This window comes from Hibiscus syriacus, unplaced genomic scaffold (assembly GCF_006381635.1).
Source record: "Hibiscus syriacus cultivar Baekdansim isolate YM2019G1 unplaced genomic scaffold, ASM638163v2 tig00113719_pilon, whole genome shotgun sequence".
NCBI classification, from domain to species: Eukaryota; Viridiplantae; Streptophyta; class Magnoliopsida; order Malvales; family Malvaceae; genus Hibiscus; species Hibiscus syriacus.
This window is the reverse complement of record NW_024063467.1, coordinates 765-144,943: the sequence shown is the minus strand read 5'-3', so window position 1 is coordinate 144,943 and position 144,179 is coordinate 765. Positions and strand designations below refer to the sequence as shown.

The 144,179-nt window shown below is 35.3% G+C and overlaps 13 protein-coding genes and 7 pseudogenes across 14 annotated transcripts; 8 read left to right on the top strand and 12 right to left on the bottom strand.

The window, feature by feature from the left end:
- Nucleotides 1–2,901: 2,901 nt before the first annotated feature.
- On the bottom strand, nt 2,902–17,818 carry LOC120186782 (CRM-domain containing factor CFM3, chloroplastic/mitochondrial-like). Of its 2 annotated transcripts, none has more exons than XM_039190633.1 (10): nt 17,809–17,818; nt 7,095–8,000; nt 6,081–6,537; nt 5,867–5,997; nt 4,920–5,264; nt 4,474–4,630; nt 4,102–4,394; nt 3,954–4,013; nt 3,450–3,533; nt 2,902–3,352 (listed from the first exon to the last, which is right to left on the bottom strand). In XM_039190633.1, exons 2-10 carry the CDS (start codon nt 7,941–7,943, stop codon nt 3,134–3,136), a joined length of 2,595 nt encoding a protein of 864 aa, XP_039046564.1. In that variant the 5' UTR covers nt 7,944–8,000; nt 17,809–17,818; the 3' UTR covers nt 2,902–3,133. The 2 variants fall into 2 exon arrangements, with proteins under 2 accessions (XP_039046564.1, XP_039046565.1); XM_039190634.1 differs by lacking the exon at nt 17,809–17,818 and adding an exon at nt 8,050–8,091 and having other exon boundaries at nt 7,095–8,017.
- On the bottom strand, nt 8,794–37,975 carry LOC120186785 (synaptotagmin-5-like). The gene is made up of 17 exons (XM_039190635.1): nt 37,964–37,975; nt 37,796–37,803; nt 35,590–35,596; nt 14,443–14,691; nt 13,517–13,591; nt 13,330–13,437; nt 12,983–13,015; nt 12,775–12,864; nt 12,077–12,202; nt 11,697–11,840; nt 11,123–11,539; nt 10,849–10,983; nt 10,477–10,695; nt 10,110–10,382; nt 9,819–9,953; nt 9,403–9,705; nt 8,794–9,306 (listed from the first exon to the last, which is right to left on the bottom strand). Exons 4-17 carry the CDS (start codon nt 14,635–14,637, stop codon nt 9,091–9,093), a joined length of 2,469 nt encoding a protein of 822 aa, XP_039046566.1. The 5' UTR covers nt 14,638–14,691; nt 35,590–35,596; nt 37,796–37,803; nt 37,964–37,975; the 3' UTR covers nt 8,794–9,090.
- LOC120186727 (40S ribosomal protein S7-1-like) lies at nt 16,991–17,978 on the top strand. The gene is made up of 3 exons (XM_039190603.1): nt 16,991–17,167; nt 17,406–17,588; nt 17,777–17,978. The coding sequence occupies exons 1-3, from the start codon at nt 16,991–16,993 to the stop codon at nt 17,891–17,893; spliced, it is 477 nt and encodes a 158-aa protein (XP_039046534.1). The 3' UTR covers nt 17,894–17,978.
- Nucleotides 30,658–33,785, top strand: LOC120186781 (annotated as a pseudogene).
- Nucleotides 36,508–41,570, top strand: LOC120186783 (annotated as a pseudogene).
- A 481-nt stretch (nt 41,571–42,051) lies between these two features.
- LOC120186798 (non-specific lipid-transfer protein 2-like) lies at nt 42,052–42,524 on the bottom strand. Its single transcript, XM_039190648.1, has one exon. The coding sequence runs from the start codon at nt 42,452–42,454 to the stop codon at nt 42,164–42,166; it is 291 nt and encodes a 96-aa protein (XP_039046579.1). The 5' UTR covers nt 42,455–42,524; the 3' UTR covers nt 42,052–42,163.
- Nucleotides 42,525–58,050: 15,526 nt separating this feature from the next.
- LOC120186726 lies at nt 58,051–60,384 on the top strand (annotated as a pseudogene).
- A 214-nt stretch (nt 60,385–60,598) lies between these two features.
- Nucleotides 60,599–70,082, bottom strand: LOC120186725 (annotated as a pseudogene).
- An 8,099-nt stretch (nt 70,083–78,181) lies between these two features.
- Nucleotides 78,182–102,016, top strand: LOC120186707 (annotated as a pseudogene).
- LOC120186702 lies at nt 80,284–82,071 on the bottom strand. The gene is made up of 4 exons (XM_039190578.1): nt 81,812–82,071; nt 81,517–81,699; nt 81,380–81,439; nt 80,284–80,665 (listed from the first exon to the last, which is right to left on the bottom strand). The coding sequence occupies exons 1-4, from the start codon at nt 82,025–82,027 to the stop codon at nt 80,378–80,380; spliced, it is 747 nt and encodes a 248-aa protein (XP_039046509.1). The 5' UTR covers nt 82,028–82,071; the 3' UTR covers nt 80,284–80,377.
- LOC120186724 lies at nt 88,251–92,581 on the bottom strand (annotated as a pseudogene).
- On the top strand, nt 92,585–94,668 carry LOC120186701 (guanine nucleotide-binding protein subunit beta-like protein). Its single transcript, XM_039190577.1, has 2 exons — nt 92,585–93,536; nt 94,430–94,668. Exons 1-2 carry the CDS (start codon nt 92,658–92,660, stop codon nt 94,529–94,531), a joined length of 981 nt encoding a protein of 326 aa, XP_039046508.1. The 5' UTR covers nt 92,585–92,657; the 3' UTR covers nt 94,532–94,668.
- On the bottom strand, nt 95,417–95,989 carry LOC120186706 (receptor kinase-like protein Xa21). Its single transcript, XM_039190581.1, has 2 exons — nt 95,941–95,989; nt 95,417–95,865 (listed from the first exon to the last, which is right to left on the bottom strand). Exons 1-2 carry the CDS (start codon nt 95,957–95,959, stop codon nt 95,594–95,596), a joined length of 291 nt encoding a protein of 96 aa, XP_039046512.1. The 5' UTR covers nt 95,960–95,989; the 3' UTR covers nt 95,417–95,593.
- Nucleotides 96,399–98,319, bottom strand: LOC120186723 (putative receptor-like protein kinase At3g47110). Its single transcript, XM_039190602.1, has 4 exons — nt 98,263–98,319; nt 97,613–97,838; nt 96,992–97,528; nt 96,399–96,874 (listed from the first exon to the last, which is right to left on the bottom strand). The coding sequence occupies exons 1-4, from the start codon at nt 98,317–98,319 to the stop codon at nt 96,399–96,401; spliced, it is 1,296 nt and encodes a 431-aa protein (XP_039046533.1).
- A 4,272-nt stretch (nt 102,017–106,288) lies between the features above and the next one.
- Nucleotides 106,289–106,948, bottom strand: LOC120186722 (21 kDa seed protein-like). Its single transcript, XM_039190601.1, has one exon. The coding sequence runs from the start codon at nt 106,946–106,948 to the stop codon at nt 106,289–106,291; it is 660 nt and encodes a 219-aa protein (XP_039046532.1).
- Nucleotides 106,949–111,685: 4,737 nt separating this feature from the next.
- Nucleotides 111,686–112,526, bottom strand: LOC120186705 (21 kDa seed protein-like). Its single transcript, XM_039190580.1, has one exon. The coding sequence runs from the start codon at nt 112,501–112,503 to the stop codon at nt 111,856–111,858; it is 648 nt and encodes a 215-aa protein (XP_039046511.1). The 5' UTR covers nt 112,504–112,526; the 3' UTR covers nt 111,686–111,855.
- A 2,819-nt stretch (nt 112,527–115,345) lies between these two features.
- On the top strand, nt 115,346–117,787 carry LOC120186700 (pentatricopeptide repeat-containing protein At4g02750). Its single transcript, XM_039190576.1, has 2 exons — nt 115,346–116,896; nt 116,980–117,787. The coding sequence occupies exons 1-2, from the start codon at nt 115,391–115,393 to the stop codon at nt 117,784–117,786; spliced, it is 2,313 nt and encodes a 770-aa protein (XP_039046507.1). The 5' UTR covers nt 115,346–115,390; the 3' UTR covers nt 117,787.
- Nucleotides 117,788–119,472: 1,685 nt separating this feature from the next.
- LOC120186663 (mitogen-activated protein kinase 9-like) lies at nt 119,473–122,085 on the bottom strand. The gene is made up of 7 exons (XM_039190538.1): nt 122,043–122,085; nt 121,834–121,943; nt 120,966–121,115; nt 120,676–120,831; nt 120,210–120,347; nt 120,054–120,127; nt 119,473–119,602 (listed from the first exon to the last, which is right to left on the bottom strand). The coding sequence occupies exons 1-7, from the start codon at nt 122,083–122,085 to the stop codon at nt 119,488–119,490; spliced, it is 786 nt and encodes a 261-aa protein (XP_039046469.1). The 3' UTR covers nt 119,473–119,487.
- A 2,449-nt stretch (nt 122,086–124,534) lies between these two features.
- LOC120186699 lies at nt 124,535–132,296 on the top strand (annotated as a pseudogene).
- On the bottom strand, nt 127,625–134,305 carry LOC120186703 (ras-related protein RABA6a-like). Its single transcript, XM_039190579.1, has 3 exons — nt 133,976–134,305; nt 132,364–132,805; nt 127,625–127,663 (listed from the first exon to the last, which is right to left on the bottom strand). Exons 1-2 carry the CDS (start codon nt 134,191–134,193, stop codon nt 132,373–132,375), a joined length of 651 nt encoding a protein of 216 aa, XP_039046510.1. The 5' UTR covers nt 134,194–134,305; the 3' UTR covers nt 127,625–127,663; nt 132,364–132,372.
- Nucleotides 134,306–144,179: the final 9,874 nt, after the last annotated feature.

The following is a 144,179-nucleotide window of genomic DNA, read 5'->3' as shown; positions in this document are numbered from 1 at the left end:
GTCAATTGTGGCTACATCCACAACAGAAGCATAATATGTAGCAGCTACACAAGCCAGTAAAGAAGCAATTTGGTTGAAGATGCTATTGGAGGAGCTTGGGCACAATCAAAAGTATGTCTCTCTGTTTTGTGACAGTCAAAGCGCCTTGCATCTAGCAAGGAATCCGACATTTCATTCAATAACAAAGCACATACGAGTTCAGTACCATTTCATTCGTGAAAAGGTGGAAGAAGAAACGATAGATATGCAGAAGATCCATACCAAAGACAACATAGCAGATTTCATGAAGAAGACAATCAACACTGATAAATTTACCTGGTGTCGATCCTCTTGTGGCCTGTCAGAGACGTAAGCAACATGATGGTACAAGGTAGAAAGAATGGTGTGAAGATATGATTGTTCAATCAAATCTTCAAGTGGGAGATTGCTGAAAGTCATAGCAGCCCAAGTGGGGCGGCTAAATGGTCAAAAAAATGGCTTAAATTTTATTATTTTTGTATGGTAAAATTACTAAAATTTAGTCACTAAACTTTAGGATATTTACAAATTAATCCTTATGCTTCAACTATAAATACCCTAGCTCATTTAGCTTCAAAACCATCCCAAAGCATTCTAGCTTTCTTCCAATACTAGAGAGAATTTAGAGAGTTTCTTGAGAGTTGTTTTCTCCTTTTTATCAAGAGAGAATTATCATTGTTTTCTCCTTGGTCGATCAAGAGAAGTTGTAATTACTATTTTATCATAGTGAAATTCTTCTACCGTTGCCCGTGGTTTTTACCCTAATTTATTTAGGGGTTTTTCACGTAAATTTTGTGTCTCTTTTATCTTCATTTTTATTTTCTCAAATTATCAGTTGCGATTTTGCTCTATCCGATAGTCGTCTTCCGCAACAACAGTTCAGATGATCATAATCAGCCTGAGGTGCTCTCCCTTGTGGTTGCGATTTCTTGATCGCAGTGGTGCTTGCACCGGAGGCGAACTAGCAACGTTCTCCCGTCTTATCATATTTGGAATCCCGAGTCTTAAGGTGTCTTCCTAAATTGCCTACAAAACCATCAAATGGATGAGAGAATAATTATATTGAGTGATTATATTATCATAGCCAAAAGTTCCACAGGACTTACCAGTTGCAGTTGCTATAGAATAGCTCTGCCCGCAAAACTTGCAAGCTCGAATTATACCGTCGGTAGCCGTCTCAAAATACTTGAGGTAAACCGATGCCATCGACTTCTTTCTTCCTCGATTTAGACGTATGATGAAGCTGGGTCGATGAATTGGTTGGTTTTGTCTACAGTATCATGCGTGTAATCGTTTTGGCTAGTGATGCAGTTCAAAAAACTTCGAAAATTGATTGAACTAAATCGATCTTACTCGTACAAAATTTAATTAAAAATAGTTTTTATATAATAGATTTATTAGAAGTTGTCTCCCAAAGACATTATATTTGAAATAAAATATCATTTATTAAGAAAAAGTTTTGACAATGACGATGCTTTAGGTTTACTAAAGGACCCAACAAAATATTTCCTACTTGAAGTGAAGTATGGAATTAATTTCCTACTTAAATTCGAGATTGTCTCTATATAAACCCTAACATCGTACAATGTTATAACGTTGAGAGCTTACGTAGTTTGTATATTTTCTTTTTCACTAAAGAAAGGGTTTTAAGAGTTCTTGTTTCGGTGCTTTTGCTTCGACAATGGAAGACAAACCATTCATTCCTTGGAGTTTCATCCATGGCGGTGGAACAGAAGAGGAGAACCCTGATTTTGAAGAGGCCAATGTTCCATTGGGTTCGTCTCTTTCGCTTGGTAAACCATCGTCAACGTCAACTGATAAGTCGGTGACACCATCATGGCAGAAGAAAGTAGAACTTAGTACGGTGGACTTTTTGGAGAAGATCGGCAATGGAGCTTTTATGTCGGGACACCAAGATATTGAAGAGACGGGTGTTTCTTCGAATTTATCTATTTCACTTGGTAATACATCGTCGTCTTCCTCAACACCAATTGAAACGGTGAACTTTTTGGAGAAGATCGAAGTACGTGATCTAATGTGCATGGAGAAGAGCGGCGATGGTTTGCAATCAGACCGAACCGAAACCGATGATGTTTCGTTTGACTTATCTCATTCGCTGAATAGGAATTGGAAGTTTGAAGTCGTTGAAAGCAGCAATCATCATAATCTGAAGAATAAAAGAAGCTTGGAGAAGGGAAAAACAATGTTAAACCCTACGCCTCCTACTTACAAGAGGAGGAAAGTGGAGATGGATGATGAACTGAGGATGACTGAGCTGAGACTGGGCCGCGATCCGTGGTGCATAAAGAAGAAGCTCTGCAGTAGCGATCTTGGGAACATGGCGAGGCTGATGTTGGGATTGGAGTTGGTGGAATACCATATTCTGCCGCACTGGAACGCCGATCAGGTGTCAAGCATTGAACGAGGGTTGCCGGTTTCAGTTTGGGATTGTGACACCAACACCCTACATGGGATGGTTTTCAAGCGTTGGAGCCGTAAGGCCAATGTGTTCATCGGTAGCTGGACTAAAGACTTTGTGAAGAGAAGGGAACTCAAACAGGACGATGAGATCGGCCTCTATTGGGACGTTGATAGCTCGAGGTTCAATTTTTCTGTTCTTAACCGAGCTCCATTGCAGTAACTTGTTTACCAAGATATATTTCCTTTTCCATTGCAGTATCTTGTTCATCAAGATTTCTTCTTTTTCTTTTCGATCGTAAAGAAATATACATACTGGTTTTTATATGTATATTAAAAGAATTCAGACTACAAAACATTAATTAGTAGTAACAAACTTTGAAAATTCCAATACATGTAATTTTTTTTATTACACAACTTACATCAATTTTGAATTAACCCCAACCCTAAATGAGGAATGGTATACAATACCAAACCTTGATGGTGTTAAAATTGAACAAATCGCTACAGATCGTACAAGCCAGTTCAATGGCAGCTGATGCATGTAAGCGATTCCGCCTCAATTTTATCAATTCAATGCAAAATAGGAAGAGACATCAGCCATCATGTATGGTTACTCATTCCAGCCCGACATTATCTGGAAAATCCGAATGACTGATCGATGGACTCTACTCTGTTCAAATTTTCAGAAACTTGATCAACGATGTCTGTGTGAATCGGTTTCTTTAATGTTCGATTCTAAAGATTCATCATCTTCCCAGTCGTTGTCGGCTTCACCTTCGCCATCTTCATCTTCCCAGTCATCATCGGCGTCATCTTCGTCATCAACAAACTCGCTATCGTCTTCATAGTCATCAAGCTCATTCTTGTATTCGTCATCATCGTCAGATGCTATATCTGAAGCTTCATCCTCACTCTGCAAACAAGTATTTTGACAAATTATTCCCTTACAAAGAAACATTGTCCCCTAACAGTAACAAAATAATTTAAAGTAGCAACATATAGAAACTCACTTGGTAGAGTTCTGAGACAGGATCAAACTGGCCGTGTTCGTCAGCACCCCTGTTGTTATCGTCCTCAACATCTTCAGAAGCACCCTACAGAACCAACAATATTTCTCCAGTTTAAGCATATTGTGACAAGAAATACGGACAACAATGAATTCACAAGTATAAAAACACATAAAGAATCAAAGTTGCCTGAAAGGACCAAAAATGACTTTACAGGAAAAACGGCATTACTGAAGGGAATGTACACGAATCTCTAGAGCATGACAGTAACCATAAATAATACCAGCATTGAGCAGATCAGATTATCAACCAAATTATCGCTTCTAAAGTCCTACCTAGTGTTGGTTCAATTACGTAATCCACCTAACAACATTTCTTAAGGATTGCTTAAATATTTGGGCAGATTATCCATGCCACTTGCTAAGGATCTGTGTTAAGAATGCATACATATCTAGAACAGAAGTTAAGAGTTTGAAAATTGTACATAGGAGAAGGAGGAGCACTTACAATTTCCTTTTTCATTCGCTCTATGGTTTTCTCCAGTTCAGAGATATGCTGACTCAGAGCCTACAAATAGTATGATGTAAGACATAAAAGTAATATGGAGGAATTGTTATCAAGTATAACAATAAAATCAGAATGTAAGATATCAAACCTCATGGCGTTGCATTGCAACTGAGCGCTTCAATGCCTTTGCCTTTGTTAGAAGGTTTCTTGGCCTTATGCTAATGGGCCTGCGGTAATTTTTTCCACGATAGTAGATGAGAGAATATCCTTTGGGGACCCTTTCTATTGCCACCAGTATCCCACCGCTTTCATACTCCAATAACCTTGCTGTATCTTCGACAAATGCAAGGTTCTTTTGTTTGGATATTAGCTTTACAAGTTCTCGGTGCTTCCAATGCAGATGCATATTTTCAATTACACCATCAAAAACACCCCGGATACCTAGTATATAGTTGTACAAACCATCAAGCATTTTAACTCTAAATTCAAATTTCAATCACCAAACGAAAAGATCACATACCAAGAGGCAAGTATGGTTTCATTCTTAAACCAACTCTGCGAAACATAACCCTTTCCTCATCGGTGATTGTTTCTTGGTCATAATCAGGAGCAGCAGGGATCATCGAGGCTTCTATTTTAGATAGTAGTCTCTCTGCTCTAAGCTTTTTGACTTGGGCCTGTTTGCATGTTCAAGCATTCAATAAATATCAGTAAACAAATAAATATAATAACCCAAACATATTGTTTACCCAGAGCAGATACAAACATGGAAAAAATTACAGCAGACGGCAGCTATCTAGAAGCACTAAACAAGAAAATGAAAACTTTCAAAGATAAATAGAAAATACAGACATGCTTATACATCAAAAGAAGCTTCTATGGTTAATTTTTGAATGGTTTAAAATGACAACAAAACTACTGAATAGTCAAAAGTAGACATTCTTTCTGGCATAAATTTATACTTACAACAGCCAATTTATGTTCGACGCGTTTTACAAGTCTAGCATGCTTAGCTTTCGAAGCTTCTTCAATCATCTTTTCACGTTCTTCGGCAGATATATCTCTTCCCCAGCGAGCTTGAGCTTCATAAAACTCAGCCAAAGTACCTGCAGGTGCCTGTCCTTTATCTTCACCTGATTGAGATGGCTCAACTGCTCTGACCCGGAGTTTCTCCTCAGCATCTTGAATCTGTTTTGTCAAATGTTGTCTTTCTGCCAGAGCAGAAGCAACACTAGGTGGAAGGAAATCTTTTCCGCGGTATATGACAATAAAATACTTGTTTCTAAGCAGCAAGACACCTCCGGTTAAGTTCTGCAAAATTGTTAGCATGAATGAGCAGTATACTCTCGTCTCTTTAGGAAGTGCAGCATATATATTAAATGATGAAGAATCCAAATAAACACATGAAAACTTTCATACAGGGGGCAAACAGATGATCATGAGATAATTGTGGTGGTAAATGCTACTAATATTATAACTCGGATAAAAGTTACAATGCTCCTTTAAGCTGCACATGTCTTCCATGTTCATAAATTAATATACTTCTAAATTAGATTTCATCGACTTAACTAATAACTGCCTCTGCTACCTTGCATGCATGCTCATAAATTAATATAAGTTTGGGGTTTAATCTTAATTGAATTGGATTGGGCATGGAAGGAACCAGTCAAAGAGTGTTCGCCTCAGCACCAATCAGGTAAAACAGTTTGGTAGCCAAAAGATTGCCAACAATTGGTAAAACAGTAAACAAATAAAAAGCTAATAAATCATGCTGAAAACGAGTTTATGATCATTCATGAGTAAGAAGTTCAGCTTGGGCAATGATTCGTAGCTTTCCAACCTACTAGTGTACTTAGTACAAGAACATGCTAAATACTAAATTCCTGGAGCCTTTAAGTAGTAAAAGAATATACCTTTAGCTCCTCTGCCATAAGCTTGTTATTTGTATTCTGAATACCTCGTTTTACAGCAATCTTTGCAACAAGGCTTTTCTCCCAAAGCTTAATTATTGCAGCTGCCAATCCCTGGTGGTTTCTATTCTTCCCTAGCAGAATATTTACATAGAAAAACTCTTTAAAGTCACAAACAGACGATCAAAAGAGAAAACATGAAGAAAATTGAACATACCCAGGGCAAAGTGACAAGGAAGTGATTTAGCAATTTTCCGTAAATTTGTCATCTCTGCATTCGTAAGCCGTGGTCTCATTCCAGCAGGAAGAAGCCTGAAAGGTGTTTTATAACCAGGTATCTTTTGAGGAAGTAAATCAGCATCAACCGGAAGAACCCCAGTACCCCACCACTCGATAAACCGAGGACCAAGACCATCTAGTAAGCTGCTATACTCAGTTTCCTCTTCAGTCATGCTTTCACTACGTTCTGCCTTCAACACAACTTTATCAGACACTTCTGGGGTTGAAGTTGATCCCGTCTCACTTTCCTTTTCACCGGAGGAAGAAACCTCTGGAATAAAAAGGGCTTCTCCTTGATTATTTGATTGGGATTTAGAAGGACCTTCGTAGTTACTCCCACGATAGACCACCATAACACTTCCAGATCTCCATATAACTAATCCTCCTGTACGGCGCTGACCATCAATACAAGATGTGAATATTATGTTGTAACAATACAAGCATTCGGAAGTCAGAAACATGATATCAGATTAAATCACAGAAGCAAGGAATTATTGACTTTGGGTACAGATAATCCTAATTATTCCAAATCTACCAAACAAGAACAATTTGATTTCCCACCCAGCATCAAATAGCATGCTACTTTAGTGAAAAGCTCCTTACTTATGTCCAATTATCCACTTCAAAATTAATTTAACTCATTAGAATTTTAGATTTCTTTCATAAGATCTCAATTCTCAGCCCTTATCACCGTTCACCATGTAAAACTAGAAACCAAAAGGCTTATGTATCAACCACTCTACCCCATAAGAATCAAAACATTAGCATAAGTTTATCACTTCCATGATAACATCATTCAATTTTCTTTTAGAAAACAAAAAAATGTTACAGACAAGCTTAATCCCTAGGTTTAAAATGATCCTTAAGCCATAGAAATGCATGCATGAATAACAAAACCAATAAAATGATTCCAAAGCCTAAGATTTCCAGTGACTAAAAGCAACAAACCAACCTCAACAATCTCATGAGCAGTCTTCATATCGACGGCGAGAAACTCATGAAACTTAAGCCTAACTAACTCATCCTTCCTCCATTTATCATGAATTTTGTCCAAAACCGCCTTCGTAATCCCCGCCTTCGGCGCATTGATCCTTTCCCTTAAATGCATCCCCATCCTCCTCAACCTCCTAAGCTCCTCATCCTCAATTGTCAGCTCAACCAATGTCGGCGCCCTGAGTCTCCCCTTTTTCAAACCTCCCTCCTTCACCACCTCCGCCGCCGCCGCCGCCGACTTCGCCTCCTCCCGCTCCCACGGCAGCAAATCTTCCTCCTTTTCTCTCTCTATCAGCCTCGTGTCTGGTCGAACCCACTCTCTCTTCAATAAATCATCTAATCTCTCTTCTCCGGTCACCGGCGTCGAATCGTAATCGTCGGTCTCATCATCCTCGTCTTCATCTTCGTCATCTGATCCTAACCCAAGGTTTCGCAGCCTGAGAACAATCCTGTCAATAGCGCTTTGACCTCTATCTTTATCGAAATACCGAGTTTCCACACCCGCTTCACCGTTACCGTCCGATTGGATGACTTTTTCAGAATGGGAAGGCAAGGCCTGAAGGGAAAAATTGGCGCCACTGGTGTTGAGAGGTACGGAGGATAGGTGGTGGTACCACGGGTAAGAATAGCGGTTCGAAATGGAGCTCAGGTTGATTCCGGACCGGAGAGAGGGTAAAGAGCCGAAGAAGTGAAATGACGGTTTTGGGAGTGAGAAGAGAATGTTGAGAGAAGAAGGGTAGGAATAGGAGGAGAAAGGGAGTGGGGTTCTGAGGGGCATTTCCGCCAATCTTGTGGTATTAAAGGCCATTGCTTTGCCTTTTGTTACTGAGGAGTAGCAGCCATTGCTTTAGCTTTGGTTGTAGCACTGGAAAACTCGGAAGAAAGCGGGGTTTTTTCTTAGTTGTGGGGGAAGAGATAAGATTTCATTTTCCCTCTAAAAGAAAATAGACATTTTCGTAATCGATATGGCTCTTTTTTGGCATTGGGCTTGATTATATTAGGGTAAACTATATAAATGGTCTCTGACTATAGGACATTATTCTATTAAGTTCTTCGACTATTAAAATTTATAAAACGGTCTTTCGACTATAGAATGTTGCTTTGTTGAGTCCCTCGACTATTAAAAATTACAAAATGATCACCTTACTATTTATTATGTTCCAAAATCATCATTTTTCATTAAAAAAAATAGACGATATTCTGATCTAAACGTTTTGACTGTGATATGATAAAATTTGATCATAAAATCTCATACGACTATCATATCCCAATCATTATGTTAACATTCAACTTAAACAACTGCCAATTTTTAAAAATAAAAATGTGTTTAGAATATAATGAATAGTCAAGTGACAATTTTATAACTTTTAATAGTCGAAGGACTTAACACAATAACATTCTATAGTCGTTCAATAGTCGAGGGATTTAATATAACAATATCCTATAGTCAAGGGAACATTCATGTACTTTAGCTTATATTTATTGGGTCAATATTAAAATATAATATATATACAATTTAGATTTAAATTTTATGTAATCAGGTTCGAAAAAATTATAATACAATCAGTTTAATAAAAAATAAAATTAAAAGAAATAAGATTCAGCGTTTATACCCATCAAAACCATGTAACTACATTAAAATATTTTAATTTTCAATAATTTATTAACAATTATTTCATTATTCAAATTCAGTACTCATAAATTTAAGCAATACAACTCGGTACATGATCTTAGCTACCATTTGTATTTGAACAACTTGAACAAGCAGAGCAGCCATTATGCAATCCTAACACAATCAGCCAAATCTATGAAGCAGGGATGCCTATTCTGTCGAGGATTATTATGTCGTGTGTGATGAACGTGATCGTTCGTCGGTACGCATTTCCGGGGTAAGAAAAACTGTCTCGGTAGAACATGTTACGTGTAATATCGGAAGGTAGAGAATCGATTCAACTTCAAGAAGATCTTCTGCTTAGAGGAGGCGATGAGTTCAGAATCTCCTGACCAAGCTCCTTTATCTTGTTCAGTAGAAGCATCTGCTCGGTTTCGAGCTGTACCATGTATTCTTCTTGCATATCTTGGAGACTTTCGAGTTCGCTCAACGGAGCTGACATTCCGTCGGGGTTGCTATCTTCAATTAAAGATTGAATCTTGGTCATCATTTGTTTCATCTGTACACAAACTCGCATTGAATAAAATATGTTAAGAGTTCGACATTGTTTGATCATATAGGGCCGTGGAAATCAACCTAACCAACATGTTTTCACCTGGATTGATATTTGATGAGCTTTTGTTAAAGATGGTTCAGGGTCCAGACTCGGTCTTTTCTCTAGTTCCGGAACTTTTCTCGTAACCTGAACGTGAATCTCCCCCCTTTTGACTCCTTGTAGCGGTATCCACTTATCGGCCATCTCGTTTGGAGGCAGTCTCTGGTATTCCACAACACAATCACCTATGCTCGATGTTGGTAGCAACGCGTTGTGGTCTTTGACATGCAACTCTAAAGGACTGCCGTTGTTAGGGAATTCCAACGTTTGATGCCACTTAGGGTTCAACGTTTTGTACATAACCTGAAGGGCATTCCATGAATAGGATAAGCTATATATAAATATACAGCACTGCACATAGCAATATAAATTTGCATCATTAATTAAACTATTTCGAAATCAGGTTGTCTCGATACCTTTGTTCGTCTCTTCAAGTTCCCATATTGCACCCTCACATACGGATCACTTGTCCCTCTTAGATCAGCAGCTACTAGGTCTCTTGCTTCAATAAGCACAAGTTCAATCAAACCATTGCCGTGATATGCAGAACCCTTGAGGAAAAATGAAAAGCGTATTAGCATAGATGCACTCGAGATAGAAGATCATCAACAAGTATGCATATATGATGCAGTCTTTGAATTTTTCAAGCAAAGTATGCTATATAACACAGGCCTTGTAGGTCGAAAAGTGCACATATAAAAAGTTACCCTCGACCCTTCATTGTCATCGATCCTAACCGCTTCTATCTGGAGCCTTAATTCTCCTGAATTCACATTCTCAAGAGGGATCCATACATCCCTCGGTGACCCTTCCGCCAATCCCTCAAGATTTATACGAGCACTGCCATTGCTGTCATCTCCAAAGACCTCTTCTGTGTAGCATTTTATCTTCAGATATTCACCATCTCCGGTTTCGTCAAACTCAAACTTCTGATTCCAAGCCGGATTAAAAGAGTGTGCTGTCTTCGTTTTCTGAAGAACCTGAAAAGAATTCATAGCAAAAATCAATGGTAAGCATAATTAATTCTAGTACGACGATTTTAATATCACACTTGCAACCTCAAATCCGCCGTACCTTTCCGTATTGCAGTTTAACATACGAATTACACTTTCCACTTTTGTCTTTTGTAATAAGATCCTTCCCTTCCACGATGGTAACACTAATTCTCCTTCCAGTTCTCAAAAGAAAATTTGAGGAACCACTCAGTGATGGTTGTGAGCTAACGCGTAAGTTGTTGAAGCTAAGAGAACCATCGGAAAATTGCCATTCTTTAACCACAAGCTTCACTGCTAACTTTTAAATGTATATATATATATATATATAAGAGAACAATTTTAGCCCGACGCATACGTCACAAATGAATGAAAAATAATATTTGTTCTCCGTTTAATCCAAAAACAAACTGATAGTTGGCAGTATGAAACCGAAAAGCACATCACATCGTACCTCCCCTGCATTGACCCCTTCAAATGGAAGAACCATTTCGACGTCTTTGCCGCAAAATTCGGAATGCCTGGCTATCACACTCGAGTCTGGCCCTATTGCCCAAAACATTGTTGAATCATCTGTAACGTATCTCATCTGCTCAACGGACATGAAAATGGGAAATCAACTAACGGTGCCACTAAAGATGATGATAATAAAGAACATCTTGAAAAAGAGAAGGTCGTCCGATGAGTATATGTTTGGTCAATACTCAATAGGATCAACTTTACTCTACCTTAATCTCACAACTTGCAAGATAGTTACACGTCACACTGCCCGGAGTATGCTCATAGAGATGGAATCGAACAATTCCTGTGTTATCATGTAAAACCATGTTAAACGTTGAATTCCATTGGGGACCAGAGCCCGGCCTCACATTCGTTCTTCTGGTCAGCTCTCCTAACTCAACTTCGACAAATGTCTGTAGATCTTTATCATTAATGTGCTCTTGTAAACCATCTACACCGGAACTCGTTTGCTTCCTTGATGGGCTTCCTCTCAAGCTACTCCTATAAAGTTTAGTTGCAGAAAGAACTGTGACATAAACAATACCACCAACAGCCTGCTTCCTTAAATCTACGGTCGGTAAAGATAAACATTGACGGCATGGTTCGACCATTGTCCTAGCTAATGTATCAGTCAAAAGTTTAACCTGCATTACGAAGAAAATAAACATAAAAAAATTATCCCACTGCTGGAAAGTAAGAGCTAAAATTATTGAGATGACCTAGCATCTTTCTAAGTTACTTGTCGCCTGCAAAAAAAATTTAAAAACTGAAAGCAAAGAGAAAAGTAAGAAAGAAACATACCAACCAAGAAGAAACACCAGGCAGCTCCGTTGCAGGTAGTGATTGGCTTCCTCCACTTCCAAAGGCAACTGTTATCCTAACTTCAGGAGTGGATATAAACGAGTACAAAACCGCTTTCCCACCCAGAATCGGCATCAACAGAAGCTGCAGAATGTAAAAAAGGTATAATATCATATCATAATTAACAAACTTGACCGAGGAAAATCAGTCAAAAATGGTCTTAGAGAATTAAATAAGCAAAAATATTCTCCACATTCAAAGACTTCTAACAGTAAATTTACGAACGAACCCATCAGATAGATCAAATTTCTAGATAGGACTTCATTGTCCGATATAAAGAAAAGAAAGAAGGGATTCAAGGCAGAGGCTTTTCAACGTACATCTCCCTTGATGTGAAGGCTATTTATAACAATCTTTGCAGTTCCGAAGAACGGCTTGGCCACCTTGGCAAGCAACATGATGCTGAGGTCACTCGTGTCCCAATCAAAACCCAAGTGCATAACTCGCTGTTGAAATGAATAGATGCTTTGTGAGGATCTTAAGTATATTTCACTGATTAGACAACAGAAAATAAACCATTAGACAAAGGCCATACTATTACAAGAAAGAAATAAAAAATTAAGAAATGCCAAGCCGAAATATTTCCTTGTCCTTCTGTACAAGCTTGGATAAACAGAGTGCAAACCTTTTACTTTTATCAAAAGACAATAGTCACCCTTTAAAATTTTCTTTTAGTCATGAACCATGGTTGAATTAGCAATCTTCACTACCTCATTGGAGTAACTCGTATCCGTTATCAATGCAGAACTGATGTGTGGTCCAAGCAAACAAAAGGAAAGGACTCATGACCTCCTTCCAATGATGAACAATTATAGGTAACCTAGGTTACAAGAAAACAGATAACTATTTGGCCCTCTATACTGTCATGGAACTATTTGGCCCTCCTTATAGTTTTACCGGCGATTGACATAAAAGAAAAAATAAACGCTGATTGTCATAATCTTAGCCTCGAGAAACTAAGGAAAATGAACTTTGATTATAAGTTGTCATGAAAGACCCAGAAGGCCAGAATCCAAACCTGATCACCAAAAGTTGACCAGCGAGTCCCGTGAAGACCCAACCCGGGGGGAGATGAACCTAGTGAAAACTCCAGCAATTCTACTCTTTCCTACATGAATAATAGTCTCATCAGTGAACATGTTTCTAAAGATTAACATCAATCAAAAGTCTCCAACTGTAAATTTGAACTTTTTTCTTGAGAACTAAATGTAAATCATATCACTTACAATAAGTCTTGATTTGTGATGTTTCAAACGTTTCTGCATGCAAGAAGATTCACTTAGTCAGATAATTAATAAATAAGAAACATCAATAGACGAACATTCAATTTGTCTATCGATAGGGCCATTGACAGCTAAGGTTTGAATGCAAACTTAAGATTTTCCCTAAGTTCTTATAAGCAAACATATATTTACATAGTCCTTGGTGTGTCTTCAGAGCATGCAATGCACGGTCTAGAAGAAATTGTCCTTCAAAGCTTCCACAAGTTTTCAACTAGATATAAATGATTAAAACTGGAACTTGTAATAAGACTAAATAAATGAAGTTTTCACTAAGAACCCACACTTCTCACCTCAACAATGGATTGAAACCTAAATGAAAGCTTTGGGTTCATGTAGTCGGACCAAATCTCCATTAAAAGCTTGTTCAGCCACTCACAGTGCTCCAATGGTGTTATTTTCTGTTTAAAAGTGCCAAATGATTGATCATGATAAAACTCACATATCTTAGAAATAGAAAATCAAAGAAAGTGTAACTACCGAGTTAATTAGTGTAACTTGCTTCCACTTCTTATTCAAGTCTTCAATAGCTATTCGATGTTGATAATTACCATACTGCAATGGAAGAGAAATACCTTAATGTCATCGTAATAAAATTTTAAATATTAATGGCCACAAAACCCTCAGCCGATAGACAAGGGGTAAAATTATTTTCTTTCAAGCATTTTGATATTACAAAATAGTTTTGTAATAGAAAATCAAGTTATTCTTATCAAATCAAGTCCAAACTCCAAAGTGAAGAAAAGAACAGAAAAACATGACAAGAATGAACCTCGACAACATCACCTACGAATCCAATTCCCGACACGAGGTCTACACCTTGGATAGAAAAATACTAATGAAAAGAGAATGGTTAAACAGCTATCCTGATGAAGAGGGAAAACATCAATTGGAACTACATAGTCATCCTAAATCTTTTAATGCAAGCTAGCTGAATCTCCAAGACCCTATTAGCTACAAGGGTTATGCCTTGCTAGCTCAAAAATCGAGCCAAACCAGTTTCCCTTTCAACAATAAGCTTCATCTGTACTCTTGTCTCAAAGTAACAAATGAAGCAATAGCAATTGTGGAGTATCAAGAATCATATGTTACTTAAAACAAGACGCCGATATTGAGCCAAATCGAAAGTGATTATCTGAACACGGAAAGCAAAAATGCCAGCAGGTCATATGAACAGAAGCAAGTCACAGGGGGGAACTTACAATCCAACAGAATCACCTGATCAACTGAATCTGTACATGTTTTATCAAAAAAACGAATTCTAATAACATAAAACTATCCTCTCACTGCATTAGAGTGGCAGATAGAAAATCTATAATGAGAAAGAAAATCCATTTGTGTACATTAAAGCTGTTCCATATCCAATATCCATTAGCATAAAACACATCGAAAAGAAAGGAACTTGCCTGGATGGTTGCCCAGACAGCAAGAAGAAGAGGCACCCAATTGGACAAGGAGAAAATCCATCTCTCCAAAGCCCAGAATATCAAAATCAAAGGGATCAAAAAGAGGAGATAAGGCTTCTTCTCCAACATGACATTGTTGAAAAAGTCCACAACTCCATCAACATTCAAAAAGCTTCTTTTTCCTCTTCCACCCATTTCAGCTAACACCAACAAGATCAAATCTTTTCTCACAACAACAACAACAACAAACTGTAATTTCTCTTAGAGTCTCGACTCAAGCTCACAAATATGAAATATCCATACTTTTTCAACATTTCACCGCCATAGAAAAGGAGCCAAAAGGACAAAGAAAGGGTTATAAGAATAATAATATTCAGATGTCTAGAATCATACTGGAAAAATCATAAACTAAAGCCAAAGAATTAAGGGCTAGAGAGGGAGAGAAAAAGTCAAAGTCGGTCTAAATGCTAAGAGAACTGTAGTGACTAAACTATGAATAATATTGTTGTCTTTCTTTGTTGGGTTATTAATAATAAGGTAAATTATACGGATGGTATCTATGTTTAAGGTTCAAAGTGTTACCCATTTTGATCATTAATTTAAAATTTAAGAGGAAATGATCGTTATAAAAATATAAAGTACGCCCTTTCATCACTTAACTTTGATTGTGTTCTTACTTTAGTTAATAAACTTTTTAAAATTTTCAATGTAATCATTTAATTTTGACATTATTATATTTTGTCATTCGAGCATTAAATCATAAATAAGAGAATAATGTAGCTTGTTTTTTACTGGCATGAAAACCACTTGTTATCCACCTCATTTTTTATTTCATCATCTTTTTACCAATTTTAAATCTTTAGGTTTTATTCCTATGTCATACTATTTCCAAAATTATCATTACTTGACGTATTCTTCGATTATTTTTAAAATCTTAAAATTTTTATAAAAAAATAAAAAAATTAATTTTCAAAATATCAGTTAAAATTTAAACATTTTTTATCTAATCAAATGATAGTTTTTACTTAAAAACATTTTCAAAAAGTTAACCTTTGTTTAAACACCATATCCCAGTTTGCTTCCTCTTTATTTTTAAGATTAATTTGAGTGTTAATTTTACATTTTTGAGATCCACATTTCTTGAGTTATGTGAAATCAATCACCACTTTTACGTAAAACAACTAATTATGTGCATTAAAAGAAGAAAAGCACAAGGACAACCATGTACTTACATTGTAAATGTCACCGGACATGAATAGACTTGGGTTGACTAGGGTTGGATTGATCCGATTTGAAAAAAATACATTTTTCGTTCGAAATATATAAGATATAATTATTCTATTTTTCGGATCGAGTTCGGTATTTTTAACATAAACTTAAACTCGACCCGATCCGAACATATATTATAAAAAACCTAAATCTACCCGAATTTTTTATACCCGAATTTTTTATACTCGATCTAATAATATTGGATTGAGTCAAAGCCGGTCAAGTTTGGGTTCGTGTCCATCCCTCTATACAGATCAGAATATCCAAAACCCGGCCCAATAAGGTCCAAACTGAATCATAACCGTCGCGTGTATTTGGAAATCATTGTCAACACTATAAAGCTCAAATCGGAGGAAACACTAGCTCCTCACTAATCTGCTGAAAGGAGGAGCTTGCAACCTTTCACAGTCCGTCGTCACTTCCATCTGCTGCACTTTCTCAGGTGAAACTTCTGGTTTTCTTATCACTTGTTTGGTTGCCTAGAAAATGAATGGAAAACAAAGAGAATGCAGACGTTTCGCTTGCTCCGTTTTTTTTTTACTTCTAGTTTTTGTTTATATTCAGTTTTCTCTGATATGCTAATTTCTGTAGTCTGTTTTGGTGAATGTACTTGAGAGGTGGCTGTTGGCTTAAAACTGATATATACATGTGTGTGTGTGTTTACTACCTTTTTTTTCTTGTTTATTCAAGAATTGTTGCCAAATGAGTGTAAAAACATTTCTAGTTGAAGCATATACATATATTATTTGCTTTCGTTTGACACAGCATGAAATTCTAATCTTACCGTAAAACTTGTAAATTGTTCGCTTGTTATTGAATCTTGAAATTGTATAATTGTTCTACACATCTTAAATTGAACCTTTAAAATTTGTTCATGGATAGTTGAATACTTGATCCTATTTCTAATTCGTCTGATTTTTTTTTACTTTTCCCTTTTCTTTCAAAATTCTTTTTCAACTTTTTTTATTTTCTTCTCACAATGCAGGTATTAAAGATGTATACTTCGAGGAAGAAGATCCACAAAGATAAAGATGTCGAGCCAACGGAGTTTAAGGAGTCAGTTGCCCAGGTTCTAAACTGCTCTTATGTTTGCTGCACTTGAAATGTTCCTGAAAATGTGTTGTTCTGTGAATGATTTAAGAAGGTGTGTTGGATTGTTTGTTATAGGCTTTCTTTGATTTGGAGAATACCAACAACGATCTAAAAAGCGACCTCAAAGATCTCTACATTAATTTGGCAGTGTAAGAATGATCAATTATGGTCCATTAAATGTGAAGTTATGTTTGTAAATTGCCCATCGTATGATAGCTGTAACATTTTTTCCACTTGCAGTCAGATTGATGTATCTGGTAGCCGGAAATCTGTTGTTATCCATGTTCCTTACATATTGAGGAAAGCTTTTCGTAAGGTTCATGTTAAGCTTGTGAGGGAGCTTGAAAAGAAGTTCAGTGGTAAGGTGAGGAAAGCACTAAACTATTTATTGCATTTCTGCAAAAAGAAAAAAAAATGAGAATAAAACCTGTTTTATTGTATTGATCATGAATTGGTATTTCTGCGTGAATTCTTTTTGCTTGATTTGGGTTTATCGTTTTGCATAAATTTCTATTTTGTATTAATAATGATTGTTACTTATTGGTTTGATTGGTCGTATTCTCATGTTCTTGGTTTTAACTTGGTTTATGTTTACATGACATGATGTGATTCTTATTGCTACCCGGAGGATATTAAGGCCTCCAAAAAAATGCTCTGCTGTTCAGAGGCCACGCAGCCGCACATTAACTGCTGTACATGAAGCTATGCTAGAAGATATCGTCTTATCTGCTGAGATTGTCGGGAAGCGTATTAGATATAGAATTGATGGAACCAAGATAATGAAGGTACTGCTCATATAACAATTAATACTAATTCTACAATCAGGATGCTAAATGTCAAGAAAAATGTCCAAGTGAAGGGTGAAAGAATTGTATTTAGTCCTTCAAAATTATGATTGTTGTCACCGTTCATAGATATGATTGATTTTATGATGGCTGATGCTCATTCATTTTTTGCTACCTGTTTGGTGCAGGTCTATTTGGACCTAAAGGAACGGAACAACACAGAGTATAAGCTTGAGACCTTTTTGGCAGTTTACCGGAAGCTTGCTGGAAAAGATGTGTTTGAGTTCCCAGTCACCGAGGCATAGATAGATCCTCTTTGAAGTTTTCAATGCCTTTTCCTTGTCTGTTTTGCCCCCGAAAACTGATTTTTGTAGTGGAGCACCTTAAAATTTGAGATTTATGAGTATCTGTGTGTGTAACTTATTCAGTGTTCACGCATCTTTGGTGTGGAATACAATATTGCTTGTTATTACCGTGCCAGGCTTTTTACGACTAATATTGGTGTGCACTTGTGTGCTTTCACACAGCATTTTCTTATTTGCAACATCACTTTTATGGAATCCTTTTCTCTTAGCTATGTTGATGTTCAACTGGCTGCTTAAGGTGGATATGTGGGTTGAAGATTGTTTGGCAGGTTGGGCCGTTGCGGTAGAGTCGTGTTTTGAGACAAAGATTTCTGAACGAGTTTCCATGAGAGATTCTTTAGGGGAGAAGAAGAAAAAAGACCCCCCCCCCCTTTAGGTGAGTTCAAGTTTGGTTATTTACCGTCTTTTGGGTGTCGTGTGACGGAATGCGAAAACAGGGGATCGGTATGGGATTGGTACCTTCTGATTGACTTTGTTAGGGTCGTAATAGATCTATCTAATCAGTCTATTAGTTGGAGGTGTATTTAAGCTTTGCTTGTTGATTTCAGAGGTATGTTGTATCGGAACGGAAAGTATAATAATTGCATGGGAAGTGACACACTTCATCATAAAAGAGGTCAAATTAAGCTCTTGGATGCCGATGTGACATAAGTTCTTTCACTTTGCTGTTCCTGGTTCTCGGTGTTTGGTCCGTTAAAGACGGCACCAAATGGGGTCCTCTAGAGATGTGTAAGCAAGTATGAATCGATCACCCGTGGGGAAGGAATTTCTTGTCTTGTTATCGGCTTCCATATTGCTCACATGGCCAACTTCATAAACATTAGGTAACTTGTCGGGCAAATAAATACAATAACCTAAGGTCCTGCTCTATTGGGGTCCCATTTTTAGTTTGAAGATCTTCATTGACCCTTTGAACATATGGATTGAAAAAGAGATGAATCTCCCCATCTTCCATCTGCCCTGGTAAAGTAGGGTCAAGAGTATATTGGACCTCATATCCGGGAGGACCACTTCGGCTAGGTTTTGCTCCGTGGTTGGTATCTGGCTCGGTCTTGTTTCGTTTGCAGTTAGGATTATGATACATGACACGACACTGCCCAAATGAAAGCAACTTACTAGAGGAAAACTATTCCCTTATGTTTCTCTTCATTTGAAAAATTAAATGTGTTAGAAGTTTTTATTTCGAATTTCAGTTTGATTCGATCTTAAAAGTTTATGGTGTGATCCGTTTGATGAAGAAATAAATTAATTTGGTTTGGTTTGGCACAACTATACTTGTATAAATTTTTGGGTAAATTTCGCGTTTAGTATCTAAACAAAAAAACAAACGTTTAGTGTTTTGTTTCATTTTTGTATCCCGCCATTAAAAAAACTTAACGAACGAGCTTGCTAGTCGTCGCGTCTACAGTTGTCGGTCGTCGCATCTGTCGACCGATGAAGCTCAAACTTTCTAGTCTACACCCTTTCGACCCCCTGAATATTATTTCGGACTCTGTTTCACCAAAAATACCTCAATCTTCTCAAATTGAGAATGGACTCTTCAACTTCTTCATCCTTTGATCTTTGTCGTCAACCGTATAATGGGTCTGAAACATGACTATGCTGGTTGAGTTGTCATTCTCTCATGGTCCTTGTTTGGATTGGTCTTCCATCCACCGAAACTATGCCCCGTTAGCCCGCCTATTAAGTTTTTAACGACGAGATACTAAAATGAAACAAAAATCTAAACATTAGGTATGATTTTGAAGAAAAAAACTGAAATTTAGGTACTAAACAGACTAAAACTGATAATTTATGTACTAAACACATAGTTTACCCTTTTTTTAATTAAAAGTGGAAATCCCTATCGAATAACTCTTTGTAATTCAATAATCTTATAAATGGATACTATAAATTAGGGTTATCGATTTGAGTTTTAGAAGCTGAAAAAAACCTTGTAGCGATAAACCTGTTTTAATTTCTACATTACAGTAAGTTTCTCTCTTCTAAAAGATTACTTAAATCTATATGTGTTCTTGTCTTTAGTATCATACTATTGTAAGTTATACATGTTAAGGATCAAGTAGAAAATTATTTGACCATTTCTTACGACTTCAATGGAGTCAATGTGTATTATATATATCATAACATCATTTTCTAGAGCACAAAGCATGCTTGATAACCTCAAACACTGTATATTTTATTTTGGGATTTAGGGAGGAGGAAGTGTTCAAAATAGAGTATGCCATGAAAAATAATCCAACTTCAATGATTTGCGGCAAATAGCATCTGATGTCACTGTAATTTTTTAAAAAAATCATTGTGACTCTCGTATTATTTTTTCTCTCGATGTGACTCTCATACTCAGAAAATAAATTCAATATAGTCATTTGAGAACTGCTAACGTGTCAATTCACAATTGTTGATTACGTGGCTGATAACATGACAGATGAGTTAAATTGATAACTCAAATATGACATATGAACTACCATGTCAATACCATGGACCACCACTTCAGTACCGTAAACTGCCACCTTAACATCGTAAAAGTCAACAATAAAAAAATGATAGTAAAAGAATTACATTGATTTGTTTTCTGAGTTAAAATGACACATTGAGAGAAAAATAATACTTGACTAGCGTTGATTTTTCTTCTCTTTTTACCATGATTTATTTAATCCAACAATGGTGTAGGATAGAAGGTGGATAGCATGTCCTAAAAAACATAGTTCGAAACCAAGCATCTCATCAATTTTTTTTTCTTCTAACAAATGCCCAAATATACCCTACATTAATTATTGCAACGAAGAGGGACGCTTTTAAATACTTTAGTACAAGTTTGGTTGTATTCGGACAATCTAGTTATTGCACAAGCTTTATTCAAATCAGCAGTGTTCCTTAACCACAAGTGAGTTGAAATTTTATTGATTCAGTCCTTAAAGTTGTATCCCCTAGACCCCGGCTTAGACGTCACGATCGAATCTCAGAGATCACGACATCGTTAGATTAAACATAAATCAAGAAGAACTCATATATTGCCATCCATCGTTGTTAAATCGTCAAAAGAATTCAAGGGTTCTTAGTACTTAAAAACATACCACGAGTTCTAAATTTGAAAACAATAAGAAAATCCTTATCCCAAGTTCCATAAAAAGGAAATACACAATACATATAATCGACAAAAAAAATTAATAAAAATCTCGAAAAAGAAAATATTCATACGATGTCTATAAGAGAATAACAATAAACAATCCTCCAAGTACTGATCGTAAATCCTAAAAGTCTGAGTAATCTGAAAAGACAAAAACTAGAAAATGAGCTACGAAGCTCAATGTGCCCTCTAAAGTAAAGTAGATATCCAAGCATATGCAAAACAATGCAATTAAAGTATAACATTAAATACGAATTTAATGAACAAAAAGCAACACCAATGGCACCCTACTTTACCTTTTTCTACAAATAAACAAAACGGGGATATAATCCCATGAAAATGTTAGAAAGGGAAACTAATCTCATGCAGATGTCAGAACGGAGAATTAATCCAATTCAGATCATAAATATATCAATAAGCAGATAAAAAGTGATGCAACATAATTCATAAATATTAATGATACAGGGAAGTGCAACTAAATTACAAACATACTTTAAGCATAAGTATTAACATAGCAGTCTAACATATACGAGTATCAATTAGTTAAAGAAGACACACTTAAAGAAAATAACCGATGTCAACTAAGCCTTACACTTCCCACGATCAGTAGTATTAGTTCCTGCTGATCAAGAACCTAAAACATTACTCTACCATAAATACGGATGCCAACCACTAAATAGAATATGCCATAAAATAACAATTGAATACTTACACATATCTCGAGACGAGTGACTAGAAACAAACTGAGGACGGTAGGACTGATCATGATCAACTGGAGAGCGCTCCGGAGATGCGAGGGTACCTTTAGAAAATTAAACCCAAAAGTGAATTCAAAACCCCACACTTTACTTAAAGATAAGTAAAACATGGATTTTGGGTCAGAATTTGGCCAAACGGACTCATGACGTTAAAAAAAACATAAAGATAGCGGTTTTCATAAAATTTAATGGGTCAAAGTCAACGGTCGAGTCAACGGTCGAGTCAACGGGTTGACCGGTTCAACCGATTCAATCCAATAGCAATCCGGTTTAGTTGGTTTTGAATTTAAAACCGTCTGAACAGTCCCACACGCACACAGCGGCGCATGATGGTACGTGTGACGCCGTCCAACAATGGTCACCAAAATTTCCAGAACATTAATTCAAAGCATGGGGAACAACTTACAGAGTTCGGCTTGCATCGGGGAGCGACGAGATTGAATTTCTTTGAAAACCCGAAACAAAGTCCCTCACCTGACGCTAACAATAACGGAAAATGACGAAAAAGGATACCGAGCGAACAACGATGACGAGACGGATACAAAGACACCGACAGTGAGAGTCACAACGATCAAAACGGATACCAAACGGAGGGAAACATAATAACATTAAGAGTGCGTTTGGTTCACGGAATGTAAGATTACCGGTGGGAATAAAAGATTACCAGGGAATAGGATTACTGGGAATGTTGTATTTTGTGTTTGGTTGGTTTAGCAGGAATGTAAGATTACCGTGTTTGGTTAAAGGAATAAAAGATTATTGTAATGTATATTTGACCAAATTGTCCTTATTATATATTTATTTTTTAACAAGTTTGAAAATATTTATATATTTTCTTTAAAAAATTTAAATTCATAAAAATTATATAATTTTTTTTACAAAATTGAAAATATAAAAAGGTGTAATGAAAGGGTAAAATTTTATTTTAACCCCTGAACTTAATATAAAATTTTAATTATAGACTTTTTTTTGTAAATCTAAAATAGTTTAAGAATAAATTTATAATTTAACCTTCGTAGAATTTTTATTATTCAATGACAGAATAAGGATATTTTTGAAAGAAAAAAAATTAAGGGTATTTTAGTCCAAAACGTTGGTAATCCAATAATACCTAAGGAAAGGGAGGTAATGACATTCCCAGTAATATACCCCAAAAAATCCACTATTGGTGATTTAAGATTACCGAGAATGACATTTCCGACCAACCAAATGGGGGAATGTGGATTCTATTCCCATAGAAATCTCACATTCCCCCAACCAAACACACCCTAAATAGATAATAAATTGTTTGGGGAAAGTGATTTCGCGTAACACGAGGAAAAGAGGGGGAAAGGGAGGGATTTTATGTTTTAAACCCAACCATGGGCAACTTATGTACTAAGCCCCTAAACTTCCAAAACTTAATACTTAAGCATTATTATTTTTAAACCTTTCAATTTAGCCCATAACAACTAGGGTGTGACAAAAGTTAATTTTCTCATTTATCATAATCATTGAGCGATTAATTTGAATTGGATATTACTAAGATCTATTATAGAAGATTTTCCCAAATTTATGAAATGATAGGTAGTTGATATTTTTTTTATCGATCTGGGTAAGTACAATACAATATGTGTTCAAAGATAATTCTCAACAATTTGACATTGAACGCTCACACTCCTAATATTCTTGGTGCTCGAATCCATGATCTCAAAAAATAACAATAATTCTTTTACCACCGCGGTCGTTTGGTTCATGCAATAGTTGATATTTTAAGGCTTTAACACTAAAATAAGTGCCCAAACTATATCGCTTTTCCCAAATATGTGCCTAAAATATTTTTTGACTCATCCAAGTGCCTAATGTAACAAATGTTATCTACTTAGGTGCTCGACCCCTTAACGGTGATAATTTCCCGTTAAGTGGGATGTGTCATATATATATATATTAAAAAAAGAAAAGCACAAATTTTGAAATAAAACCAAAACTTTGAAAACCTTCATTTCAATTCATACACCTACGTCGCCCGCCGCCCTTTGCCGTTGACGAAGCTCCATCTAACCTTCCTCCTCCCGATTACCAATACCCCTATGAAATCATGATCAATTGACAATGAATTGGCATTTTATACCCCGCGAACCTAGGTTGAAAATCGTGATCCCACATGATTTCGACAGTCAATTGGTGGTGACTACGACAGCGTGTGACTAAGAGTATGGCAGAGACTATGTCTTTTGCTTCAGGTTAATGTTAGGATTTTAAGAGTTTAGAGATTTTTTGGCTATTTTATAATTTAAGAGAAATTATGATTTTTTAATAAATATAATAATATTTTTAATATTTAAAAAAGTTAAAATCATGAGATTGTGACATGTGTCACTTAACGGGAGAAATTAACGTCATTGATTACTCTAACACCTAAATGGATAACGCTTGTAACGTTAAACACCTGAAAAAGTTAAAAAAAAATTAAAACACCTATTTAAGAAAATGATATAATTTAGACACTTATTTTGCTATTAAGTCATATTTTAATTATAGATATTGAACTGTTTTGAATTAATAGTCCCAATCAATGTATTGAATTTGACATGACTTGTGACAAAATTCAACCAATATTGTTTAATAATAATATTAATTAAGTATTAATTTGAGGTCCATTTCAACTTATAGACCAATTTGAAAAAAAGAGAGTTTTTCAAACACACTTTGAAAAAAGGGTAAAGTATAGTAATGGTCAATGTACTATTTTAAAGCTTTCATTTAGATCCTTTAACTTTTAAAACTTACAATACAGTCCTTTAATATTTAGTCTGTTTGCAATATAGTCCCCCAATATTAATCTGTTTGTAATATGGTCCCCAACGTAACTATTGGGGGACTATATTACAAGTTTTAAAATTTAGAGACCTAACTAAAAGTTTTAGAAAATTTCAGTGACCATTACTATAATTTACCCTAAAAAATGTGTGTTGAAAAACTCTGCGCATTCAAATTGTAGATCGAGTCAGTAGGTGGCTGGTTTATTTCAACTGTTGCAATGATTGATTGATTTAAATTGTAAAAAAAGGTATTTTAGTCACCAAAAATAAAAAAATTACAAACAAGTCATTAAACTAATGTGTCATTTTCATTTTTAATCACTTTTAATTAATTTTTATTAGTTACACATGTCATCATATAATTATAATAGGTTCCATCCTATAATTATTATCAATGGAGTTAATTCAAATAGTAAACAACTTGATATTTCTTAGACAAGGTATTGGATTCGAGTCATTGTGAATGTATAAAATTCTCGCTGGAATACTCATATACTAAAACTAGGTGTTCGACGCAAATAAGTCCGAACTAGTAAGGACGAAGCCTGAAATCTAGGGGGGAATTAAGGGTAAGGTCTAAAATTTTGAACCTGAATCCTCCAAAATACATCTAACATGTTTAACCACTATTCCTAATTCTTGTACTTATTAAACTTATGGTAATTTAATTTGTTAGGCAAAACCATAACTTGGATTTAAATTAATTACATTAACTGTACACAAAACTTTAGGTTAAGCATTACTAAATCATGACGTGAGAAAATAGAAAGCAAAAAGATAACTAAATAAAAGAGTCAAATTCATATGATTTCTTTCAATTATAATCTTCGTTCTAAATTAGTATCTAAATTTTAAAATATTATATATCAGTCTTCAAATGATGACCTCATTTTAAATCTAATACTTTTTGTGTAAAGTCCCACATTCAAAATTTATACATGAAAAAGTAAAAAGGCATTGGAGGTCCCTGTACTTTAAAAAAATTAATGGGATCCTCGTATTATTTTTTTCTTTCAATGTGACCCTTTAACCACTATTTTTCATTGTTGACCATTACTTTGCTATCATGGTAGTCCACAGTAGTTGATAACGTGAGGGATAACATGACAGATGAGCTAAATTGGTAACTCAAACATGGCACCGTGAACTGCCACGTCAGTACCGTAACAGTCAACCAACGAAAAACGTTGGTCAAAGTGTCACATTAGGTTTGTTTTCTGAGTTAGAGGGTCACACTAAGAAAATAAAAATAATACGAGGATCACATTGATTTTTTTTCAAAAGTACAGGGACCTCTGATGATTTTTGCCAAAAATGATACAAGAGTTCATCTTGTAAAACATGATTTCATTCGGTTCTACTTTAAACTTGATAAAACTCTTAAACACCAAGAGATGGGGTGACAGGCAAAACATAAATTTTGAAAATGTGGTTCCTCCTTTAGCTTAGCTTCAAATTTATCCAATCAATATCAAAAAGCTTTTCAAATTCATCACCAAAAGGTTGGGGGGGGAAGTCGATTAAAGCTTTAAATTCAACACCCTAAAAAGAAAAAAATTACATATATGGGGTTTCAAAAAGGATTAATTATCAAATAAGTCGAATTTTATCATTAATATTTATGCATGATATAAGGATTAATAATAGAACTTTTTAACAGACTTCTCATGGTTTAAGATAAGAATTTAAAAAATCAACTAAATTTATAACTAGGGATGATAATTTAACCCGCATCCAACGGGTTCCGACTCGATCCGATCCGATCGGGTTGGATTTTTTTTTTAAAAAATTCAGATTCAGGTTGGTACGGGTGGAGGGTGAAAAAAATTTGATCTAACCCGACTTGAGGATAATAATGTAACTTCCTTAAAAAAATTATTATTTTAATTATATCCTTAATTTATGCCGGGTCGGGTTGAGTTAAATTTATACTCTAAAAAATTGGGTCGGGTCGGAATCGGGTGGATGATATATATTTTTTAGATCGGATCGGGTCAAATGTAGGATATATATTTTTTGGGTCGGGTCGAGGGTACATATTTTTGGTCGGGTCAGGTTGACAAAAAACCTGACCTAACTTGACCTGTTGTCATCCCTATTTATAACTTTCACATAAAATAAAAGCTAAATCTATTGTCCTCGATTGCTCACTTTTAAAATTGACCGGGATTAAATTGTTATGTTTATTTTGATAGAGTTTAATGTATTCATTATTAAATTTGAAAGGGACCTCATAGGCCTTTTTACCTATTAAATCCGTTGACCATTTTATGTCATATTATGGAAAATCTGTAAATTACTATTACTTATTAAATTAAGTGATGAGAAATTTGACTAATCTTAAATATAATTTAAAATTTTACCGAATATGAAAAATCTCGAAGAAAAAAAAAAATTTAAAATAAACGGGTAAAGTACGAAAATGGTCCCTTGACTATAGGGTACTATTTTATTAAGTCCCTCGACTGTTAAAAGTTATAAAATGATCATCTAACTATAGAATATTGCTTTGTTAAGTCCTCGGCTATTAAAAGTTACAAAATAGTCATCCGACTGTCCATTTTGTTATAAACTCATCATTTTTCATTAAAAAAGCGGTTATTTAAGCTGGACGTTAACATGATAACTGTGATAGATAGTTGTTAGATAGTTGTTTGATATTTATTTTTAGCGTAAAGTAGACAAATGATCTCCTGATTATAGGGTAGTACTTTATTAAGTTATTATAATGTTGAAAGTTATAAAATGATCATTCGACTATAGAGTATTGCTTTGTTAAGTCCTTTGGCTATTAAAGTTACAAAATAGTCACTCGACTATTTATCATGTTCTAAACTTACCATTTTTTCATTAAAAAATTAGCGATTGTCTAAGCTGGACGTTAATATGATGACCCAAATAGTTGTTTGAGATTCTATAATCATATTTTATCATCTCACATTCAACAAGTTAACGTTCAGTTCATAATACCGTCAATTTTTAACGAAAAATGATGAGTTTGGAACATAATGAATAGTTAGGTGGCAATTTTGTAACTTTTAATAGTCGAGGGACTCAACAAAGCAACACTCTATAGTCGGAGGTGCATTTTGCAACTTTTAATAGTTGAGGGACTTTATAAAATAGTACCCTATAGTCGGGGGGTCATTTATGTACTTTACCCAAAATAAATTAATTTTACAATAATACAAGTTAATTTATAATATATAGAAGAAATGGTCATCATAAGAGTGGTTGAGACGGCAATTCCAATTGCAAATGCTCAATTTTACGTTGAGAAAGGTTTTAACTTTTGTTTTTCCTTGCAAAAGTGAGAAAATTTCTTCTTGCATTAAGCTCTCAAGAACTTCACGCTGCCCTTAAATTCTCAACTATTCCCTTCATTTGCGCCGTGTCTTTGATTCTCTTTCAAAGCTTAAATTTTCCTTTTTGTTAAACAAATCTTGCTTGGATTTTCACACCCTGTTTCCTTTCTCTCTCTATATATATATTTTCTAGGAAAATTTTGCCTTCGTTTCCCGTTTTTTTTTGCAGTCTTCACCTCTGTTTCATGTGCAGGAAAATATGAAAGATTTAGATACCTCTGTCTGATCCATTAACTCTCCCAGGCAAAACTCCTGGTCTTTTGTCCTTTATCTTCCTCGAAATCCACAAAAAATAGTCATTTCCCTTTTCTTTGACTTTTTTTTTTTCAGTTCAATGAATCTTTGTCAATAACTTTAAATTTCTCCCCCCGCCTACCGCAGTTGAATTCCTTCTCCCACCCTGTTTACATTGTTGGATTATTCTAAATCTTCAAAACCCTGTTTTTTTGAAGTGAAGAACACAACAATATGTGTTCGGAAACAAGTCCTCGGGTGTCGTTTTCGCATGATCTAATCCAACCAACGACAGAACCGAGTGAATCTCGAAGGGACACAATGCTGTTGGGCGCTGTCCGGATTTCGAGTTCATTTGCAGCAGCAGCAGCTTCGAGCAGCAATATTCTTCGGCGGATGAGAAAAGACGCAGTCCAAGTCGTTTTGGGTTTCAAGAGAAGTAGCAGCTCAACTGTGACAAAAAGAAGAGCTTGATTTGCACTATACCGCTTCTTTCGCGAAGCAATTCGACCGGCTCCGTCGCCAATCCGAAACGATCGTCGTCGATGAAAGACGGTAACAAGCATGGGAATTCAATGGCTTACCAGTTCCCTCGAAGCCCCCTTTGAAGAAAAACAATGGGAATTATGCATACGACAACGGTGTTCGAATCAGTCCGGTCTTGAACGTGCCGCGCCTTACATCTCGATAGGGACGGCAAATCTCTTCTGTTTAGGTTCTTTGTTACGTAATGGGAAAGTTAAGAAGAGCAGGAAATGAAATCTCACCCCATTTTCTATTATGATATTCATTATGTACATGTTGATGCATAATCTTTGAGTGTGTGACAAAGCTTAGGAGACAAAAGGAAAACAGGTACCCCTTTGATCTCATGGCTTGTGGGACTCGATCAATATTGTGTAGACATGTTCTTTCGGACTCGAATTCATTTTTTAAAGTACTCATGTCCGACATATGGAAGAACTTAGGAAAATCTAAACATACTCGTGTCGGATGCACACCCGAGTTCGAGTAACACAATGTAGAATTGTAGATGAAGAGGATTTGGGTTTGTTTATCTTTCCATTGAAGGAATTTTCTTCATTTTGTGGTGTCTCCATTTGTTTTATATAAATTTGTTGTATTGTAGCTTCTGGTATAACTTGTAATCTAATTATGGATCATTGGTTTTGATGCCCTTGCAGGCCCTTTCTTTTTTGTGCTTTTGTTTGTGAAATTGTTTCTTGCAAGTTAAGGCCTTCCCTTGTCATTCCATCATTTTCCCTTTAACATCAAGCATTGCTTGCATTCGTCTTTAATAATCTACATCATTAGTGAACCAATGGTGGAATTTATTATGTAAAGCGAAGACTTTCACGTCCAAAAATTACAAAAGAATTCTTCGTCTTCGTCGTCATCGAGTGTACAGTGACTGAAAATCGTGTATGGTTTTCATTCTTGTTGTTGGAGTTATTGGTGCATGAACTCATTGCATACAACTGAACAAGCTGACCTCTTAAACTGCATTCTTCAACCTAAAACAATGTAACAATCCTTGTAAGTATACACAAACATAAAAAATGTCATAAAAATAATAATGAAAATTTGAAGACTATATAAAAAAAATTGCTTAAATTATACCCTTTTTTAAATATGTGCCTAAAATTTTTCGGTCAATCTAAGTGTTTAACGTTACAAATATTATCACTTTAAGTATTCGGGTTATAACCGCCACTGAAAAAATTCCGTCAAGTGACACATGTCATATTTTTTATAATTTTAAAATTTTATTTAAAAAAGTTAAAAATATTACTATATTTTAAAAAACCTTAAATCCCTAATTTCAACTCTAATTTCTCAATTTCCGATCACACCATCTATGTCGTCGCTATCCTTGCCATCTCCATTGTCATTCCTTGCCCTTATTGTCGAAGTCTTCGGGTAGCTTCAGTTTTATGATTTCGGGATAATTTCATTGGATTTAATAGTCGATTAGGGGTTTTTTTGGGACTCTATCGTCGGATAGTGATAGGTCGTCACGATAATGATGACGAATGGGGGTCTTGTGTGAATATAGAGATTGGATTAAAGATTTTCAAAGTTTTATGGTTTTTAAAATAAAATTATATTTTTAAGTTTTTTATTTTAAATTTTTTAAGGGTGTTATGGTTCGGACACCCAAATAATAACACTTAAACACCTGATTGATCGGAAAAAAAAAAAAACACCTAAATAAAATAAATATAATTTCAACCCTTATTTTTTATGTTAAGTAAAATAAAAAATCCATAATATTAAATTGAAAAGAGATTCATTTTTGTTTAATGACGCAATCGGACCAATCCGATTCGACTCTCGCAAGAGCATTGGAGTTCGGACAATTCGATAAACTCAATTCACGATGAATGCCATAATCATCTGTCGTTTCTCCCATTAAAGTAGTAAAAAAAGAAAAAGAGAAGGGCATTTCCTTTCGTTCTCCGACCCAAAAATGGCAGAGAATTCCACTTCCAAATACCTCCCAAATTCCATGCAATAATCCATCAAACACCCAAATCCCCTCACATTGGCAATGGCAGGTCCATCACTCATGGATTCCCTGTTCCAACGCAGTTTAGAGGACCTAATCAAAGGCCTAAGGCAGCAGCTGATCGGCGAGCAAGCTTTCATCTCCAATTCCCTCGAGGAAATCCGCAAGGAGATCAAATCAACTGACCTCTCTACCAAATCCACAGCTCTCCTCAAGCTCTCATACCTCTCCAATCTCCACTTCCACGACATGTCCTTGCCGCTTTCCCCCCTTGGAAGTCCTCTTTCCCTCGTTTTCTTCCACAAGAAGATTGCTCACCACGCCATCTCCTTTTCCTTCCACGATTCCACTCCCGTTCTCCTCCTCATAACCAATCATCTGCGTAAGGATCTTAACAGTACCAATGAGTTCGAAGTAAGCCTTTCTCTTCAATGCTTGTCTAGGATCGCTAATGTTGATCTCGCAAGAGATTTGACCCCGGAAGTTTTCACTTTACTGCTACTAATAAGCTTTATGTTCGGAAAAGGGCCGTGGCTGTAGTTTAAGGGTTTTGAGAAATACCATTCCGTTAGGTGTGTTTCAAGCGTTTAGTTGAGAATTTGGAGAATTCTGATCCTCAGATTTTGTCAGCGGTTGTTGGAGTGTTTTCTGAACTTGTTTGTAAAAGATCCCAGATCATATCTTCCTTTGGCACCCGAGTTTTATAAGATTCTGGTTGATTCAAAATCAATTGGGTTTCGATTAAGGTATGAAGATTTTTTCTAAGTTGGCTCCTCTCGAACCGAGGTTAGCAAAACGGGTTGTTGAGCCGATTTGTGATCTTATGAGGAAGACTGGGGCGAAGTCATTATTGTTTGAGTGTATTAGGACTGTGGTTACTAGTTTAGGTGAGTATGAATCTGCTGTGAGGCTTGCGGTTGGAAAGGTTCGTGAGTTTTTGGTGGACGAGGATCCAAATCTTAAGTACCTCGGATTGCAGGCTCTTAGGATTGTAGCTGAAAAGCACTTGTGGGCTGTGCGGAAAATAAGGAAGTTGTAATTAAGTCATTGAGTGATGCAGATCCTAATATAAAGATTGAATCGTTGCGGCTTGTGATGGCAATGGTATCTGAACATAATGTGTCTGAAATGTCCAGGGTTTTGGTCAATTATGCACTTAAATCTGATCCTGTGTTTTGTAATGAGATTCTTGGTTCTATTCTGTCAACTTGTTCGAGGAATCTTTATGAGATTATTGTGACTTCGATTGGTATGTATCACTTCTTGGTGAGATGTCTAGAATCCCACATTGCCAAATGGGAAATGAAATTGAAACCAGCTATTGATATTGGTCTGAGGGTCAAGGATGTTAGGCCAGAACTTGTTCGTATTGCTCTTGATTTGCTGATTGATCCCGCCTTACTTGGAAATTCATTCTTGCATGGTGTATTATCTGCTGCCGCTTGGGCATCTGGAGAATATGTTGAGTTTTCCAGGAACCCATTAGAACTTATGGAAGCACTATTACAGCCTCGCACTAGTTGTTGCCACCATCTATAAGGGCAATTTACATTCAGTCTGCCTTTAAAGTGTTAGTTTTTGCCTGCATACTTGTTTTGCAAGGGGAAAGTATGCTCCCTCTGCATCTCTGGATAATTTGCCTGCTGGAGTTTCAGCATCTGCGTCCTACGAATCATTTGACGATTTTTCTGTTGAAAATGTGCAGATGCGACTGTTGAACATGGCCAGACACGTGCTTCTCCTATCACCAAGGAGTCCATTGTAAACCTATTGAATCTGGTTGAGTTAGCTTTGGGCCCTCTATTAGGAAGCCATGACGTGGAAGTACAGGAGAGGGCACGAAATTTTCTTGGTTTTGTTGATTTGACAAAACCAGAAATTCTGAATTCTTCGATTCAAGAGAAAAAGGATTCAGAGGTAAAGGAGTGGAACTTCCAAAATCATCAAACTGATGCATGATGCCTTTTCCAAGGAGCTTGGACCTGTTTCTTTAAGTGCACAGGGAAAAGTTTCTCTACCAAACGGGCTAGTGCTTAAGGAGAACCTCAGTGACTTGGAAATGATATGTGGTGATATTGAACCATCTTCATCAAACTCATTTTCTTTTGGAAATCCTAACGAGGGGAAGGATGGGTTGTCTTTCTCTAGCCTTCAGATTAAAGAAGACTCTGAACAACCACATGAGTCCACTTCGCTGTTAGCTGAGCATCGTAAGCGCCATGGGTTGTATTATCTTCCTTCAGGAAAGAGTGAAACAATTTCAAATGATTATCCTCCTGCAAAATGACCCCACATTACAGGGTGATATCAATGATAATGCTGATGATCTTATTAAACTCACAGCGGAATCACTGTTCCCAAGAGAAAACCGAACCACAGCAAGCCTAGGCCTGTGGTGGTGAAATTGGATGGAGTGAATGAGAAACCTGTTGCAATGAAGCAGCCTGAGTCTAGAGATAATTCACTCTCGGGTGCTGTTCGTGAAGTTCTTTTTGGTAGTGAAGATATTCCACCTACTTCATCTCAAAGCAACCTTTCTAATTCTAGCAAGAGAAAAGGAAAGGAAAAACAACATACAGATCCTCATGTAGAATCAAAAGAAAGCACAGTTGGAGATGGAAATTCTAGTTCAAGAAGGAGAAAAGACCATAGTCAAGGTAAAGAGAGAAGACATAGAAGTCCAAGGGAGAAAAATGATGAGGAAAGAAAGACAATGTTCAGAAAGAAAAAAGAACCGTAGTGGTAGGCATAAATCCGACAAAAAGCCGAGGAGCCTTTGAATGTTCCTGCACAAACGTCAGTGATTCCGGATTTCCTTTTATAGCATTAAATTTTTTTATCCTTCAGTCAGAAACTGCGCTTAAGTGAAATTGGCTGATAAATCATCCCTTGTATTCTGCCTTCTCGTGTGCTCAAGGTTAGCTCGGCTGTAAATCTATACTTTCTGTTTCTATCTGGGGTTTGTGGTTTATTGGAATTTGAAAACTGTATTTGGATGTTACACATTTCGAATTCAATTTTGAAACATTCTGGCCCTCGAGTCTCGGTTTGAAAAGCTTTATGTGTTTCAAGTGTAGGTATGGTTTTGCTTTGAGCTTTGCTTTTCATTCAGTTTTACTACTACTAGGTCCGATGATATGCCATCCGATATCTTTGTGCATACTTATGTTTGATTGATATATGTGTCTTTGTAATGTCATCTTCATGCTATGCATATTCTTGTCTTAGATGTGGAAATCATAGCATCATTGTTTCATTGTTCATTCGAAAATCCGGGCTTTACTGACTCGGTGCAACGAATAGAGTTCATGTTACACTGTGGTTGATCTAATGCTAACAATCTATATTTTACAGTCTCGGCACCTATGCAGACTCTTGAATACATGCATATGATTACATGACATGTATATACGGGCTTTCCTAACGTCTAGTTTTTAATTTGAGTTTTAACATCGAAATCTTTAAAGGAGTTCAATAGTTATTGATTCAAAGTACAGACCTTATTCTCTCTAGTGGGTATGCCTTACAGTAGGAACCTTGTCATATGATTCAAGGCTGTACACTCTTGCTTTGTACTTATTTTCTTACCCTTCAATTTTGGAGTTCTAATTTTCTATAAATTTTTACGTTCGTATTTATATTTTTAATTTTATTCATCTTATGATATTTCTTCGGTCTAAATGAATTAATTTGAAGTTTCAATTCATGGGTTGTTCCGTTGGTCCGAATGTGACATTCGTTTGCCCATCGGATTATTGGCCTATCGGATAAATCGGATTTAGGGTATTACAATTCATATGTATTTAATTACTAAGATGGCATTGCCATGTCAGTTAATTTATTACAAATTAGTGTTAGATGACATAAGTTGTCTAGACTATCAAGTCTCACGTGAATTGTCATGTTCGTGTTGTAAAAGTTTAACGATTTAATCATCATTTTTATTAAAATCATATTAATTTGACCAACCAAAGAAAGATCGATGATTAGATTTAACTCGTAAATAATAAAGATTACAAAAAATATTAACATTAAAATCATATCAATTTGGGGTTATCATGACTCAGGTATTTATTCCGTTGTTTGGAATATTGGTGGCTTCAACGACCATCTCATTTTATGACGGCCACATTCATAGTTTGAAAAATAGCTGTTAAACTGTAGGTTTTATCAAAGATAAAGATTTTGCTTGGCGAGTGGCTCATGGTGATTTACGGTTGGTAAGCGTTTGCGAGAGGCCAAAATAAATGGATGTCCCTTTTTTCCCATATGTATGGGGTAAGGGGAGGTAAGATAGTAGGCTGCCCCCAACACCAGGTTGAGAGCAGCTTCCGTAGGAGACCTCCAAATTATGAAATGCCCTCCGTGGGACTTGATCCCACGACCTCAAGGTTTAGAACCTTGTGCTCTACCAACTGAGCTGGATGGTCATGTCCAATGTATATGTCCAATGTATGGAATAGGAGAAGAGACTGCGCATATGCGAGTTCAAGGTGCATTTTTGTCTGATTAACTTGTATCTCCATTGATTGGCTCGATTTGGTAATCTTTGGCATGAAGATTGATGACCTTAGCTTGCTTTTTTTGTTCTCCTTTGGAATGAAAGAAATTTCAAAGTGCATGAAAGCAAATGGCAACCCCTGTGGATATTGGCTATCAATGTCATGTCCTTGCAACAATAATTTTTATTGGCCAGGAACTAAGAGCTAGGGAGAGTGAGGACTACGCATATTTCTCCCGAAATGTCATCGTTGTAGGCCAGATGAAATGGCAAGCTCACCCTCTCAGTTATGTTAAAGTTAACCTGGCTGGTGCTTTTGAACTCATTTGGAGGATGACAACTGTTGGTGTTATTGCTCGTGACTCTCTCAGCTAGGTACTTGGAGGAATGGTTGCGGCATCGCCAAGTTGTGTTGAAGTTGGCCTATTGGAGATTGACGCTTTCATTGTTGCTCTTTCGTTGACTAGCGAGTCTAGTTGGACCCATATCAGATTCGACGCTCATTGTTAACAAGTTGTATAGACAAGAGGAAGATCTATCCAAGTTTAGTTATCACCTTTGGAAGCTCGTAAGACACTAGAGGCTAGGATCCACTTCAAGATTTGCTACGCTCCTAGATCTTGTAATTCTGTGACTCATACTCTAGCTACGTTGGCTCTTAGGCCTGGTAATGCTTTGTATTTTGACTCAGTTTGTCCTGAGCTTATATCGTTTGCTATATCCAATGATTATGTGTATGGTAATTTAAGTTCCTATGACACTCTTTTCCCTTTATAAGTTTAGAAGGAGTTTTTAATGAGATATTTAAAAAAAAAAAATCAAAAAGGTTTACCACCGATCTTGTCCAATTTATAAGAGTTTATGAAGTTGGATCTAAATCTATTTCTTCATAATTATAGGGATTATTTTCATAAATAAGAAAAAGTACCGATTCATTAACCATATAATTTTGAAATCTTAGAGGGTCCGTTTAGCAAAATTAGTTTAATCATTAAATTGATCACAATTATTAATCAAAAAGCCGTTATTAAAACTTGAAACCCGGTCCCGCTTTCATGAACCAATCATATCACGGTATAATCAATAAAAATCGACAAGTTCGCGAGAAATAAAGAGAAAATCGTAAAAAAATGACGAGAAAACGAATATAACCGTTGGAGACCTAAATTTCAAATCTCTTTCATCAATGGATTTTTGCATGTTTCTTCCCATTAAAGACAAAAGCTTCATCCTTCTCTCTTCTCTAAATACAAAAGCTCTCTTTCTCTCTCCGTACGCTCCTCTCAGTGTTTGCAAGTCTCACGCACTCTTTGATTTGATCCAGAAGATTTGAGTAAGTGCTTTCTAATTTTGATTTGGTTATTTCGAGTTGGAAATGGAAAATAATTGAAAGTAAGTGAACTTTCCTTCTAAGGATTTATAAACTGCATTAAGTTTATCGGTGAAGAAATGCTTCATTTTCTAGATGATTAGAAAGGAACTTTGGATTTACATAATTTTGTTACTAATTTAGTAATGCTAATGAAATTTCTTCTTCAATTTCGTATTACTTTATATTTTGCTTACTTTTTCCAGCTGAATTTTATAAACTGTGAAGGATTTGGGATATTTTCGAAAGCGGCACTAATTTTCAGCTTCATTAACTTCTAATCTGTTCGGAATTTAGGGTTTCTATATTTTTTCCATTTGTTTTCTGCTTTATTCATACTTTCTTAGATTGCAAATTTGGTAACTATTTGTTTATATTTTACCGACTGTTTCCATTTAAAGTTCGCAATTTCGCAGATCATATTTAAGCAGCTGGATTCGATCCGTTTCTCTGGGAGAGGGTTCTGACTGTAATACTTTTGGTGGTTTTCAAATCTGAAAGACACAAAGGAACAATGGAAAAGATGACAGCTAGAACTCCAGGAACCCCAGGCAATAAGATAGACAAGGCACCAGTACCACACCTGGAGGCCCAAAACCAAAGGAAGAGAAGATCATTGTTACTGTAAGGTTAAGGCCTTTAAGTAAAAGGGAGCAACTGGCCAAAGATCAAGTAGCATGGGAATGTGCAGATGATCATAACATTGTTTCTAAGCATCCTTCTCAAGAACGCACCTCTCAGCCATCTTCTTTCACATTTGGTAATTTTTAACTGCATGCTATATTTACACAGTTGGTTTTAACTTTCATGGAAATCTGATGTTTGGGGTTCTTTTATTTGTTTGCTCAGATAAAGTGTTTGGACCTTCATGCGTAAATGAAACGGTGTATGAAGGAGTGAAGAATGTTGCTTTGTCTGCTTTGGGAGGCATAAATGGTAGTATTTCGTTGTGTGTCTTTCTAGCTATTACTATTTTGATGCCTGTTTATTATTAATTGTTTGTTCCCTTTATTGAATACTTGAAATTGTGTAATTTCTGGCACAGCTACTATATTTGCTTATGGCCAAACCAGCAGCGGGAAGACATACACGATGAGAGGAATAACAGAGAAGGCTGTCAATGACATCTACCAGCATATAATGAATGTGAGACTCAGCTTCCATTGAAGCCTAACTATTTTTTCTTGTTGCTCATAATTTGATTTGCGATTTGTATTTTATACAAGTAGTTGGGTGCTCTTCTTAATGGTTTTGTTCTATATTTGAAATTGTTGCAGACACCAGAGAGAGATTTCACCATTAAAATTTCGGGATTAGAAATTTATAATGAGAATGTTAGGGACCTGTTAAATTCTGAATCTGGCCGCAATCTCAAGCTTCTAGACGATCCAGAGGTAATGGCTCTTACTGAAACACCTATGCTTTCAATCCTCCTCCTGTCATTAACTAGATTTTTGTCTGTTTAATCTCGGCTTGCAGAAAGGTACCATGGTTGAGAAGTTGGTGGAAGAAACAGCCAGCAATGATCAGCATCTAAGGCATCTAATAAACATTTGTGAATGTAATTAATGAAGCAATTTCTTTGAGTTAGCAGACTTTTTCCCTTTCTTAAACGCGAGTCTAATTTTTTTGATGGAATTTGTAGCTCAAAGGCAAGTTGGAGAAACTGCCCTAAATGATTGTAGCTCAAGGTCACACCAAATAATAAGGCTGGTAAGAATGAGAATTTCTGTTGGTTTTGTTAGTATACTCAATTCCTAACGGAAGCTAATCCATAGATTTGTTTGCCTAACAATGTAGACAATAGAGAGTACTCAGCGTGAAAACTCTGATTGTGTGAGATCATTTGTTGCAAGCCTGGTAAGAATGATCTTATCCCTTCTATGATCTGTACACTCCACATTTTCTTTACTAGTTGCTAGATTCCTGGTCAAGGCAACATCACCAAGTCTTATCCAAATATAACCAAAAACGATGTATGAATTACCATTCTGATGACAATATGTTGGGACCAAACTTGCAGAACTTTGTAGATCTAGCTGGAAGTGAAAGAGCTTCACAAACAAATGCTGATGGTGCAAGGCTCAGGGAAGGCTGTCATATTAACCTTAGTTTGATGACTCTGACATCTGTAATCAGAAAACTCAGGTCAGAGTCTGTTCTAGCATACTAGTTCTGATCTTCAAATATAATGAATTGGGAGACAAATAATGAAATGAACTTCAAAACAATACATATTTGGCATTTGGTATCGGCTACATCAACACTTCCAGTTTTATTTTAGTTCTATTATCATTTTGTTCATCACTGACTGATATCTCTTTGCAGTGTTGGAAAAAGAAGTGGTCATATACCATACAGGGATTCAAAGCTTACTCGAATATTGCAGCACTCACTAGGTGGAAATGCACGCACTGCCATCATATGTACTTTGAGTCCTGCTCTATGTCACTTTGAACAATCTCGTAATACTCTCTTCTTCGCTACCCGGGCAAAGGAAGTGACAAATAATGCACAAGTGAATATGGTACTTATTTTCATTCCTGCATTACGAGATTGACAGGGGTTTCCAATTGAACTGACATTTTTTGGAAACCTTGTTAGGTTGTTTCAAATAAGCAACTAGTCAAACATCTGCAGAAAGAAGTAGCCAGACTAGAAGCTGAGCTTCGCACCCCTGATCCTTCAAGGGAGAAAGACTTGAAAATACAAGAAGTAATGACATTTCGAATAAGCTATTCGATACCGTCTTCATCTTGAGTAGATTTGTTTCGTACTTTATATTGAAGCATAAGTAATCACATTTCTTGTTTTTGCTTTATAGATGGAAATGGAGATTGAAGAATTAAAGCGCCAAAGAGATCTGGCACAGTCCCAAGCGGACGAGTTACGTAAAAAATTTAAAGAAGATCAGCAGGTTCCCTCACTATTGCTTCCTATCTCTTACGTGTTCCATTCTCTTATAGCTAGACTAAGTTCAATTTTCTTTATGTGTTTATTTTCAGATTTCTAATCCATTTGAGTCTTCAAATCCATCTGTGAAGAAGTGCCTTTCATATTCTGATGTGCTATCTCCAAAACATGATAGGAAGGATCCAGTCCGTCATGATAAGACAAGAAAAACTATGTTGTTAAGGCAATCTATGAGACAATCATCAACTGCTCCATTCACACTTGTTCATGAAATTCGTAAACTTGAACACCTCCAAGAGCAGCTAGGAGAGGAAGCAAATCGCGCTTTAGAAGTACTTCAGAAAGAAGTGGCTTGTCATAGACTAGGCAATCAAGATGCAGCTGAGACAATTGCCAAGCTACAGGCAGAAATAAGGGAGATGCAATCTGTCCGGTCAATCCCTAAGGAGGTTGAAGTTGGAACTGCTATAGCTCCTAACAAAAGTGTTAGTGCTAACCTCAAGGAAGAGATTACAAGACTTCATTCACAAGGTAGCACAATAGCTAACCTCGAGGAACAGTTAGAGAATGTTCAGAAGTCGATAGACAAACTGGTGATGTCTCTTCCAAGTAATCAAAAATCCAACTGTGAAGAAACCCCCAAAACTAAGAATCAGTCTAAAAGAAGAAACTGCTTCCTTTAGCTTCTAGTCATGTTGCAAACCGACAAAATTTTCTAAAGTCTCCATGCTCACCTCTATCAACCACTCAGCAAGTTGTGGAGCCTGAGAATGAAGAAAATAGGCCTCCAGAAGATGATGACGTTGTTTCGAAAGAGTCTACCGCTGAGTCCAAGAAAGGAACACCTGTGAAAAGTGAAGAGGGTGGAGATGTCTCATCAAGGGAAGGCACACCAGGATATAGTCGTTCAAGTTCAGTCAACATGAAGAAAATGCAGAAGATGTTTCAAAACGCAGCTGAAGAGAATGTACGAAGTATACAAGCATATGTAACAGAATTGAAAGAGCGTGTTGCTAAACTGCAATACCAGAAGCAGCTTCTTGTTTGTCAGGTAAAATAATTGACTTTGCTCTTTCTGTACGATTTAACTTCCATTTTCCCCATTTACAGGGAGTTTATTTAGTTTTTGACTCGCTTTTAGGTGCTTGAGCTGGAAGCAAATGAAGCAGCCGGATACAATGTGGATGATGATGAGAGTGCAATTGAACCAGAGGAACCCCAAGTTGCATGGCATGTAACATTCAGGGAGCAAAGGCAGCAGATCATTGAGTTATGGGATGTCTGCTTTGTCTCCATCATCCATAGGACACAGTTTATCTGTTATTCAAGGGGGATCCTGCCGACCAAATATACATGGAAGTGGAGCTTAGGCGCTTAAATTGGCTGCAGCAGCATTTTGCAGAACCTGGAAATGCAAGCCCAGCAGTAACAGGAGATGAGCCCACAGTATCATTATCATCAAGGTTCTCATTCATTCTCTTATTGAAGCATGCACATCTCTTGTTGCTTCCAGTCGATTGTGTAAATAGCTTACTCTGCTTGGATTTTGTGTCTGTTTTCTTACAGTATCAGGGCGCTGAAGCGTGAAAGGGAATTTCTCGCAAAGAGGTTGACCACACGTTTGAGTTTCGACGAGAGAGACGCATTGTACATTAAATGGAACGTGCCACTGGATGGAAAGCAGAGAAGGCTTCAGTTCATAAACAAGCTATGGACAGATTCCCATGATCCCAAACACATAGAGGAGAGTGCTCAGATAGTGGCAAAGCTTGTAGGGTTTTGTGAAAGTGACAACTTGTCAAAGGAGATGTTTGAACTCAATTTTGCATTACCAGCTGATAAGAAGCCTTGGATGGCAGGGTGGAATCAAATTTCAAACCTTCTTAATTTATAAGACAAACTCTTTTCGTTTGTAATTACTTTTCGCATTCTGCACATGAAAATGAATTTTGGAGTCCCTTCTCCAATGCTCTACTTCATTTTCATCCATTATGGTGTCCGACCATTCGAGCACTCGGTCGTCATGTATTGTTCGAGTTATTCTTTGTACTCTTCATGTTTCAACAAAGGAATTTTGGTTCATTTGGTGAAATCTTTATGTCCTTTACTCCTTCCCCATCCATCATAAATGGTATATGCTGGTTTTTGGCTCTGCTTTTGTGTAAGGTCCATTGCAACGTAGAAAGTGTAGTGACCCGGTCATGATCCGTCGATCATGTCATAAGAACATGGTATAAAGTTGTCCCTTTTTAAATACTCTCGAGTCTCTCATTCGAATATGGAACAAAACTTTGCAAGACTTGTAAGCACTAAACAACTTAAGATTATGTTTTTATATGCATAGTTGTCTGAAATGAATCGGATTGGTGGGGCAAAATCAAAAGTTGGGCATGGTTGTAATAATCCAACACTGATTTCCATTAAACAAGATTACGTCTGCAACAACTGGTAGAATATCTCAGATAGATCACACACAGAAACAGTAAACAAAGTGGTGAAATGTGACGATGACAGAGGCTATATAAACTAAGTGCTCTTACTACGGACATCAAAACAAAGATAATCCCACAACGAAGCTACAATAAAACCACCTCTCTTCACATTCATATGGTGAAAACGAGAGGCTTTTTTCAGCACTTTGGGAAGGGAGTCCCGCAGGTGGAGGCAACTTTCCTGGCATTTGGCGTGTTGACGAATTTCTTGAGGTTGGGGTTCCTAAGGTATTGGCAGAGGCAAGGCTTCTGTTCCTTGATCTTGCTGCAGCACAGCTTGGACGGTGGAGATGATGATGTTATGGCACCCACGCAAGGGCTCAGCTGCGTCGGGTTGCATGTCACCGCCGTCGACAGCTCCGCTTCGGTCAGCAGTAGGAGCACCACCACTGCCGCTGCCGCCAACACTGCCGTGTATGGTGTCTTCATTCTTCTCTTCTGGTTTGTGTTTGAGTGTAGGTGAGCTTTGTGTGTGTATGGACTTGTGATGTTTGATGCAAAGTATGGTGGAGTTCCCTTGCAATTTATAGTGGTGAGGGTTTGGTCAAAATGGGAATTTGAGTTGGAAATCAGTGGCAATTTTCATGTGGAGTTTTGACGAAGGGATTGTGAAATTCACATTCTTTTTAGTTTGGACCCACTTGAATGATTAATTCGGCAGAGTTTACTAAATGAAGAAATTCACATACCAATAATAAAAATTGGGTAAAGTACACAAATGGTCCTTTGACTATATGATATTATTTTATTAAGCCATATGACTATTAAAAGTTACAAAATGATTCTCCTATATTAAAAGTTACAAAATCGTTACTGACTATTTATTATGTTCCAAACTCGTCATTTTTCTGTTAAAAATTAATGACAGTATGAACTGAATGTTAATCTATTGTCTAAGATATGATGAGATTTTAGATTCATATTTTATCATATCTTAGACAGAAGGTTAACATCTAGCTCAGACTATAGTCAATTTTTTAACGGAAAATGATAAATTTGGAATATAATGAATAGTTGGGTGACCATTTTGTAACTTCTAATAGTCGGGGACTCAACAAAGCGACATCCTATAGTCAAAGTACCATTTTGTAGTTTTTTTATAGACGTAAGACTCAACAAAGCAACATCATACGATCATGTGACCATTTGTATACTTTACCCATAAAAATTTATAATTATAGGCTGATATAATAAAAGATGTTAATTCTTTAAATAAAAATAAAAGCTATTAATATTGTGAATAAAATATATTAGATTAAGAGTGTTATCTTATATTAAGTTTTTACGGTTTTTAGGAATGTATATGAGATTGAAATTCGAGTTTGGACTAGATTTAAATTTATGATGAAAAATTTTCATCTCCATCTGACTTAATTAGGTCCTTATTTGACTTAATAAAAATAGAATATTATATATATTTATATTTAATCGTGTACGGGTTTTCATCCAAAAAATTAAATCAAATTTCAAGTTTAATAAAATCTCTCTAAATCTAAATCGAGTGATAGAGAATAAAAATGCTCGGATCAAGTTTAGATCAATCAAAACCTAACCCAACATAATTCATATTTATCTCTAATAATAACTAATCTAAATTAATAGGCTAATAAATTAAATACTAATAATTATAAAAAAATGAAATTAGAGAATGTGAAATTTAAGCATGCAAGTGAAAGCAACTTGACCTAATGATTTCAACCTACTTTAACAATTCGGAAAGTAGTTTTTTTTTTCTTTTTCATCTTCTTTTATTGGATGGATATTTATTATCGAGCGAGTCATAAAAGAATTATTTTTATTCTTTAAGATTTCGAGTTTAAGTATAAGGAATATAAGGAGTGTGAGTATTCAACATCAAATAATTAAGAATTATCTTTAAATATATATTACGTTGTATTTATTTCATGTTAATAAAAATAATAATCTCATATTTATTATCGTGATGACTAATAAAATAGCGATACTCTTTTTAAATAAAAATAAAATTTTAATTTTTGAAGCTTAGTATCAGTGTTTGCTAAGCTTCTTTAATTTATTGAAATAAGCAGGACGATTTTCAAAAGGTCACAACAGCCAGCAAAGGTCTCTATGTGAATTATACAACAAGCTGATCACATGCACATTCAGAATTAAATATCAGAAAAAAAATTATTAATTTTTAAAGATAAAATATTTGAATTTAAAATTTAAGAGAGCAAGTTTTAATTTATCCCATATTAAAATTTATAAAGAATTATATTATTATTAAACAAAAAATAGGGTAAACCACACGTTTAATATCCTAACTATAATTTTTTTCATTTTGGTCATCCACTATTTTTTATTTCAAAAATCATACCTAACATTAAATTTTTGTTTCATTTTAGTCACCCACCGTTAAAAAAATTAAAAGTTATGTTGACGTGTCATCATAAGATAATGTGATGTTATCATTTTTTAAGTGTCATGTTAGCAGTTCTATTAATTTTTTTAACAATGGGTGACCAAAATGAAACCAAAATATAACAATAGGAATAATTTTGAAAAAATAATAGTTGAGTACTCAAACAAAATAAAAATGATAATTGATGTACTAAACATGTAGTTTACCCAAATAGAGGGCTAAGGAAGTTTGTTACATATTATTGTTTCTTATTGAAAACTTTCTATTTGTATATTTATGTTTGACAAGTATTTAAATATGAATAGAATTTAAGACTATAAGATATGTAAAAAAATTAAAATCAAATAAGTAATACTCTTACAAACAATTTGAGTCTTAAATTTTAGGTAAAGTACACAAATGGTCCTCGATTATAGGATATTGTTTTATTGAGTCTCTCGACTGTTAAAGTTACAAAACAATCCTCCGACTATACAATATTACTTTGTTAAGTCTATTGACTATTAAAAGTTACAAAACTAAGATACAATAGTTATTTGAAATTCTGAGATCAAATTTCATCATATCACAACCAACAAGTTAATGTTCACCTTAGAATATCGTCCGTTTTAATGGAAAATGACGAGTTCGAGACATAATTAATAGCCGGGTGACACTTTTGTAATTTTAATAGTCAAGGGACTTAATAAAGTAGTATCTTATAGTCAGTGGACCATTTCTGTACTTTACCCTTAAATTATTTACCGAGAAAAATAGGTGTCTTCACGGCAAATATTTTCCTCAAAATGGTGTGGACATAATGAAAAAACACTTGTAATTTAGCTACAAACTTTGTCCATAAAGTCAAAAAGTTAGACAACGATGGCCACCGAAATATGAGGTTTTGCCCTTTCAAATGTTCCATTTATATCCACGTGTCGTAAGCTCACATGTCCAGCGAAATCGGAGGACCTTTGTCTTTTTTTCTTTAATCAACTCAATCGATTCGGGACGTTCACTTGACATTGATAGGCGAGTCTTTATGTATATATAAAAACTCGGATTTAATATATTCAATGATATCAAACTGTTTACTATTTAAATCAACTATATTATAGGACTTTTGTCTTTTATCATGTGGGCATCCAAATAAATGGGTTTTACAGTAAGTAAGAATGTGAATTAAGAGTGGTAATTAATTAATAAGCATGCTCTTAATTGATTAATTATTCATTTCTTTTTGCCTAAGCATTATGTTTTAAAAAAAAAAACTAATGGTATGTGCTATCGGGCTTAATCATGATGATAATGGGCATGCATTCTACTACCCACCAACTCTAATGCAATGATTAAGTCCTCATTGCATATATTTACCACAATCATTAATTTTCCTTTTCCATTTACTACAAGTAAAAAAAGGTTATGGTGGTCGATCAAATGATTTATTTAATGGATTTAGGCATTATATAAGCTAATTAATATACTACTCCATTTATTATAATAATAATAGTTTCATTTGCACTTTTAATACTTTAAAAAGTATTATAATGTATTATGATCACGAGTTGTGGCGGTGTTTTTGGTTGCTTTGATTTGACTTAAAAAATTATGTATTATCCACTTGAGTTTGATTCGATCAGGAAATTATATATCGTCACGTGACTTGACCCGATCCGAAAGTATATATCATCTACAGACTCTGACTCGACTTGAATTTTTAGGCTATAAATCGGATCCGATATAAAATAAGAACTTAGTTAAAAATAATAAATTTTAAAGAAAATATATTATTATCCCTATCACATCGTGTCGGGTCAAAATTCAACAATTTCAAGCTAAATTGTCATTCCTAATTATGGTTAATAAAATATGTTATACAAATATAGTCATTTGATCGAATCTAAATTGACAACTGAGATTAAAATTTTGTATATTAACACTTTTTTTCTCAATCTCATTCATCCGTTTAGATTCATTGTTTATATATATATTTTTTATAAAATTAATTAATTTTATATCTTAAAAATAAATGATAAATTTATAATTATAATTGATTTTTTATTTATAAACAAAACTTAATTATAAAAGGTTATTCTTCAATCCCAGCTCATTGATTAAATATGCCGATAAAAGGTTGGCTAATTTCTCATTAGTCCTTGTACTATACTTAAACTATAATTTATGCATAGTACATGAAGTAATACTAATTTAATTCGAAAGACATAAAAATCATCGGTCGGATTAGATTAAATTTATAAAATATAAAAGCTTAAAAATGACCAAATTAGAATATAAAAACTACATCCTCTATAATTTACGTATTGTACAAGGACTCGTAGTGGAATTTGACCTAAAAAACAAAGTTTGCCACTTGAAATAATAACATGGGCCTGTAATTTCACCTTTAATCTTCACGCCTGCCTTGCTTATGTTGTTTCTCTCCAGTCAAGATTTGCTAGTTTTCCAATGGCGTCTGCGATGATTATCCCACTTTTGTCAAACCCTATCTTGAAATTAATTTTATTTCATTACAAGTACGATTATAATTATATTTGTGATTAATATATTCGTGCAAGGTAATTAAAATTAATCATTATTATATATTATGGTGTTAATAATATAAATATATCTTAATTTAAGTTAAAATATTATCTGGACATTTTCTATTGCAGTTTTGGTTTGGTGAAATGAAAGTGTAAAACCAATATGATTGAATTCATTGCACAAAAAAGAAGAAAATGATTGGGTTCACTATGCATTGATAATGATTAGGCATGCCGATTGCATTTGTAAATCCACATTACCTCCGCACGAACCAAATAATAATAGGGTAAAGTACACAATGGTGCCTCGATTAGAGTGTACTATTTTATTAAATCCATCGACTATTAAAAAATGGTCATCCAACTATTAAAAGTTTACCAAAATATGACTTTTGGAACATAATGAATAGTCGGGTGACTATTTTATAATTTGTAATAGTTGAGGGACTTAATAAAGCAACATTCTATAGTCGAATTGACTATTAAAAGTTATAAAATAGTTACCCGACTATTCATTATGTTCCAAACTCGTCCTTTTTTGGTTAAAAATTTGACGGTGTTTTGAGTTGAACTTTAACCTACTGACTGTAATATGATAAAATATGATCATAGAATCTCAAATGACTATTATATCTCAATCATCATGCTAACGTTCGGCTTAGACAACTGCCAATTTTGCAACAAAAAAGGATGACTTTAGCACATAATGAATAGTCGGGTGACTGTTTTGTAACTTTTAATATTGAAGAACTTAATAAAGCAAAATTCTATAGTTCAAGGATCATTATGTAACTTTTAAAAGTTAACAAACTTAATAAAGTAATATCTTATAGTTGGGGACCATTTGTGTACTTTACCCATAATAATAATAATAATAATAAGGGTTAATAGTACCAATGTCTTTCAAATTACAATGAATTTTTTATATAATATTTGTACTTTTAAAACATTTAGTATATTTTTATTTTAATATTTTAATATGTCTTTAAATATAACATCATTAAAAATGATTTAAGAAGACATGTAAATTGATAAAATAAATAAATAATATTATGAGACACTTTTTTGGATAAAAATTTGATATATCACCTTATGTATGTTTAATATTATTATAGATAGCACGAATCAAGTGACATCCGTGGTAAATGAATTGTTGTTATTCCTTGATGATCTGGGTTCGAGCATCATAGATGTTAGGGGTGTGAGCGTTCAATATTGAAAGGTTGAGAGTTATCGTTGAACAAATATTGCCTTGTGCTTACTCAGATTAATAAAAAAAAATTATTATATATAATTTAACAAAATATGTTGTTCAATTAATAATATTTTTTGTTTTTTAAAAGATGGATGGTTAAATTGATAAAAAGTTTCATAAAAATATAGTATATGGACTAAAACTTCGCAAATAAAAAAATAGCACAGTGATTCAGTTTTACAAAAATGTAATATAGGGATTAAATTTTTACTTTTAAATAGTATAGGGACCTCTTGTATATTTAAACCTATAAATTATATTTAAATATTATATAATTAAATTGGTAAGAAATTCATTATTATATAATTTGAGTAAATAAAGCAGAAAATTAAATCAAATCAATAGTACGATGAACTTCAACTTTAAGACTTCATTCTTCAAAGAAAATATCCTTACAAGTTTCAGTTACATATTCTTACAAGTTTAAGTAGACGTGAACTATTATCACAAGCAAAATATATACATATTAATACAAAATTTAAATTAATTATGCATAATTTAATAAATAAAATTTCTGTTGAAATTATTTTTCGTAATTATACTAAATAATAAAATGCGTAATTTTAAACTAACGATACTTAAACAAAATAAAACTAAATTATCTTAAATTGAAAAGTAATTGCACAAATCAAATTATCTCACTAGATAAAGGTATAATTGTTATTTTTTAGATATTCTAGATTCTAGCTAGGGATGGCAAACGGACGAGACTAATACGAATACCCTTTTCCCTTCTCCATATCCATATAATATTTTCGTACCCACCACCTATGACTGGTAAAATTTTTAAATCTACATCTGTCTATGCGAGAACATTCTTAGAGTGTGTTTGATAGTTGAAAATTATTTTTCGAAAAATGTTTTCCTCATTTTCATGTGTTTGATAGTTGTAATTGGTTTTACGGAAAACATTCTCTAGTGTTTGATAGTTATAATTGATTTTTCCAATGTAAATCATTGTAACCCCTTCAGACCGATGCGGTAACCCGATTCGATCTGGGTTGTCACATTAGGGCCACCGGAGCGACCCACTGTAAAAATAGCGGAAAATTTAAAACTTTTCTTAAAACTTGTAAACTCATAAAATCATTTATGAGTACAAAATAAAAGTTATCAGTATTCGAAATAAAAAAGATTTTCAGACTCTATATAAAACAAAATACAATTACATGCCCCCTAATCACATGTACCGTACTCTGCAAACAGCACAAGAAGAGCTCTCTTACTGAAGTCGATAGCTGCACTGGTATAATTCTTTTAGCCTGAAAAGATGAGTAACATAGTGAGCTTTGGAAAGCTCAGTAATACAGAACTACCAGATGATGCTGAAGAACGCGCAAATACAGATAAACATATATTTTCTTATTGGTTCCGAACATCTATGGATTTTCAAGCAGAGCAGAGATCCTACTGATATTTCAGATAGTAACGGACAATGAGTTTTCAGTTCAGATGAAAATATTTCGGATGTCTAGGTTCAGAAGATCAGAATATATTATCTAGTGTGTTCCCGTAAAACCAGTAAAAGATATAGATCTTTTTAAAACATATATATATATATATATATATACACCACATCCTTTCACAATCTGTTTATGTAGGTTCCCCAGAAACATACACCCGCACAACCAATAAGGCCCTGAGCACACAGCCGAGAAGCCTGCAGATATACTTCCTCCAACAATAAACCCCCATATAAAACATTTATCCATCAATAAACGAAGATATCATAAATCAAAACAGAATTCAGATCAGATATCAGAACAGAATCCATATAAGAAATCAGAACAAAATTCAGGTCATGTATCAGAACAGAATTCAAGTCGGAAATCAGATAAAATATTTATGTGATTAGGGAACACACTAGTGTTTACAGATATTATTTAGAGGTATTGGATAATCTTAGCAGACAGAGAAACACAGATCTTCAGTATACCGATAGAATACCGGAAGGTAGAATCACTATTGGAAGAGTTCATTAACTGACAAAATCATCAGTTATTCAGAATGTGAATTGAGCTGATTAGGAAGAAATGAAGGTTCAGGACATTTACAATCTATGTCGATTAATCGGATTATGGAACAACTCTTAGATGGATAGTTTCCATAACTAATACTTATCGACTGGTAAATTCGTTGTCCTTCCAGGGTATTTACACTTTAATACCAAATATTCTTGTCCATAGTTCATCTTCTGAGTCATCACTGAACAAATCTTAAGGAGACGAACATATATTCTAATGTCTTTATTTCATTTCCATGTCTCAACTATACCAAGAAATGCCAACGTAATTGATTTATGGTTCATAATCCATAGGGATGATACATCATGTAAGTTCATCTGAGTTTTTAGGCTTATCCCAATCACTTACTTAATCCTCAGTCCTTGAGATTACTTAGTTCATTTAGTATTCAAGTCCATTCCAGCTACTTTGGGATTTTCCAGAGTAAGACAGACGTTTTTGAATTTCATATACATATTGTACGTTCGTTCAGTTCGGTCTTCGTGGTTGATTTATCGAACAAATATCCAATTATTAGTATTGAATGCGATCTAGAGTTTAGTTGTATACTTCCAAAATTATCATCGAGCTAAACTTGAGAAGACGAACACGCATTCAAGTAATATCTATGTCGTTCAGGTACTGACTTCATTAAGGTTGATCGACTCACTTAAGTTGTGTATCATAACTTTTAAAGGTAGTCCAAAAACCTATGCTTATTTGGATTCCTTAATTAATCCAATACATTTACTTAGTATAGGTCATAAGGGTATTTTGGTCATTTTGGTGTTCAATTTTATTCCAATCGTTACAGAGCTCGAGGATATCCTATCATTCCTGAGCTTGGTGATATTCTTGGGTCATTTCCATTACAGGGGTATTCTGGTCATTTTACAAATCCAATGTATTTCAATCTTATCTTTCTATCTGATCTTATTATTAAATTCAACTTATCATTTATTTCAATACATTCGAACAATTCTGACAAAAGAATACCATCGATAAATTGTTCTTCAGGTATTTACTCATAACTCGGATATTTTCGGGTCAAGTGCCTTCTCAGATTTTACAAACGTAATATCAGAAATTTTTCTACACTAAGTCAGGATCTTAACAATCAAATCCGTACTTAATCGAGTTAAGTATGAATCCTTAAAGTAATTTTTCATTCAGGGTCAACTCGAACTATTTTACCTCTCAAGGGCATTTTCATAATTTCTTAACCAGATAATTTCAGTATTAACTCTTAACAAAAATAACATAATTTAGAGATCCTATGATTAATTACTTTCATGAACATTATGATCTTGAAATGATTCCCTTAACAGACTTCTAGTATTTTGCACAAACCTTCTTGGGGTTAAAAACTGATTATCCAAATTTTCTAAGCAAACTAGCATTTCTTATACACATCTGTAGTTTTATCAGATCAATAAGTCTTTTCAAAGTTATTAATCAACTTCCAGGGACAATTCTTATCATTTTACAACATAGGGGTATTTTCATAATTTTACCTAATCGAAATATTCTCATAATTTATCATCCAAGTACCTTTAATGAGATAAATTATAATCTACATATCTAAGGTTGATTCCTTTATCACTTAATTCCAGAACTTGAAATTTAATTCCAACTTTCCTCCAATTCTTATAATAGTCATCTGAGTCATATTCAGTTACTTACTTTCTACCACATTCATAACGAGTGTAAACTTCATTAATTACACATATGAGACCAAATATTTCCATTCATGCATTTACCAATACTAACATATTCAATAAAGCATAAAGAGGTAGTAATGTATTACCTCGATTTTCGTACCGTACTGACCGACCATTTAAATTCTATTTGAACGCCCTCGATCTTGAAATCATCTTCCAATAATTCCTCAGATGCATATCAACAGGAATTACATAAAAACGGAGCTTAATTTCGAAAAACATATTGAATTGGGTGATAAATCAGTCAAAAACGGCTTACCGGGTTCGAGTTTGGCGAAACAGACCCCAAAAACAAATTCAGAACGTTAAAAAACATAAAATATGACTTTTCAAAAATTTTGACTTTTCAGTCAAAGTCAAAGTCAACGGGTTTGACCGACAATTTTGAGGCTTTCGGATCCGAATTTCGAAAAACATACTCAGAACGTCAGGATAGGTATACCCGAAAAAAGTCAACGGTCAACGATTTTACACAAATATCACCCTAACAGAAATTAATTACAAATTAGACACTCTTCTAAAAATATTTACAAAACTAGCACCCAAATTTTTACACAAATATCACCCTAACATAAATTAATTGCAAATTAGGACTTTCCCACGCACAGTGGTGGCGCGTGCGGCGCGTGTGACGCCGTGTAGGGTCAAAAAATTCCCGGAAAAATTCCTAAAATTTATTTCATGGCATTTTGAGACACTTACCAAGCTCGGTTCACAATTTTGAACGGTGAAGAACTCGATTCCGAAACATAGAAAACTTTAACTTTTTCACCCCTCCATGCGCCGCCGGCGACGGAGAAACGGAGGACACCGATAGACTCGGAACGATGCAAAGAACACAATGGTGCGGGAGGTGTCGAAAACGGATGGACGGATTGACGTGAATCAACGAAAAACCAACGAAAGTTGAATTAAAACCGACGATACTTCCAACTGAAATTAACGAGGAACGACGACGATTCACGAGGAAATGTTTGAGGGATTTTGTTCATCGGTCGACAACGAACACGATGGTGGTTTCGGTTCATCAAACGGACATCGGACGGTGAGTAAATCGGAGTGGAAAGGAGGGTCAACGGGGAAGGGAAATGGGAAAACATTCCGGAAACTGATCGGGGAAGGGTTTATAATTCATCCCATAAAAAATAGGTAAACCATGAGTTTAGTCACTGAACTTCCTATACTTCTTAAAATAATATGCCAACTTTGAAATTTTATAATTTAATCCATCATTTCTTTCAAAATACCAATTAAATTCAATACTTTATAATTTCTAAAATTTAGCCCCTAAATTGGGGTGTTACATTAATTTTCCTAATTCCTTTGTATTTTTTGTAAATTGTTTTACCATCTGATTTTTCGTAAAACATTTTCCTAACTTTTCACTTCAGAGTATGAACACTCAAAAAATATTTTATATATTTAATATTAAATTAATATTTTAATATCATTTTAATAAAAATATTAATTATTAAAATATTTAATATACATATAATATAATTTTAATATTATATTAATATACACTCAAATATATTATAATAATATATGATATTGTATTTTTAAATAAATTATTAATATTTATCTATTGTTTTTATAATACAATATTATTAAATTATTAATAATGAGTGTTAATTTTATATTTGATATTAATATAATAATTTAGTATTATGTGAATAAAATACTAATAATTAAAATTAAGGATGTTCAAATGGTTAGTTCAATCACCTATCGAATTGAATTACCATTAACCAAATAAACCAAACTTTTTTTAATAGTTAATCAAACAATTTTTTTTTTGAAAATATTAATCGAACCAAACTTTATTCATTTTATGTAAATCATTTTATATAAAATTAATTATAGTGTATCAAACAATTGAAAATGATTTACACAGTGTCATCAAAACACCGTAAATTAGTTTCCGAAAACTATTTCTCGAAAAATATAATTCATTTGACATAAAACAATATTAGGTAATTCATTTTACGTAAAACAATTTTCTTATAATTCATTTTATGTAAAACAGTTTTCAGGTAATCCATTTTACATAAATTATTTTTTCAGAAAATCAATTACAGTCTATCAAACAGACCCTTAAATTCATCCCTACACCCATTACCTAATTGGATATCCACCATCCATCTCACACTCATATGTACTCGTTCATACCCAATAATTTGAGATAGGAGAAACAATTATAAAAATACTTATACCCTAACATTTGTTTAAATTACAAGTCATGTCTTATAAAATCTTAAAATTTATAAAATAATATATGAAATTATACCAAAATTCATAATGGTCATAAAATATATGATGGGTAGCTAGTGGACGGACAGATGTGAGATAGACGGATGTGGGGTGGGTGAGGTCCCATTAAGTACTCACTATCTACAACGGGTATAACTTTTTACATCCACTCTTGCCCACTATCTACTAAATTTATATCCATCGGTGAGGTCCCATTAAGTACTCACTATCTACAACGGGTATAACTTTTTACATCCACTCTTGCCCACTATCTACTAAATTTATATCTATCCCACCCCAATTAGAGCAGGTACTGTACAAAATATATGAAATTGTACCTATTTGTTATCCATAATTCGAGCACTAAGATCTTGTAAATACCTTAGATTAATAAAAAAACTAAATTAAAAGTATTTATATATTAATGCAAGTGATAAGTACACTTGCACTATCTGCCAAGTTTATTGGAATAGTGAGGTACTCATTTGGGCCAATGGTACGATTGTTCATTCCTTAGGCCTCAACATTTTTATTCTATAAAGAATTTTGAGGGCCCCCCTTAGGCAAAGAATTATTTTGCAATTAAAATCAAACTTGTAATCTAAGTATCCTAATGATAGGGTAATGCAATTATAGCCCATGTTTCCTTTTATTGGTTCTAAAATGTAATTTAGTGATACTAGTTGGGGATGGGTTATACTTTTATCCTACGGTGATTATAATGAATTTAAACACTGATATTGATCGATACTCAAAATCATTCTAAAGATATCGTTTTTGGGTTGTGATAAAATCATTTGTCAATGTATCAAGTTGTTTAAGTGATAGGTCCCACTCGACTCGGAACATGACCCGAATTTTAAAATAAAATCTCACGTCATATTAGACTTGACACAAATATATATAAATAAATTATTTTCATTTGTTAAAATAGAAACTTAATTGAAAAAATAATTATATAAAAAGGAGTGTTATAGTAATTATCCCCAAGTATTTGGAATAAAACTATACTATTATCTTAGAACATGTAAAAGATTTTTACCTTAAGTGTAAATCTAGCTCAACTCAACATGAACCTTTTTAAATATTTTGGCTCTATTGAATCTAATCGGATTGAAACCTGTCAGTTTTGGATCAATTATCATCCCTAATTACATGCAATCATTAGTTTAAAAATTACAAAATGGTCCCCAACTATAGATAAATGTTTTATTTTGCCCCTCAACTATTAAAAGTTATAAAATGGTCACACGACTATTTATTATTTTCCAAACTCATCCTTTTTCGTAAAAAAATTGACAATATTTTGAGTTGAACGTTAATATGCTGATTGTGATATGATAAAATTATAATTAGCAGACCTTATTCCTATATGTAATGTGATAAGGGGGAGGTAAGGTAGTAGGCTGCCCCCAATGCTGGGTTGAGAGCAACTTCCGTGGAAGACCTCCAACAATTATGAATTGTCCATTGTGGGACTCGATCCCACGACCTCAAGATTAAGAACCTTGCGCTCTACCAACTGAGTTGAACAGGCAATTCTGTGATATGAGTTTAATATGATCCCAAAATCTTAAATGATCATCATATCTCAGTCATCATATTAACGTTCAGTTTAGACAACATCTAATTTTTTAACGAATAATAATGAGTTTGAAACATAATAAGTAGTCAGGTAATTATTTTGTAACTTTTAATAGTTGAATGACTTAACAAAGTAACATTTTATAATTGAAAGACCCTATAATCGAGGATCATTTGTGTCCGTTACACTAAAATTTAAATAAAAATAAATCTAAACTCTATATACGGTATGTGTCGAGTACAAACTCAATTTAGTAGGTCTAGACTTGAGTACTCTACTTGGTAACGTGTTTCGATACCTAAACAATGACTTTAGTTTTATGAAGCAGTTGGCTACATTAATTTCCCAACTCCTTTCATTAATAGCTTCGAAATCACTGAACTTGAATTGAAAACCCCATCTTTTTGCTGATAAAATTAGGTCAAATTTTCATCTGCTTGCACAATCTCGCAGTTTTTTTTTGCTTTATTTGTTGTCATTTTCTCAATGCAATTGTCCACCTTAATATCTTTCTTTCAGTTCCCGGCTTGGCTGAGCATTAAGAGATTCACGAGGAGGAGGAAGTACCAGAAGCTGAAACGTACGAGGACCCGGCTAGAAGACGACGTAAACGAGACGGTTTCGATGTCGGGAGAGCGTCGTGGTCGTCTTCGACGAGGGGGGATGATCAAAGGGAAGCTAGTGGAGGTTGAGACGCCATTGAGGAAATGGAGAGATGTATATGTGGAGAAGATGCTTGATTTTGCTGGGAATGTTACGCCGCTCAACAATGGCGATGTTCACTTGTTTAAGAGGATTCCAAAGGCTGAGGCTAATTCTCAATGTTTTGGAGATTATTAGTATTAGGTAAGGTGAGAGTAGTTGTACTGTTTTATTAAGTCAATCGACTTTTAAAAGTTATAAAATGATTCTCCGACTATAGAGTGTTACTTTGTTGAGTTACTCGACTATTAAAAGTTACAAAAATATCACCCAATTATTCATTATGTTCTAAACTCGTAATTTTCCGTTAAAAATTGACGATATTCTGAGCTAAGCGTTAACCTGTTGACTATAACATGATAAAATTTGATTCCAAAATCTCAAATGGCTATCATATATCATTCATCAACTTTTTTAACGGAAAATGATGAGTTTGGAACTTAATTAATAGTAGGGTGACCATTTTGTAACTTTTAATAGTCAATGGACTTAACAAAGTAAAACTTTATAGTCAGAGGACTATTTTATAAATTTTAATAGTCAAAAAATTTAATAAAATAATATTTTATAGTCGATGACCATTTGTGTAGTTTACCCTTTTAGTTAATAGTAGGCTTAAAGCAAATTATCGACTCTTGTTTGTTAATCAAATATGTAATGTAATGGCACTAGACATCATTCGAGTTTTGATTAACATTAAGTCTCGGTTCAATTTCGATTAAAGATGTGATGTAATTGTAATATTGGTACAATAAAATTCAAATGTTAATCTCGTAACTTTTAATGTTTTTTTTTATTTATGTTTGGATGATCAATAATTTTAAATTTGGAACATTTCATTTCATTAAAAATATAAGAAGGTTCTTCCATTTCCTCACACATTTCATAATATATTATTTTTTATATAATAACAAAATTACTTCATAACGTTTGCGCAAATCGTCACTTTGCCTTCTATTTTTTTTTCCCGAAGCCATCATTTCATTTTGGAGCAAAATGTCCCTTGGTAAGAGGAAAATTGTTAGTTAACTAACTGTCAATGTTTCATAATGACATTATAAGTTCATATGTGATACTACTACAATAAAAACTTATTTTAAGAGGAAACTATAATTATAATTAATTACATATACACTTATAAAAATATATTTAAAAGTAATTTACAAATATTTTTTGATGACGTGACATCAAACATGAATCTGCCACATCAATACGAAGCGTTGATTGTTAGTTTACTAACGATTTCGATCAACCCAGGTGTTATTTTACAGAAATAAATGGATACACAAAGATGATCTTCAGGAGGCTTATGAGGTTGTTAATGTGGCCTGGGTGCTTGGAACCGGTTATAAAGAGGCAATGAGAAACACGTCTATAACCCCCGCCAATGTGGGCTGCCTTCGGGCCAAGAAGTGGAGAAAATCAGAGATCAATTGGATCAAAATTAATGTTGATGGTGCCATCTTTTATAGCACCAGTGAAGCGGCTGTTGGCATAGTGGCCCGCAACCACCATGGCATGGTTGTTGGTCGGGTGGTGAAAAGATGGATAGAACACTTAGAACAGAATCGACAGATGCCCTGACTTTTACGGAAGGCATACGCATGGCGATGCAGAACGGATGGGACCGAGCGATACTTAAAGGAGATGCAATATCTATTGTGAATCGTCTGGCTAACCAACATGAAGACATTTCGGTTACTGGATTGTTGCTCAACGAGGTACACTCGCTCCTTGCCATGGCACCAAATATTGAAGTTCATTACGTCAACCGTGTCACAAATCGGGTTTCACACACTCTTGTTCATTGGGCTTTTTCGAGAAACAATCATTTTAACTTTTCTTGAAGAATCAGAATGTATAAAAAACGATGTAATTCTTGATGCTATTAGCATTTAAATGAATCCACCTTCTAAATATCAATAAAAGAACTCATGATTAAGGGCATACGATGGAATAAAGATGAGCAACTTGATCAATAGGTCAAATGCACTTGCTCTGAAACACAAAATTTTAAACTATTAGGATATACAACATCCGGAAAAAAATATATATATATATATATATATATAATGATTCTTTATTTACATCAAATTTGAATGCACAATTTAAGTTTGAAAATGGTGTATGATACAATTTTGGCTAGAAGCTTTAGTAAGTACGACCAAAAGAAGCTGGGATATGGAGCATTTCTTGCTTGTTTTCTCATTGCATCGAGCTTGTGCACCGTCTTCAAACCTTATTTGCTTTACCAGTTAGTAAGTACCCCCATTCGATATTTTTCGTCCTTCGCATGACCTGTTGATCGTGTCGTGAGAACATGTATCGAAATCGTCGTCTTCTTGTGACGACATTATAAGTATCATTTAGTTAACGTGTCGTTTTATTTTACAACAAGAGGTGTCCATGGATGTTGGTCTGAAAATGCTGAGGATTACGGGGTCAGCCGGGTCTCTGAAGCTGAGGGCTAATGTTACGAGTAGTTCGATACCGATGGTTCTCGACGAAACAAGCAGGTCTGAGATTGAGATGGTGGTGATGGCCAATAATACAGGCAGTTCCGGTGAAACAATCGTTAGTGATGATGCAATTATCTTTAATTCGACAGTACTCGCAGCTGTTAGTGATGGTTTTAGTACAAATTTTACATCGAGAGACGACAGGGTTGGATTGACCGGCTCCAAGACTCGTGGATTCAACTACACTGATGCTGCAATGAGCAATGAAACAATTAGCTCCAATAGGTCAGTGTCAGCGCCAGATATCAACAATGAAAGCAGTTCTCAACAAGTCAGGGGTAAGCGTATGTTCAGTAGATGTCTGTCGCGTCACGACCCGACCTAGCCCGCTCGAGTGTTTTACGAGAACATAATCTATAGAACTATAGAAGCATACCCTGATTTTTGAATTTTGATTGTTCAGGTGCCGTGCCGAAGAAGCCAGTTTGCAATGTTGAAGGAAGAACAGAATTTTGTGAGATGAATGGAGACATAAGGATATGGAAAATCCTCTACAATTTTCATGTCTTCTTCATCCACGGAAAACAGTTCGTGGATCATCAGTCCATATGCTCGAAAAGACGATGAAGAGGCAATGAATCATGTGACCAAATGGTCGATAAAATCCGGCCATCGTTTTCTCCCTCGGGGGCTATGCGGGGAACAATTTCCATGACTACGCCGATATAGTTATACCTCTGTATCTAACTTCTCGACAGTTTGATGGAGAAGTAAAGTTTATTATTACCAAAAAAAATCCATGGTGGATCAACAAGTTCAAAACTATACTACGAAAGCTTTCGAGATACGAGCCGATCGACATAGATAAAGAAGAACAAGTTCATTGTTTTATGAGCACGATTGTCGGCCTGAAACGTGACCCGAAAGAGTTGAGGATCGATCCTTCGAAATCACATCATTCAATGAAAGACTTCAGGCAGTTTCTTAGAAGTGCTTACTCCTTGAAAAAGAGCACTGCTATAAAAATTACCAACAACGGTCACAAAAGAAAACCTCGGCTTCTCCTTTCGAGAAAACGAACACGTTCATTTACGAATACAATCGACATCATTCGGATGGCGAGGAGTTTAGGCTACAAAGTAGTCGTTGCGGAGGCGGACTTGAATGTAGCTAGAGTAGCAGCAACCATGAATGCTTGTGACGTAATGATGGGAGTCCATGGAGCTGGCTTAACCAACATGGTTTTCCTTCCGGAGAATGCAATTTTGATCCAAGTTCTTCCCATCGGAGGGTTCGAATGGCTTTCTCGAACCGACTTCGGAGATCCAACAATATCCATCACGTCATGAGGTTATAAGCAATCCATCAGCCATTGCAAAACAGGGCTGGAATACATTCAAGTCAGTGTATTTGCAGCAACAAAATGTGACCCTCAATATCCATAGATTTAGACCAACTTTGTTAAGAGCTCTTACATGAGTAAATATTATATATTCATTCATCATCTTCATGTATCTTATGTATAATTTTCCGATTTATCGTCGTCGCCGGTGGGGCGGAATCCATTTTGCGATTAAAGAATTGTAGAAAGTGAGTAAATATTATACCCTACACATAATGTTGGGTTTTGCAGCTGTTCACACTATACAAATCCTACATACAATGACTGCAACATGCTTGGTTGATCAACCAAAAATCATACTGCAATTATATAAAAGCCATTGAATAGCCTTTTCTCAGTACAACTTTGCAAGGTAAATCCAGTTTAGGAAAGATTAAAAAACCCTCTTAGATTAATTACATGTTAAGATATATCCTCTAAGCGATTAGGTGTCGACCTTTCGGTCTTTCGCCTGTATCGGAACCGCAATGATCTGTATATCAGTCTACAAATATATCATGCATTATTTGTTTCATCCTCTATAACTCCAGTTTCAGGATCTTTAAGAAGAGGCTTCTTCAATGTGTCTTCACCCTCAGCTACATTTTCTCCTTGGTTTTACCCCATAGTGCCAAAAAAGGCCTACCATAATCAGAACTGCACCAATTACACTACAAGAACCAAAAAAAGAAGATGGTAAGTGCAAAATATGCCACGATCAACGCATAGATAACTGGCTAGTTCCCTTTTTCATACCGTCCGGAGTATAATTTGTCGCCGAGAATTACAAATGCCATGATTGCGACTAAAAGTGTCTGTAAAGGCTGGAAGACGGCTACGAAAACAGGGCCGCCTTTGTGAATACACCATGTTTGTAGCGAAAACACAATACCAGATGCCACAACTCCCTGAGAAAGAAGCAAAAAGTTTACACGTGCGAAACAGAATAGATCATAATATTGTTTCGATATGCAACACTGGAACAAAAGTTTCTTACAGCATAAAGAATGGTGAAAAGCTCTTCCATCGATTGGATTTTCCAGTTATTGAAATCTGTTTCCACAAATGCTGCCATGACCAAGAACTGGATGAGCCCGAAGAAGCATGTAAATGAAGTGAGTGTGAGTTTTGCTGGATACTTCTTCAATACAGGAGCCTGCAAAATCTCAAATTATTATATGTTATACTATCTATATAGGTACGTATGTATGTATGTATATGTCAATGGTTCGGATAACTAGCGGACTAACCTGGAAAACCAACCAACCAGCCCATGATAAGCAGTGGCCAAGGAGGTAAATGCATCCCCAAGTCCAATTCTGCATGTTTGATGGGTGCAATAGAAGGGGGCCTTTGTAGAGAGTAATTATAGTGGCACCCCCTATACTTACAATGGTTCCCAACACCTTTGCCAATCCATGTCTTTTCGCAATATCGATTTGTTCGAGTCTGCACACGAATAAGAAAATAAACAAATCCATCCTATTTGTAAGCATTGCCATTGTTTTATGAAACTGGTTTACCTTAGAGCAGCAGTTGCAACAAAAGTAATCGCAGGGAGTTTTGCATCGACGAAGCGAAGGCTGGGGATGCATAATACAACCCCAGAAGGTAAAATCCCTGGTTTGCAGTGATTATGAGTAGCATACAGAACATAAAATAAACTCATAAAAAACTGTTTCAAGCTAATTGATTCATCTCTTAGACTCTTAACCCAGTAATGCCAGAAGGAAGAACTGAACCAGCAAAGGAAAAGTAAGGGGTGGCCTTTCCTTTCTGAAGAACATTAAACACTACAAATTCAAAACATATTCCATAATCAAACACATGGCTTTGAAATGAAAAAAGGACTCACTTTTCCAAGAAGTAAGCAAAGGGACTCAACAAAAGCAAAGCAATGATGTTCCTGTAAACTGGGTAAACTGCTTTGCTGAGTTGAGGTATTATCACAAACAAAAGGTGCTCTAACTATATAAACAAGCATAGGAAGGACCTTTTTCGAGCAGCAAGCCGCCTCTAAAGGCACATGCAAGATGTAATTTTTATGGAATATTCATGGCAGTGAAGGCCTTGTCAGTTGCATGTAGCCCTTCAATCATTTGGCTTACTTTTTTTTCTTTCTATATTGACTTGTAAATGATTTGGATTTTGTTGGGGAGACAGAGGGGAGATTTAGCATGTTGGACAGGTATGAAGAAGAGGCCAACTTGAACTTGTTTCGCAGTTCATTTTTCATGACCTCATCGCCCGGGGTCAATGTCAGAACCAAAGTATAAATTTTTAGATAAATTACACGTTTAATACTTAAACTATTACTTTTAATCTATTTTAATACTTAAACTTGTTTCACAATCAGTTCATGACCTCATCACTCAGGGTCAAATCCAATGGTCAAAACCAAATTATAATTTTTTGGGTAAATTACACGTTTAGTACTTAAACTATTAATTTTAATCTGTTTTAATACTTAAACTTTCAATTTTTCAAAGTCATACCTAAAGTTCATTTTTTGTTTCATTTTAGTACCTCTATTCGAAATTTAACATTAAGTTTTGAAAAAAATTGAAAGTTTAGGTATTAAAACTGATCAAAACTGATAGTTTAGGTACTAAATGCATAATTTACCTTAATTTTTTAAGGGTTGAAATGTAAATTTATCTTTGTTTAGTTCTTTGATATATGACCTAAGGGTGTATGAAATTCTCAAACTTTTTTTTAAGAAAATCAGTTTAACCCTTGATTTTTTGCACCCATATCCTTTATACTTCGAAAGTTAATCAATTCACCCTTTTGATCAAAGTTGATTTAACATTTTTTGATCAGTTGGTGTCCCATATCATATCACGATCTTGTCAAGTGATATTTTCAAAATTTTATTTATTTTTTAGAATTTTTTTTATTATTTATTTTTTTTATAAAATTTATAAATTCCATTTGATAGAACTGCATTGTAATATATAACAGTAATATTTTATAAAAAAATTATTAAGACCTAACGAGTAAAATTGGTCAAAGAACCTAATTGATTTAATTTCTTGGTCTGAGGGCTTAATTGATTTAATTTCTTGATTTGAGAGTTTCATTAGTCGTAAAAAAATAAATACCTTAATTTTTTAGGGTAAATTACGTGTTTAGTATTTAAATTATCAAATTTGATTTGTTTTAGTACCTAAATTTTTAATTTTTTAAAACTATACCTAAAGTTTAGTTTTTGTTTCATTTTAGTACCTCGTTCAAAATTTATCATTAAGCTTTGAAAAGAAATTAAAAGTTTAGGTACTAAAACAGACCAAAACGAATAACTTAGGTACTAAACGCGTTAAATTTTTAACGACGGATATTAAGATGAAATGAAAACTTAACATTAGGTATGATTTTGAAAATTTTAAACTTTAAATGCTAAAATTGATTAAAATTGATAGTTTAAGTATTAATTGAGTAGTTTACCCTTTTTTTAAGTTCGAGGGCTTCATATACCCATATATATATATATATATATATATATATATATATATATATATATAAGTCACCTCCATGGTAAATGAATTGTTGTTATTCTTGAAGGCCCAAGTTCAAGCACCATAGATGCCACTGTCAGGAGTGTGAGTGTTCAATGTTGAAAAGTTGAGAGTTATCTTTATTTATTTCCTTGTACTTCCTCGAATTAATAAAAAAAAATACTAAACTGAAATTCTATATTTACAAGGGGTCAGAATATAATTTCACTTTAACCTTAAAACTTTCAAGGGATTAAAATTGAAAGATTACCATTTAGGGGGCCATGGGCTGCCCCCACACTTCTTATTTCACCCATATGTTTGGTATAACCCCAATCTCAATAATGTGCAAAATACATAAACTATAAATTGAGATTCTACAAAAAGAAAATGTTTGTCCCATCTCAATTATTGAATTAATTATGCTTATTTGATTGGAAGATTGAAGAAGGAAAAATTTTAATATCTTTTGAATATTTTTAAAATATATATATTATTTTTCAATATGATCTAACGAGTTGATTTGAATCGAGACAATATCAAACATGAAACCTTTCCCATGTAGAGAAGATAAAAGACAAAAAAACTATATAGTTGGGGAGGGGAAATCTAAGGTGACATTCATGAAGCTGGCTTTGTAATGAGAATTAGTGGGAATATTCGTGGTCTGTCTGGACACACCCTAATGGGGAAATATCATAAACTAAGTGATTGAAGACATTAATTAGTTAATCTCTTTTGGATATAATATTATTACAAGTAATCATTTGTGGAACGTGGTGTTGTTCCAAAGGCTCATCATTAGCCACCGACAGACGTGGTGATGTCTTCAAGAGACTCGAGGGAGTTTAAATTTTGAGTCATATAATTAGACACATATTGACCATTGTATCATTATTATAGATCCATCGACTTAAAAGACCAAAAATCATCGAAGGGTTGTTTCAAGTGATAAACAATTTGATATAAATTGAGTAAAATTTTGAATTCGAGTCATTATGTATATACAAAAATCTTTGTTGGGAAATTCACCCACCAAAATCAGATGTGCGACGTAAATCAGTTCGGATTAATCAAGACAGAACTTTGATATCACTTAAGTAAGATTTTGAGTTTGAATTATTATGTATGTAAAAAATCTATGTTGAGAGATTTACCTATCAAAATTAAATGTGCTATGCATGTCGATCCGGATTAATGATCACTTGCCAGAAATCGAGACGGTAACAAAAAAAATCACTAGCCAGATTCACCTGTATTCATGGATGGTTCGATAGGTGAACAAATCCAAGTTTACATGCTTAATGGACATGGAGATAATCCTGAAAAGTTTGGGGTTGGTTCCTAATATTAAAATATAGTAACGGGATATGTTGCAATTGTAGTTATAGTATCGCAATTATGTATGTAATGCATTATGATTGTTATGGAAATAATTTATTTAAAAAAATTATAATATTTTTTTAAATTGCAGACATAATATTACATTTTGATAATTTATTTTTTAGGCAACCAGAAGCCATTAATTTTAATAAATACAAGAATTTGCTCACTCAAGATCATACAAAACCATATAAAAAATGTTAAAAGTTCATCAAAAAATTAGAACATAATATCGATACAAAAGGAAGATTAGCATACGTACATGATAAACTAAGTATGTTACAGCAACCAAACTCAATTCACAGTTAAGCTCAATGAACCTGCAAAAGGAAGATTAGCATACGAACATGATAAAGGGAGAGTAATTAATAACGAAATAAATGCTTCATTTTCCATGCTTAATTTCGAAAGACCCCATGGGGTTGATAAAAGGTTAATCGTACGGAGCCGAAATATCAATATGTCGGCTATCTGTGCTGTACGTGTGATCTATCATATCATCAATCGGTCTTTCCCTTATGGATAGCTTAGAATTTTCCACAAAGCAAGTGGTACCTCAAGGCGAGGGAATCACCTTTAACCATGATAAACAAAACAGCATCCGAATGATTTGAAAGATGCCCTAAGCTATCCCTACACGGAACTCAACATAATTAGGTCAGGCCATTAGGGTCATCAGACCCTTGAACGGAAGGACGCTCGCACCCCCACCGTCGTTTTCTTCCTACTGCCGGGCTTAGACCCTGCTTAATGGACATAGAGCTGATGAAGATCACCTTGAACTGCAAAAACACAAAACTAGAAACCAAGGGTTAAAGAAAAGGAGGGAAGGGGAAGAACGAAAGAGGGCCCGAAGGTGATGATGACAGAAGCATAGAGAGCACAAAGGAGTGGGATGCACATTGCACACCATCATCTGTGCTCTCTATCTTCTGTCAACAACAAGCACCAGTGCCTCCTCTATCTCTTTCCCATCCTCCTCCTCCTCCTGTTGTTTTAATTAAACAATCATTACAACAAGTGCAATGTTGCCTTAAAAGGCAAGTGAGAAAGGGAAAGGAAGATAATATAGGAGTTAGAAAAAAACCTGTAGGGGGTGATGGTCTATAGGAGGACTCCCATAGCCTTCTATTTATAGAAAGAAATGGTAAGGTAGGGCAGGTATAACTGGATGCTTCTAGGGGAGGTACTACCAATCCTAAACTCTTTTCATATAAAGGATAGTAAAATATTTTTCCTTTTGGGGACACCTACTCCTTTTTTTAACTTGTCATCTCCTTAACAACCCTAATAGTACAACTCCCATTCTTAATGACTCTCGAACCCTAATTTGATCATATTAGTGCATAATTTTATTTAGGGTAAACTATGTAGATAGTCTCTTATGGTTTCGGTCTGACCGACTTTAGTCATCAATTTAAATATTAAGGGAGAATGATCCCTAACATTATTGTTCCGTTTGACTTTAGTTTCTAACATTATCGATCTGTTCAATTTTAATTCCTCAGTCATTTACTCTCATTCAGTTTTAGTCCCTCAGTCATGTTAGGGACTTAAACAAAAGGGGTTAACAAAAATTAGTGGCCGGGGAACTAAAATCAAACGAATCAATAATGTTAGGGATCACTTGCCCTTAATTTTTAAATTAGTGAGAAAAGTCGATCACACACTAAACATAGGAGACTATTCACATCGTTTACCTTTTCTATATATTATTACTAAATTAAAATTATTGTTTAGGTTAATTAAGTGAAACAGAAATTCATTTTCAATGATCTTGTGGCAGCTTTGTATAGGATATGCCACGTGCAATAGGATTTTTTTATCTGCAATTCAAATCATGTAAGGTCAATCATTTTTACGAAGTCAGAAACCAGCATGGTGTGGGCTCTAAAAGCTTTAGGTAATTTCTGGTAAGTTGTTAAGATCATGCATATTTATTGTTGACTTGTCATGAATGATATGTGAGACCCACCATGCAAAATGCATTCAATTTCATGTATTAGGAATAGGGACCGAATTAGTATGAAACTTCAGGAGTAATTTATGGTTAAATTCTAATTTATTTAATTTTAAGATTAAAAGGACTTAAAAAATATTTAAATTGAAAAATGATAGGCCATTGCTTAATTTACCTAATTTTAAAATTAAGAGGGACCTAAAAAGTAATTGCAAGAAAAAAATGGGGCTAAGATCTAATTTACATAAGTTATTATGGAAAGGTATTCCTTTGTTTCAACTTGTATAGTTTTGTACCACATAAAATTAACCAGATAGAGCATCAAGTTAGGGCATTGGTTCATCCTTCTTCCTAAAGAAACAATAAAGTTGGGGTGATGTTAAATGATAAATAAGGATGTAAATCAACAAAGCATAAATAATTCAATAAATTTATATTCATTTATTAAGTTAAATATACGAACTTATCTTCGGTAATAAAAAAATGTTCTTATTCTTATAAGATTCGAGTTTAAGCAGTCATAAATGCAGGGTGTATATAATATGATTGTTAATATTTGTGTTTAAATATTTTATATAAAAATAGTAAACATGTCGATTCTTTTATTTGTTTATTTATTGTTGATGGATATGTTCTTTAATTTGTTAGTGAACATGTAAATATTTTAATCGTGCAAATATTCATTTAGATTTAACACATTGAAACATATAATTTGAAATAAAAAAAACATGAGTTGAAGACGAATAAATTTTAAAATCAACATCAAAACACGAATAAATTCACGTTCATTCAAACTCGGTTCATTCAAGATCGAATAGCCCCACAATGCAAGTTGCCAAGAAACATAGAAGAGTTAATAGAAGGCAAAGAGGGAAAGCATCCCTCAACACACATATCTTATCCTGTAGGGCATTGGCTTGAATCAGCTGTCACTTGCACACTGATGGAAAAGAGGAGAGGGTGACCAAATTGGGTGGTGGGTTCTTCTACTTACTTGATTGCTACACATTTCCACATTATCCCCATATCCCTTGATTACGTGTCAAGACCCCATATACACCCCTACCACATTTGGGTGCACCTAAAATATCTTCACTTCAATTCCCTATTCCACACCGCGTGTGTATATATATATATATATATCAATTAATTTAAGATATTTATAAGTGATAGTATATGTTCTGAATACTCTCAATCATTTAATAATAAATATTCATATATTTTATAGTCTATAGTGTTCGAACCCAAAAACTTTACGTATAGCTATCATTCTCAAACCACTCGTGTAATTTAAATTGATTATAGAATAATGTTTGCTCGTAATTTTGATATATCTTATAGTATTACTTTTTATCATTTTGGTATATTTTATGATAAAAGAAGGAAGAAAGGGTAATGTTTAGGTGTGGGGAATGGGACCCAAACCCTAAAGCATGCTGTTTTGGGGAATGAGTATTGTTGAAGTTTGTGCTTTTCCCCTTTTGGATTGGGATATGGTGGGATGATGTAAAGAAAAGAATCTCTTGTTTCATTGGTTGCCTTAGTTTAGCGTTGGGGTGCTCTTATTGGTTCCATTCCCATGGATATGAGATGAGCAGTTGTATTTTGAAAGAAAAAATTATATAATTTATATATATATATATATATATATATTCTTTATTAATAATTTAATTATATTATTATAAATTTTTGTACATTAAAATTCTTGCATACATACATATTTTCCCATATATATCATTCACTAAAGGCTTTCCTTGGTGCGAGGGAAGGCTCTGTGTTATCATCTCAACGGTGGTATGCATAGTCACATCCATAGTGTGTGACCACTCATTTTTAGCATATTAAATGCTTTGTTCATGCTTACCTAGATGTTTCCATGGAATATGGATAACATTATTGATTATACATTATCATCATGGTAGGTGCAATATAGTGTAAGGTCACCTGATAATTGAAATATTTTTTATATACAATATGTGAGGTGGTGATTTATAGCAGTTTAGAAGGTGATTTATAATTTATCTCTTCGATTTTGGATGAAGAGCCACTAATCAGTTATCTTGTAGAAGTATAGGGTAAAATATGATCTCTCTCTTTCTCCATATGAGGTGTTTTATTATATGATTTGAGTATTTATAATCATGTGGTTATTAAGGGTTAGGTTAGATTAAAATTGTGTATTAAACATTATTAGCATGATATATTTACTCAATGATCCGATGTATTGATACTTTAGATTATATCAATTATTCGTTATTGAATTTTATGGATGACTTTGAGATAGAACCCAATAACGAGGTGTGACAAAATATATGAAAACTATGATCATCAGTTTATTCTTTTTTTCCTATTAATTTGGGGTGTTTACAAGTGGTAGTAGTACAATAAACCCTCAAAACTCTGTAATCACTGGTGCTTGAACATGAAATCTCTAGAAATAACGATCATTCCCGAAAATTAATCTATTTTTAAGGGCCAAGCCAACCTCCCTCCCTTTAGCTGTACCTTGGATAAAATTCCTGAAACAAAACAAAAAGAAAATCCAATAAATCCTAGCCAAACATATTAAGGAAACGGTATAAATTCTTTCTCCATTACATGTTCAAAAGACTCATATTTGTGTCTAAATCATAGACCACCAAAATATTATGCTATACTTTGGGAATTTTACTATTAAAGTCGGCTGACCCAATTTGACTATATTATTTGCTTTAAACTCGAAGCAAATTGAATTAAAATGGTCATCTTTATAGTAAACTTATGTAGTATTTGATCTGAATATTTTTATTGTTCGACTCTTTGACAACGTGAAAAAACAAAAAACTCTACCGTCCCTCTTTTTTTATCACGGGATGAAAGGGCGGAGGCATTTGGTGTCTCCTCCAGTCAAGAATTGAGGCCTCACAATCATTGGCCAATATGTTTTTTCTTTTCTAGCATACCTTTCTTCGTTCATGGTTCGATATTTTAGTGTCATAGATGTAGAGAAACAACACCAATCTATCCCAAACTTCATGGTTAAACAATTCATTTATAGATTAGATATTAATGGTTAAATAAAAAATATTAACTAAAATAAAAATTCAATTACAAGACTATCACTTTTTTTTTGAAATAAAACTACAAATTCATTAAACAAAAATGTAAGCTAAAACAAAGACCACACAATCTGAACATAAAAACCCAAAGGATATGAAGAAAAATAAAATCAAAATATTCCATTGAATACATGTATCGACAAACAATTGTGAATGAGGATCTAATTATATAATACCGTTGACATTTTCTGATCAGGAGATGCATCGTGATTAATACAACACAAAACGCTAAACTATTATAATGGTAGATAAAATTGTGCCATAGAAATAAACGAACATCCATGCTATAAAAGAGAAAATCAATGCTTCAATAATATAATAAATAAAGAAATCAAAAGATGATATTTATTTAGATCTACATAAAAGTAAAATAAGTAAAAATAAATAAAACCAATAGAGAGGACTACTATAATTTTTTAGTTAATTACTTAAAAAAAAATCAAATATGAAACTAATAGAATTGTATATAAATTCCTTTTCATTTTATTATAATCATTAAGTGGTTTACAATATGATTTTTTAGTTAAAATTGTAATAAAAAGTTAAATCAGAATTCAAATTAACTATATTAATTACGTATACAACATTATTTTTTAAGCAAAGTGTCTCCAAATTTTGTATACAATATTATTTTTTTAAGATATGGTTAGTAAGTTGGATTTTTATTTTTAGAAAATAGGTTCGAATCTCATATTCCACCCCCATCTTTTTTGCAATCAACTCATTGATTATGCATATCACCACTATATATATATATATATTTTAATCACTGGTATCCGATTTATTGACCGATTAATCTGATCTATGGAGCAAATCGGGTTGAGAATGTCGCCATTGCCTCTGCATATCACCGCTATATGATAACACGCAACATTAGTAAAAGTTAGTCAACTTAAATTTAATGACTAAAATGAAAATAAGTCTATATTGGTGATTTCTTTTGTAATTTTATTTTAAATGGCCAAAATAAAAAATATATATAATTAGGTGACCAACTCTAGAGTTTACACATTTAATATATAGGGTAAATTACACCAATCATCACTAAATTTTATTCTCTCTTCTACTTCACTCACTCTACTTTAAATCCGTTCAATTTCTTCATTGAATTTAACTCAAGTTGCATTTTTGGTCACTCGGCCATTTGCTCACTAAACGACGTTACAAATGAGCTATTATATAGATGCAAAACGACGTCATTTCGGTAAAAATTTTATCTTTCTATAACGGCATCGTTTTAACGTTGTTAAATATTTAACGGTTGAATGACCAAAAATGCTAATTGCATTAAATTTAGTGAGAAAATTGAACGGATTTAAAGTACAATGAGTGAAGTAGGAGAGAGAGTAAAGTTCAGTGATAATTAGTGTAATTTACCCTAAAATATAATATAAATTGAATTTTTATTTAATTCTATTTAGAGATGGATGCATGATTCCAGAGAGAAATTATAAAATTATAGAAAAATATAAAATTTTAGACGGATATATCTAAAAATTTAAAAATTTCTAGAATAATAACCAAATAAACCGCTCGTCCATCCATCTCTCAGTCTATCTAGAATTAGAAATAAGGGAAAATTACAAATTTTGTATATAAACTAAACTATCAACTTTTGGTCCATTTTAATACTTAAACTTTCAAATTTTTTTCATTTTAGTATATCGTTCAAAATTTAACGTTAAGTTTTGAATTTTTTTTTAAAAATTTAGATACTAAACGCGTTAATATTTTAGCGACAGGACACTATAATGAAACAAAAATTAAACATTAGGTATAATTTTGAAAAGATTGAAAGTTTAAGACTAAAAAATATCAAAATTAATAGTTTAGATACTAAATACGTAGTTTACCCTAGAAATAAAAATAGTTCCATAAAGAACCACCGAAACATAGAAAGATGAATATTAAGGCCCAATGTGTTTCAAAGAAATGGGCCACATAATTATAAAATAGGGTAAACTATATTAAATATATCAAGCTTTAGACTTTGTATCGTTTATGCCACATAACTTTCAATTTTACTAATTATAGTACTGAAATTTGATTCTCATTTTAATTATACCACTAAATCATTAAATCATTAATAACACGATGACATGGCTGACAGCTGCCGATGTGGCTGATGAATGTTGATGCAAACACCTTACCAAAATGGGCAAAACTTTCGAGATAATGTTCTGAAAGAAATTAATTCACGAGCTAATGCACTCCCAAGATTAATTGCTCAAATAGGGTGAAATCCACAGTGTTGGCCGTAGGTCGCCATGCATTCCGAGCGACCTTGTAGGTCGCCATGCACTCCGGGCGACCTACCCTTGCTCAAACAGAGAGAATGAACGTGTTGCATGGCACATGCACGTCCTAACAAATAGGTCGCCATGCCCTCCGGGCGACCTTGTAGGTCGCCATGCACTCCGGGCGACCTACCCTCGCTCGGCTTCCCTCGGATTCCCTCACATAGCTCGCTCAATTGCCCTCGGATGCCCTCGCATAGCTCGTTCGGATGGCCTCGGTCGGATGGCCCTCGGATGCCCAGCGTGTTGGGACGTGCATGGCACATGCAATCTCTTGTAGCTCGCCGGGAAGACATGGCGACCTACGGCCAACACTGTGGATTTCACCTTATTTGAGCAATTAATCTTGGGAGTGCTTTATCTCGTGAATTAATTTTTTCCTGAACATTATCTCGAAAGTTTGTTTTGATTTGTTGTTAACTATTTAACAACCTAGTGATATAATTAAAACGAAAATTAAAATTCAATTCTATAATTGGTAAAACTAAAAGTTCTATGGTATAGATGATACAATGTCTATAGTGTTGAAATTCTAGATGGCTGCCATTCTAGATGGCAGCCGGTTGAATTCAAAAATAGGGGCTGTTGTGTTTTGTTGAATTTGGGCAAGGGTAAATCACACATTTAGTCATTGTACTTTAGGGTATTTTCAAAGATTAGTCCCTAAGTTTCAACTATAAATACCCTAGCTCATTTAGCTTCAAAATCATCCCAAAATCTTCCAGTTCTCTCTCAAGTGTGTTTTGTAAACACTTGTAATTTTTCTCTTCAGTAAAAGATCTGCAGCAGTCCGGAGACGTAAGCACAATTGGCTGAACTCCGTTATCAATTTTTTCGGGTATTATTTTTCCGCTTTTATTTCGTATTCTCACTAATCTGGCTATAGGGAAATTACTTGTTCTCGTTATATTTCCTAACAACTGGTATCATGAGCTTTTGGTTTTGAATTTTGCCAATTTTTTCTGCGGGTTACTATTCACGTGAATAGTGAATTTCGTGAATAGTGAAATTTTGTCGGCGATACGAATTTGTCGACGGAGGTGTTCAAATACACGGCGGTTCGCAGAAATTGTCAAAAACGATTCAAAGAAGCCAGATTCGAGTGGGAGCGATGGCTGCAGACGAAGAGAATGTGAAAATTGAAAAGTTCGATGGTGCGGACTTTGGCTTTTGGAAGATGCAGATCGAAGATTTTCTGTACCAGAAAAATCTATATCAACCCCTCTCAGGAAAGCAACCAGAGGGCATGAAGGATGAAGATTGGGCTCTTCTCGACAGACAAGCCCTCGGAGTTATCCGACTGACGTTATCCCGCAATGTTGCTTTCAACATAGCAAAGGAAAAGACCACGGCAGGTCTTATGGCGGCTCTCTCCAGTATGTATGAGAAGCCATCGGCCTCAAACAAAGTTCATTTGATGAGGCGATTATTTAATTTGCGGATGACGGAAGGGGCATCGATGGCACAACACCTAAATGAACTCAATACAATCACAACCCAGTTGAGTTCAGTGGAAATTGAATTCGATGATGAAGTTCGAGCTTTAATTCTCTTATCATCTTTACCAGACAGTTGGAATGCTACTGTTACAGCAGTCAGCAGTTCGTCGGGAAACAACAAATTAAAATTCGATGATGTTCGGGATCTGGTACTGAGCGAAGAAATTCGACAGAGAGAATCGGGTGAAGCATCAACCTCCTCAGCCTTGCACACGGAGTCTAGAGGGAGAACTTCAGAAAGGAATTCAAATCGTGGCAGATCGAAATCCAGAAGGAGAAAATCAAGAACAGGAAATAAAGATTTCACCTGTTATAATTGCGGCAAGAAGGGTCACTTTAAAAGAGACTGTCGAGCACTGAAGAAAGATACCAGAACACAAGGATCTGCCAACATGACAGAGGAGACAGGTGATGCCATGATTCTAAGCGTCAACAGTCCGATTGAATCATGGATCTTGGATTCATGGGCATCTTTCCACTCCACGTCATGCCAAGAAATCATGGAGAACTATGTCAGTAGTGATTTTGGGAAGGTTCATCTTGCTGATGATGAAACCTTGAAGATCGTCGGAAAAGGAGACATCCGACTAAAGCTGCCAAACCAGACCACCTGGAAGCTGACAGGAGTGAGACATATTCCTGGTCTCAAAAGAAATTTGATTTCTGTAGGACAGCTTGATGGAGAAGGATACAGTACAACCTTTTCAGGCTGTGAATGGAAGATTACCAAAGGAGCACTCGTCATTGCTCGTGGTAAGAAGACTGGTACTCTCTATGTAACCTCAAATTTAGAGAATATCATTGCAGTAGCAGATGCTGATGGAAAATCAAACCTATGGCACCAAAGGCTTGGCCATATGAGCGAGAAAGGAATGAAGATACTTCTGTCAAAAGGGAAATTGTCGGATCTAAAGAATGTAGATGTCGGACTATGCGAGGATTGCATCTTTGGCAAACAAAAGAAAGTCAGTTTTGCAAAGATTGGCAAGACACCCAAGGAAGAAAGGTTAGAATTAGTTCATACTGATGTATGGGGACCATCCCCAGTTCCATCTCTTGCAGGCTCACTATATTATGTCACCTTCATCGATGATTCAACAAGGAAGGTGTGGGTTTATTTTCTGAAGAAGAAATCAGAAGTCTTCGATATCTTCAGAAAATGGAAGGCCATGGTGGAAAATGAGACTGGTTTGAAAGTCAAGCGGTTGAGGTCTGACAATGGAGGAGAGTACAGAGACAGTAGATTCAGAGATTTCTGCACAAACAATGGGATCAAGATGGAGACAACAGTTCCCAAGACACCGCAACATAATGGTGTAGCAGAGCGCATGAACAGAACTCTGAATGAACGTGCCAGAAGTATGAGGATACATGCCGGCTTGCCCAAATTTCTATGGGCTGAAGCAATCAACACTGCAGCTTACTTGATCAACCGTGGGCCCTCAGTTCCTTTGGATGGCAGAATACCAGAGGAAGTTTGGAGCAAGAAAGAAATAAACCTTTCACACTTAAGAGTGTTTGGTTGTATTTCTTATGTACACATAGACTCTGCTGAAAGAAGTAAGCTTGATGCTAAGTCCAACAAATGTGCCTTTGTTGGTTATGGCGGTGATGAGTTCGGTTACCGGTTTTGGGACTATGAAAATCGGAAGATCATCAGAAGCAGAGATGTCATTTTCAATGAGAATGTGATGTACAAAGACAGGTCAATTGTAGAATCAAGTAGTTCAAATACCAAAGCTGAAACAAAGGAATTTGCTGAGTTTGAGGAGATTCCTGGAAATGATGTTCAAATCAATCCTGAAGCAGTTCAAGAAGAACCAAGCACACCAGAACTGAGACGCTCCTCCAGAATTCCTAAACCAACCCAACGGTATTCTCCTTCTTTGCACTACTTGTTGCTAACTGACAATGGTGAACCAGAGTGCTATGATGAATCAATGCAAGTGGAGGATTCAGTCAAGTGGGAGTCTTCCATGAAAGATGAGATGGACTCGCTTATGTCAAATCAGACATGGGAATTAGCTGAATTACCACAAGGCAAGAAAGCGCTCCATAACAAGTGGATTTACAGGATCAAAGAAGAGCACGGTGGGAGCAAACGCTACAAAGCAAGATTGGTAGTCAAAGGTTTTCAGCAAAAAGAAGGTATTGACTACAATGAAATTTTCTCTCCAGTCGTAAAACTGTCTACAATCAGACTGGTGTTGAAAATTGAAGCTGCAGAGAATTTACATCTTGAGCAGTTAGATGTAAAGACAGCTTTTCTTCATGGTGATTTGGAGGAAGAAATCTATATGAGGCAGCCAGAAGGCTTCATAGAGGCAGGCAAGAAAAACCTGGTATGCAGGTTGAAGAAGAGCTTGTATGGTTTAAAACAAGCTCCTAGACAGTGGTACAAGAAGTTCGATAGTTTCATGGGTAGCAGTGGTTTTACCAGATGTCAAGCAGATCATTGTTGCTACATCAAGAGGTTCGACAATAGCTTCATTATTTTATTGTTGTACGTTGATGACATGCTCGTTGCAGGCTCAAACATGCAAGAGATCATAAACTTGAAGCAAAAATTGTCGAAACAATTTGCAATGAAAGATCTGGGCGCTGCAAAGCAGATTCTTGGGATGAGGATCAAGAGAGACACAAAGTCGGGGACTTTGATTTTATCACAGGCTGAGTACATCAACAAAGTACTCTCCAGATTCAACATGCAAGATTCTAAACCAGTAAGTACACCTTTAGGTGTTCATTTTAAACTCTCCAAAGAACAGTCACCAAAGACGGAGGAAGAACGTGCACACATGGTGAAGGTGCCGTATGCCTCAGCAATTGGAAGTCTGATGTATGCCATGGTTTGTACCAGACCAGATATTGCTCAAGCAGTGGGAGCTGTTAGCAGGTACATGAATAATCCGGGCAAGGTACACTGGGAAGCAGTCAAATGGATCCTCAGATATCTACGGGGTACTACAAACAAAGCACTTTGTTTCAAAGGTGGAGATACGATACTGACAGGCTATGTAGATGCTGACTTAGCCGGAAATGTCGACATCAGAAGAAGCACTACAGGGTATGTTTATACTCTAGGAGGAACTGCAGTGAGTTGGGTTTCTCAACTACAGAAGATAGTTGCTCTCTCCACAACCGAAGCAGAATATGTCGCTGTTACGGAAGCCAGCAAGGAGATGGTTTGGCTCCAAAGTTTCTTGGAAGAGTTAGGCAAGAAACAAGAAAACAATGTCTTGTATTGCGACAGTCAAAGTGCTATCCATCTAGCGAAGAATCCGTCTTTTCATTCCAGGACAAAGCATATACAATTGCGATATCATTTTATCCGGTCTCTTCTGGAAGATGGGATTTTGAAACTTGAAAAGATCAGTGGAGCTCAAAAATCCGGCAGACATGTTGACAAAGACGGTGACAACGGACAAACTGAAGTTGTGTTCAGCTTCAGTTGGCATGCTAGAATAAAAGACCAGAAATACTGCTGCATCGATCAAGGTGTGAAGACAGATTAAAATCAGTCTTCAAGTGGGAGATTGTTGAAATTCTAGATGGCTGCCATTCTAGATGGCAGCCGGTTGAATTCAAAAATAGGGGCTGTTGTGTTTTGTTGAATTTGGGCAAGGGTAAATCACACATTTAGTCATTGTACTTTAGGGTATTTTCAAAGATTAGTCCCTAAGTTTCAACTATAAATACCCTAGCTCATTTAGCTTCAAAATCATCCCAAAATCTTCCAGTTCTCTCTCAAGTGTGTTTTGTAAATACTTGTAATTTTTTCTCTTCAGTAAAAGATCTGCAGCAGTCCGGAGACGTAAGCACAATTGGCTGAACTCCGTTATCAATTTTTCGGGTATTATTTTTCCGCTTTTATTTCGTATTCTCACTAATCTGGCTATAGGGAAATTACTTGTTCTCGTTATATTTCCTAACATATAGTTCAATGGTATCTGGTTAGTTTACGCTATAAAATATAATATTAAGTTATTTAATATTGATCTTTACTTAAATATCTAAAATTGGACGTCCCACTTAGTGCCGTCAACGTCGTCGTAGAAAATTTAGAGTCGAAAGTTTAAAAGTCTCGACACGTGTAATAAGCTGCATTAAAGTAGTGTAATAAACATGAATCAATCATCTTACTCGTCAGGGAAAAAAACAATGGAGACGAGAGAAAACGAACAATCCCTCATCAGCTTCAGTTCATCCATGGAGGATGATGAAAATAGAAAAGACAAAGGAGCAAAAAGGGAGGAAATCATCAAGGAAGTGAAGAAACAGCTATGGCTGTCGGCTCTTTAATAGGTGAAAGCTTGTTGCTGTACTGCTTGCAGTTGATCTCCGTTATGTTTGTGGGTCATTTGGGAGCTGTAGCTCTTTCCTCGGCTTCGCTGGCCACTTCTTTCGCGGCCGTATTGGCGTTTAACTTGCTGGTGAGCAGAGACGAATGCAAAATTTTTTGTTAGGAGGACGAACTTACAACGAGTGTTTTTTCTTGTATTGTGACAGATGGGAATGTCGACTGCATTGGAGACCCTATGTGGTCAGTCATACGGGGCGAAGCAGTATCGTATGCTCGGCACGCACACGCAACGAGCCATGGTTGTTCTTTCGCTGATCACCGTGCCGTTAGCTATCGTTTTAGCCAACGCCGATTCGATCCTGGTTGCCCTCGGCCAAGACCCTGACATTTCTCGAGCGGCCGGAGCGTACGCTCGTTACATGATCCCGACCCTGTTTGCTTATGCCATCCTTCAATGCCTTCTTAGATTCCTAAGAACACAGAACAACATATTCCCAATGGTGTTAAGCTCTGGGATCACAACTTTAGTACACATATTCATGTGTTGGATTCTTGTGTTTAGAGTTGGGCTTGGGAACACAGGTGCGGCTCTGGCTGGTTCCATTTCTTACTGGATCAATGTGTTGATGTTGGCGTTTTATATTAATATCTCACCCTCTTGTGCCCAAACTTGGACTAGCTTCTCAAGAGAGTCCTTGCGTGAGATTATGCCCTTCCTTAGACTAGCTGTTCCTTCAGCTGTAATGGTATGGTAAGTCGATATGACAAGGTCCGATATCGAAACATGCAAATGAACTATTAAACCTTTTGTGTTTGTCTCTGCATTGAACAGCTTGGAATCATGGTCATTCCAAATACTTGTGTTCCTGTCGGGTCTTCTTCGGAATCCGGAGTTGGAAACTTCTGTTATTACAATCTGGTCAGTTTTTAGATCCGGATTCGATCAACATATTCTTCGTTTCACCCGAAAAATCTTCAGTTTATGTTCAATGTTCACAGCATTAATACCACTGCAATCATTTTGATGATACCCTTTGGACTGAGTAGTGCTGCGAGGTGAGTTGATAATCGAAACCCATTGTTTACCAGCGTTTTAAATCTTAATGTAAAGCTAAGAAGGCTTTGGTTTGATGACAGTATTAGGTTGTCGAACGAATTAGGAGCTGAAGATCCGAAAGCCGCCCGGTTGGCCGTGCGTGTAGCCCTGGTCCTGGCAGTGGCCCAGGGCATTTTGGTGGGATTGGCACTGATGTTGATGCGCAATGTTTTGGGATACGCTTATAGTAACGATGCACGAATTGTCACATATGTCTCGACCATGATCCCAATTCTTGCAATATCCAATTTGGTAGATGGAGCTCAATGTGTTCTTTCAGGTTTTCTCCTTCGAACTTAGATATATCACTAATCTGTTGGATCGAGTAATGAGAAACTCGAAGCCCCGTTTAGGGGTTCAACCCGGCTCAACTTCGGGTTGTGACATCTCTGTGAACATTTTAGGCATTGCAAGAGGATGTGGTTGGCAAAAGATTGGTGCATACGTCAACCTTGGATCTTATTACATTGTTGGCATCCCTTTGTCTATTGTATTAGCTTTTGTCTTCCACCTTGGCACCAAGGTAACATTATGTCTTCATTTGACTCGATCGACGCGATAGTTTGAGAATGTATGGTGTAATTAATCCGCTTTATCATGCATTTTTATAGGGGCTTTGGCTTGGTATCACGGCTGCACTCTTTACTCAAATGTTGTTTCTTTTGATCATCACAGTTCGGACTAACTGGGAACAAGAGGTGAAAACCCATCAGTTCTCTCATTGCTGCAATTTCATCACCGTAGCTTAGCTTTTCAGCACAATTTACAAGCTTCATTTGTCGATTTTTCCAGGCTGAAAAAGCTATGCAAAGGGTTTTCTGAGTCCGAACACTTGTAGAGGCTGACGATGCTGTAGCTTGAGACTAGGGGTTAAACTTTGTTGTGTATTACAGTTTAAGAACAAAGTGTGGAATGCATATTTTGCATAGTATGAATACAGAATTTCAAAGAAGTATATTCAAGTAGTGACATGAGTGCACCTGCACCAAAATGCGGTTCCTCCGCTTCTGCCTCGAGCGACCGCGATTTCCTCGTCTACATAAAACCAGATAAAGAAGGGATCCTTGACGGTTGGTTCTCTATCGTCTTCCTGGCCAAGACTGATCTCTAAAGGGTTAAAAGGTCCGATCTTAATCCGGATTCGTTCGAAAATGAAGGACAGAATTCTGTTCTTCCATGAAAATCTTCCTTCAAAGGTTAAGAAACCAATTGGTCCAAGAAATACTCCATTCTCGATCCTTCTTGCCTAACAGTTTCAAGCCAGGATCCATTAGTGTCTAAAATCAACAAACAGCAAAGGAACATGAAAACAGCCGCAGAAAAGATTTTTAGTGGCTCTGCAACAGTTAATCAAGATCAAATCTTTACTCAGACTTTAGACCATATCGAATATCACAATCTGAAGCATGAATGACCATTAGACATGGTCGAATATAGCATGATTTTCGGCTAAACGGACGAACCATGATCCTACAGACACAGACACAGAGAACCTATAGTTGTATACTAAACCTTAAGCAAGAATTCAGCCAACAGCACACCTTCAATCATTATTGCTCAGTTAATCAAAATCAAATCTTTAATCAGATTTTCGACCATATCAGAGTATCGCAATCTGAAGCATGAATGACAATTAGACACGGTCGAAGATAGCATGATTTTCGGCTGAACGGACTATGCATGATCCTACAGACACACACACACAAAGAACCTATAGTTGCAAACTGAACTTCAAGCAAGAACTCAGAAAACAACACACCATCAATCATTATTGCTAAGCATTACAAGAGTAATTATGCAAACTGAAGCGTAGGCGAACGCCATCGCCTTCGATCATTGTTATCGTTGTTCAGTGAAACCGATTCCACGTTTCATAAATATCGAATCCTAAGCCACACAATTCAAGCAGCCAGAATTTCTTGTAATATTGAGAAAAAAGGGAAGGGATTTAAGAACTTACAGCAGCATCGAACCTCTGAACCGCCGTAAGAGGGAAGTACCGGCCGCCTTTCAATTGTTTCTGCCACCCAATTCAATCGCATATCACCCAACAAGAACAAAACCATACAAAAACGAAGATAGGAATCAAACGAAAACCTGAGCAGTGAAAATGAGCATCCAAGTTCTACCAGGAGATTCTGGTCCACCCAGAGTTTCAAGGAACCCAGAAGGATCAATCTTGGCCTTCTCAATAACAGAGAAAGCCGATAAAATTTCCTTAGCTGGGACTTTCCTACTTTTTGCTGCATTTTTCAATACTTTAACGCAATCCTCAACTTCCTATCATATTATAAACAATACCCAGAACGCAAAAAACGACGAGTTATGATAACCAATTGCATATTTCATGATTATCATCCTCGAGCAGTTGAATTAAACGAAAAAATCATACTTGGTTCGGCTGCTGCTCTTTAATGAGCATTGAGTTCTTGTCTTTCTCGTCGAGGGCGGCTCGGGTTCTTGCTTTGAAGGAATTGGCATGCTTGAGTGGCAGTAAGGAGGGTTTAAAAGAGACCGATTGTGAGGAAGATGCACTAAGGAATGCATAGCTGCTTAAAGGGGAAAGGGAAAGGGAAAGGGATGATAATGCTGCAGCCTGAGTGCCCATTTTGAGAGGTGATTGCTTCTTCCTGGTTCTTCCTTTTGGAAATTAGAGGCTACCATTTATTCCCCTTGTTTTTTTTTCTTTTCAGATTTTCCCACGTAATCCAGTGATGCTATGGTTTCATAAAGGCCAAATTCTGTATAAGGTGTTAATATCATGCATTGTTTTCGGATTTAGTCCTAAGATTAACTTATTTCATAATTTTCAGTCCTCAAATTGTATATTCTATTTCATTTTAGTATCTACCCTTTTAGTATTAGATTATCATTTCAGACAAGATATTGGTTGGAACAAGACCAGGTATTGGTAGGAACTGAACATCTGCAAGTTCTGACATGGATAACCAAACAACATAACATATGTAATGGTGTCATCTTCTTCTCGATTTCGTCATCCATGAGGAAGAAAACATCAACATGTACATAAGCTCGGACTATTCATGGAAGTCAAATAAAAAATATTCCTTTAGATCAATTGATAGTACGATTGTATATCTAAATTATATAAAAAAATTAAAAATTTAAAAATTATGTTTTCTTATATCTTATTTGGAGGAAAATGATTTCGATCAGTGTTGAAAAAATAACTGAAACGGAGGAGGTGAAAAATTATTCGATGAAATGAGGTGAAATCAGAGGCGGCTTTAAGGGGAGTACCCTAAGCTACTGTTTAGGGCCCTTATTTTTTAATTTTATTATTAAGGGGCCTTGAAGTTTTAAATTTTATAAAATAGTCTTTATTTTTTAGTTTCCGCTCAAGATTTAGAACTAAGGATCCCTAACTTTATTTAATTTTATAAAATAATCCCTACATTCTACTTTTATAACTAAGGGGCCATAATTTTTTTTTATGGTTCATTAATATGATATTAAATTAGTTTTTTCAAAATAATATAATATATTTTCATTCTATAGGTTTTTTTTTTAGTTTTCGATCGAGGTTTATAATTAGGAGCCCTAATTTTTAAATTTTATAAAATAGTCTATACTTTCTACCTTTATAATCGAGGGTTTATGATTTAAACATTTTTCCATGATATATTAATGTAATATTAAATTAATTGTTCAAAATAATAAAATATATTTTCATTATATATGACCTATTTTTTAGTTTTCGCTCAATACCCCGAAAATGTTCGATATGGCTCTGGGTGAAATCTATAGTGCTATCAGAAGATGATCAGAGCAGCCTACGTCTTCAAACTTTTTATTCATGAAAGTTCAAAGATGAAAACCTTGAAGACGTTGTATACCCCAACCGTCTTCCGATAACACTATGACTTTCTTATGAGGAAATAAAAAAAACAAAAAAACTAAGGGCAACACATCGAGGAAGTTTTTTTCATACCTTATATGAAGTGATTATAAAGTAATATATGTATAAAAATAATTTTCAATCATTTTAAAAATAACGCTAATTTTTTCTAACATAAGTGGTGGTGCTCGAACCTGAAACTTCAAAAGATAATAATGTCTCCTTAATCACTGAGATTGTTAACTCATAGAAAATGACACTAATTAGTTAGCGATTAATTAATTGATAATGGATCATAATTGGAATCCAATTCAAAGTATTATTAGTGGTCCTAATGCCTCGATTTTAGGCATGTAAACGAACCGAACGCACACGAACGGATGTATGTTAATGTTCGTTCATTTAATAAATAAATGAACATAAACAAACACGAACATAAATGAACAAAAAAAATTGTTCATGTTCGTTCATTAAGGAATATAGCGTGTTCATGTTCGTTCATTTAAATGATAAACGAAACATAAACGAACACAAAAAGCAAACGCATTCGAACACAACAAATGAATGTAAAAAAAGTAAACAACAAGAATAACAAGTTAAAATTCATTAATATAACCTGAAACTTTAGAGTTAATTTGTTCGAATACGACAAAAATATACATAAATCATAAATAAGCTATATGAACATAATAAAGTCTTAAAGTTAATTTGTTCAACAAAACAATCTTATTGAAATACAAACAACTTCAATAATCTTCGTAACATATTCAACTTGCTCTTTGTTCGAACATAAATGAACAAACATATAATTGAACGTTCACGAACATAAATGAACGAATGAGCCCTTTGTTTATGTTCGTTCATTTAATTAAACGAACGCAAAATCTTGCTCATGTTCGTTCATTTAATAAATAAACGAATATAAACAAACTTCCACCATACAATTCATAAACGGTTTGCTGAATATTTAATTTATTTACAGGCCTACCCGATTTAGTAAATAAAAATGGTTATGGACGGAACCCAAGTAGAAAACTGTTCAACTTCATTTGTAAATACAAAGTAAATTAACATTTAATGCATTCTCAATTAATTAAATATTTAAAATTTATAATTACTCTTCTTGATAATATTATATGTTCGTTTAATTCTATCCATAACAGATTTGGGTAGAATTAGTTAAAAGAAAGGATAAACTACACAATTAGCACCTAAACTATAGTTTTAACTCGTTCTAATACCTAAATTTTTAATTTTTTTAAAACCATACCTAATATTTCCTTAATTTAGGTGCTAAATTTATGACTCGTTCTAGCACCCATTAAATCGCATTATTCAATATTTCCTTAATCCACGCTGCATTTCCCCCTTAATTTATACTTTTTTGACATATTTTCCCCTTAATTTACGAATATATTTGTTATGAAATGCTTAATTAGTGCACGGTAATCATGGTAAAATTGTCTTGTTAACGGTAAAAGAATAGGGGCACATTAGCTGTAAAGCAGTAATTAATAGTAAATCTCGTAATTTACCATGCCCTTATCAAAACATGGAATCTTTTGAGCCGCTTCCCGAGAAAAAGGTAAATTGTACCAATGGCCATTAATATTTCGCTAACTTTATTTTCACCACTAAAGTTTGAAACGATATATAATGGCCACTAATATTGTGTATCACAAAACGATCCCTTTATCGTTAACTGTCGTTATATCGAATATATAATATGTTAACAAAAAGGTTTATCTAATTTAACTCTTAAAATATTATTAAAATATCAATTAAATTCTTCAACAATAATATCACATTCCGATGATTTATATTTTCTATCAATCTCTATTTTTAATAAAGGATCTAATTCGTATTTTAATAATTGTTTAACAATCAAATTAGATATTAACGAAATAATAATTATTTTATAATAAATCGATAACGTTAATAATTATAGCATAATTTTTTAAAGGATAAATTACTTATATAGTACTTAAAGTATAAATTTTGGTATGTTTTATTACATAATTTTTAATGCTTCAAAACCATACATGTTTAGTTTTCATTTCATTCTACTAACTTGTCATTAAAACTTAACTTATTTAGTACTTTAACTATAAATTTTGGCCCGTTTTTGTACCTAAACATTTATTTTTTTTAAATTTAATGTTAAATTTTGAACAAGATACTAAATTGAAACAAAAAATAGAATTTTTAATGGTGGGTTGCTAAAATGAAACAAAAACTAAATTTAGTTAAAAATTAAAAGTTTAGATACTAAAACGGATCAAAATTAATAGTTTATATACTAAATTCATAATTTACTCTTTTTAAAATTTCAGTGTTAACTATACAGCTAAACAGTTGCCTGCCGACCTACCATAATTATTTATTTGATCAAAACCCTAATGCACTCTTATTATATATATATAACCCTTCCCATCAACCTGTCTTCACACTGCTAAGGCTGTCCTGGTAAGGGAAAAATAGAAAGGGGGTTTCTGGGTTCAATATTATGTCTTTTTACTGCTCACTTAGGGTTGAAGATGAAGTGTTATTCACCCATTGGTCTGCTCTTTTGACTGGGAATTTCTTGTTTCAGAAGTAGGGTTTGAGAAGAGAATGTGTAGCTGAGTCAAACTCAGACTCGAACTCAATCACAGACTCGTCCTTCTTATATGTCCTTTGGGTCCCTTTTCTAGGTTTGAAGTTGGGTTGGGGGTGGAGCTCCTTGAAGTCCAATAGAGGGTCTTGCGAGGGTATATAGAGCTGCTAAGCTATGGACCCCAAAGCCCTATCTTATCTCCACTTGGGAAGATAGGGTCTTCGGCTTCCATATCTCAGGAGCTTCATTACCATATATGTCAGATCCTTGTTTGGATTGAAGGGAGCTCTACACTTCTCTTTTCTTCTTCCATGCACTCAAGCAAACCCTCTTCATTACATGTCTCAACAACATCCTTGATGTTGTATGGCTGTTTTTCTTTTCTCGTTGATTTTATGTTTTTAGTGAACCATGACCTAACCTCGAACAGATCTGAGTTACTGTTGTGAATGCAGATTTTTGCAGGAACCAGACATGAATGGCTCAATGATCTGTCTAGATTTCCTGTCATGTTTATCTGTAAAACAACTTGTGGTTTCTGGTTAATCTGCTTTTTGTAATAGAATTGGCGATGTGCGCAGGATAAAAACAATAGGCGTACGGGTGCTAAATAAAGAGACGTAAATGATAATGTGCGCAGCGTAGGCGTAGTGAGGGTATGTGGACCACAGCTGCTTGTGACGAGCGGTCGCATCAACGTCGCTGTTGTTTTATCAAAGAAAAGTCTTTATTCAACAGCTACCACTCATTCACCTCTAGATTTTTTCCCAAAAAAATCTCTGTACTGACAACATAAAATTTTAATTTCATTGATACAATAAAATTATATTTTATGAATTTTAAATATAAATTTTGAAATCAATTAGAAAAATATAAAAAATAAATTAGAAGATCTAAGCACATCATGCAAGTGATTGATGTAGCACAGTAGCTTTGAATAGGAATGCCTTGTGCTAAGATTTTGTTTCAGTGATTTCTAAATTCGAACAACCCGTATGTGTTTTCTGGTCCGCCTTTAATGTTGTAACAAAAGTTTACTGCCAAAAGAAATTTTTGACTGGGATCAAATAATTTTGGATAAATTACATATTTAGTACATAAATGAAATAAAAATTAAAATTTTAATATTAGGTATTAAAATAAAATAAAATAAAAATAAAAATTTTAGGTATGATTTTATGTAATATTGAAAATTTTGATATTAAAATGGATTAAATTCTATAGTTTAGATATTAAATGTGTAATTTATTAAAAAAATGTTGGCTTTTGGTTAGGAAAGACAAAATGTTTATTACTGGATTAATTCTGGTGTCCGTTACCATCTTTATCTCTGATTTGCATTAAGGTTTTATTATTTTATTATTTTATTATTTTATTATGCCGAAATGATATTTATTTTAAAAATATATATATTTATATATATTTTAAGGGGGAATTATATTGGCAGATATTGTTAGTGTATAATAAGGTTAGGGTTAGGTACAAAAAGACTTGGGGGTTAGGAAGGAATAATTACTATTAGATGGCTCCTCCTCGGCAATTGTGTCATCCTTTGTCAATTTGTTTCAATTTTGAAAATAATTATTGAATTAAACCAATATTAAATGTATTTTTCCTTGGTCAAAATGGTCGTTATATCTTTGTTTTTTTAGTTAACTGCATCATATGTCCTAAACTATAACTTTTATTTTAAATTGTTATTTAAACTTTTGAAAATTTTAATTTCATCCTTAAATCATGACTCTTATTTCAAAACTTTTGAACATTTTGATTCCATCCTTAAACTATGACCCTCTTTATATTTAGTCCATAAACTTTTGAATATTCCAATTTCATCCAAATATGTAATTAATTTCAACCACAATTTACCTTTTTTTTCCAAACAATAATATAAATTTGCTTAACGATTTTATTAGCAAGGGCTGTTAATAGTTTATATGTATAGTTTGGGATGAAATCGTTCAAAAAGTTTGAGGATCAATTTAGAATGAATGTCGTAGTTTGGGGATGAAATTAAAATATTTAAAAGTTTAAAGATAAGTTTAGAATGATAATCATAGTTTTGGATGAAACTAGTACATATAAAAGTTTATTGATTAATTTAAAATGAGAATCATACTTTGAAGACATGATATAATTAACTCTTGTTTTGATAAATCTGAATTGAGTAACAATATTTGTTTAAAGATAATTCTAAATCTCTTGACATTAAACGCTTACGCCTCTAACATTTATGATACTTACACAATTGACATTCATGATGCTCAAATCCGAGTCCTCAATGAATAACAAAGCTACTTGGTTTATGCTCTTGTGAATTAACAAAGATTATGTAAATTACCTTAATTTAAAACGAAAGACTGCCAAAAGGAGAACTTTTCTTAATCCATAGAATGGATTCAAATTCATTGATGTAAAATTCAATTGTTTGGCACACAAGAAACAACTGCTTGTGTACACAATCGACCCCCGTCCCCTTGTAGTGCTTGCCAAGAATAGAACTGTGGAGTTGAACGACTGGTATGAAACAACTGTGTAGTACATCCATAGTTCTTTTGTTGTCCGATAAAAAAACACAGAAAAAAACATGTCATTCGAGATCAACATCGGATGATTGCACCTGGAGGGGGCTTGATGGAGAGTCCTTGTCCCACTTTCCTCCTCTTTCTACCCCTTTTCGGTTTCTGAGGGTCGTTGTATGGATCGGCTTTCTCTGTTTTCTTGCCAGTTTCGCAATCACTGAAGTCTAGGTCAGCATTTTCCTCCGACTCAGCCACCTGTTTTCTACCCCATTATTGACTTTTTACTAGGAGGTGGAGGTTTTTTCCACTTCCAGCGACTATCCTCTTCCTAATTGAATTAAGAATTACATAAACATACGGGACGATGAACCAGATTGTAGGCAATATCAAAGAATTACACATTTGTCATCAGATCTATTTAGCAGATGAAAATAAAGAAATCCTAGTAGAACTGCATCACTTACATCAAAGTCCCATGATGGGTTTTCCTCTCTGTTATGTCAGTTGCCTTCTTCAGCTCAGGAATAGATGGTAAGGGCCTAGGTAGATCTCCATGTTCATCGCTACATTAATGTTTTAAGAAAGCTTAGTATAGCTAAAGAAGAGAGAAGGGCAGGAGCACATTTATAAGCATATCAAAGGCAGAAACCTAGTCCATGGGGCTGGCTCATTGTCACATCTCACAAACAGATATCGGCAAGCTTTAAACCCCTAATGAAATAATATCCTATCAGCAAATTAAACTATAAAAGATCAAAGTGCCAGGCAACTTTAATGTGTCTTATAGAGATATGATACCTGTTTTCCAGCCTTTCTCCAACATTTTTCAATTCTGTAGACTCCATCATATCTCACCCCTTTTATCTCTGGGGCATAAGAAGATCGTTTTTCTTTGTGAGACCTACATATCAAGAGAAACAAAAGCTTTTACATTGTAAAATAGCTTCATCAGTTTAGGCCTCTATGACAAGACAGTAAAATGGAATGACTTGGCAGTCGACACAACAAGGAAAAAGAAAACATAGCATCATTAACCTTAAAATAGAAATGTTAACATATTATTGAAGCTCTTACTGCCCTTTGCACATGCATGGACAACAAATTACACAAACAAAGAGTTCAATTTCATGTAACGGCTAATGAAACTTGCCTTACAACACGGACAGGATAACCCATTTTGCAGCTTACTCGCAAAGCCTCATTCATGTTCACAAAATTTTGATCAAATGACTGTTTCTTGTTTGTCCGCTTATTTCCACTGAGATCCCTACCTCCACTGTCACCAAAACACACAGCAACAAACAATTGTCAAATTCTCACATGAATATATGTCAATGGATAAACTTCTTGAATATCAGCATGATAAGTATGCAGCAAAAGCATATCCTTAACCTCTTCTTAGGCCCAAAAAGTAGAAATTACAAATGCATAGCTTGCTCATCCATGAAACACGAAGTCACGAACCAAGTTTATCTACCTTACTTTCTATTGTTGTAGTTGTCAGTTTCATGGTGAACTGCAATATTAAAGATGACAATCAAACATGGACTGCCGGGGAAGACAAACGAAATTTACTTGTAAGCCTCCTAGCAAAATCCCCTCAAGGGTTGAATTTTGAAAATTAACCTCCTATTTCAACTAGCAGTCAATAGCAGTGTTGCACCTGCTACTTCACGGTAGCGGGCATATGCAGCCACTAAACCATCAAATAGCGGTGCAAAAAAAAACATCACACCAAAAGCAGTGCATAACGACCATAAATATAGCAGCAATGGTGGATCACTAGTCCCTATTATCACCGATTTCCAAAAAATTATTAAATAGTTTTTTATGATTATAATTACAATTACTATGTTTTACAATAGGTTCTGTGAATTAGAAGAATTTACGATTATGATGCCCGCAATGACCATAATAGCATCCGTTATATCGGTGATTGCAATAAATGTGATGTGACCACAAAGCCAGCTTAAATCAGCAAGATCAGAGTAATTTTGATAACCTATAACTGGCATCAAATAAAGTTTTATATGGTAAGTGGTAACAAAGCATCACAATCAACTCAAATAAACTGTCATCAATGCACTTTCGTTTTATAAGCATGTGAAATGAAAATGATGAGATATCATGATACTAATATGTGTAGCCCTTTGCAACTAACCTTCCTGTGTAAAGAAACCACTCCCCATGATCCTCGTCATCCTCATACCCTCCTGAGAGAGCCACGGATTGAGCACCGTATTGTGACTAACCAGCAATACCTGAGATATGTGGAAGGTGAGCACCCCATTGCTGGCATTCAAATCTGTCTTCCCAACATTCACCAACAAGCACACCCTGATTTCTAGCAGGATCGTTTTCAGCTGTGATTGGTCCAAAATGATCAGGTGGTACAGTCACAAATATCTTCCCACTAGCAGCATTAGCTTTCCCAGCTTTCTGTGCACTCTCTGTAGTGAAAGCCTTGTCAGGTCGATCTTGGTTATGTACAAAATGGTAAACCTTTAGAGGCCCCACAGCAGCATTTGATTTCGATAGCTTTGCCATTCTGATAACAGAAACAAGCGTCGAATTAATACGGGGCTGACTTGCCATTTTAGGGGGAATTGTCGAGCGGCATTTCGCACAAGTACACTTCCCTTGGCCTATCCATTTCTGGAAGCATTTAAGGCAGAAATTGTGGCCACAAGGTGTCTGAAGCAACATGAATTAGACAGATATCATCATTTGACATGCACAAACAGGCGACTATTTCATCCTTAAAGGAATGATCTAACTGCCTAGCCCATCAAAGGTAAAGTAAAACACTTTGCAACTTTGAAGATGAAACAAAATCATCTGAATTCAGTAGATATTTAGATATCATCCTTGAAGGATATAAAACCCACTAAAATGATTTAAGCTGCGTATATGAAATGCGACTAGATGCCCTTTTAAAGCTGCAGACTCAAAATAGTAGCATCCTATGCTAGCATCGCTTATTATTGCAAACTAGATGGCCTTTTAAAGGTGCGTATAAAAGATTTAAGCTCAGAAGTAATTAATTTTCACCAATGAAACGATTTGAACAGAAAAATAGATAATATTAAACTAAAAATATAAGATTCTACACAGTTAATTAGCTTGAAATTGCTCGAGAGTACCATTGGGGGGAACAAGAGAAGAAAAAACGAACCGTAACAGGCCTTTCAGGTAGCTGCATGCAAAACGAACAGTTTAAGCTTCCATCAAGAACATAGAAAAATGATCTCTCCTCCCCTTCCCCTTTCCCTTTCTTCTCTTTAGCATCATCTTCTTCTTCAACTCTCCCACTCACCAGCTCCTGCCTCTTCCTCGCCTTCTCCTTCTCCGTCAACAATCCATCCTCACACTTCTTGGGTATGATCAAAAGTTCAAATCAATATCATAAGAGAAAGATAATCTCGAAAAACATTAACAAATAAATTATTTGATTATAATTAACAATTAATATTTTAGATTTTGTTTGAATTTTTTTTAATTCTCGTTGATTTAATATTGGAACTCATATTTTTTACATTTGTGATGTTTTGATAACGACAATAAGGAATAATAACAAACCTCTAACCACACGTACGATCGAGTCGAATAAAAAATTTTAAATTATTCAAATTGATGAGTTCTATTTTATAACTAAGAGTTAATTTCAATTTGTTTTAAGTTGAGTAAATTAAATTTTCGAGTTTCTATTTAATTTTAATGTAAATATTTACAATAGTGTGATATTATTTGATTTTAATTTAAATGATATTTTATAATCACATACAATACATATATATATTTTTTTTATATGTAATTTACATATACTATATAAAATCGAGGGACTTAATTCAAAATTCGAATCAAAGTTAAAAATTAATATACTAATTATTAAAAAATTCAAGTTATTAGTTGTACCTTACAACATGAATTAAACTTAAAAAAATTTCAAATCAAATTTATAAAATTATAACTAAAAATTAATTAAAATTAAATAAAAATTAATTTTTTAAGTCGAATCGAATTTCATTCATCTTTATCACAGATGTCACATGGTTCAATACATGTCCGAAAGTTACATCGACCGGGTTGGTTCAACTTTTTAACTAAGTTCCACTCCCAACAAGCGAAGCGAAACCCTAATTCGTATATACAGCCTTACTATATATACTTATTATACCCACTCATTTTCGTTTCCCAAGCTTTTACCTTTATCCTTTCAGATTCTTCGAGACCCTAAGTTCCCGCCGCCTCGCCAACGACAATGGCTTCCGAGGGATTGGTTCTCCGCGGCACCATGCGAGCGCACACCGACATGGTCACCGCCATCGCCACCCCCATCGACAACTCCGACATGATAGTCACTTCCTCCCGCGACAAATCCATCATCCTCTGGCACTTGACCAAAGACGAAAATACCTTCGGTGTCGCTCGCCGCCGTCTCACCGGCCATTCTCATTTCGTTCAAGACGTTGTCCTCTCCTCCGATTCCCAGTTCGCTCTCTCCGGTTCATGGGACGGTGAGCTTCGTCTCTGGGACTTGAACGCCGGAACCTCCACTCGTCGCTTCGTCGGCCATACCAAAGATGTGCTTTCCGTTGCCTTTTCGATTGACAACCGTCAGATTGTTTCGGCTTCCCGTGATCGAAGCATCAAGCTTTGGAACACACTCGGGGAGTGCAAATACACTATCCAAGATGGTGATGGTCATACCGATTGGGTTAGCTGTGTTCGTTTCAGCCCGAATACGCTCCAGCCCACCATTGTTTCAGCTTCATGGGATAAGACTGTGAAAGTTTGGAATTTGACCAATTGCAAGATTCGAAACACATTGGCCGGACACAACGGTTATGTGAACACCGTGGCTGTTTCACCTGATGGGTCTTTGTGTGCTAGTGGAGGAAAAGACGGAGTGGTTCTGCTTTGGGATTTGGCTGAAGGAAAGAAGCTTTACAGTCTCGAAGCTGGATCGATCATTCACTCACTTTGCTTTAGTCCAAACAGGTACTGGCTTTGCGCTGCTACTGAGCAGAGTATCAAGATCTGGGATCTGGAGAGTAAGAGCATTTTGGAGGACTTGAAGGTTGATCTCAAGGCCGAGGCGGAGAAATCTGATGTCACCGATAATGCAAACAAGAAGAAGGTAAAATCACTGCTCTTTCAAAGTCTTATAATATGTTTAATTCATTGTAAAGTCATTTTTTATGCATTTTCCATTGTTTGATATCAATCCATTGTTTTTTAAGTTCAATGTCATAGATTGTATGGAACTTTACGTGCTGCGTAGCTTTACCATGATTCTTTATAGTTTCAATGGAATCCTAAGAATCTGATTGGATTAGTGTCAAACGATTTAATATTAGGTTGACACCGGTCCAGTCCTGAGTTTGATCCCTAAAAAAAATTGGATTGACTTTTGATCTATGATGATGGAGATTTCTTGTTATTCATCTGTATATGCTGAGCATATAGAGTTTAGCTGCTCGTTGACTACTATTTACAATAACTCTATCCAGACAAGCATTTTAATTACAATCAATCTATCCAGAGAAGCATTTTAATTTTAATTACCCTTCATCGTTGATTGTTTATTTTCCCTTTTAGAAATCATCTACATTTTCCCAAAAATTTATTTACTTCTGCACATATTGTAATTTTTGTGGATGTTATTTAACAATTAGTCATATTCATGTTTCATATTAAAGCTGCATTTGTAAACGTCATCATGCTTCTTGTTTAGTTTAAAGCTTTGAATTTTGTCATTACGATAACCCAGAGGAGAATTCCTACTCTGAAATCTGCTCTATTTTTCTCCCCTCAAGTCATAAAGTTAAAAGCTTTACATAAAGCAAGTTTATATAGCTCTGGATTGGTTTATTTCCTGTTCTATTTCTTGTTTTGACTCTGCTTTTTTAGTTGCTCTCAATTCAGTAATTGGTATCGTCACTCATCAGGGTTGATGAAATTATATTTTATCGCATTGCAAACAAAAGAATACAAACAATTAAAAATTTCAATTTTGTATGGAATTTGCAGGTGATATACTGCACAAGCTTGAACTGGAGTGCCGATGGAAGCACCTTGTTTAGTGGTTATACAGATGGTGTAATCAGAGTCTGGGGAATCGGTCGATACTAGACTGCATGCGTACATTTCTTGCTTTGAGTGAGTAATCACAATATTTAAGAACTTTCTAGTGATACTTTAGTAGACTGTCCTAGCATTTTCAGACCTTTTTCAGATTTTGTTTAAAATCATGGATCTTTGAGTACTTATTTTATTTGGATATTACGAGGCACTATGCTCCGTTTTTGTTTAAAATATTTTACTATGCCCCGTTTTTAGTAAGATTTGGTTTGGTTTCATCGATGAATTGGGATGGGGCAAATGAAGCATAAAATTTCAAAAGAAAAGCTAAAATCAATGAGATTGAAAACAAAATCATGGCCCAAGCCATCAGACCCCACAACCGAAAGCAACTACAGAAATTGAAGGCTCAATAGTCGTATCTTAATTTTTTCAAAACCTTCCTAATTCCTATCACTGTTCCATGTTGTGTCTATTGGTGAGAAGACAGTTATGTTCATCCCCTCGGGCCAACACTTTCGACTTTGTTTTCGTAATTATGATTGTGAAAGCAGCTTTATCTGATCCTGATTGATATGCTCTTATGCATGAGAAGATATCGGCTCTTGATGATAATCGTACAATAGATATAGATTTACCTCTAGGAAAGAAGGCTGTTGAATGTAACTGAGTATTCTGTCAAAACGAATCCGGATAAACTGTCTGCATAATTCTTTCATAGCCATAAACCTGTTAGAGCTAGTGTGACAGGCTACTTTGCTGAGGGATTTATCCGTAGTGCTTGATCATAGGAGAGTTTGTCAAGATAGAGAAATTTCATTTCAAATTTTACCATAATAGAGAGACTAAAACCATATTTAGCCCTTTTAGTTAATCTAATTTAAGAAAACGCCGACTATGGAAATGCTTAGCAGCATTGCATACTACATATCATATTTCTAACATTTTATTTTTGGTACAAATTTCTAATGTAATCTTTGATGCACCGAAACTTGCAACGCTCTTCCCCTTTGATCTCCAAGAAGCATATTTCTAGTCTTCTGAAGTTCTCTCAGCACATCTTTAATGTTCATTCGTTAACTCGGTGAATCATCCGAGCAAGACACTCCTATGCTAAGAACCGTGTCCAAGCCTTTTCACGATGTTGCTGATGCCTCTGCTGCCTTGCCCATTTTGATTGAAGGCTGCTTCATCTTCAAAATTGAGCCTAGTATCAAAGGTCTCCACCACATGATCAGGAATGGCGGTCTTTACATACTCACGTAGGCTCAACACTCCTGTAAACATGCAGTCGTTGGGTCTTTTGCCTATAAACAACTCCAATAAAACGACGCCATAGCTGTACACATCGCCGTGTGTGGATATTTTCTTTCCCATTCCATATTCTGTAATCATTAAGATGAATATCATTAGGTCAAATACAAAAATGCACCTACTTTGCTAATGTGCAATGGAATTACCCGGAGGAATATATCCCATTGTTCCTCTTATTCCCGTTGAACTGCGTTGCTCGGTTGTCTCCGTAAGAAACCTTGTTAGGCCAAAATCACTAATGCGGGCTGTAAGGTCAGCATCAAGAAGAATATTGCTCTACTTTAGATCACAATGGACGACCGGCCTGTCAAATTGGGAATAAGATAATCTAATGCAGAACCTACATCAATGGAAATATTGAGCCCCTGAATTAGATTTAAACTTCGTGAATTGTATACTTCCATTGAACTTGGATGTAACCAAGTTTCTAACCTCCCAATCTACATGAGCTCGAACACCAAGGCTTTGAAGTCATTTACTTGAAAATCAATGCTTGTGCAAGAAGTAATGACCTTGACGAGGTTCCAATGCCCAAGCTTCCTAAGGGCTTCACATTCAGCCTTGAAAGTCCGGTCGGCACCCCTCTGTTGAAGATTAAGTACTCTCACAGCAACTGTTGTTTGATCGTCAAACTTTGAATCCCTTTATAAACTGAACCATATCTTCCCTTACCAATCAAGTTGGCTAAAGAGAAATTGTCAGTGGCATTGAGGAGCTCGGCGAAGGAAAGTTTAAGATTTTTCTTCTCTGATGGGCTGGCAATTCCCTCTTTCTTTTTTGAAAAGCTGACCCGTCGTTTGATTGTGAAAAGACATATCAAGAACAAAACAAGAAAAACGACAATGCAGGTCACAATTATCGCTCTACGTGGGAAGTTTTTCCTTTTCTTTGCAATTTCTGTCTGACAAGTAGGCAATCGAAGTGGCTTAATCCCTCCGCATAACTCGCTGTTTCCAATGACTGAGAACGCACTGATGTTGTCGAACACTCCTGTCGTAGGCACTTTGCCTTGGAAGCTATTAAAAGACAGGTTGAGATTAATGAAAAAAGGAAGTTCACCCAGAAACTCGGGTATTTGGCCTGACAAATTATTGTGGGAAACATCAAAATCTTGCAAGCTTCTTAATTTTCAGAACAAAGAAGGAATAGTTCCTTCAAAAGAGTTCCTCTGCAGGTAAAGTGATTCGAGCATCACACAGTTTTCAAATGAGCTTGGAATTTCCCCATGAAGTTTTTTGCTTGATACATCCAAAATGTTGAGATTTTTGCAGTTTCCAACCTCTGCTGGTAAAGTTCCCGTTAAACTATTTAAAGCAAAGGAAAGGATTCTTGAGAAGGAACAGAGGCTGATAGCTTCCTTTGGTATTGTGCCGTTCAGACAATTCTGCGAATGATCCAATCCTTCCAAGCGAATGCAGTTACCTAAAGATGCAGGTATGCCTCCTTCTAGCAAATTATAAGATACTCTTAGAATAGTTAGTTGGGTCATATTTCCCAAAGAATGAGGAATTTCCCCTGTGATTCTATTTGTGTAAGCATAGAAATATTTCAACTTGGAAAATTTTCCAATAGAAACAGGGATACAGCCTGTGAGCATGTTTTCATCTAAATCAAGGAACTCCAAGCCTACAAGGTTTCCTATCTCTTTTGGTATGGCACCTGATATGGAGTTGGCTCCAATCTGTAATTGGTTGAGATTTGCAGAGAGATTTCCAATTGAATCAGGCAAAACACCTGTGAGGTTGTTTTCGGCCAACCATAATTTACTAAGATTGGTTCAATTAGTCAATGAAGTGAGAAAACTTTAATCATTGGAACTCTCAAGGAAGTTGCCACCTAAGTTGATGTTTTCTAGATTTTGAAGGCTTCCCAAATTCTTTGGTATTGGTCCTGACAAAGAATTCAAACCCGTATCAAGTGTCTGGAGCCCTGAGGAATTGACTATTGAGGTCAGAATTGGTCCTGAAAACTTGTTTACCCCAAGATAAAGGCCCTCAAGATTAGGAAGGGTCAAGCCTATGTAAGGAGGGATCTGGCCTTGTAGCTGGTTATCAGTTAAAGCAAAGACATAAAATGGATGAGATGTTATATAGTTTTTTAGGTTGAGATGGATTGATGGGCACAAAGAGTGGAGAAATTTCTATGATAATAAAAGAACCTATCTTTAATTTTGTTGGCGTTGTAGATTTTAATAAGAATATATCATTAAAGGAATTGTTGTTGTTCCTAAGATACCAGATAGATGCACACGAGTCTCCGGCGAGGTAGAAGGACTAAAATAAATGCTTGATTTAACATATTTTACCTTTTGTTCGGATGAAGCTTCCTAGACATTCAATACCCCTCGAAGATGGAGAACCTCGCTCTCGGAATTGCACAAGAACAAAAGGTTGGCTTCCGCATAAAAAGGAGATGTGTGACATGAATATAACAATCCTGCTGCTCAGACTTAAGAAAGGAAGACAAACCTTGCGTGCACAACGCAAAGAAGAAAGGAGATAATGGGTCGCATTGCCGAAGGCCATGTAAGCTGAAAACAATATGATAGAGTGATTCGAATGCCATATAAAATTTAGGTCATAATGAGGGAAACTCAATTCAGATCAAATCCAAGCTTCAACAGCATAGCATTCAAGAATTGTATTTGAAATTCTCCCATACGAGAAAGACTAAAGCCATATTTAACACTTTTATTTTTGGTACAACTTTCTAATGTCCCCTTTGATGCACTGAAGCTTGCAACGCTCTTCTCCTTTGATCTCCGAGAAGACCATTTCTAGCCTTCTGGAGTTCTCTCAGCACATCTCTGATGTTCATTCGTTCACTCGGTGAATCATTCGAACAAGAAACGCCTATGCTAAGCACCGAGCCCAAGCATCTCACAGTGTTGTCGATGCTTCTTCTTTGGCCATTTTGAATGAAGGCTGCTTCATCTTTAAAATTGAGCCTTGCATCAATTATCTCCACCACATGATCAGGCATGACCGTCTTTACATTCTCACGTAGGCTCAACTCTTCCGTAAACAAACTGTCGGTGGGTCTTTTGCCAGTAAACAACTCCATTAAAAATGATGCCATAGCTGTACATGTCGCCTAATAGAATACAATCATATGACTAATGTTTTAATTCGATGATAATGATTGTAATTCATGTTCCTAAAAAAGATGGGTACAACTGAAAATGTAATATATACTATAATTTATTTATTTTTCTCAGCAAATTTAATTTTTTTCATTTAAGCAAAACAATGATAAATCCCAAATTGTAAGCCTCGTTAGAAACCTCCATAATCCTAAGTGGAGGAAAAAAGTACAACATAATCCGGAAGCAAACCATACAACTTCAACCAAATCACCACAAATGAAACGGATTACAACACAACTCTAACCCAACAACAGCAATAGCCCCTTTAAGCTTCCAAAACAACCTTAAAACTTACTATAACCACCAAGCTTTGAATCAATCAAAACTTTTTAAGAATCAAAATGCAACTATCATATTGTGCAAACCAAACGATCGATCACTTCAAAGCTAATCCACTACCTCCAAGGCCAATGGTGGCCCAAACAACAACCCTCGCACATCAGGATCATTCCATTGAGTGAGTATGCAGTAGATAATAAGAACACCATGCCACTACTGCTCATGGTTGACACGCTTCAAAGATGAAGCACTATCACACTCCACTAAAAAAAGATCACATTCCACCAAAGAAAGATCCAAACTAGGATTAAATTCACCCAACCATGACCATGAGAAATCATGGACTAAAACCAGTAACACACAAGAATTGCAAAAACGATTTCTCCATGGATCACTATGCAGAACCAGAATAGTCTGAGCTTTGACCCCCCCACACTATAACTTTAATCCATAGAAAAGTTAAAAAGTCATACGCCACCTAAACAAAGCTCGAGCTTATCATTCCACCACCCCACTAACCAAAATCATTATGAAATCAAAGACATCCCACGAACTCATAGCTTCAACAACAGAACAATCAATTCACTGCAAATCCTAAACACATTAAAAACCAAAGCTAACACCCTGCTCAACATATTCCTAAGCACTCAAAGCTCCTCCCAGAAAAGACTTAAGACCGCAAATATAAATTTCGCAAGCACTCCTTCTATGTTTCTTGAATGAAGGTCACATCTACTCTAATCAAGATTATAAATTTCTCAAAGCTGAAAATTTAACAATGGAACCCATACCTCAAATATTCAAGCCTGAATTCTCTGTTGAGAAAATCGGGTTATTTCCCACACGAACGTAGTTTCAAAATTGACCTAGAATGTCAAGATCAAAACCACCAAAGGTTGCACAGTGGATAAACCTGTCAAACTATTGAATATTGAAACACAATGGAAAAAACCGAATAAAAATAATAAATGAGAGAACACACCAAATTTACGAGGTTCAACGAGAATATCGTCTACTCCTCGAACACCACACCAGATGATAACTTCACTATCAACAAAATATTACAACAAATGGAATTCTTTAGAATTCCCAAAGTGAGAGAATAAAGAAAACAAATGAAAGAGATAACTTGTTTTGGGATGATTTCTAATGGAAATACTTAGGCCTATTTATAGTTGAGCTTTAAGGACTAAACTTATAAATAACATAATATTTTAGGGATCAAATAAGAAATTCCCATGTTCAAAGTTTGACCACCTACCAAAGAATTTTCCAATGTGTACAAGTTAGCGACAAAATATAAAATTCCATGTTCAAAGTTTGGCCACCAACCAAGATGAAATTTCAAACTTGCCAACTTAATTTCAAGCCAAATCTAACAAATCTCCACCTTGGCTTGAAATTACCAAGCCTACTCAACTTCTTCAACTCCCCAAATTTTTAGTGCCTCTAATTGCGCTCACAAGCGCCACACACCCAAAGGTGTTCATACTTTTAGGATGTTAATCAAGTTCAAACAATGATTGAACTTGATTACTGTTACAACCTTGGTCATCATATCTGCAAGATTTTCTGATGCCGTAATTTTCTGGAGTAGAATCTTTCCTTCTTCAAAGATCTCCCGCACAAAGTGATACCTCACATCGATATGCTTAGTCCTTGAATGATAGACTTGATTTTTCGCTAAGTGAATAGCGCTCTGACTGTCACAATAGAGACTAATGTGACTTTGAACAACTCCCAAGTCTTCCATCAGCATGTTAAGCCAAATTGCTTCCTTTACAACCTTTGAAACTGCCATGTATTCTGCCTCTGTAGTAGACAAGGCCACCGTAGATTGCAATGTAGACTTCCAACTTACTGGGGTTTTAGCAAGAGTATACAAATACCCATTAGTTGATCGACGCTTATCCAAATCACCAGCATAATCGAAATCAACATATCCAACCACACACTAACCAAGTGCTTCATCATGTTCAAAAACTAAACCACCATCCACGGTTTGTTGGAGATACCGTAGAATCCATTTTACAACTTGCCAATGTCCTTCTCCAAGATCATGCATGTACCTGCTCACAATTCCAACTGCTTGTGAAATGTCAGGACACGTACACACCATTGCATACATCAAGCTCTCAACTATATTAGCATATGGAACTTTTGCCATATACTCTCGTTCTTTGTTAGTTTTAGGAGATAATTGAGAACTAAGTTCAAATGAGAAGTCAGTGGGATACTTACATGTTTGGTATTTTCATTCATGCCAAAACATTGTAATACCTTTCTCAGATACTGTTTCTGTGTTAAACAAAGCTTCTCTCTCTGTCTATCTCTTCTTATCTCCATACCAAGAATCTTCTTGGCCTCACCTAGATCTTTCATCTCAAACTCTTGATTCAACTGAGCCTTTAATTTGTCTATCTCCTTTTGACTCTTCGAAGCGATTAACATATCGTCAACGTACAAGATAAGATAAATGAAAGATTCATCTTTGAGCTTTTGCAAATAGACACAATAATCATATTTGCTTCTAGTGTACTTTTGCCTCCTCATAAAGCTATCAAATCAATTGTACCATTGTCTCGGAGATTACTTCAATCCATATAGCGATTTGTTCAGCTTACAAACCCATTTCTCACAACCACCATTTTTGTATCCTTCTGGATGAGTCATATAGATCTCCTCTTATAAATCACCGTGCAAGAAAATCGTCTTTACATCAAGTTAAGCTAGCTCCAAATTCAACTGTGCTACCAAGGCCAACAATATTCTAATGGAGGAATGCTTCACAACAGGGGAAGATACTTTATTTTAGTCGATTCCGTCCTTTTGAGCGTAGCCTTTAGCTACCAACCGTGCCTTGTAGCGAACATCTTTCTTGCTATAAGATCCATCTTTCTTTGCAAATACCTACTTGCATCCAATTGCCCTTTTACCTTTCGGTAATTGTGTCAGTTTCCAAGTGTTGTTCTTTTAGAGAGATTGTATTTCTTCATCCATGGCACTTTTCCACTTACAACTTTTCAAGCTTTGTATTGCTTCTTGGTAAGTGATAGGGATATCATCATCAATAATTGGAATAACATAGGCCACCATATCAACAAATCGAGCAGGTCTACGAATTTCTCTCCTTGGCCTTGTAACTACAAGTAGTTCTGGTGTCACCAATGGTTCTTGGGTTTGAACCTCTTCATCTTCTGATTCTTCTATTGGAGTTGAAGAATCAGTTGCATCAACTTCTGGGATCATCGTCTGCTGAAACTCCACTTGTTTTGAAGTATGCTCCACCTGCTGCGGAGTACTACTTGTTTGGACAGCTTCATTAGTTACCTTCTTTACTAGGGAAGATTCATCAAAGGTAACATCTCTGCTAAAAATTTTCTTCTTGGTATCTAAACACCAAAGGTAGAATCCCTTTACTCCATGGGTGATTCTCATAAAGAGAGCCATCTTTGCTCTCGGATCAAGCTTGGATTCCTTCACATGATAATATGCAGTGGATCCAAATACATGTAAGGAATCATAATCAGCAACATGTTTTCCAGGCCATACCTCCAATGGTGTTTTTCCTCACGGCAGACGATTGATGAGACGGCCAGCATATGTCACTGCCTTAGCCCAAAATGCCTTGCCTAACCCAGCATTAGACAACATACATCGAACTTTCTCCAATAATGTTCGATTCATACGCTCTATAACCCCATTCTGTTGTGGTGTATTTCTAACAGTGAAGTGTCGAACAATATCATACTCATGGCAAACGTCAAAGAATGTGTCACTTTTATATTCCCCTCCATTGTCTGTCCTAAGACGTTTGATCTTTCTACCAGTCTGGTTCTTGATCATATTTTTCCATTTAAGAAAAATTTGAAGCACTTCGTCTTTAGACTTTATCAGATACACCCAAACTCTTCTGGAAAAGTCATCTACAAAAGTTATAAAATAATGGTTTCCTCCCAAACACGATGTCTTTGAAGGACCCCATACATCTGAGTGTATATAATCCACAATACCTTTTGTATTATGTATAGTGGTGTCAAACTTCACTCTCTTCTGCTTTCCAATAACACAATGCTCGCAAAAGTTCAATTTGCAAGCCTTTGCACCTTTCAACAATCCTTTCTTTGCCAGAATTTGCAAGGATTTCTCTCCAGCATATCCCAACCGCATATGCCACAACTGGGTTGCGTCCAAATCATCACCTCCAAAAGTTGTTGCATCTGCTCCAATAATTGTACTACCTTGGTAGTAATACAAATTATTTTTTCTGATGCCCTTCATTATCACAAGTGCGCTATATGTGACTTTTAAAACTTCATCTTTCATAGTGACTACTGAGCTTTTGGATTCCAAGGCTCCCAACGAGATGAGATTTTTCTTCAAACTGGGCAAGTACCGGACATCAGTCAGAACTCTGGTTGATCCATCTTGATTCTTCAATCGAATTAAACCTTTCTCAACAGTTTTACAGGCATTATCATTGCCCATATAAACAACTCTTGCATTTAGTTATACTAAATCGGAGAACCATTCCCTATTAGGGGACATATGATAGGTATAACCCGAATCTAATATCCATTCATCTGAATGAAATATTGTTGATGAAGCAACCAATGATATGTCAGAGTCATTTGCATCATGCTCTGTAACACATGCATCTGGAGCAGCTTTTCATTTTTTCTTCAGCTTCGGACAATCTTTCTTCCAATGGCCTTTCTCATGACAAAAGGCACATTCATCTTTTCCCAGTCTGGACTTCGACTTTAATCTCCCTCTCCACTTTGTCTTTTGACGTTTCGAGTTACCTCTTGCCACCATGGCCTCCGCTGCTTCGTACTTGCTCTCCTTCTTGGTTTTCTTCCTGAGCTCATAACTATACAAAATAGAAGTTATATCTTTAAGGGTAACATTATCCTTACCATAAAGTAACATTGTCTCAAGGTACTCAAATTCATCTGGAAGAGATGACAACAACATCAAGGCCAAATCTTCATCTTTGAAGGTGTCATCCATGCCCAATAAGCCTGCCACTAGCTCATTGAACGCAATGATGTGTTCATTCATACTGGTGCCTGATTGATAATCAAATCTGAACAATATTTTCTTCATGTGGAGACGATTCTAAGAGCTTTTCTTTAGGAATTTTTCCTCCAATGCTTTCCACATCTTACTTGCAGAAGTCTCGTTCTTGTAGCCATACTTCTGCTCCCTGGAAAGACAAGATCGAATCGTGTTGCACGCTAAATGATTGATTGTTCCCCATTCTTTCTCCTCTATATATTCGGGTTTTTCTTCCTCAATGGCGATGTCTAGACCTTGTTGGAATAAAGCGTCTAACACATTGCCATGCCACATGCCAAAATGATCGGATCCATCGAACAACTCCACCGAAAAATTTGCATTTGACATCACCCTCCTCACCGGTCCAGATGAAGAGCTTGATGTCTCAACTGATCCATATTTTGGCATTTTGATTCTAACGAACAATATTCAATATCACGAACTATATCTTTTTAGTAACGGAACCACCAGGATAACCTCAACCGAAGCTCTGATGCAAATTGTTGGGAAAATCGGGTTATTTCCCACACGAACGTAGTTTCAAAATTGACCTAGAATGTCAAGATCAAAAGCACCAAAGGTTGCACAGCGGATAAACCTGTCAAATTATTGAATATTGAAACACAATGGAAAAAACCGAATAAAAACAATAAATGAGAGAACACACCAAATTTACGAGGTTCAACGAGAATATCGTCTACTCCTCGGGCACCACACCGGATGATAACTTCACTATCAACAAAATATTACAACGAATAGAATTCTTTAGAATTCCCAAAGTGAGAGAATAAAGAAAACAAATGGAAGAGATAACTTGTTTTGGGATGATTTCTAATGGAAATACTTAGGCCTATTTATAGTTGAGTTTTAAGGATTAAACTTATAAATAACCTAATTTTTTAGGGATCAAATAAGGAATTCTCATGTTCAAAGTTTGGCCACCTACCAAAGAATTTTCCAATGTATACAAGTTAGCCACAAAATATGAAATTCCTATGTGCAAAGTTTGGCCACCAACCAAGATGAAATTTTCAATAAGTTAGCCACCAATCAATATGAAATTTCCAACTTGCCAACTTAATTTCAAGCTAAATCTAACATCCTCATCACTAACTTCTGCCCCTACACTGCTGATATTTATCGAATATCAGCCATAGACCTTGCTAATGAAGAGACTTCGGAATATTGAAGACGAACACTGTCACACAATTCTCCCTTCCGGACCTTTTCACTTGACTCGCCATAAACACACACGACGAGAATTTTATAACTTCAGCACTAGGGACGGAGAGTTGATGATTTTTTTTTTTCACGAAAAATATGATTAACAAAAAATCATACAAATCAAAACTCTCGTTAATTTTTTTTTTTAATTCTAATAAATAAATAAAGAGCACTGTTTAATCAGACGGGACACTAAAACAGAGAAACAACAGCCAACAAAAGGGTTAAAGAATACAGAGACGAAATAGTTGTTCTTCTGACATAAAATTTTATGTCTATCCATAATGAAAGTGGTGGTCTTCTTTTTTCTGATGAATGGCAGACATGTTGTGCTGGTTCAGTATTTGTAACGTTTGTGGATAGTTATTTGACAATAGGAAATCCATATCAAGAGGATGATTGATGACCAAAGAAGAGAGAAAGACTCCTTTCTTCTCCATCTCATGAAAGATATTAAACTCATAAATTTGATTGATGACAATTCAAGCCAATTAAGATTAATGGGTAAAATATACCCCAAGTTACACAATCTTTTGTTCTATTCCATGAATGCATTATTTTCTTGTTATGATAATATTTTAACAGTATTTTACTTTTCTAAGATAGAATACAACCATCCAACTGTTATTTTGATTCGATGAAATCACTTAATTTAACAACACTATCGTAAAAGTGACTAAACCGGATAGCATTATCATTACAGCTATGGCTTTATTAACTAAAAGCCAATTTTATTTGAAGCAAACAAGCTGAAACTAAATGGATAGTAGAGTTCATACTTAACATTACTCGGAGGTCTTCTCTTCAACTTGTTTTATGGCTTCGGATGCTTTCATAAAGAGGAAAGAGCCGCCATCTCCTTTAGCCAGACCCAAACGGACCTTGGTATCATGAGAAATCCTATTGATCTCATTGCATAAAGATATGCAGGAATCACATACCGCAGGGCAGAAACTAAATACGTAGCCATCTCCACCTTTCCTAATTCTGAACCAACTATTCAATGTCTGAGAACCAGGGTTGCCTACCTCCCCACCGATCGTGAGCCACCATTTTCCCGAAGAAGGGTCATAATCGCTGACCTTCCACGTAGTTGATGTTTGGCAGTAAGGGTCCGTACCTGGGACGAACTGTATGTTTACATCGGAGGATTCATAGACGGTGGTGTCATTAGTGTCCTCTGGATAAAATACCACCGGCACACCAGTTTGGAATCCGTTTAGGACTACGAGTTTTGGACATGGTTTTTCAAACGAGCGTGGCTCGAGCGAAGCACCACCGGCACCCCATATTGTTGACACAATATAGTATTGAACGCCTGAGCGGAGCGCATTGCCATCGGAATCGAGCACCGGCTTCCTTGCGGCATTGGCTACCGATGAGAAAATCGAACTTGTCGAGAATAGAAAGATGAGAAATGAAACTGCAGGTGACATGCTTTTCATGCTTTAGTGCTTTGGATGCTGATTGCTTAGGGCTTAGATTGTAGCTCCAATTTATAGAGGAACCCTAGGGTTAAGAAATGCGCTGCATGGAGCTTGAGAGTATAGTGCATGTGTCATATAAGCTGGAAATATATTAGTTTTTAACCATAAACACACACGATGAGAAGTTTAAAGATTAAACGCAAAGTGGAGACGAAAAGAGTTGGTGATGGTAACGTGCTATATATATTCAATTATTATGTTTGACTCAAATTATATATTAACATAATCAAGTTAAGAAAATTTTGATCGCTTAAAAGATATCGAGGAGAAACGAACATGAGGTTTCTAGGTTGAAAAAGCAAGGCTCAACTATTGAGCTAAAGTAGTTAATTATATCATATATTTTAACTGTCACATCAGTTTTTCCGTTAAATATTAACGATTAGTAGCTTAATTGAATGCATTTAAATAGTTGAAAGGTCTGATTGATAAAATTTTAAAAATGATGGTTGAAATGAAAAGGGACAATAATTAAGTGGTTACCGGTATAATTTTCCCTTTTTTTAAATAAATTACCTTTAATTTTTTTTTATAAATTAAATTAATAGTACTCATCTTTGTGGTGCATATTAGTGTCCGTCGAGCGTTATAGAATTTTTCAATAAAAATATATTGTTTGATAAATTTTGAAAATAAATATACGAAATTATACATAACGTAGCGACATTATAAACTAATAGAGAGCATAATTGTCATTATAATGCTCGATGCTCATTCAAGGAGTAATTGAAATTAATTTAAAAATAGGAACAGTAAAAGACGTTATCAATATGTTCGATTTTAATCTCTAACATTATCGATCTTTTCGATTTTAGTCCCTCAGTCGTTAGCACCCATTCGATTTTAGTCCATCATCCAAGTTAGGGACTTAAACAAAAGGGGTTAACGAAAATTAATGGTTGATGAACTAATATCGAACGGATCGATAACATTAGAGATCATTACCTCCTAATTTTTAAATTAGTGACCAAAGTCGATCAGACTCTAAATATAGGGGACTATCTGCATAGTTTACCCATAAAATATTTATGATAGAATTGTGTTTATTAATTTAAACAATTATTTACTAAATTGACTTATTAATTATTAAAATAATATCAATTTATTGATATAAACTGCCATGTAGGATAAATACATGCATGACCAATCATATCTTTTAAATATGTAATTCATCATACATATATTTCAATAGTGTGACCGATCAGATGTGTTTTTGTCCTACATGACAATCTTGATAGTAACATGAATTATTTTATTTGTTAAAAGAAAAAGACATAATATTACGTTTTACCGAATATATTTTTTAATACAATGATACTATATTAAAACGTGTGCAAATTATAACATTTTATGTGTGTATTTAATAATTATGAAAGGCATCGTACATCTATAATAAACATATAAATTTTATATATTAGTTTATAGCCATAAACACACACGATGAGAAGTTTAAAACTTAAAACACAAGTGGAGACAAAAAAGAGTTGGTGATGCTAACGTGCTATATTTACTTACTATTATGTTTGGTTCAATTTGTATTTTAACATAATCATATTATGCTTTCTGTCATGGGTTGTAATTTGATTTGTAATAGGGTCTGTATTGTAAGGGCTTCGGGGCTGAAAACTAGCGGTTGTCGGTTTGGTTCATTTTCTCTGAGCAAGAGTACTCTTTTCTACTGCCTAGAGTTAAAGGAGATTTCTAACGAGACTCTTAATATATGACTATTTAATAAAAATGCGTTCTCGTCGAGCAAAAAAAAACATAATCATATTCTATTATCTAACACATGAATAATAGAATGATTCTTATGTCCGAAATGAATCTCAAACTTTTAAAAAATCAACTTTAGAATCTCAAACTTTTCCTCATTGATCTAAAAAAACACAAGATTTAGTCACTTTCGTTACATTTTAATTAAAATTTATCACTTTTATTTTGTTTTAGTTAAGATATTATCACTAAAGGTTAACGGTCGTTAAACCTTTAAAAATTTACTGATGTAGCATGGTAAATATATAAAATTAAAATTTCATCATTTCTACATAGATAATATGTGAATTAAAATTTTGGTCATTTCCCTTTCATATTTGTACACTTTCGGTCACTTACATTATTGTTTTATTAGGTTTTGATCACTTGTATTATCGTTTTCTTAAGTTTTGGTCAGTTGGAAATGAGGTACACGGAGGTTGGCGTGGTTGCGGTCGTGTGAGAGATTGTACATGCCGTAGGGGTTAATGATGATTCGTAGGAATCTAGAATAGGAAAATTGCTTGTTCTTAAGCAAAAAAAAATGATTCGATGTTGAAAATCATGAATTTTGGATTGAATTAGTGGATGAATTTACGAATCTAGTTGTCGGGTTTTTGGATCCATTGATTATGTTTCAACGGAAGCACTTTCTCAAGGGAAAATCACCACAAAGAGTGAGATTCAATTATCAGGTTATTTGGATCCATTGATTTGTCTTCTTATTCCTTGTTGGATTTGGTATTATGCAATCTCAATATTAGGAAATTAAATTTTAGTTTGTATAACTGAGATTACTCAATTTCATTTTATCTCTAGATGCCCACCCTCTCATTTTTCTCTGAACTTGTGGTGTTATTATTTGTTATCGAAAGTTAGAAATCTTTTATTATTCTTGAAATGTAGCATGAGTCCTTGAAAGAAGGCAAATGGAGCAATGGAGCAGAGATACCCGAAGAAGAAGCAAAGAGAAAATAAAACAATAATAGGGTTGGGAAGACAACCTAGTAAAAATGAATAAATTGAAATATTAACCCTGCTAAACTAATTTGAATTTATAAAAAATACTCATAATCAGTATTTTGTCTAAAGTATAGGGGCTAAAATAAAATATTAAATCATTTTACTAACTTGATCATGTCATTAAACTAACGACATTCAATGTCAAAATAACCAAAATTTAATAAAACGATAACATAAATAACCAAAACTTTATAAAACGACAATATAAGTGAGCAAAAATGTACAAATATAAAAATAAAGTGACCAGAACTTAATTCGCGTATTATAATTTACGAGCGATTATTTTAAATATTTTTTAGTGTGATGCACATGCATTCATCCTAATTGATTTAATAATAATGTATTTCACGTAACGTAATATTTTTTCAGATATGATGATCTGAATTTATTATTATTTATATATTAGAAATGTTCTAGAAGGTTTTTTTTAATTATTGGTTTGATTCCATTATTCTAAAATTACATATCTTCCGAATATATGGAAACCCTAAAGAAAAATATGTCCAAAATTTAATATTTTATGTGTGAATTTAATAATTCTAATTATATGCATCGTACATCTGTTATAAAATTATAAACCTTATATTATACATTAATTTTCATCCATAAACACACACGACGAGAAGTTTAGAACTTCAACACAAGTGGGGACGGAGAGTTGGTGATAGTAACGTGCTATATATAATTATTATATTTGGCTCAATTTATATATTATAAATGTTATCGTCAAAAAAGTATAGGGTAAATTATCATTTAGTACTTAAACTATTAGTTTGGATTCGTTTTAATATTTAAATTTTTAATTTCTTCAAAATCATATCTAAAGTTTAGTTTTTATTTCATTTTAGTACTTCATCGTTAAAAGCTTTGGTTTTTGTTTCATTTTAGTATCTCCATTCAAAAATTAATTTCAAATTTTGAAAAAAAATGAAAGTTTAAATACTAAAACGGATCAAGACTGAATAGTTTAAGTACTAAATACGTTAAATTTTTAACTGATAATTCTAAAATGATACTAAAAAATTAATAATTTAAATACTACAACAAACTAAAATTAATATTTAAATATTAAATACGTAGTTTATCAAAAAAATATTATAAATGTATGGTAGTGTTTTTTATTATTGTTTGATTTCGTAATTCTAAATCTACACGTCTGACTAAAATTTAATATAAAGAATCTTTTATTTATTATATTTCTTGGAGCTCGAAAATATAGGAATGCTAAATAAAACATGTGCAAATTTTAATATTTATATGTGAATTTAATAGTTTTAATTATATGGTCGTACATGTAAATCTTATATTATATATTGGTTTTCATCCATAAACACTTCAATGTACAAGTGGGGACATATAGAGTTGGTGATGGCAACGAGTTATATATAATTATTATATTAATTATTTTTATCATATAAATTATTATTTCATATACTTCAAATGAATTATTTTACAAATAAATATTATTACTATTTTTAAATTATCTTAAATCTTAAATTATAAATCTTAAATCATGGGTCTATAATATATTATAACTCTAAATTCTATATAAGATATATAATGATAATAAAATTCCACTTGTTAAACATTTCACACGTCTTTATGAAATGAATTCCCTTATTAATATTAGAATAATAATTTTTCTTTTTATTATTCCATTTTAAATAGTTGGAAAACATTTTTTCCTTAGTAGGACGCACTGTAACTACACAGTCTATAATCTTTCAATCCAAATAATACGACTAAACATGACGTGGTGTATTAATAATTTAAATCTTAAGAATATATATATATTGCATGAATTTTATCTTAATTAAAATATAATAAATTTATATTTAAAATTTTATCAATCTAATCTTTTATAAATATTATATTATTTTTTATTATAATAATATTTTAAAAGCTTTAAAAATGAAATTATCCAACAGATACTTTAATTCAATTAATTCAGTTAACTCGAAAACATTACGAAAAGATAACACAATCATTACAACAAAGGCTTCATTAACTGAAAGCCAGATTTATTTGAAGCAAACAGCTCGTTCATTTACTAGCTGAAACTAAACGGAAAGTTGAGTGAATACTCAACCTTACTCGGAGTGCTTCTCTACGACTTGCTTTATGGCGTTCGATGCTTTCATGAAGTAGAATGAGGCGCCGTCTCCTTTAGCTAGCCCCAAACGGACCTTCGAATTATAAGAAACTCTATTGATCTCATTGCATAAAGATATGCAGGAATCACATACCGAAGGGCAGAAACCCAATACGTAACCATTTCCACCGTTCCTGATTCTGAACCAGCTCGTCAAAGTCTGGGGACCGGGGTTACCTACGTCCCCACCGACGGTGAGCCACCACTTTCCCGATGATGGGTCATAGTCGTCGAGCTTCCACGTAGTCGATGTTTTGCAGTCAGGGTCCGCGCCGGGGACGAACTGTATATTTACGTCGGTGGATTCGTAGACGGTGGTTTCGTTGTAGTCGGGATAAAATAACACCGGCACGCCGAGTTGATATCCGTTTAGGACTACTGCTTTTGGACATGGTTTTTCAACCGAGCGTGGCCCCGGCGCAGCACCACCGGCACCCTGTATCGTTGATACAACATAGTACTGAACGCCTGAGCGGAGCGGTTTGCCGTCGGAATCGAGCACCGGCTTCCTTGCGGCGGTGGCTACCGATGAGAAAAACGGACTTGTCGAGAAGAGGAAGATGAGAAATGAAACTGCAGGGGACATGGTTTAGTGCTTTGGATGCTGCTTGTTGGTTGCTTAGGGCTTAGATTGATGCTCCAATTTATAGAGTTATGGTTAAGAAATACACTGCATGAAGCTTGGGAGTATAGCGCATGTGGCATGAGCTGGAAAACACGTGCTCAAATAATTGTGGTAGGTGAGACTAGTTTAATTAAAAGTTGACCAATTCATTGAATTATTGTTATTAAAATAACTTTTAAAACGTTTAAGTTAATTTGAATTTATTTTAATTAAGGTCACGCTCTAGACATTTGATAGGAGATAGATTTCAATGCATTACTCTTGTGTGAACAATATTCAAGTTAGGACAAAGTTGTTAGATAATAAAAATATAATAAATTTATTACAAAGCCAATATGATAATTGATGAAATAATCAAATTAATCGGTTCTTAACACTTTCATGCAACAATCTATATGTTGACCGCCCCCCTAACTGTAATGCCTAGGTCCATCCCTGCTTATAACCACTCGTATGATATGTGTGAGGACTATTGTACTTTGTGATGACCCAAGCATCGTGTTTCTGATTTTTTTAACCAACACATTTATGTATTCGCATATTACATCATAGTTCAATAATTGGTGGTCTTGTTCGATGGAGTTTTGCAGACATGTGTGAGGACCATTGTACCTTGTGATGACCCAAGCCTGGTGCTTCTGAATTTTGACACTCTGATCTTCCACTTGCACTCTGGGTCATATTTAACACACTTTGCATATATGGTTTTCTGGATGGACTTTGCAGAGTGGACATCATCATGGCTTTTGATGAAATACTCTTTAATCGTCAACGTAGCTTCATTTTTCCCATCGAATTGCATGCCAACTGAAAAGTCACCCGAATTTTTGAATGATTCAGTCATGTGATATGGGTTTACTTGTGGCATGTCTAGGAATTTAGGTACTCTCATTGCATTATAATATATCTCGTACATGTGAGGGTGACTTGATACAGTGTAGGAACTTCATTGATGCCCAAATCAGGTGCACCACCACCGCAGACATTGTAATCGTCTGTCGAAACGGGTTCCTCAATTTCTTCATCTTCGATAGAATCATCATGTATTTATCCCCACCTATTTTAAGTATCAACATCAACAATCAATTCCGTCTGATGTATATTTCTCTTCCCACACTATGTTGCTGCGGATGTCCCATCAACTTCATTTCCACTTTCCAATAGCACCATAAAATTGTTTATCGGCCTGTATGTCGGGTCCTCAAGCTCACTTCCAAAAGCCATTTGAGATGAACTTCCAACCACATTTCTTGATGACCCGAGAACATCAATTATGTTACACACCTCAACAAATAACTCAAAAAGCTACAACATTTTTTGACTCATGTATTCCAATCATGATTCTAATATCATCATCTTCTTCAACTAGTACAACGACATATCTAATTGGATTGGGACATACCATAAACATATACTTTAAACCATCTACAATAGGTCGAATTCTTCATTCTATCATCTGCTTCATTTCTACAAATGTGATTAAAGAGTTATATTATATTAAAAATATTGATACATAAATAGTTATATTATGATCATAAATCATAAAATGATATTATATTATATTAAAAATATTATAATCATAACAACAACAATAAATTTGTATAAGTAAATTACAACTACAAATATTATAAAAATAATATTCACATAGTAATAAATCGTAAAATACTTAAAATAAAATCTATTCACACCTACTTACTTTTCTGTTTCTTTCAACAATTTGACTTAACAAAAATTCATTTTATTTGTATTTTCGTATGTAATTTTAACATATTAAATAAATAATTTCATATAGAATAACAAAAAATTAAACAAATAATTTTACACTTACTGAAGTAAGAATAATGGGAAAAAACGTACCAAATGAATAGGGCGAAAAAACACATGAATGAACACTTAAATCTTTTACACTTCACCAATTGTGGCTCTCTTCTTAATTTTCATTCTAACACATATATATAGCTGGAAAACTAATATTTTTAACAACTTTAAGTGTTAGGTATGGATTACATTGGGTGGCAGGGTATGTATTACACAAGATGGTAGGGCATGGTTCGAGCAACTTGGAGCAATTTGTATTATCTAGATAGTTGTGCATAATTTAAGCAACTTGTAATATTAGGGCAGCAGGATTTGATAACAAGGTATGCTTCGAACAACTTGTAGGGTCACATGGTAATCCATGCGCCATGCTTGGGTGTGGCATGGTAATGCATGCGTTTTAACTTGTATTTTATCATTAGCCCTATTCGAGCAAATAATTTGATCAAAGCATTATTCGACGATTTTTTTTCTCATATCATTATTAATTTTTTTTGCCTAGGTTAAACTAATTAACTTAAGGTAAAAACAAGTCCTTCAACTATGTCATCTTTTTGTTTTAAGCACGTAAACTATTTTTTGGTCAAACTAAGTAATTAAATTATTATATTTAATTATTTTAAGTTATATCATTTTTTGACTTAGAAAAATATTTTCGACTAATAAGATGTTGACATGTCACACAAAATTAGATATTTATTCTAGAAAAAAAAGTTTAAGGGCTTGAAGCAAAAAAGAGACATAGTTTAGGGACTTATTTTGATCAAAAAATAGTTTAAGCACTTAAAGTGGTTACATATAATAATTTAAAGACTTGTTTTGACTAAAAAATAATTTAGAGGCTTAAATAAAAAAAAAGTGTAGTTTAGACATAAATATTATATATAATTTTAAAAATTTTTAAAAATTTATATATTAAAATATACTAAAACTGATAGTAGTTTACGCTTAAAAGAAAAGGCTATATATGATATATATATATATATATATATATTCACCTCAAAACTCTTGCAAAATTTTGAGCCTGAAAATGAAAGCTCTGCGCGGGAGACACCGTTTGAGACAGTTGCCTTCCCTCAACGAACTAAAAACGAACCCAAACTCGTACCCCTCGAAGAAGAAATTGACTCAGATAAACCACAACTCCAAAAACTACGACAAACCCAGACCAGTTGGTGACTCCGACATAAAGCAATGGAATATGGCCATCTCTAACCACATGCGCAACTCCCAGATGGACGCAGCTCTTCATGTGTTTAGCTTGATGCCGCGTCGAAGCTCGGTTTCTTACAATGCCATGATATCTGGTTATTTGATGAATGGTAGGTTCGACCTCGCGAGGAACTTGTTTGATGAAATGCCTGAGAGAGATCTGGTTTCTTGGAATGTTATGATCAGTGGGTGTGTGAGGAACAATAACCTTGCTGCTGCTAGGGAATTGTTTGAGAAAATGCCTGAGAGGGATATTGTTTCGTGGAACGCTATGTTGTCTGGGTATGCGCAGAATGGTTGCATTGATGAGGCCAGAAAGATTTTTGATAGGATGCCTTATAAGAATTCGATATCGTGGAATGCTTTGCTTGCGACTTATGTGCAGAATGGAAGGATGGGAGAGGCTTGTAGGCTGTTCGAATCGAAGTCGGATTGGAATCTGGTTTCTTGGAATTGTTTGATGGGTGGGTTTGTGAAAAAGAAGATGTTGGTGGATGCTAAAAGGGTTTTCGATAGGATTCCTTTCAGAGATAAAATATCTTGGAATACTATAGTTACAGGTTATGCACAAAATGGTGAGATTGAAGAAGCTAGGAGATTGTTTAATGAGTCCCCCATTCGAGATGTGTTTACATGGACAGCCATGGTGTCTGGTTATGTGCAAAATGAACTGGTTGATGAAGCAAGGGAAATTTTCGAAGAAATGCCACAAAAGAATGCTGTTTCATGGAATGCAATGATTGCAGGGTATGTGCAATGTAAGAGAATGGACAAGGCTAGGAAATTGTTTGAGGAAATGCCATGTCGAGATGTAACAACATGGAATACGATGATCACTGGGTATGCTCAGACTGGTGAGATAGCTTATGCTAGGGACTTCTTTGATCGAATGCCTCGACGTGATACTGTCTCATGGGCAGCCATGATTGCCGGCTATGCTCAAAGTGGTTATAGTGAAGAGGCTCTATTGCTTTTTGTAGAGATGAAAAGAGATGGAGAAAGGTTGAATAGGGCTTCATTTGCATGTGCCTTGAGCACATGTGCGCATATTGCTGCTTTAGAATTGGGGAAGCAGTTGCATGTGCGGCTAGTTAAGGCGGGATATGAAAATGGGTCGTTTGTGGGAAATGCCCTGCTTTTAATGTACTGTAAGTGTGGAGGCATAGAAGAAGCTTGCAGTGCATTTGAAGAGATAATGGAGAAGGACATTGTCTCGTGGAATACAATGATTGCTGGTTATGCAAGACATGGATTTGGCATAGAGGCCCTGAAGTTTTTTGGGTCGATGAAGGCAGCTGGTGTCAAACCAAATGATACCACTATGGTAATTATTTATTAAATATAAAATTTAACTTGCATTAGAGATACACAGGCCAAGTTTTTTACTTGTATAATTTATTGCTTCAGGTTGGAGTACTGTCCGCTTGCAGTCATGCTGGCTTAGTGGATAGGGGCATGGAATATTTCTACTCGATGAGCCAAGATTATGGTATAACAGCAAATTCGCGGCACTATACTTGCATGGTTGATCTTCTTGGGCGAGCCGGTCGATTGGATGAGGCCCAAAAGCTGATCAGAAATATGCCCTTTGAACCAGATGCAGCAACATGGGGTGCTTTACTTGGTGCAAGCAGAATTCATGGCAATACCAAATTAGCTGAAACGGCTGCTGAGTTGATTTTTGAAATGGAACCTGAAAATTCAGGGATGTATGTTCTTCTGTCAAATTTATATGCGGCTTCCGGTAGGTGGGTTGATGTTAGTAAGATGAGATTGAAAATGAGGGATACCGGTGTGAAGAAAGTACCAGGGTATAGTTGGCTTGAGGTGCAGAACAAGATCCATACATTCTCGGTCGGAGACTCATGCCACCCGGATAGGGATAAGATCTATGCTTATTTAGAAGAATTGTATCTTAAAATGAAGCGGGAGGGCTATGTCTCCTCTACAAATTTGATTTTACATGACGTAAATGAGGAAGAGAAGGAACAGATGCTGAAGCATCACAGTGAAAAATTAGCTGTGGCGTATGGCATTCTCTCAATACCTGCTAGTCGACCGATCCGTGTGATAAAAAACTTGCGTGTTTGTGAGGACTGCCACAATGCCATCAAATACATATCAAAGATTGCGGGCCGATTGATTATCTTAAGGGATTCAAACCGTTTTCACCATTTCAAGGAGGGTTCATGTTCCTGTGGGGATTATTGGTGAATGGTGACAGTGTATCAGAAGCTGTTTTAAGTGGAACAGCTAACAATTGACATCACCAATGTGCTGCATGTGGAAAGAGCCTACCTCCTTATGGTCTTCATCCTACAAGTGTAGTAAAACTAAGATGATCTTTTTTGTTTAATTATGATTGATTCTTTGGACTGACGTTTGCCCGTGATCAATAATGAAAAATTAATCGAACTTCAAGCATTTTTCCATGATACTATGTAGTGCATTTGATCTGTGTATACATCAAGGAAATGCCCGTGTAATGTACTTGGCATGTGGGACAATAAGGATAGGCATCATCTCCTGACTTCTTTACATCCGAATTAGCTTGGGAACCAATCTATGACTGAAGTGAGAAACGTTGAATGGTGATCCTTAGCATTGTTCTGCAGAAAAGAAACTTTTCACAGGTAATTGATTTCTAATTGTGTAATATGAGACCGGGCTTCTCCGCATCTGATCCTTGATCTTTCATTTCGTGTCACAGGACGGCCATCACTGTGCAGGTTGCTTTCGGACATTTCTCAATCTTATATGGAGTTGTGTGAAGAAGCAATGGCAAGTCCATCAAAATTCTTTAGAAATCCTTACCAAAACGATTTTGAGCTGCCCCATTCCCTCCGGACAGAAAGATATAGACTAGTGCAAACTGCCCAGCATGGATTAGAGTATGCAAAGGTATTTTTTATCATTTTCATCTTTGGTTCATAAACAATTGCCACTTCTGACTCTTTCGCTTGGTTGGGGAAGCCGTATCAACTCAATGCAATACTAAACCAAATTAAACCCATGATTCCAACAGGGAGAAAAGATCAGATCCACGCATGATCTGGAGATGTCCATTGATCGAATCAAGCCTGCACTTAGAGTACGAGTCTAGAAATTACAGCACATAACAGAAGCCATAAAATTACACAACAGTATGTAGTGTTATCCTTTTTCATTATAAGACAAAATACAACTCTTGCTTCCTCAAATGTGAAGCTATATGACAGCCGGACTCTTCTCATGCCTTACCCGATACTATAGTTTTACAGTTGGCTTCTGTCTGAGTAAAATGAAAAAAAAAATGGTACGTCACTATGAATTCCCCTCTTCCCAATAATCAGGGGGGAAATGGGTAACGCACCAAGCCGACTATATATCGAAAAGCAAATTCCAAGTTCTGATCACGTGTTAATAGCTGTAACCTCCTGAGACAAGGCATCCAATGTCTCATCATCGGCTTCAGCAATTGGTTCCTCCTGCAGCAACAGAAATATATGTGGGCATATAAATAAGATACATACACAATGTTCACTTGGTTCCACAGCAGAGTGTTGTTGGTTGCAAGACAAAGAGAGAATAGTCTACCGTTGATTCATTCTTTTCTTTCACAACATACTTAGAGGCGCTAATGCTATCACTTTTCAACAGGCTACGAGCACTACTGTTTGCTTTGCTAGGGCCATTTCCCCCCACTGCATTTGTGTTCTCTGAACCGTCTGAGAACCGGGACTTCAAAACTGTATCATTATTTTCAACAATGTGCTCATCCTTGGGAGCATGAACTCGCTCTCTGAAAATAAATAACACAGTTGATCAAGCTAATTCAAACACGACACATACGCTACGCAAAATTGATTTAAATTCCACCCAATCTAAAGTACGACAGTAGCTCCCGGGTTAAGAAGTAATATGATTCCTAAAACTTTATGAAGCATACTGAGGCAAAGAAACATGTTGTCTCTGAAGTGGAGTACTTCTTTCGCCTTTACCATAATGTTCCTCCAGATGTGCAAATTGCAGCTTGAATCGATCAACACCACTAATGAATTAAAAAAAAGAAAAGAAAATATTAATTGTGATCTGGCAGAATATGTTTTCGAACAGGCTTTCCGTATCTTTTTTATGTGCCCCTCAACCGATTTGCACACTAATTAAGTTCAGACTATTGGGTAATACTAGTTTTTTCGTTAGATTCATGAAACACTATAAATTCCTTCCAAATATACTTTTATTCTTTTATAACTACAAAAATTCCTTCAAAGGTCAAGTGCTGAAACTAAACCAGAACAAAGAACGTTCTTTCCTAGGGGAAAATCGCATACATTTAAATAGCTAATCATTTCAAAGACGACATGAAAATAAAGAACTTTCGAGTATCCAAGAAACTATGAAAGACTTTAGACCTGAATTCCATATTGGTAAGCACATCATAGCTCCCATTTATATGTGAAAACTTAAACCAAGTTATAGAATATTAAGTGTTTTCTAACCTTGGGTACATGAAGCTGGTTTGCTCCGCACCCTGAAGATACTCTTGCAGCATCTGTGGATGATACTCTAATATCTGTTCACTCAAAGTAAGGAGTTGATTAAGCTCAATGGTAGATAAAAGCCACATAAAAACCAAAGCCACACATGGCAAGTACCTCCCGATAAATCAGCTCTCTGACATCATCTTTTGCCAGTTTCCTTCTCTCAAAATCAAATTCTAGTTTTGAAATTGGTTTGGTGGTTGGTTCACGATCCACATTGGCCAAACCATAAAAATATGGATCAGCTAATGCCTGCAAGCATAGTACATTCTCATTAAGGATATCAGAAGCTGTGTAAGTCAAGATCTAACATGCTCAATAATCATTAATACTTGATTTGGTGTCAGTGGTGAGAGGAATTGTCATATCTTTGATGAAGTGATGCCGACAGAACTTTAGATCAAAGAAGTAGCAGTCAAGATCATCCCTTCCTTCAATTTTTTAGGATTTCTACTTTTAATCCTTTTCTCAATACACACACTCAAATCGATTTCAGGGTTATCTCTTGTGAGCATACTTCCCTTGTTCATGCTCTTTGGGGGGGGGGGGGGAATTCAAATCTAACAGATTGCAATCTTACTACTTCAGCTGTGGGGCGATCTTTTGGATCAAATGCAAGTAGGCGCTGAAGTAAGCTAAGAGCCCGAGGATCCGCATTGGGGAACTTTTTTGAGAAAGGAACTGGTTGCTTTCTGCGCATGTTACTAAGGTACCTCCTTGCCTTTTCGTTCCGAATCTGCGAGGTCATAATAAATTAAGTATTGATGAGTTCGTCAGTATTTAATCTCTAGAACCTCAAAGACGAGGAAAAAAAGGAAAGAGTGTCAAATGCAAAATACAGCAGAAAATTAAGAAAATAAAACAATCAACCTTTGATATGGATTCAGCAGAAGGTGTACCAAGCAGATCAGTCATGAGATCCAATTGGTGCACCACATTTCTCCCAGGAAAGAGTGGTTTTCCTACAAGCATCTCAGCAAATATGCATCCTATGCTCCATATATCAATCGCAGGAGTGTACTGCACAAGGACAAACGACACAGAAATTCCAATTATAGCCTAATAAAAAAAATATTTTTATATGAATACTATACATCAAAGGCAAATGAAATTTTGGATCTCATGTCCGAAAGATATAAGTAGTGAACCACTCCTTCCTCATCAAGACTCGCAACAAAAAAATGATGAAGACAACTGATTCATGCTCTAATAACCAACAAAAGTAAGTAAATATTCATGATAACAGGGCTGACATAAAACTAGATCCATGAATACTCTGGAAGTAAAGGCACGAACATTTGTATCTTTAACTCCTAGGTTAGGTGCTAGCATACTCAATTCCTTTGTTTATTTGAGTGCAAAAAAATATAGGGGCTTATCTAGGTAAAGTTCAGGATCTTTTCGGTTATTTTAGCCTTAAACTAATTTTCAAGAACTTTTCTCAAGAGATAACATCAAACTGCACAGTGAATAGGTACGTGCAGGAAATTCCTTACCCATCAGAAAGTAGAAGGAAGCATCCTAATGTGGTTTTCACTTTCTTTAATTCAAAGTTCAAACAAAAAAACAGATTAGAAGGGGAAGACCAGTGGGATAAAAACCTTCAAGGGAAAAACTCCATATTTCATGCCTAGGTAATAAAAACAGAAACATCTGTCCACAATTAGAGCCATCACAGCAACTGAAAACAGAAAATAAAAACAAAAAGCCTAGTATATAGAAGATCATCAGAACTTACTTTGGAGAAAAAAATATTTGAGACAGCTGGCCACGCGACATCAGCTAATTTGTCTTGCATTGCATCCAGAATTTTAAGAAAAATTGTCGCGGCGGGAAATTCCTCTCTGTCTGCATCAACGATCCTTCATGGTCAGCATCGACAGTCTCTTAGGCCTTCAGCTCCAAAATGTCACGGTAAGAATTTTTCTCCTCGATTGCTCTCCATACCTGCACAATCAACACAACAAACTACCCTTCTCACCAGCAACATTAGTGTTATCAAGAAAAACATGTTGCGGTAAAAGTTTCTCCATCACATGCAAATATGACATAAATGCACTAAATACAACTAAAATGCTATGTCAATGGCTTTTAGACACCCAATAATATATATATATAGTCTTTTTATGGAGTTGGAAGGTTGATTTTGCCACTAGATCTGATTCAAATAGGTTATAAAACATTGCTTTATTATTTGAAAGCACCAATAGTGCCCTAGCGTGATGGCTAAGGCATGGAGAGCCATGCTTTAAACGTGGGATCAAGTCCCTTTGTCTTCATTTTTTTTGCAAGCCAAGGGAAAATGGTTAAATCAGGGTTCAAGTCCCCGAACTTCCTTGTAAACTCGAAAACTAGCCTATTATTATCAAAACCTCGCACTTTAGTCCTCAAATTAACTTACTCATCCAATAATAAAACCTCAATATTTTTGGGGTGTGACATTTTCCGGTGAAACAACCACCAAATTTAGACTCAGGGGGTCGAGACAAACCAACCCATGAATTTTGAGGAATGAAAAATGACGTGGTGGCCGACGACATCAACCGACGACCTTATTTGCAAAGTAGAGAAAAAATAGGGGGAAAGAAGAGGATTCAAAACGACGTCGTTTTGGTGTATATTTAAGTTTTTTAAAACAACATCGTTTCGATACTTGTTCTATGTCATAACACTATTAAAAAGTTAACGGTAGAGTGAACAAAATGGTTCAATCCGTAAAGTTCAGTGAGCAAAATAAAAAAAAAATTGAAAGTACGGTGAATAAAATAGGAGAGAGAATAAAATTTAACGAAGAATAATATAATTTACCTTTTTTTTAAATGATACAAACAAGGATGAATCGAGTATATGGGTGGGAGTAGTGGCCCCCTTTAAATTTTTAAAATATTATATATTTTAGATTTTACTATATATTTTTTATTAAAAATATATTTTCGTCCCTAAAATTTTGTAAATTTAAGTTTACTCACTAAAATTTTAAAAATTCATATAGTTATGGGATTCTATTTTAAAAAAAATTTCTACGTATAACAAACCCATGATAATAGAAAAAGTTGAAAGAAAGTTCTGGAAGTAGGAAAAATAAAGGTTACCAAGTAAAGCAAGTGGATTCAATTTGACAAGTCCAAAGTGGCGAATGGGTTAGCGCATGCATGAGATGATGCATAAGAGGACAAAACAAAATTAAAGGCATGATAATAGTATATGCCTCTGAGATGTCCATGGAGTTATCCTCTTCTCTTCTGCACACTTTTCCACGCATCCAATTGCATACACATCAACTACTTCTATTTTGTCTCCAAATATTTTGAACCGTCCATCTTCATTCACCAATTTGCTTGTTTCTATTTGATCTCACTTTTTAAGAATTTTAAACTTTAGAATGTAGGGTAAATTATGTGTTTAGTATCTAAACTATCCGTTTTTATTCATTTCAGTATCTAAATTTTTATCTTTTTAAAATTATATTTAAAATTTAGTTTTTATTTCGTTTTAGTATCTTACCGTCAGAAACTTTAGTTTTTGTTTCATTTTACTATCCCGTTCAAAATTTAACATTAAATTTTAAAAAAATGAAAGTTTAGGTATTAAACACATATCAAAACTGATAGTTTAGGTACTAAACGTATTTAGTTTTTAACGACGGGGTACTCAAATAAAATGAAAAGTAAACGTTGGGTATGATTTTGAAAAATTAAAAGATTTGGTATTAAAACAGACCAAAACTGATAGTTTAGATACTACATGCAGTTTACACTAGAATTTATTGGGAGATTTTATTAATGCAAAATTACATCATAGGTCCCTATACTTTTGAAAAAACCAATACGACCATCGTATTATTTTTCTCTCAATGTGACCCTCAAACTCAGAAAACAAACTCAATGTGACTCTTTAACCAACATTTTTTGTTGTTGACTGATACAGTACTAGCGTGTCAGTTCACTGTGGTGATGTGGCGATCCATGGTGATGATGTGGTAGTCCATTTGCCATGTTTGAGTTACCAATTTAACCAATTTGCCTTGTCATCCACCGTGTTAATCTACCACCCTAGATTACCATGTTAGCACTGTGAACTGGCACGTCAACACCGTAACAATCAACGACAAAAAATCTTTGGTCAAAAGGCCACGTTGGTTTTATTTCCTGAGTTGGAGGGTCATATTGAGAGAGAAAAATAATACGAGAGTCATATTGGTTTTTTTCAAAATTATAGGGACCTCTGATGCCTTTTTGCCTTTTATTAATAAGAAGATTTAAATTCGTTGAAAATTAAAAATATAAAATTAAAATTGATTGAATGTGAGTATGAGACTAAATGCATAATTTATATATATCATAGGGACCAATAAACAATTTCACCTATATAACATCTTTTTATGTTCGTTATATTCTCATATAAGGGGAAAAAAACCCTAGTGTATATCTCTGTGTGTATATACTTGCAAGCTACTCCTTACTGCGCTTTCTTCACTAACATCCATCTCTGAACTTGGGTTGTTTTATTCGGTAGTTGAAGGTGAAAGGAGGCCGGGTCTCCTGGGTATGTTTCTTTGTATGAGGAAAGGAGGCTTGTTTTCTTTTAATTGGATCATCTGGGCCCTTTTCATACTTGACAAGCTGTACTGGGTATTGCTTCCAAGTTATGGTTGTTCCCGCTTCTGGATTTGATGGGTTGATTCCTGGGTGAAAAAGAAAAAGGGGGTTCTTCTTTTGGATTAGTTTCAGCTCATATTTCATGCTTCGGTCCAAAGTCAGTGGAGATGTTTATGGTCAGAAAATTCATTTCTTTAGCACTGGGATGCTTATATAGATTGGTGAAATAACATGAAGAACATTCTCAAGAAACTGCATGTGTCGAATCAATCGGAAGACGATAATAAATCATCGTCGGTTCTTTCTAGTTGGCTGAATTCTGTTGCTAGTAGAAAAAGTCCCAGTCCACCATCCTCTTCAAATTTGAAGGAGGAGAATCAGAAAACTATGGAAACCAGTGACCCAGTGAGTTCTGGTGGTTTAGAGGCTGATTTGGATGGAGCGAGGCGCAATTCAGGGTCTAACAACCCAAGGGATCCTGAGGTAGAAGAGGAGTATCAGATACAATTGGCTATGGAGTTGAGTGCTAGGGAGGATCCTGAGGCAGCTCAGATTGAGGCTGTTAAGCAAATTAGTTTAAGCTCTTGTGGTCCGGAGAATACTCCAGCTGAAGTTGTTGCATATAGATATTGGGTATGTTTCCATTTAGCTTTATTTTTCCCTTTTTGTTCTTTTCATTCTTAGTAACGTGCTACACTAATCTTTGGAATCTTGTAATTCAATGCTTGATCTTTAGCTTTCTTTTCTTGTTAGAGCTTTAACCAACTATTCTGGTTAGAATTAAGGTTTCTACCAAGTTACATGGAATTGCAATAGTTAAGGTAGAGCAATGTATTGGTAATAAACTAGTAGTTTGTGTTATAGTTGTTCATTATAGTGTTGTATTCACTATAAGTTAAGGCCTTAAGGGTCATCTCATATTGTTTTGAGTTTGAGTCGTGCTTTGGCTGGTTTTTGGGGTTCAGGTCAGCTTCTTAGGCTCTAGGTTCAAGCACATACTGCACAATGAAATTAACTAATTAGAAAATTAACCCCCGACACTAACTAGCTAAGCATATAGCTAGCCAGCTCATTCGCTGAATTGTCCATGCTTTGCAGAATTATAATGCTCTGAATTATGATGACAAGATCCCCGATGGCTTTTATGACCTGTATGGAACTCTAACCGAATCCACTTCAGCAGGAATGCCTTCACTCCTTGATCTGCAAGGGATGCTGGTGGAAGACAATGTCTCTTGGGAAGCAGTTATGGTGAATAGAGACTCTGATGCAAATTTGTTGAAACTTGAACAAAAAGCACTAGAGTTGACTGCAAAGTTAAGATCAGAATCTTTGACTTCTGTAAGCAGCAATCTGGTGCAAAAGCTTGCAGTTTTAGTTTCTGAATATATGGGTGGACCAGTTGCAGACCCTGGTAATGTGTCCCGAGCCTGGCGAAGTCTTAGTTACAGTCTCAAAACTACCCTTGGCAGCATGGTTTTGCCACTTGGTTCTTTAACAATTGGTTTGGCTCGTCATCGTGCGCTGTTATTCAAGGTGCTTAACCAGTTTCTTCATTCTTTTTTCTAGGTTAGTTTTTTTATGGATTGACAACTGGATTTCTTAAGATTTACAAGAATGATTTAAAGGGAAAGGTTTCTTACAGCCAATCCCAAGTTGGAATAAAGAATTGTATCGTTAAAGTTTATAGTTTATTTTATTTTTTCAGTTCAACTAAATATTGTTTTCTTTTTATTAGGAGATTGGGTCTGCCTATAATTATGTCAGTTTCTGCAGTATTATGATAGATTTAGCCTACTTGAGTTATTTGCGTATTTCTTTTCTCATGATTCACAAAGACTCCTGTTAATGTTAACATGCTAAGATGTCTGGTACATGTCACCAAAAGATGGTAATGTAATATTTTTTAACAATTTTTACCTAGGGGGAGGGGTAAGGGGAATTTTGCTCCTAATGGGTACTGAACCCACAACATAAGGGAGAGGGAGATGCCAGCTGAGAGTTTTTAACCGCTTGCTCTAGAGATTGTTGACAAAAGATAGTAAGGTATACTTGCTCATTATCTTGTGCCATTAAAAGGGTTGTTACTTGTTAGGAGTGAAGAAAAGTTGCAATAATGTTCACGGGGGAAAAATATGTTACTTTGAAAAAGGTTGTAATTAATGCAAGCCATATTGAGAAACAACTGCAAAAAAAAAAAAGCCTTCCCCCATGCAAGATTGGCTTTTTTTTATTGTTGCTCTATTATCCTCTGTCAAAGGCCATGTCCGACATGGAGAAAAAAGAAAATTATGAGAAAAGACAGCAATTAATGATGTCAACTGACCCTCAATTCTTTCTAATTTCCACGATCTTGAAATATTTTTGTTTTGGTCTATAATGTTCGTTTATGCTATTTTCCACATGTGTCATTATTTTTGCAAATTTAGTTTAGGTCATGTACAATGATGTTCGCCCTCAACACTTGTACCGTCCGGCATTTCTCTTGATTCTTGCCTTTAGTTATGGCGAGAACATATTTTAGAAGTTAGATTTTTATGGTTTGAATGCGAGGACCTTCATTGGATTCTCCTATAGCAATAATGGTTGCTTATATTTTTTTGGTTTGCATAGGTTTTGGCTGATGGTGTTGGCATTCCTTGCCGATTGGTGAAAGGGAAACATTATACAGGTTCTGATGACGTGGCAGTGAACTTTGTAAAGATTGATGATGGAAGGTGATTTCTACTATGCTGCACATGTTTACCTTTTCTCCTAAAATATGAAATTAGTCACCTGAGTTATTTTGGTTCAGCTTTCTTGGAGGTAGAATATACTTGTCATTTTTTAAGTAGGGCAACAGCTGACTACTTTTTTTTATTCAACATGTTCCTTTTGCTGAATTCTATAGCTACCTTCTATAGAAACCTCAGCTTTATTTTCATCTATATCTTTTTTTAAAAAAAATTGGCATTGTGGTTATTGCATTTCTATTTTAAAAAATTGCTCAACAAGACTTGTTGTGAGCTAGTGGTACTTCTAGGTTTGTAAATTATTGATATAGGTTGCAAAAGCTTGATTATTCATCGAAAGTGCTCGGTGTGTTTTTCAGGGAATACATTGTTGACCTAATGGCAGATCCTGGTACACTTATTCCTTCTGATGCAGGTGGATCTCATGTGGAATATGATGATTCTTTCTTTTCCTCCTGTCCTTTGTCTCGAGACATTGATTCATCCCATATGGCTTCTTCCAGTAGTGGGATTGGGAGTTCATTGGAAGATGGTTCAGAATATGGGACACTCGGGAAGAGATCCAGGTTAAAAAATTTTGCTTTTGGAGGAAACCAATATGATGAAAGAGGAGATTGTAGTGCTTGCTCAAATTTATCTGAGGCAATTAGTAGTGGGGAGCAATCTAAGGAATCCACGGGCGACTTCAAATTCCGTTCCAGCATGGAGAAGGCTCCTGTGCTAGAGCTTCGAAACAGACCTAATTATCCTTGTGCGCTCGCAAGATCTCCTTCCTGGACAGAAGGTATTAACCCCTACTGTGCATGGGATGAAGGTGAGAGATGTATCACAATACATGATTGACGTCACCAAGGAAAACCCACAATTAGCTCAAAAACTTCACGATGTGTTACTTGATAGTGGTGTTGTTGCTCCTCCCAACTTATTTACTGGCATTTATTCTGAGCAGCTAGATACAGAAAATATTGAAGTCAGATCGTCTGTTGAAACCAAGGATGAAAATAGGCAGGGCACTGGACCTGGTGAAAGTAAGAACCACGATGATTTTGCACCTTCTCCTTACTTGCCTCCTCTTCCCCAGCAGAAAGTATCTGTTAAGGCAAGCTCCCATGATCAACCTGAGCATCTTAAACCTGTGGAAGGCCTAGGGGTCATTTATCCATTTGATACAAGAGAAGTCACTCGACCACCTGTGTCATCAAAATGTGAAGCGTCTCCTATTCAATATCCCAGAAATGTCCCAGTTGCTGCTGCAGCAGCTGCTGCTGCTGCTGTTGTTGCATCTTCAATGGTAGTTGCAGCAAAAAAGTCTGGCACAGATTCAAATGTTGAACTTCCTATAGCAGCTGCTGCTACTGCTGCAGTGGTAGCAACAAGAGCAGCCACGAAGCATAATGATTGTAGTGTTGTAGATGCTGACTCTTCTGGCTGTGAGCATACTGGTGAAAGGGAGCAAGATGCTTTGAGGCTAAATTCTGGAGGCAATAGATTATCAGATAGATCAGCTGGTAATGATAGTTCGAAGTCTGATACTTCCCTTGATGATGTTGCGGAATGCGAGCTACCTTGGGAGGAAATCACCTTGGGCGAACGAATTGGACTTGGTATCAATGTGTTCTTTAGCTACAAATTCCATGCTCCGTCTTGTGTAGATAATATGGTTCCAGGTTGTTTTCTGTTGATGTGATCTATTTTCATTATTTTGGTGCATCCTTTCTGTTGCAGGATCATACGGTGAGGTTTATCGTGGAGACTGGCATGGGACCGTGAGTTTTCTTATGCTAAATCTTTTATGTCTAATGTCCTCTTTGCTTTGTTACAAATTGATTTTAGATTGGAAGTTTTAAAACACTATCAGAAATCACTGACTTTCAAATGAGCTTTTGCTCCAGTTTATTTTTCATTTATATTAGAATTATGAACCTGAAACTCAGGATAGACAGACTAGCCTTATTAAGTCTTGCAGTGTGTTTCTTTATTCTGGGGGCTGGATAATTATGCCATATTTATTAACTAATAATTCTTTCACGCACTTGGATTATCTTTATAACATTGTAAAATTGGTTTTCAATCAATTTTATAACATGATTTTTCACTTTCCTACCTTTTAAGTAGAAATATTTTGCTGCCTAGGTTTTTGATGGGGTAAACCTTGCCATAATATGCTGCTTTTCTCTTAATGAGAACGTTTGACCATCTTCTCGCCCTTCGATTTCACAGGAAGTTGCAGTAAAAAAATTCCTAAATCAGGATATCTCTGGGGATTCACTTGAAGAATTCAAAAGTGAGGTAAGCCTTTCCTTTCTCCCTTGCCGCTATTTTATATGCGCACTTACCTTATGCCAAAGCCTAAATAGATGCACTGTTCATGTCATTGGAGATGTTTTACTTTTAACCTTCAGTTACATATTACCATATAATTAACTATGAAGCATCTTTTATTGAGAAAGTAAAGTCTTTGTTTTCCCATGTATATGAGAACATGTTAGGGGTATGTTTCAATTTCTTTAATTGTATTTCCTTTCTGAGTGGTTTCATTTGGCACGATCACCGTTCTTTGCAGTAAGCATTTTCCCAAAATCACATTGCAGTCCCTTCATTGCCCCCTCCATTTATTTGTCCAAGTTACTTCCCTTTTAAGTTACAAATTTTGTAGGTCCTAATCATGAAAAAGCTAAGACATCCCAATGTCGTTCTCTTCATGGGAGCTGTAACTCGTCCTCCGAACCTTTCGATTGTAACAGAATTTCTTCATAGGTATGTTGTCTATCAGTATTTTCATAATTTTATTGGAACTTCATCTGGAGGGTTCCGAACTTGTTCATCTTGGCATGCTTTTTAGGCATGGTTCTGGATTCTGAACTCGTTCATCTTGGCATGCTGACTCTTTTGTTCTGATTCCCTTTGTTCTCGACAACTATTTTATGTATTATTGCCGATTTCCTATTTGTTAATTGCTTAGCTATTCATTTTGTTGTATCTTGCCTATCTTCACTCTTTGCATTTTTCATCTTGTATTCTGCAGAGGTAGTTTGTATAGGTTAATTCACCGACCGAACAATCAATTGGATCAACGGAGGCGCTTAAGGATGGCTCTTGATGCTGTATGATCCTATCATTTTATTATTAACAGTACTAGAATTTATCACACTCACTTTGTAAGTGAAAGAAATGTTTACAAATGAAAAATATTATATTTTAAGAGAAATATAAAACAGTGGTTCTGCTACGCGGCAGCCTAATTTAAGGTTAATTTAAGACGGTTTCAACCTAAAATGTTATCATGTTCAACCTAAAAAGTTATAAAATTATAACATTTTCGGTTGTAACCTGTCCAACCTAAAAAGTTGCTCTGTCCAACTTAAAAAGTTACACTCTTGATAAGATTTTCGGTTGAACCTGATTTCCGCAGTTTCTAAACCTTATACTAAAAAGTATTTTAGAATTTTCTAATATTAAGGGGTTGGGTAGCTCCCAGCTTGTAGGATGTAATTCTATTAGCTCCCAGCTTGTCATCAACCATAAGTTTTACCAACATTTGTGCTTTTATATGTTGTAGATTATTATTGTTTTGTGATTGGAAACTGTGGATTTGAACCCGGCTCTTTGAGCAGGGGGATACTTGCACCAACCTGTAAACAAAATGCTCGGGTGCCAAACGATTATGTTATTCTTGTAATTTTATTTTACTTTGTCTGTTTATTGTTTTAACCTTCACTTGGTGGCTTTGCTTCTCATCTTTCTCCTTTGAATGCTTGAACTTTCAGGCTCGGGGAATGAATTACTTGCACAATTGCACGCCGGTGATAGTACACCGTGATTTGAAGTCCCCGAATCTTTTAGTTGACAAAAATTGGGTTGTAAAGGTTGCCTTTTTTTCCCCCATTTCTTACTTATCACCGATTCTTTTAGGATTTCTTTTCTAAACAGCTCATCCTAGCATGGAATTTTGTATAGGTCTGTGATTTCGGTTTATCACGGATGAAGCACAGCACATATCTATCATCAATGTCAACTGCAGGGACGGTAATACCAAACAGCTTTTACTTGTACCATATGTGATATGCTTTTGAATTTAACCGTCCACTTTCTCCAGGCTGAGTGGATGGCTCCCGAGGTACTACGAAATGAACCCGCAGATGAGAAGTAGGCTTTCCCCTTTCCCTCGGTTACTTTGCATTACTGCTTTTCCATTGTCGTCCTAGAATCATATGATGTTCATAATTCATTAACATATGGTCATATGCAGGTGTGATGTTTATAGCTTCGGAGTTATATTATGGGAACTCTCAACAATGCAACAACCATGGAAAGGAATGAATCCGATGCAAGTTGTTGGTGCTGTAGGATTTCAGCACCGTCGTCTCGACATTCCAGACAACCTAGATTCCGCCGTTGCAGAAATTATTAGAAAGTGTTGGCACACGTGAGTATATTTCGATGGTCCTAGTTCCCTGTTATTCTAAAACAATCAATCATATTAAAACACCGAGAACCAAACTTCCACGAATGGCAGAGCTGTATTCCAAATGCTATATATAGTGTCATGGCATTGCAATCAATAGTATGTAGCTGCAGCAGATGTATCTGAATGTGTTTATTGGGTGACAGGCAGAACTGATCCCAGTTGTTTTGAAATTGTAGAGACCCGAAACTGAGGCCCACGTTTGCAGAAATTATGGCTGCTTTGAAGCCACTGCAAAAGCCTATAACAAGCGTGCAAGTGCCGAGATGGACTGTATCTTCAACGTAGTGCCCATGAGAGAGGGTAAGCCATGAAAACATTGCAGAAGACCTAGCAGGCAAAGAGAGACCAAGACAAGGGAGTCGATTTGTACACTGTGTTTGTGTATATATATTATATGAAGCGTGCTGCAACAAGAAATGCTATCTGCTTTTGATTATGTTGCGGATGGTAATTACAATATTTATATTGAAGTTGTAGAGCTAGTAGCAACAATTACTTGACTGTTTTGTTGCAGTAACTTCATCAAGAGTAATTATTTCTTTACCACCTTTAAGACTGGTAATATTTTCTTTCGTCTTGGAATCTAAATATTTTTTACTCGTGATCTCATGGATTCTAGTGATCATTCGTAGAAAAGCTTCCTCCACGTTCAAGTTTTGCAGAGCAGATGTTTCCATGAAAAGCAGGCCCTGCGACTCGGCTAGGTTTCTCCCTTCTTCCTCGGCAACTTCTCGAAATCTGCTCAAATCTGATTTGTTTCCGACGAGGACAACGACTATGTCGGAATTGCCAAACTCTCGCAGCTCGTGCATCCATTTCCTCACATTGTCGAACGTTGCTCTTCGGGTTATGTCGTACACTAACACTGCACCCAATGCTCCCCGATAGTATGAACTTGTAATTGCTCTAAACCTGTGTTTATTTTAACAAATAACATCATGATGATTTATCAATTCATAAAGGTTTAATGCTCATTTTGACACCTAAACTATATCCGTTTTTCTATTTTGGTATATCTCAATTTTCTTTATCCAACTTCAACACTTAAATTATTATTTATGTCTTAATTTACCCCAAAATAGAACACGTTATTGGCAGATGTCGATAATTTTTAGATAAAGTACAATAAAAATGATAATTTAAGTACTAAAATAAGACGAAAAGTTAAAAGTTCGATACAATCCAAGGGTCAAGATGACTATTAAACCATTTATAAACTAACCAAATACTACCAAATACCAAATACCAACCAAACTCCTAAACAACAATGAAAATTGTCAAATTCAAGATCTCAATGTCCAAAGAAAATTAGGGTTTAGTGGTGGGTTAAATCTCATTTGCAATAAGTGATTTGGGAAAAGTTTGCGAAAAGGGCACGCAACCACAACCAAACAAAAAAAAATCGTAAATGCACCAATCAAGTAGCCTTTTTAATAAATGAATTGTTATTATTCTTTGAAGATTCAGGTTCAAGCATCATATAGGAGTGTGAACGTTCAATATTGAAAGGCTGAGAGTTATCTTTTAATAAATATTACTTAACACTTACCTAAATTAATAAAAAAATATTGTAAAAAGTAAAAAGGATTATAAATATCAAAATATAAATGTAAATTAAATATAAAAATTACATTATCATAAATTAAAAATATATTTTTTTCACATTTATCAAACATAAACTAAAATATAATAATTCCCCTATCTTAGGTCCCACTAAATACTTCCATTTATCTTATTAAAATTCAAAAGTCTCCACTGAATCAGCAACTAGATCATCACGTAGCTGGAAAGACATGTTCATATGATAGGCCTGATTGATCGAGTTAACTAACTAGTTCATACTTTACATATGCATGGAAATCAGTTTCTACAGAGTGAGTCGGTTAACCGACTCAGTGAGTTCCCAAGCTCTTCCTTTGCTCTAGCTGAATTTTAGTGAGTTGAATAGTTGATATCTAAATCAGTCCATCAACATGCTTAATACAATAATCAACTCGGTGATAGCTTATGCAAGGAATCGAAGAACTTGAAGACAAATTCTTCCGCAGAATGAAAGTAAAGCTACGGAGATATATTTATTACCTTTCTTGGCCGGCCGTGTCCCATATCTGAACTTTTATGATTTTATCGCCGATCTTGACGTTCCGGTAAGCGAATTCAACTCCGATGGTAGGCTTCGAATCCAATCGGAATTCATCGGTAGCAAACCTCGAGAGAAGATTCGATTTCCCGACGGCGGAATCCCCAATCAGAACTGCCTTGAACAGGTAATCACACTCTTCATTGTATGAATCAGCCATACACGAAGCTTGTGCCCAGTAAACCAAAGATCAAAAGCACAGAAAAAGCTTAAAAAAAGAACACAGAGGAAAGTTGAAGATTCACAAAACTGAGATGTTTAGTCATACACAAGACTTCTAATCAGCTACGTTTTGGTCCTATTTGTTTACATTTACATTCGAAAAAATAGATAAAGGCATATGATTACCTGTTACTTTGATGTTGATTATAACCAACTTTTCGTACTCGATAATTATAGAAAGTACTCAAATGATCCTCTCACTATAGTATAATGCTTTATTGAGTCTCTTAATTATTAAAAATTATAAAAAGATCCCTCAACTAAGAGAGTTGTTTTGTTGAGTCTCTCGACTATTAAAAGTTACAAAATGGTAACTCGACTATTCATTATGTTCCAAACTTGTTCTTTTTCGTTAAAAATTTAGCTATTGTATGAGTTAGACATTAACATGTTGACTGAGATATGAGATGATATGATATTAATTTGAGATTATGAGATCATTTTATCATATCTCAGTCAGTAGATTGACGTACAACTCAGATTGTAGTCAAAAGTTTAACAAAAAGGAACAAGTTTGAAACATAACTATAATTGGGTGATCATTCTATAACTTTTAATAGTCGAGAGATCAACAAAGTAATTTCCTATAGTCGGAGACTGTTTTGTATCTTTTTAGTAGTAAATGGACTACTAAAATATATATTTGTTGAGGGCAGGCAGCTCAATCAAATTATCTTGTTATGCTGACGTGTCATCTACTTATTGGGCCTTGATCTTCCTTTTCGTGACATTATGGTTATCAGTGGTCTAATTCCATATCCAAAAAAATTAGGTAAAGAAATGATGGTTAATCATTCCATATACTAATCCTTTTTAAAGCACAAAGTATGCATTGTTGGAAATGCTCAATAAATGTGTTAACATAAATCTTTTGTTTATTTAAAAGAGGGTAAAGGATGCAAATGGTCCCTTGACTATAGGGTATTGTTTTATTAAGTCCCTCAACTATTAAAAGTTACAAAATGATCACTCAACTATTCATTATGTTTCAAACTTATCCTTTTTGGTTAAAAATTGAAGTTTGTTTAAGTTGGATGTTAATATGATGACTAGGATATGACAGTCGTTGGAGATTTTGGGATCAAATTGTATCATATCACAGTCAACAAGTTAACGTCCATTTTAACATAAAATGACGAGTTTAAAATATAATGAATAGTCAGGTGATCATTTTGTAACTTTTAATAGTCAAGGGATTCAACAAAATAACACTATATAGTCGAAGGATCATTTTGCAAGTTTTAATAATTGATGGACTTAATAAAGTACCCTATAGTTGGAAACCATTTGCGTTCTTCACCCTTTAAAAATACCTAATTTTAAAATTTATGAAAATTCGTACATTTAAAACAAAAGTAAATTCTATTTGTAACTACTGTTTTCAAAATCTGTAATTTATATAATTTTTAATTATGATGAATTCCTTTTTATTTATAATTTTTTTCTTATAAAATCTACGTATTATTGATTTTCAATTTCATACAATTATCTTACTTATAGTAATATAAACATATTAAAATAAGACTTTATATGTTTATTTATAACTTTATTATTTCTTCTCATGTCTTCTATTTCGTTGTTGTCTACGTAATGGACCAAACATAAAGCCAAGCTGCATGCCGAACTGTATAAATGAATATCATTTTAAATAAATAAAAAAATCAATTGCTTGGGATCAACTCAAACTGAGTGGAATAATTGTGCCAACTCGAATGAGATCGATCGGTTTAAACAAATTAAATGCAATAGAAATGATGAGTGAAGTATAAACTAACTAATGTCTACAACATATTAGGCGCACAATGATTATATTCTACTAATTAAATTATTAAATATTATATTATAATATTCTACTAACTATTTTTTAGGAATGATACGATTCATTAAATTCCAATAGAATCAAGGAGAATTACATGCTTAATATGTTTTGGTTCATTGTATAAAATCAAAACGGATTAGGTCTCGACATGGTTTGGTGAACAAGAGTGTGTGCAATCGATTCACCTCGTGATTAACATAATAGACTCTTAGATCACGATTTATTTCCAACAAGGTACGAGCCTCGTTGAGCAGCAATCCAAAGGTTGAAACATCTTCTCTTTGATTAGTAAGCCTCTTCATGATGGAAATAGCATCTCCTTCGAAAATAGCATTTGTCCACCCGTTTTCAATGGCGAATCTGATCCCTTGGATGAAAGCCCCCACTTCAGTTGGTTCCGCAGTGAAAGGGGGTTCAATCTGTCGACACATTCCCCAAGACCATTCCATTGTGATCCCTAGCAACCACCTATAGCGGCAGAATTCTCCGACGGTTTACATGCCTCATCCACGTTAATTTTTACAAAGTTTTCATTAGGCCTACTCCACTTGCGACGTTTATGGGGCCTCTGGTGGGGGATGAAACTTTCATCGTAATTAGCCTCCGAGAAATCAACACATATGCTCCATGCTTCCAATGACCACGTCTTATATTTTCTAATCGTGCACCCATTTGTTTCTTCAGTTCCACACATTTCAAAAAGACTCGGTAAGTCTGGAGATTCCTTCTAAATCCAAGCAGGAAGCAATCCATTCCAGACATTCTTTGCAAGAGTTTCCTTGCCAATCAATGATAGAAAGGTCAAGTCCAAAGGTTTAAAGGACATGTTCGGTTTTGGGGCAATCCTTAAAAGCATGCATCAGGCTTCAGTCTCATTACCACACATTGGACATGTCCCCTCTCAAACCCTTGCAATTTTGATTTTATGAATGGAGAAAATTGAATGAAAAAAAATGATCCTCGTTATGAATTTATATCAAACTCGATCCAAATAAATTAACTAATAGATCATGTGTCGAAAATATCCACACACAAAATAGTCTGAATATTTTGATTTTTGTATGGGATTTGAATTGATTGATGGGCTTAATTTACCAAAGTTGGATCAAAAACATTGAGAGTAGGCTTTTAGCTCGAGCCTTGATGGCATTCAAAAATGTTTTTTTATTAGGTCCAAATGTGAACCCAAATCTTCAACTTCATGATATGTATGGGCGTGACTTCTTGCCCATCGACTAATTTGCATACCGGTGGCTTTGACTTGTACTACCTGTAGACAAATCCACAGCTACACGAATACTACTCTTACAAAACCAATTTCTAAACTATGGACAGGGGAAACATCAAAGTTCGTATAATTAAGGCAAAAATGCCTCATAAGTTATGTATTTAAAAAAAATAAGCATAATTCTCGTATTATTTTTTCTTTTAATGTGATCATCTAATTCAGAAAATAAATCTAATGTGGTTTTTTTACCAACATTTTTTCGACGTTGATCGTTACGGTACTGATGTGACAGTTCAAAGTGCTGACATGACAGTCCACAGTACTAATATGACAATTTAGAATGACAGATTAACATGACGGATGACATGTCATATTGGCTAAATTGGAAACTCAAACATGTCAGATTAAGTAAATTGACAACTCAAACATGTCAGATTAATTAAATTGACAACTCAAACATGACAGATCGACTGTCACATCAGCATCGTGAATCGCCACGTCAGTATCATGAACTAGCACAATAATATTATAATGATTACTTTGAATTTATTTATGAGTTAGAGAGTCACATTAAAATAAAAAAAAACAATACAATGATCATATTAATCTTTTTATAAAGAGAAAAAAACTTCAGTGATCGAAAATATCTTATAATATACGATTTTATCCAACTTTTTTTGGATTTACGAAAATAACCAACAAATTCGCAACGCTAACTCCAGTTTCGCAATACAGTTCCCAAAATCACAACGCGATTCTCCAAAATCGCGATTTTCAAATTCACAATACGGTTCTGCAAAATCGTAACGCGGTTCTCTAAAATCGCAACGCAGTTCTCTAAAATCGCAACGCGATTCTCCAAAATCGCAACGCGTTGCGAAAATAAACGCTCTTTGCGAATTTGAAATTTGTGTTGCGAATTTGGAAACTGATTTGCGAAATTGGAGTTCGCGTTACGAATTTGTTGGTCATTTTCGTAAATCCAAAAAAAATTAATTTAATATTGTATATTAATTATACGGTATAAATAAATATATATAAACACAATAGTAGTTCTTTATTTGATCAGAGACTGCATCTATTACTCGCCCATACTAGTCCTGATTTATTCATTTATTATAGATAGGAGGCGTCCACAGTTTGACCCGGTCAAACCCTTTCAAATAAATGAAGTTCGGCTTTTTTACCCCACTGACACCGTTTATTTTTATTTTTACTTTTCTAACACCGTTCGACCAATATTTCCAAAACTAGCACCCTTTCTGCTGAGTTGGCAAAGGCGCGTCCCCGGGGACGCGCTTTACCCGTGTTTTCGCTGAGTTGGATGCCACATGTGAAAGGCGCGTCCCCGGGGACGCGACCTTTGCCATATCATCAGACGTGTGGAAGGCGCATCCCCGGGGACGCGCCTTCCATTAAATGTCATAAATGCCCCCATCCGTTTTCCTAACTACCCCTCCTCCTCCCTATATAAACCCCCTCAACCCTCACTCATTCTTCACACCAAAATCATCTCTCTCTTATATAACTCAAATTCTCCAACTATTTGAGTTTTAAATTTGTTATTAGTGGTAAGAAATTTATTTTTATGTTAGTATTTTTTAAATAGTTATTATTTTTTATATTAATATATTTATGTAAATATTTTTTATTAAAATAATATTTATATAATTATTATTTATTTAGAATTATTAATTTTTTTGCTAATTATATTGTTTTGTCTACAGTTATAATGGAAAACGAAATGCTGTTGCGATTGGATATTGATCATATCTCCAGACATTTTAGCGATATGGTAATATTTTTTATAATTAATGTTAATATTTAAATTTTTTTATTTTAAAGTTATTATGAATTATATTAATTTTTACTTTTATAATATATTATTTAGGATGCTGATCGTATTTTAGAAACTTTTATTAAAAATCCACGTATACCGACACCGGAACGTATTTTGCCATATTTGGCTTCTGCTGGGTTCGGGTATATTGCAACAATTATAGGCGGTTGCAAACTCGAACCTGTCCTAATTTCTGCACTGATTGAGAGGTGGAGGCCCGAGACACACACTTTTCACCTTCCATGTGGAGAGACAACAATTACATTGGAGGATGTCTCTATGCATCTGGGGCTTCCCGTCGACGGAAATATGATGTGTGGTATGGCGGATGGTGATTGGCAATCAATGTGCATTGATTATCTTGGAGCTGCTCCGCCAGAGTTTAATGGAGGTAGAATAGCTTTATCTTGGTTGAAAGCTAATTTTGAGGTTTTAAATGAAAATGCTTCAGAGGATCAAGCAAAGGCATGTGCTCGGGCATATATTCTACGAATAATTGGAGGAATATTGATGCCCGACAAATCTCGCAACCAGGTGCATTGTATGTGGTTGCGGCATCTGATCGATTTTGATGAAGCTGGAAGATATAGTTGGGGTGCTGCAGTTTTGGCATTTCTCTTTAGAGAAATGTGTCGGGCGAGAATTATAAGAAAACTGCTATCGGTGGATGTCTTCTGCTTCTACAATCATGGGCGTGGTTCCGCATGCCTTTCTTATGCCCGATCGTGAATGAACCATACGTTCCCCTTATTGTTGAGGTAATTTTCGAACTAAATTTTGATTTAAATATTTTCAATTAAATAGGGTGATATTTAGTTTATATTATATTTCATAGGTGGTCGATGAAAAGAAAGGACCATAAAGTATACCTACTGTTTTAGAGGAAATTCGTTTACTTATTGATACGAAAGCTGGGTCTGAGGTATGTTTTTAAATTTGTTTAATTATTAATATTTTAATTTAAAATGTTATATAATTAGAAATTTTATTTATTTGAATTGTATATTTATATTTCAGTTTCAGTGGATACCTTATGCGAGCGATGAAGTGAAAGCTTGCATCCCACCCCACCTTAGAGGGTCATTAGAGGTATGGATATCGGTTATACCTCTTATATGTTATGCTATTTGAGTGGCATCCAGTTGATCGCGTGCTCCGTCAGTATGGTTGTACGCAATATATTCCTGGAGCTCCTAGAAATTTAGACGACGTGCATAACATAGATAGACGGGGAAAGAAAGATGTTAACTGGGTGGTGAGACACAGAGATTGGATTGCGCTATGGGAGAACCGATATACACTGTTGGCCCCTCGACAATATTACGCTGAAACTGGTCATATGGTTACGGATAACTATATGGACTGGTTTAATGAAAATGGGAAGCCGTTTCTACTTTCGGCGGAAGCACGAGGGGTTAACATTCCTAGGCGCCAAGAAAGACGTCAACCGTCTCAATATCATCGTCCCCCGACGCGTGGACGGAGAGAAGGCGCTACCGGTTCTGCATCAGTCCCACCACAACATCCTTATTCGTCGATGCCGCAGGGGTACATGCCCAGCCCTCCACTTCATATGCCAAGCCCACCAGTTTATATGCCATCTCCGCAGGGTTACATTCCGAGCCCGCAGGGTTACATTCCTAGCCCGCCAGGTTACATGCCTAGCCCGCCAGGTTACATGCCTAGCCCGCAGGGTTTTATACCATATGGAGGTGCATATACGACTATGTTTAATGATCCAGCATATGCTTCATATGCATCTTATTTGGCTGGTGGTGCTTCTCCGCAGACACCTCAATCTTCATCTGGATCACATACATCGATGCCAATGTTTCCACAGTTTCCACAGTTCCCGGGGAGCGGTGGGATTGTTACTAGCACTCCTCCAGGGTCGTTATTTTATACAGGCCCTTCAGCCCCTTCAGCGTCATCTGCACCAAATGAAGAAAATGCTGCTGATGATGATAGTGAAGATGAGGAGACTGAAGAACAAGTTCCACGGAGAAATCCTCCACGAAATAGGCAACCACCGCCATGTGGAACTCATTCGAGACGACGACATCGGTGATCCAGTTATATTTAATGTTATTTAAATAATTAAATTTCAGAATTTTATGTAATTTGGTTATGTTATTTAAATGTTTCATGGTTGTTACATACATATTTTTTATGTTATTTTTTATTCACATTAAATGTTTGATAAATGTTTTTAAAATACAAATTATATTATTCGAAATTTAAAATAAAATAAAAATAATATTATTCAAATTTAAATTTAAAATATAAATTATAGTATTCGAAATTTAACATTAAATTTCAACTTAATATTCCAATTGTATTCGAAATTAAAAGTTATATTCCAATTATAGTTCACAATACTTAAATTGAAATTAAAGGACTCCATACATATGATTTTATCATTAACATATATATTAAAACGTATACATTAAAATCAACTTATGTTGAGTTCATCGATCGACGGAATCAACCAAGAGGGGGGTGAATTGGCAATTTATTCAATGTCACATTTCAATGCTCATTCCATACAATTTCAATGTCACAATCAACTTATCACTTCACATTTATTCAATTTATCAATAACATTTTATCTAATTTATTCAAACTTCACATAACGTTTTAATTTAAGTTATTCTTAACTTGTTGAACATTCAAAAGAAGTTAAATTTAAGTTATTCCCCGAGGGACATGAGTGACATAATAGGGCAATGATAATATTCTGACGAAATAATGGAAGGCGCGCCCCGGGAACGCGCCTTCACGTGAATAGTGAAATAATAGGTACTGATATATCTAGTGTCCCCGAGGGACATGAATGACATAATAGGGCAATGATAATATTCTCTGACGAAATAATGGAAGGCGCGCCCCCGGGAACGCGCCTTCACGTGAATAGTGAAATAATAGGTACTGATATATCTAGTGTCCCGAGGGACATGAATGACATAATAGGGCAATGATAATATTCTCTGACGAAATAATGGAAGGCGCGCCCCCGGGAACGCGCCTTCACGTGAATAGTGAAATAATAGGTACTGATATATCTAGTGTCCCGAGGGACATGAATGACATAATAGGGCAATGATAATATTCTCTGACGAAATAATGGAAGGCGCGCCCCCGGGAACGCGCCTTCACGTGAATAGTGAAATAATAGGTACTGATATATCTAGTGTCCCCGAGGGACATGAATGACATAATAGGGCAATGATAATATTCTCTGACGAAATAATGGAAGGCGCGCCCCGGGAACGCGCCTTCACGTGAATAGTGAACCGATTATAGAAACTATTATATGCAACGTATTATAAACTTTCAAAACAAACTTCAGTTCACAATCTTTCAAATTCTCAAATTCCCAAACTCTAAATTCTCAAATTCTCTGAAAATGAGTCGTTTCTGCTGTTGTTTTGTATGATGGAGAAATTAAGGAAGCTGAAGAGGGGGTTGTTTTTGAGTCAGATCATTATATCCCCTTAACCTTGAAGAGAAACATCACAATTGAGGAGTTAATCACAAAAAATTTCGTTAAAGATTCGTGTAGCAGGCCAGAGAAGACTATCTTCACTTCAATACAGATTTCCTACTGAACTTTTTCCGCTCACGTATACATCATTTCAGCTTTCAAACGATGATGATGTTTCTATGATGGTTGATGCTCATATGGGGAGTTCACAATCTCTTATTGAAATGTATGCCACTTTTATTGAGGTTCGTGTAACTCGTGGTCTCTCATATTCCTCTCACTTTGGCATTGCATATCAAACTGATCAAGTTGATAGCCCGACACAACTTATCTGTAATGATTTCACATCATTAATGGCGGATCCAACGCCATATACCATGCCATCAAGTTCAATAGGAAGGCATTCATCTGCAACTGCTTATGATCTCAACCCACGTGGCTTCACCAATAATCCATATGGCAACATCTCTTCTACTTCAAGGGGCAGACATTCATCTGCCAATGTTTTCGACTTACATATGGAAATGCCAACGAGACGACAGTCTATTCACATCCCACATGATACAATGGCCTCAAGTTCAAGGGGAGGACACGCAAGCGGGAACTTATTTGACCTCAACATTGGATTATCGGAGGAACCCTCATCTCCACCAGAAGAACCTCTTCGGGAGCCAGGTGCAGATGGTGCTGAAACGGGATTATTCGTTGAACCTGACCACAGTTTAACGTACATTCTGATGATGACGAGGATGACGTTCCGATAAATACAACACCAGCCGAACTTCCTGCACATATGTATGGCTGATTATGATGCAATGTATGAGCCTGAATTTCCAGATCTTCCTGATGTTGGAAACTATGGACTTCAATCATCAGTCAATGACGGTAATTTACATATTGGAATGGAGTTCGCATCGAAGGAGGAAGCAATGATGGCAATAAAGAGTTACAATATTCGTAACTCAGTTCAGTCCCGAGTTGATCGATCTAACACGGAGAATATGTCTGCTACTGCGTCCAACGTCACAACGGATGTCAATGGATGGTCCGTGTATCAAAGAGGAAGAGGAAGAACAACTTATGGGAACTAACCAGATACAACGGTCCTCATACATGTTGTGCAACAGGTATAAACCAGGATCATCCCAACTTGGACTCCAACATTATTTGTCAAGCAATCATGCCCATTGTGAAGCAAAGCTCTCATATAGCTTGCAGTGTTGATTTCTGCTATACAGTCCCAATATGGGTACACTGTCTCATATAAAAAAGCGTGGTTGGCAAAACAGAATGCCATTTGCAAACTTCATGGCGAATGGGATTCCTCTTACAACGAGCTGCCCAGTTGGTTTCATGTGCAAAGACTTAATCCCGGGACAATTGTTGAGTTCGAAACTCAACATCATTACGTGAATGATCGAATGGTTCGCGATCGCTGCCAATTTTACCGAGTTTTGGACTTACCCTCAGTGTATTAATGCAGTCAAGTACTGTAAACCAATTGTCCAAATTGATGGTACTTTCTTGTATGGGAAATACAAGCAAGTTTTATT

Excerpts from the sequence above, each read along its gene's own strand:
- LOC120186705 (XM_039190580.1), bottom strand. The coding sequence starts at position 112,503 with ATGTCCCCTGCAGTTTCATTTCTCATCTTCCTCTTCTCGACAAGTCCG.
- LOC120186785 (XM_039190635.1), bottom strand. The coding sequence starts at position 14,637 with ATGGGTGGAAGAGGAAAAAGAAGCTTTTTGAATGTTGATGGAGTTGTG. Across the intron at positions 12,203-12,774 it reads GGTCAACTTTTGGTGATCAG|CGAGTTATGCACTTGGGTTT; the intron begins GTTTGGATTCTG and ends TCATTTCAACAG. Across the intron at positions 10,696-10,848 it reads AAGGGGTCAATGCAGGGGAG|TTAGCAGTGAAGCTTGTGGT; the intron begins GTACGATGTGAT and ends TACATTTAAAAG.
- LOC120186702 (XM_039190578.1), bottom strand. The coding sequence starts at position 82,027 with ATGGGCACTCAGGCTGCAGCATTATCATCCCTTTCCCTTTCCCTTTCC. Across the intron at positions 81,700-81,811 it reads AAGAGCAGCAGCCGAACCAA|GAAGTTGAGGATTGCGTTAA; the intron begins GTATGATTTTTT and ends ATAATATGATAG. Across the intron at positions 81,440-81,516 it reads TGCTCATTTTCACTGCTCAG|AAACAATTGAAAGGCGGCCG; the intron begins GTTTTCGTTTGA and ends ATTGGGTGGCAG.
- LOC120186798 (XM_039190648.1), bottom strand. The coding sequence starts at position 42,454 with ATGAAGACACCATACACGGCAGTGTTGGCGGCAGCGGCAGTGGTGGTG.
- LOC120186782 (XM_039190633.1), bottom strand. The coding sequence starts at position 7,943 with ATGGCCTTTAATACCACAAGATTGGCGGAAATGCCCCTCAGAACCCCA. Across the intron at positions 6,538-7,094 it reads CTGCTCATGAGATTGTTGAG|CGCCGTACAGGAGGATTAGT; the intron begins GTTGGTTTGTTG and ends ATTGATGGTCAG. Across the intron at positions 3,534-3,953 it reads AGCGAATGAAAAAGGAAATT|GGTGCTTCTGAAGATGTTGA; the intron begins GTAAGTGCTCCT and ends TTGGTTCTGTAG.
- LOC120186722 (XM_039190601.1), bottom strand. The coding sequence starts at position 106,948 with ATGAAAAGCATGTCACCTGCAGTTTCATTTCTCATCTTTCTATTCTCG.
- LOC120186663 (XM_039190538.1), bottom strand. The coding sequence starts at position 122,085 with ATGTTGCTGGTGAGAAGGGTAGTTTGTTGTGTTGATTGTGCAG. Across the intron at positions 121,944-122,042 it reads TTGTTGTGTTGATTGTGCAG|ACAGAGAGGAATTTCCCGCC; the intron begins GTATGGAGAGCA and ends TCGTTGATGCAG. Across the intron at positions 119,603-120,053 it reads ACCAGCTTCATGTACCCAAG|TGGTGTTGATCGATTCAAGC; the intron begins GTTAGAAAACAC and ends TTAATTCATTAG.
- LOC120186727 (XM_039190603.1), top strand. The coding sequence starts at position 16,991 with ATGTTTGTAAATTGCCCATCGTATGATAGCTGTAACATTTTTTCCACT. Across the intron at positions 17,168-17,405 it reads AAAAGAAGTTCAGTGGTAAG|GATGTGATTCTTATTGCTAC; the intron begins GTGAGGAAAGCA and ends TTTACATGACAT. Across the intron at positions 17,589-17,776 it reads ATGGAACCAAGATAATGAAG|GTCTATTTGGACCTAAAGGA; the intron begins GTACTGCTCATA and ends TGTTTGGTGCAG.
- LOC120186700 (XM_039190576.1), top strand. The coding sequence starts at position 115,391 with ATGAAAGCTCTGCGCGGGAGACACCGTTTGAGACAGTTGCCTTCCCTC. Across the intron at positions 116,897-116,979 it reads AACCAAATGATACCACTATG|GTTGGAGTACTGTCCGCTTG; the intron begins GTAATTATTTAT and ends TTATTGCTTCAG.
- LOC120186703 (XM_039190579.1), bottom strand. The coding sequence starts at position 134,193 with ATGGCTGATTCATACAATGAAGAGTGTGATTACCTGTTCAAGGCAGTT. Across the intron at positions 132,806-133,975 it reads GACACGGCCGGCCAAGAAAG|GTTTAGAGCAATTACAAGTT; the intron begins GTAATAAATATA and ends AAATAAACACAG.
- LOC120186723 (XM_039190602.1), bottom strand. The coding sequence starts at position 98,319 with ATGGCCTTCGGCAATGCGACCCATTATCTCCTTTCTTCTTTGCGTTGT. Across the intron at positions 97,839-98,262 it reads CTTTGCGTTGTGCACGCAAG|CTACAAGGCCAGATCCCTCC; the intron begins GTTTGTCTTCCT and ends ACTGATAACCAG. Across the intron at positions 96,875-96,991 it reads TCCAAGCTCATTTGAAAACT|GCCAAATACCCGAGTTTCTG; the intron begins GTGTGATGCTCG and ends ATAATTTGTCAG.
- LOC120186701 (XM_039190577.1), top strand. The coding sequence starts at position 92,658 with ATGGCTTCCGAGGGATTGGTTCTCCGCGGCACCATGCGAGCGCACACC. Across the intron at positions 93,537-94,429 it reads ATAATGCAAACAAGAAGAAG|GTGATATACTGCACAAGCTT; the intron begins GTAAAATCACTG and ends TGGAATTTGCAG.